Source organism: Camellia sinensis, chromosome 11, assembly GCF_055761805.1.
Source record: "Camellia sinensis isolate YWXY chromosome 11, ASM5576180v1, whole genome shotgun sequence".
NCBI lineage: Eukaryota > Viridiplantae > Streptophyta > Magnoliopsida > Ericales > Theaceae > Camellia > Camellia sinensis.
Window position 1 is genome coordinate 144,131,092 of NC_138971.1, and position 144,179 is coordinate 144,275,270.

General features: G+C 35.3%; 7 protein-coding genes and 2 pseudogenes across 19 annotated transcripts; 8 read left to right on the forward strand and 1 right to left on the reverse strand.

Moving 5' to 3' along the window:
- Positions 1-3,029: 3,029 nt before the first annotated feature.
- LOC114262338 (LOW PSII ACCUMULATION protein (DUF1995)) lies at positions 3,030-13,553 on the forward strand. Of its 8 annotated transcripts, none has more exons than XR_014344708.1 (11): positions 3,030-3,184; positions 3,506-3,685; positions 9,466-9,513; positions 9,700-9,739; positions 9,897-9,997; positions 10,292-10,484; positions 10,561-10,659; positions 10,976-11,093; positions 11,396-11,545; positions 11,639-12,035; positions 13,132-13,553. XR_014344708.1 is itself a non-coding variant. In XM_082895804.1 (10 exons), the coding sequence occupies exons 1-9, from the start codon at positions 3,113-3,115 to the stop codon at positions 11,514-11,516; spliced, it is 972 nt and encodes a 323-aa protein (XP_082751930.1). In that variant the 5' UTR covers positions 3,030-3,112; the 3' UTR covers positions 11,517-11,545; positions 13,132-13,553. The 8 variants fall into 8 exon arrangements, 5 of the variants coding, with proteins under 5 accessions (XP_082751930.1, XP_082751931.1, XP_082751929.1 ...); XR_014344711.1 differs by having other exon boundaries at positions 11,639-11,694; XR_014344709.1 differs by lacking the exon at positions 13,132-13,553 and having other exon boundaries at positions 11,639-11,694; positions 11,813-12,142.
- An 11,561-nt stretch (positions 13,554-25,114) lies between these two features.
- LOC114262323 (putative UDP-glucosyl transferase 73B6) lies at positions 25,115-27,146 on the forward strand. Its single transcript, XM_028202688.2, has one exon. The coding sequence runs from the start codon at positions 25,660-25,662 to the stop codon at positions 27,064-27,066; it is 1,407 nt and encodes a 468-aa protein (XP_028058489.2). The 5' UTR covers positions 25,115-25,659; the 3' UTR covers positions 27,067-27,146.
- A 9,087-nt stretch (positions 27,147-36,233) lies between these two features.
- Positions 36,234-38,370, forward strand: LOC114262314 (putative UDP-glucosyl transferase 73B6). Its single transcript, XM_028202676.2, has one exon. The coding sequence runs from the start codon at positions 36,632-36,634 to the stop codon at positions 38,192-38,194; it is 1,563 nt and encodes a 520-aa protein (XP_028058477.2). The 5' UTR covers positions 36,234-36,631; the 3' UTR covers positions 38,195-38,370.
- Positions 38,371-53,536: 15,166 nt separating this feature from the next.
- Positions 53,537-55,940, forward strand: LOC114262298 (putative UDP-glucosyl transferase 73B6; annotated as a pseudogene). Its single transcript, XR_014344713.1, has 2 exons — positions 53,537-53,633; positions 54,379-55,940. The product of XR_014344713.1 is annotated as a putative UDP-glucosyl transferase 73B6 (transcript).
- Positions 55,941-58,720: 2,780 nt separating this feature from the next.
- Positions 58,721-59,853, forward strand: LOC145802731 (lysM domain-containing GPI-anchored protein 2 pseudogene; annotated as a pseudogene). Its single transcript, XR_014344630.1, has 2 exons — positions 58,721-58,792; positions 58,987-59,853. The product of XR_014344630.1 is annotated as a lysM domain-containing GPI-anchored protein 2 pseudogene (transcript).
- A 13,395-nt stretch (positions 59,854-73,248) lies between these two features.
- On the forward strand, positions 73,249-75,217 carry LOC114262289 (putative UDP-glucosyl transferase 73B6). Its single transcript, XM_028202648.2, has one exon. The coding sequence runs from the start codon at positions 73,492-73,494 to the stop codon at positions 75,061-75,063; it is 1,572 nt and encodes a 523-aa protein (XP_028058449.2). The 5' UTR covers positions 73,249-73,491; the 3' UTR covers positions 75,064-75,217.
- A 2,221-nt stretch (positions 75,218-77,438) lies between these two features.
- Positions 77,439-86,719, forward strand: LOC114262384 (uncharacterized). 3 transcript variants are annotated; one of them, XR_014344714.1, is made up of 6 exons: positions 77,439-78,112; positions 79,115-79,157; positions 79,264-79,291; positions 85,154-85,293; positions 85,734-86,489; positions 86,572-86,719. XR_014344714.1 is itself a non-coding variant. In XM_082895808.1 (5 exons), the coding sequence occupies exons 1-5, from the start codon at positions 77,949-77,951 to the stop codon at positions 85,845-85,847; spliced, it is 489 nt and encodes a 162-aa protein (XP_082751934.1). In that variant the 5' UTR covers positions 77,439-77,948; the 3' UTR covers positions 85,848-86,547. The 3 variants fall into 3 exon arrangements, 1 of the variants encoding a protein (XP_082751934.1); XR_014344715.1 differs by having other exon boundaries at positions 77,454-78,112; positions 86,281-86,489; XM_082895808.1 differs by lacking the exon at positions 86,572-86,719 and having other exon boundaries at positions 85,734-86,547.
- A 6,377-nt stretch (positions 86,720-93,096) lies between these two features.
- LOC114262276 (putative UDP-glucosyl transferase 73B6) lies at positions 93,097-94,767 on the forward strand. Its single transcript, XM_082895809.1, has one exon. It carries the CDS (start codon positions 93,174-93,176, stop codon positions 94,641-94,643), a length of 1,470 nt encoding a protein of 489 aa, XP_082751935.1. The 5' UTR covers positions 93,097-93,173; the 3' UTR covers positions 94,644-94,767.
- A 1,533-nt stretch (positions 94,768-96,300) lies between these two features.
- On the reverse strand, positions 96,301-112,170 carry LOC114262251 (protein ENHANCED DISEASE RESISTANCE 2). 2 transcript variants are annotated; one of them, XM_028202623.2, is made up of 23 exons: positions 111,991-112,170; positions 111,382-111,867; positions 111,075-111,149; positions 110,240-110,293; positions 105,490-105,555; positions 105,029-105,132; positions 104,484-104,551; positions 104,282-104,398; positions 104,081-104,121; positions 103,851-103,951; positions 103,262-103,357; positions 102,204-102,268; positions 102,030-102,101; positions 101,698-101,853; positions 100,772-101,001; positions 100,662-100,701; positions 100,408-100,562; positions 100,211-100,312; positions 98,679-98,723; positions 98,455-98,595; positions 97,538-97,633; positions 97,326-97,427; positions 96,301-96,675 (listed from the first exon to the last, which is right to left on the reverse strand). In XM_028202623.2, exons 2-23 carry the CDS (start codon positions 111,517-111,519, stop codon positions 96,553-96,555), a joined length of 2,187 nt encoding a protein of 728 aa, XP_028058424.1. In that variant the 5' UTR covers positions 111,520-111,867; positions 111,991-112,170; the 3' UTR covers positions 96,301-96,552. The 2 variants fall into 2 exon arrangements, with proteins under 2 accessions (XP_028058424.1, XP_028058409.1); XM_028202608.2 differs by having other exon boundaries at positions 105,029-105,138.
- Positions 112,171-144,179: the final 32,009 nt, after the last annotated feature.

A 144,179-nucleotide genomic window follows, 5' to 3' on the forward strand; every position in this document is an offset into this window, starting at 1 on the left:
TTCCAATTAATTTTAAATTAGTATCAAATGGTTGTTGTTTATAAGGTTTTTTATAGAAGTATGATTTAAGTATTTCCCAAACTATGTTTGGTTTGAGGAGGGGATAAGGTATGAAATGAAGAAAGATAATGAAGTTCTTTATCTCACGATAAGTCCTCCTACCTCTCCAACAACAAAATTATCTTGCGTAAAAAAAGAAAAAAGAAAAAAAAACAAAATAAATTATCCCAAATTACAAAATGCGAAATAATTTCATCCTAAAAAAAAATAAGCATATTCTGCTCCTTTATTCGCAAAAAAAATATGGCCTAAATGTATAAGAAGACGGTTATATATTAAGAAATTGAAAAACATAAATGTGACTCTCTTCATTAATCAAAATCGTTTGCACCTCATTTGAATATTAAGAATTCAATTTCTTTTAAAATATATATTTATAATAATTAAATATTATATATAATCGGGTCAAACATATTAACTTTTGTCTGTTTTTTGTAAAAGTAAAGACTAAAATTTTTTTTATTGTAAAAAACTAAGAAACTTTTTTTAAGCTCAAGTTTGGCATCTCTCCAAAAAGTCAAAAAATCAAAAAGTTACTCAAAAAATTAGCACTATTTACCAAAAAAAATATAAAAAAATTAATTTTTCACACAATTATCACAACTCAGCAGTCATGTTAAGACTGCGTTTGTTAATTTTTGTAGCACAGTTTTAGTGCAATTTCCACACACTGTTATTCGGCCCGTGGGGGCCCATCACGAGTCCCATTTTAATAATCTGAACCGTTCAATATGTAGAACTCGTCGAGTGTTATATGCTTGTAAAAAGTAATCTCTCTCCAAGGATGATTTTTTAGCTCTCATGAAAGGTTAGTTTAATTATCACTTTTGTCTGCTAAATTTCTCACCAAAATATATATATATTACTGATGCAGATCAACAAAATACGTCAAACATACACTAAATTTAAAAAAAAAAAAATCTGCGATCTCAATTAATTTGACACTTGTATTCAGGCAATCATGTGTATGCCCTAGATCAAAAAGAAGGCAACAACCTTTTAAAGAAGGAATAATGGCAGTGGACAACATATCATCACGGATTCACTCTTATTACAAGTAGGCGATGAGAAATGTTGTAAAAAATGTGTGGCTGTAATCTTTAGTCATCCAAAAGCATTTGAGTTCACATATAAAAATACAAATTATTGGAAAACTCAATCACTTTTCAGAAATGCCAAACAAACCTTCATTTCAAATATATGGCTCATTACTAATTCATTTATCTCTCTTTTTTGTTTTTTAAAGACAAGATTATGCAGACCAAGTTGGGTTAACACACTACTACCATGTTTGCTATGAAGGATGTCTCACAAACTTTGAAATTGGAGCTGAAGGAGAGGAGGCCTCTAAGCTTTATCCCCAAATCAAATACACAAAAGTGGATGAATACCTCAAACGATATCTCTAAAATGAGAGAATTTTTATCTATTTTGCAATTTAATTAAGTTTTAATAACAACAAACTCGTTTTTGGTTTGTATGGAATTGCTCCTACTAAATATTGAAGTTTTCTTTTGATTAAGTTGGTGTCATTTTGATACAAATGCATTCAATTCATTTTGGAAAAGTGCTCCTCTGTATTAGTGGGTAAGAAATATTCCAATTAATTTTAAGTTAGCATCAAATGGTTGTTGTTTATAAGGTTTTTATAGAAGTATGATTTAAGTATTTCCGAATCTATGTTTGGTTTGAGGAGGGGATAAGGTATGAAATGAAGAAAGATAATTTCTTCATTTTGTAATGAAGTTCTTTATTTCACGATAAGTCATCCCACCTCTCCAACAGCAAAATTATCTTGTGTAAAAAAAGAAAAAAGAAAAAAAAAACAAAATAAATTATCCCAAATTACAAAATGCAAACTAAATGCGAAATAATTTCATCCTAAAACAAAATAAGCATATTCTGCTCCTTTATTCGCAAACAAAATATGGCCTAAATGTATAAGAAAACGGTTATATATTAAGAAATTGAAAAACATAAATGTGACTCTCTTCATTAATCAAAATCCTTTGCACCTGGTTTGAATATTAAGAATTCAATTTCTTTTAAAATATATATTTATAATAATTAAATATTATATATAATATCGTCAAACATATTAACTTTTGTATGTTTTTTTAAAAGTAATGACTAAATTTTTTTATTGTAAAAAACTAAGAAACTTTTTTTTGGCTCAAGTTTGGCATCTCTCTAAAAAGTCAAAAAATCAAAAAATTACTCAAAAAGTTATCACTATTCATCAAAAAAAATATTAAAAAATTAATTTTCCACATAATTATCACAACTCAGCAGTCATGTTAAGACTGCGCTGTGCAACGTTTGTTAATTTTTTTAGCATAGTTTTGGTGCAATTTCCAGACACTGCTATTCGGCCCGTTGGGGCCCATCACGGGTCCCGTTTTGATAATCTGAAACGTTAATATGTAGAACTCGTCGAGTACTATATGATTGTAAAAAAGCACCTTGATCGGATATAAATAACTACATGATCAATTCAGTTTTGTATAAAAAAATGGGTTGTGTTATAATTAACGATTGAAAAAAAAACAAATCTAATCAGATAGCTATCAATATCTAATCAACGTGATTTTTTATAAGCATGTAGTACTCAACGAGTTCTACACATTGAACGGTTCAGATTATCAAAATGGGACCTGTGATGGCCCCACCCGCCGAACAAAACCGTTAAGTGTAATGACCGAAAAGTAGCCAATAATTTCTTACCATTAATTCAACCCCTCATATTGTACGGCTGCCGACACACATTTCTAATCTTTTCCTACATATTTTCTTTATACAATTTTTTAATACACATTTTTAAATAAATAGTCAAAAAATTAACCTAAACATCCCTATTTTTTTCTCAATTTTTTAATTTAAAAAGAAAAAAAATACACTTATTTAAGACACTCTAAACAACCCATAAATATATATTTTTTTTTTCATCTCTTATTTTAATTAAAAAAGCAATTGCCGATTGATTTATATCCACAGTCCATAGCTCTCTCTCTCTCTCTCTCTCTAACTCGGCGAGGAGGGGTGTGGTTTCAAAATGCCGTTATCGAGTGCCCCAACCACCACGAAGCTTCCAATCGCGATTCCTTCTCTTCCATATTATCCAGAGGTTTCACAATTTTCTTATTTGCACTCTCTGCATTGTCTCTTTCCTCCGTTTGGTTGCCCAGAAAACCTCAGAAAAAAGAAACAAAAATAATAATTTGAAATGACTAACAATCACACTCGTTTCAGTGAAGCTAATCTCTTAATTTCTTGAAAACCAAAATTCCACAAAGCTGATCTCATGTTTCCTCAGCAATGAACTAGAACTAGCTTATCTTGTTTTTGACAAAATATTATTTCAATTGAACTTGTTTCCACATTGTTGGGTTTTTTTTTTTTATTTATTTTTTATTTTTTATAATTGATTGATTGATACGATTTGTAGGGTTTTAGGTGTAGAAGCTTCAAGATTAAAAAGGGTTTGAACTTATATAGTCGGAAAATCTCAGAATACAACATATCTAGAAAGCTTGATTTTGTGACCAATTCAATTTCTGGCAATAGTGATACTTCAGTTGGATTTGATGTTCCCTTTCCTAGTGATTATTCTCAACTTCTTGAACAAGTAAGTTTTTTTTGTTTTTGTTTTCTTTCTTAATTACAATTTTTGTGTTATAAAATTTGTGATTTTTGAAAGGGGGAACTGTTAGTAAAAAATTAAAAATTATGCTTATTCCCAATCGACTGGAATTAAATAACAATTTAAACCAAACAATTAAACCAAAGTAACCAGGTAATTGTGTAATTGATTCAAATGCCTCAAAAGTACGAGGACTTCACTGGAACAATTGACAGTTACAAAATAAATAATAGTAAACAAACAAGTAATTCCAAGATGAAACTACTAAACTTCACAGAAGTTTACAAGAAAGGATACAAATTACAGAGAAACTACTCCTAAGTTATAGAACTACTTCTAAGGCTAAAACTAGTTCTTTGTGTTGTTGATGATGTCCTCTACTTGCAAAATCGCTGGCTTTTATACCATCCTCCTCGTTTTTTTTGGCCCATGATCGCATGACTCTGGACATGTAATTGCCCTTGCCTCAACTGCTCTTGCAACTGCCTCCTCACTCCAAAGCCTTCAACCTTCCTCAAATCCTTGACCTTCCCTGTCAAACTACTTTCCCTCCATGTTGTCACGTGTCCTGTTGGGATTGGGGATCCTGCCCAAGACCTTCCAGAAATTATACCAAGTAGAAAAACACACCCACACAGAAGGAGACACCATATTTAACGTGGTTCGGCCTTAAAGCCTACGTCCACGGGAGAGTAACCGGTTATCACTATAACAATGGAGAGATTACAGAAAGATTATAATAGGGGAGGAGCTCACACTCTCCTCACTCACCCACTCACCCGTCTCCCTCTCTCACACCGAGAGAGACGGTCTCTCCACCTCACATCTCTCACTCTCTTCTCTCTTGGTTCTCTCTATTGTCTACTCTCCTCTCAACCTCTATTTATACATATCATGAGGGAAGGTAGCTGGACAGCAATGGTGAGTGGATTGGTTAGTGGGGAGGTGCCACTCCCAGTCTCTCTAAAGTGGTCTCCAACCACCCCACTCTCTCTAAGGTGGGTTAGCCACTCACATGGGATGATAATAACATAGCCAACAAATCACCCCCTCAACCCATGTGAGGTGATAAACTGCACACACTGCTGCTAATCTTGTCACGCCCAAATTTCAACAGAATCTTCATCTCCTCATTGAGACGCTACATCCCCTGAAGCTAGAGATAATACACCAGAGATACAAGAAGAGGAGGGAATCCTACATCCTCAACTCAACTCATACCACTCTCTGATTTGGAGAGAGCCTCTGCTCCTATCTCCCTCAGATCTCTTCTACGCTTCCTGTCTCGGATGTCTTCACTTGCTATGCTTGAACTTGCGCAACCAAGATATCTTGACACCCCCTGATTGGATGTCCTGCACCCCCTGCTCGGGATACCCTTGCATTACCGTGCAACTCCTTGCATGATGAACACTGGAGCAACTAGAAAACTTCAGAGTTTGACACATCAACATCCTCAATTTTCCTTGCTCGGAGCTTATTTATGAACAACCAGCCTTTGCTTTCTGCACTTCAGAACAACTTCCCAGCGATCTCATACGCCCGTTGTCTGTGCTGCAATCCCTGATGTTCGGTTCTGTCTCACTTGTACGTCCGTACTGATGTTTGACAGTTAGCCCTTCTGCCAAGACAACTTCCACCGCTTTGTACAAGTTACCACTATGCAACTCCGTGCATAGTGCTCGCACCCATGGCTTCTGGTCTCCCTGCGTCAAGCTTGCTTGAGAGATCTGCATCAACTCTATCATCTGCTGCCATGGAACTAAAGAAACCACCATAGAGAAATAAGACTTGCCACTCATTGGCACGCACTCTGGCGTTTTACCTGTCTCAATTTCTCTGTCTGGAAGTTCCTGTGAACTGTCAACAACCCGTTGCTACACACTCTTCTCGCGCCTTTGTACGACACTCTAGCGTACCCTTGCACTGTTGCACGTCTGCAATTGTACTTCTGCGCTTAGTATGTTCCTCTGCAACTATTGTTCTACATGTCCACTTACCATTAGTACCTACTCGTATACAATAGCTCCAACAGCCACAGTATTTCCCTGAGCCTGTACTAGTTGCCAAATCATCTATCCGTCGATGAATGGTCTTCTCTTTTGATTGAACCAGATCCTCCGATCACCTCAACAACCAGGAAAGTTCCCAGGAAAGACTGGTGGGGTCACAACCGGTCCCACTTAAGAACCAGTCTCCTTAGACAGTGTCTTTTTGACAGAACTTTCCTAGACCTTTGAGATAATCATGTCTGCAATCCTCTGATCGCCCCTGACCAATCATGATCTCCCTCGATCTGCCATTTGATCAAGCCTGATCTCCTCTGGTCTTCTATGATCTATCTCAATCTGTATCTGGTTGTCCAATCTGGTCAGAATCTGTCCATTCTAACCTCTTCAGTGAATCCGCAGCGTTCCACAATATCCGGCAACCTTCCTTTGACTATTGAAGATGACAAACACCCATGTTTTGACAATCTTCCCAAACCGTTCAGAATTTCACTATTCTGACCTCACGGTTGCGTCCGGAGCGGTCCGTTTAGCTAGAACCAACCTTTGCTGCATTTCTGGGGACCTCACTGAAAACTATCCCCGAAAGCTGGGCCACACCACAATTTTCTGAAAATTCTAGGCCAAATTGCAATTTTCAGAAGTTCAGGGAATATTCCGTGTACCAACAGAATATTCCGTACACTGCCCCTGACGCCGTCTGCCACTTTAACCTGCCTTCCTTTTACAGAAACTCCGTCTCCAAAATCTGACCGTACGGATGTGTCCGGAATACTCCAAATAGTCGGAAACCACTATTGGATCACCAAAAACGGACTCCAAATGGCTTCGATCTAGCCAAAACATTTTGTACGCCTCAGATCTGCGGCTGTACCTTCGCCGCAAAGCACTGGATCCTTCCTCATGCGGCTGCACCATTGCCGCGTAGCACTGGATCCCTCCCTTGACGCTGACGTGGCAGATGACATGGCACAACCGTGCTGACGTGGTGCTGACCTGGCTGCCACGCGTCAATGACCTGGCTGCTGACGGGGCTGCTGACGTGGCTGCCACGTGGATGACACGTGGCGCTGATGATGACACGTCGCTGCTGACGTGGGCTCGCATGGCCTGCGCGTGCCGTACACGCGCCATCCCCCACTCGTCTTCTTCCTTGGTCCGCGCGTGGGGCGCGTGAGAGGGACTGGGACCACGCGCCGATTGCCTTAACGGCGCGTGGTGGCGCGTGGCGAGACTGGAATTCACGCGCCAACTTCTAGGGGCGCGTGACGGCGCGTCCGGCCTCCGTTGGGTGTCTGCTTTATATTTCTGGACTCCTCTTCTCGAGCCCTTGCTCCTGGTATGCTCAAAACCTGATTTTGAGCAACTTGATTTCTGGGCAGTTTCAAACAACACGCTGTTTTTGTTCCGAAACGCCACCAACGAGGCTCTGATACCACTTGTTGGGATCGGGGATCCTGCCCAAGACCTTCCAGAAATTATACCAAGTAGAAAAACACACCCACACAGAAGGAGACACCATATTTAACGTGGTTCGGCCTTAAAGCCTACGTCCACGGGAGAGTAACCGGTTATCACTATAACAATGGAGAGATTACAGAAAGATTATAATAGGGGAGGAGCTCACACTCTCCTCACTCACCCACTCACCCGTCTCCCTCTCTCACACCGAGAGAGACGGTCTCTCCACCTCACATCTCTCACTCTCTTCTCTCTTGGTTCTCTCTATTGTCTACTCTCCTCTCAACCTCTATTTATACATATCATGAGGGAAGGTAGCTGGACAGCAATGGTGAGTGGATTGGTTAGTGGGGAGGTGCCACTCCCAGTCTCTCTAAAGTGGTCTCCAACCACCCCACTCTCTCTAAGGTGGGTTAGCCACTCACATGGGATGATAATAACATAGCCAACATGTCCCTCAACATTTTAAACCTCCCATCGACTGAGAAAAATCTTCATTCTACACATGCCCCTATCTGCAAGCCACCCACTAGGTCCACGACTTAGTCTGATAATTGCTCTACCATTTCCAAGCCTTCAAACTTTAACAATTCTTTATGTTTCCTGTCAAACTAACTTTGCTCCACACTGCCACATGTTTCTCATCATTTTGAACACTAAATGGACAGAGAAAACCTTTCCTGAGAAAACCAATTTTCCTACAAATTGTCCCACTAAGCCAGCAATTAGCTGTAACTTGTAAGTGCTCCATAACTGCCTCCATGATTTCACACATGTAACCATCTCCACTCTACCATGTGACCCTTTGATCACAAACTGATTTGTACACCTATTGATAAGGAATTTTAGCAAAAATGAGTGCAAACAGGAACACATTTATTTGAATAGTCATCTAACTCTACTCTTAAAGAGCCATAATAATTTCTTTTTTACGGTTACTAACAATGTGTTTGGATCATAGATTTAAGTAGGAATTTAGAAAAAGAAAGGGAAAACATTGGTCAAATGTGAACGAAATATAGCAACATTTTACCTATCTTTTTCCTTTCCCTTTCCAAATCCCTACCCAAATTCATGGTCCAAACACTACCTAAAGAGTGTATCTAAGAGTTCTCTGGCACATAGGGTATAATTTAACCATAGAATGATCCACCTGTTTACATTATTTAACGGTGACATCTTAACTAATTAATGATGTAGGGAGCATTAGTGTGATCAATTTAAGTTGCATTCTTTATTGATTTATCTGCCTTTTCTTCATAAAGAAGGGTAAATCAATATGGTTAGCAACTCGATTGTCCAAAAGCTCTCATGAAAGGTGGATCGGCTTTATTATCTCACTCTCTTGTCTAGTAGTTTTGATTGTATATGTGTGATTAGCCATTACGAGTGTTCTGCTCAGATATTGAGGTTTGGCACTGCAAAGTGCTCTGTTGCTATAACTCTCTCAATCCCTCTTAAAGTTGAGAAGCTGTATTTTGTATAGCAGTTCACATGAGATTTAGTATGCTTCATTTCTATCAGACTTCTACCTTATCTTTACTATCTATTGTAGTTCAGATATTGCATCTGTTATATATCCTACCCACTTCTTGTTGATTTCTTATATCAACAACCCTTGTTCTAATTTGCAATTTTGCCATTTCACTTGTCAAACTATATCCAAGTTTCAGTGAAGCCTACAATATTTGACTAACTTCTTTACAAAAATAGTCCCGGATACGTGAACCTTGCCCACTTCTGAATGCATCTATGTAACTTGGACTAAATTGCGTCGAATGCTTGTTTGTTCTAAATGCACTTTTAGACCTACAGAGCACTTAGCTTTAAGAGAATGCTAAGTATTCAATCAAGACTTCTGGGGATTCATGTTCATAAAAAATATAGCTCTGAGTTCTATGTTTTTCGGTCATCTGGCTAATTAATCCTCTATTCTCCAGGTTTAAATTAATTATATGAAAGATACATTGGAAGGACACCCTGGGTGGATTTAGAAACTTCAATTTGCAAACTGCACCAATTTTAGTTGTATGGTTGACCTTTTATTTCATGAACTTGTCATAATTAGTAACTCTTCATAGTGAACGTAAAAATTATGGACCTGATCGGAGACTCTTGGAAAGTCTAAGTTGGTCTCTCGCTCTCTTGTCCTCGCACTTTCACTGTTTGTTTCACATGTTTTTTTTCCCCCCTTCAATGTTCATCTCTTTGGAGTATTTTCACCCTTCTTCTTTTTCATTTGGAGTAATTGCTTTGCTAAAATTTAATAAATTTGGGATTTGTAACAACTGACAGGCGAAAGAAGCAACTGAATTGGCTTTGAAGGACAACAAAAAATTGATGGTAAGTTGGTGTATAGTGTTTATTTCCCATACCCCAACCCCATCTCTCTCTCTCTCTCTCTCCTTTTTTTTTTTTTTTTTTCCTTTCTTTTTCACTTTTACACTTTTATTTTCGAATGTTGAAGATAAAATTATACATCAAATCTAGAATTTCCACAATTTTCTGATCAATAAGTGTATGTCACAGGAGATTGAATTTCCAACTGCTGGACTTGAATCTGTACCAGGTTCTCTCTGGTTACTGTTGTATTTTTTTTTTCCCTTTTTCTTTGTCCTTTTTGTCCTTTTCTTTTTTCTTTTTCTTTTTCTTTTTTTATTATTTCTTGCTTCTTATAGTCCTGTCTGATGCTCCCTTAACTTGCTTCAATACAATGTTTGTGTCAGGTGATGGTGAAGGTGGTATAGAAATGACTGGAAGTATGCAATTAATTCGTGAGTTTTGTGACCTCTTCATCAGTCCGGAAAAAGTTACACGGACCAGAATAGTATGTCTAGGGTTTGGTATAGTTTCTGTAGTTCATCGTAGAAATTTATTTATTTATTTTTTTGATAAATAAACAAACAGTTCATCGTAGAAAAATTTAACTAATGTGATTGCAATGTACCTACTTTGTTAATTTATTAGGGTAAGTACTTTTTTAGACTAGCAGTCATGTAACAAGCAACCAGGGCTTTAACAAGATTCCATGTTACTCTGGCTCCATGAGTTTTAGGGCTCATTAGATTTCTTTCATTCTACTAAATGACCTTATATTTAAAATTTGTATGAAAATTTTCAGTTTTTTCCGGAGGCCAGTGAAGTCAAATTTGCTAGAGAATCAATTTTTGGAGGAGCTTCATTTAAGTTGGACTATCTCACAAAACCATCATTATTTGAGGATTTTGGTTTTGTCTCAAAAGTTAAAATGGCTGACCGTGTGAAGGCGGAAGATGAACTGTTCCTTGTCGCCTATCCATATTTTAATGTCAACGGTAGCCTCTGACTCCCTGTCTTCCTTTTGAAATAGTCTCATACTAAACTTCTTGTCAATTCTCTTTTGCTATCCAGAGATGCTTGTGGTGGAAGAGCTCTACAATGAAGCTGTTGCAACCACTGCCCGAAAACTGATTATATTCAATGGAGAACTTGACCGCATCAGATCAGGGTGTATCCTTTATGAGAGAGAGAGAGAGAGAGAGAGAGAGAGAGAAAATGGGGGAATAAAACTCAGCCCTACTAAACATTTTGAAATTAAAAAAATCATTCAATTACTCTTAGTTGTACAATAGGGAATAGTTGAGGGGATGGTTTTCTTCTACTACATCTAGAAGAGGAGTCAATTTTGTATTATACTGCATGTTTTTCAAAAGAAGAGGGTCGAGTGGATTTTCAACAATAGGATCAAGTTGTTTGTCCAAATATCTTGACTGCTACTCTTTTTTTTGGTCCACTCAGATCATAGTTGTCCTTGAGATGAACTAAGATTATCCATCATTCTTCTATCCAAAGCTAGCTGCTCTTACTAGGACACTCTTTCCAAAGATGGAGACTGTGTATTACATTCACAATTTTAAAGGATTCAATGGAGGAACCCTTTTCAGGTTTGCAACTTGCTAAACCCTTAATTTCGAAAGCCAAACTATCCAAAACGTTCATACATCCTGTTGAAGGTTTTAAAAAGCCATTACCTAGTGCTGCTCCAACTAATGTTGGTTGCTGGGATGGGTGGATTGGAGACAAACCTAACTCAAGCCCACTTTCTTATGCTTGAAAGTTTGAGCTTTGATGATTGCAACTAAGCTTTAAATACTCGAAAAAGCTGGAACAAATTATTATTACTATTTTCTTCTTAATTTCTACTTAATGGATCACTTTCCAACAACATATGCTTTTTCTTTTGTAGGTGCTATCCTGGTCAATGGAAGGTGCTCAGAAAAATAAGAGGTAAATATGTTTGCTTACATCAGCAGGAAGTGATGCCATCCCTCAAGGAAGTTGCCTTGGATATTCTTCCATCTGCCTGAACTCGGTATAAAAAAGAAAAAATGAATGGGTGAGAAAAGGAAAAAAAAATTCAATACTAATTCAATTTAAGAAAATTCATATATGACTCTCTGTACATCTGACCTCTCCATCGATGCTGCAGATTACGCTGTTCAAAGTATCAATTGCTAACAAGATCGATCTTGGAACTGTCCTCAAGTTAAATCTCCATTCTTCTAATCAATCCTGCTACCATAATAGCAAAGGAAAATACACTTGTTGACTATATAAGAAATGTGGCATTTGTTTGGTAATTAGTTACTTTTCTTTTTTCCAGGTTCAGATAGTTACACTGTGTTTGGATCATAGATTTGAATATGGACTAGGAAAAAGGAAAGGGGGAGAAGAAAAAAAAGTCCAGGAAATGTGAATGAGATATAAGCTAAATTTTTTCTCCATTTCTTTTTCTTTTTCCAAATCTCTATCCAAATTCATAATCCAAACCCAGTGTTCATGTTTTGGCAATTGTCTGACAGCTACCTGAAGGAATATTTGGAATGGTAAATATCTAGAGATTATTCTGATCTTAGTTACAAGATTTTATCTATGTGTAATATATTCCCAGCCACTCTAAAGTGCTGCATAAAACTCCTCAGTTCTCCTCTTATTTGTTGATTTTTTCCCCCCATCTTCAAAGGGAAAATATGTAGCTCATTTAGGTCCACATGCTATATGTTGAAACAGAAACAAGAACAAGTTCTAGAAAACGAAAACCAATTAAATTTGGTTCTGTTTTTCCTTTGGTAAATCCATAAACCTGGCTGGACAGTGGGATCAGAGGCTTAAAAACTAAAATGTGCACCCAGTTTAGTTCCATTAAACGGGGTTTGGAAAGAGTAAATTGGGTACAGACCTAAACTTTGACATAATTATACAAAGTGGATACCCCAGGTTTGAACTCACAATCTCAAAGTTAATTGGTTGCGTTTAACCACTAAACCAATGGTTCCCTGTTCGGAGGCCCAAAAACTCAAGTTTACAAATTGAACATTTGACCCAAAGGCCATGTTTGATTCCACAAGACTAATAGTGAGGTATTAATAATCCTATCAAATTAGTGTGGTATTCACAATCCCACCCCTACCCCATTACTAATAATCCTACAAATTTGTTGGATTAATTATCTATTGGATTAATAATCCTAAAACAAATGTCAAAACAAACATGGGATAATTGGGCCCACGGATTAATAATCCCAATCCCATGTTCTAATCCTTCCAATCAAACATGTCAAAAGAAGATTGGATTGCTTTGACCCAATCCATCTTCTTATGATGTATTTCGGGGTGCAGTGAATTCTTTTCAAGCAAAGAACCAGAGTTGACTGTGGCATCTCTAGTTGAGAAGGTACACACAATGCGAAAGGATGTTTCGACCCTTGGCTGCATGCAAACTCCTATTTTGAACTATGGCATCTTAGTATTGGCTTCCAAGCCTTACATGATGAAAAATCATAAATTTGTAAATGGACATTGATGATACCTTGTTTTCTTTCTCTTTTCTTTATTCTTTTTTCCAAATGAGTTTCAACCTTAGTGTGTTGCGCCAATCCCGCCTTGATATTTGCCCTGTTCTTTTATCTTTTCAATTGTGCAGGAACTCTTCAAACTATTCTTACTTCAATATGCAACTGCTGTGATAAGGGAGATGGTTTGCTGACCCATTGAAAGTCCAGTGTTAATATAAGCTTCAACTCTGTGTTCATGTCATGATTTGCCTGTGGAGGTGATTTACATACGCGGTCAAGTTATTACCCATGAATTCCAGCTTCAATGGTTTAAAAAATTTCAAGACTATATGTCAGTTTCTTGTATATTGAAATATCATAGAAGCACCATGTACGGTGTGATGAGGGTACTGATATTGAATGTAAATATAGTTAATTATTAGATTATGGAGAAAAAAAGTTCATTATGTAGCAAGGGCAGCAATATTTCATTCACACTTTGTGGTTGTACATTTGTTCTGCTGCATTCATCAGTTGGTTGTACTAATGAAGTGAATTATTTTTCCACAAAGTAGCCAATGATTATTTTGAAGTGCTGTTTGTTTCTGTCAAAATTGACCAAATGTTATTGTTTAACTGCAACAGACATTCAGTACTTGGTGGAAAACCAAAATAAGATTTGCAAGTTTCTGTCAAAACAAGGTTTAGGGTGTTTGAAATAAACATTACATTTTTTAAGTTCTTAAAAAGGATTCTCAGCAGAAGTAAAAGGCAACTTTAATTTACAAAGAATGCTCTCACTTGTATTAAGTAGTTTCCAACCATCGACTTAGCAAACTGGCATGATGTTCCAGACGAATAAGAACAGCAATAGTTGCGAGACGAGTGGAATGAAACTAACCTGATCCACTTAATTAGTTGTCGGGGGACAGAAAGTTTTATCCATCCCCTTTATTACTTGCTCCAAATTGGTTTAAAAACTAAAAGATTTTTTAAATCAACAATGATTCATCCCCCTCAAAAGTCCCACCCCCACCACCCCACACACACGTGGGGGTTGGGGATTGGGAGATCAGAAAAAAAAAAAAAAAAAAAAAAAGAAAAGTTAGCCAATCAAATGCAAAGGGGGTGAAGGGGGTGACCCCAAAGGGGCTCTCAACCTTTATTGTTTTTAAATACATTTAATTTTGATTTGTTTATCTTTTAAGTTGATTTCAGATGAACTTTAATTGAGTCGAGTTAAGTAATAAATTTAAGTTTAATTTAAAAATATAACAAGCTTTAAAATATGCATGTTTAATTTATTTATATAACGAAATTGTTAATCATATTATTTAATTTTGATGATGTCTAAAATATTATTTGTAACAATTTAGATTTTTTTAATATACATATTATTTGACACAAAATATTATCTTTTTAAAAATATATATATTTGTTAAATATTATAATAAAAATATTTTTGAAAACTTTACTATTCACTTTTTGAAATTTTAGATTGATCACTATTCACTTTTTGACAAAATTAAAATAAAAATATTTTTGAAAACTTTACTATTCACTTTTTGAAAATTTAGGCTGATCACTATTCACTTTTTGACAAAATTAAAATTGATTAAAATGATTGATTGGTTGTATTATCTTGACAAATATGATATTAATGAGTTGTCTTCTTTTGACAAAATTGATATATCCAAATGTGTAGTGGTAGGACATATTTAGTTTAAAATCTCTACAACTTATACAATATTTTAAAGAGGGCATATATTTTCAGATCCATCATAAATATTATTAAAGAAATTTTTTTTGTATGCAAATATTTGATTAGAACATTATATATATAATACATGTAATATAAATAGAATACATCATGTGCGTTATTAAACTTTTTACACTACATTGATTATATCATATCACACTACACTAAATTGATTATATCATATTATAATTAAACAAGAAGAAAAATATGGAGTTATATATATATATATATATATATATATATGGAGCAAATCATTTGTTTGTTTAAAAGTTGTGAATTTTGTATTAAATTATCTACAAAAACGGTGGCTCAATGTTTAAAAAAAAAAATAAACAAAAGGAAAATAAAAAATTAGTCTTACTTTTATTTTTTTGATTATGAACATTTGCTGACTATTTAAAATTAAGGAGTGTGCTTATGTAAGTCATGACATCAAGAGCGTGCTTATGTAAGCCATGACGTCAGCAAGGAGCGTCCAACGGGTATATTTTTGTGTATAAATAGAAGTGTTATGTGTGGAGAAAAACATCAAGAACTTGAAGAGAAAAATTTTCTGTGAGCTCCAAAATTTTGAGTATTCTGTTCTTTCACTTTCAGATCTAAGTCTAGCCTTTGTTCTTACACTTTCATATCTACTCTTTGTGAGAGAATCATTGTAAAAGTGGGTTCAAGTACCACTTATTCTTATTCCTTATTTTTGTGAGAGATTTTGTAAGGGTAAGGCATTTATTGTTGAGTGAGGCTCAATAGATAAGAGTAAGTCCTGTGCCAAATCTACAAGTTTGGTGGTGTATTTATTCAATTGATAGTAAAGAAATTCTCAATGATGTTCCATGGGGAGTGGACGTAGGCCTGGCGTGCCGAACCACTATAAATCGCAGTGTTTGATTTTCTCTCCCTATCTCTCCTACTTTTATATTGATAATTATTTTTTTTTATTTATTCAAATTCTGAATATTGTGTTATTTTTAATATTGTGAAATTTTTAATAACCCAATTCACCCCCCTCTTGGGTTGCCTAACTGGGATAACAATTGGTATCAGAGCCTAAACTCTAGTTTGTGTGACCTAACCGTCTTAGAGTAGATCATGGCAACCCCTAGTTATTCTTTAACCGAGGGACAAGCATCCAACAGGCCACCACTATTTAGCGGTACAAATTTTAGTTATTGAAAAACTAGGATGACCATACATGTTCAATCTAATGATTATGAATGCTGGAAAATTATTTGCAATGGTCCAAAAATTCCTACCAAAACTGTAGATGGACTTAGGGCACCAAAACCTGAAGATGAGTGGGATGAATCAGATACTAGAATAGCTCAAATTAATGTCAAAGCTACAAACATGTTGTATTGCGTCTTAGATGCCAACGAGTTCAACAAAATTTCTACATGTAAAACCGCAAAAGAAATTTGGAACAAGCTTATAGTGACTCATGAGGGAACCGAACAAGTTAAAGAATCCAGAGTCAGTTTGCTAGTCCATAATTATGAACTCTTTAAAATGAAACCTGATGAAACTATTGCTCAAATGTTTACTCGTTTTACTGATATTATTAATGGTTTAACTTCTCTTGGAAAAATATATACTAATGCTGAAATTGTAAGAAAAGTGCTTAGGTCATTGCCAAAAAGTTGGGAGACAAAAGTCATTGCCATTACCAAAGCTAAGGATTTATCAAAACTAAGTCTAGATGAGTTAATGGGATCTCTCTTAACTCATGAGCTCATAATGCAAGAAGGAAAGGAAGAGGAGGACAACAACAAGAAGAAAGGAATAACTTTCAAATCCACCTCGAAACATCAAGAGGATAAGGAAGATGATTCAGATGAGGATGAGGAAATGGCATTCATCACTAGAAAGTTCCAAAGGTTTGTGAGAAAGAAACATGGCGTACGAAATTTTTTCAGAAAAGACTTCAACAATAGGGATTTTCAACGAGGAGAAAATCACAAAAAATCTGAAGTAACCTGCTACGAATGCAACAAACCTGGACACTATAAATCAGAATGTCCAAAACTTAAGAAAAAATTTAAAAAGGACAAGAAGAAAGCTATGGTTGCAGCATGGGGAGAAGATAGTGATGAAAGCGACACAGAAACCGAAGTTTGCAAAAATGAGGTTGCTAACCTATACTTAATGGCACTTGAAAACGAAAATGAGGTAAATAACGAATCATTTACATTTGATGAATTACAATTAGTTTTTGATGAATTACATGCTGAATTTAAAAAACTTAGTTTGAAAAATAATTGTCAAAAGAAAGTAATTTCAAGTTTATCAAAAGAAAATGAATCATTGACTTCCAAGATAAATGTTTTCGAAAATGAAGCCATGAAAAAGGAAAATGAGATCTTAACTCGAAAAGAGTCTTCAATTTCTGAAAAACATTTAGTTGTATTGCAAAAAGAAAACGAGTCTTTAAAAAAGGAGCAAATTATTTTAAAAGAAAATATTGAAGACTTGAAAACTACTCTTTCAAAATTCACCCAAGGTAGAGAGACTTTAGATAAAATCCTTAAAAATCAAAACCGTACTTTTGGTAGAGCCAGAATTATATATAAACCTTTTTCAAAAGTAAAAAATGTCAAAAATGATTTTGTGTATGCATCTTCTAATCACTCTCATCTCATATGTCATTTTTGTGGAACAAAAGGTCATATTTCACCTTCATGTCCTATTAAAAGAAATCTTTTTGCTAAAATAAAAAAGATGTGGGTCCTTAAGGATATCTCAAGAGTGCCAAATTCTAACTTTTATGAACCCAAGAAAAAATGGGTACCAATAGAGAAATTAAATTTTTGTAGGTATGTTTCAAGACAAAATCCAATAACGATAGATGGTATCTCGACAGTGCATGTTCGAGGCACATGACTGGAAATAAAGCTATGTTCGCCATATTCCAACCAAAGGATGGCGGATATGTGACTTTTGGCGACAATAGCAAGGGTAAAATCATTGGTGTAGGAAGTATTGGTAAAAACCCCTCTCCTATTATTGAAAATGTTTTATTTGTTGAAGGTTTAAAACATAACTTGCTTAGTATTAGTCAATTATGTGATAAAGGTTATAGAGTTATTTTTGAAAAAACTCATTGTACTATTGAAAACACCCTAGAAAACAAAACTTTATTTATAGGTTATAGACATGAGAATGTATATGTGTTTGATTTGCATGATTTATCTTCTCATTTTAACATTAAATGTTTATCTGCTATAAATGATACTGGTTGGCTTTGGCATAGAAGATTAGGACATGCTCATTTTGATTTAATTTCTAAACTTTCAAAAAATGAGTTAGTCATAGGTTTACCAAAAATTATTTTTGAAAAAGATAAACTTTCTGATGCATGTCAATTTGGAAAACAAACTAGAATTTCTTTTAAATCTAAAAATATCGTTTCAACTACTAGACCGCTTCAACTCTTGCATATTGATCTATTCGGACCATCTAGATCATTAAGTTTATGAGAAAAATCTTATACCCTTGTCTGTGTTGATGATTATACTAAATATACATGGGTATTATTTTTAGCACATAAAAATGAAACTTTTTATAATTTTTCAAAACTTTGTAAAAGAATGCAAAATGAGAAAAATCTTAATATTTATAGTATTAGAAGTGACCATAGTAGAGAATTTGAAAATGAGGATTTTATTATGTTTTGTGATGACTTAGGAATAAATCATAATTTCTCAACCCCTAGGACTCCTCAACAAAACGGTATGGTTGAAAGAAAAAATAGAACTCTTAAAGAAATGGCCCGTACTATGCTTTGTAAAAATAATTTGCCTAAATATTTTTGGGCGGAAGCTGTAAACACTGCATGCTATGTTATAAATCGTGCCATGATTAGACCTATTCTTAAGAAAACTCCTTACGAACTTTGGAAAGGTAGAAAACCTAATATTAGTCACTTGCGTGCTTTTGGTTGTAAATGCTTTGTATTAAATAACAATAAAGATAACTTAGGAAAATTTGATGCGAAATCGGATGAAGCTATATTTATTGGTTATTCTATATCTAGTAAAGCTTATAGAGTATTCAATAAAAGAACTCTACTTGTTGAAGAATCTGTGCATGTTGTTTTTTATGAATCTAACGATATTATTTCCAAGAATCTTGTAAGTAATGATATTGTAGAAAATCAACCAAGCATAGAAAGCATTTACAAAAAGGAAAATGAAGAAAATCCATTACATGAACATGACGAAGAAATGACAATGGAGAAACTTCAAGAAATATATGTTCTTCCAGAAAATGACTCAAATCTACCTAAAAAATGGAAGTATGCTTATGGCCACCCCAAAGACCTCATCATAGGTGATGCGGCGGAAGGCATAAAAACTTGTTCATCTGTTAGAAATATTTGTGATAACTTAGCATTTGTTTCACAAATTGAACCAAAATCATTTTTAGAAGCTGAAAATGATGAAAACTGGATTTTAGCAATGCAAGAAGAATTAAATCAATTTGAAAGAAATGAAGTTTGGTTTTTGATCCCTCGACCTAAGGATCATCCCGTTATTGGAACAAAATGGGTTTTTCGAAATAAAATGGATGAACCTGGAGTTGTTATTAGAAATAAAGCTAGATTAGTAGCTCAAGGCTATAATCAAGAAGAGGGAATTGATTTTGATGAAACTTTTGCACCAGTTGCTAGACTTAAAGCTATTAGAATGTTACTTGCTTTTGCGTGTTTTAAAGATTTTAAATTGTATCAAATGGATATTAAAAGTGCTTTTTTGAATGGGTATATTTCAAAGGAAGTCTATGTTGAACAACCTCCCGGTTTTGAAAATCATAAATACCCGGATCTTGTTTTCAAACTTTCAAAATCTTTATACGGCTTGAAACAAGCTCCTAGAGTATGGTATGAAAGATTGAGTAATTTTCTACTTGACAAAGATTTTTGTAGAGAAAAAATTGATACAACACTTTTTATAAAAATCAAAAAGGAAGATATGCTAATTGTTCAAATTTATGTTGATGATATTATTTTTGGTGCTACTAATGAAAATTTGTGCAAAGAGTTTGCTAAAGACATGCAGGGTGAGTTTGAAATGAATATGGTAGGGGACTTAAATTACTTCCTTGGTCTACAAATTAAACAAACTAATGATGGAATCCATTTAAATCAAACGAAATATATCAAAGATCTACTCAAAAGGTTTGAAATGGAATCTTCAAAGCCTGCAGCAACTCCAATGAGCACATCGATAAAAATCGACAAAGATGAGCAAGGTAAACCTGTAGATAAAAAGAAATATCGAGGTATGATTGGTTCTTTACTCTATCTTACTACAAGTAGGCCCGACATAATGCTTAGTGTTAGTATGTGTGCACGTTTTCAATCCGCACCAAAAGAGTCACATATCACCGCAGTCAAACGCATTTTTCAGATATCTTGTCGGCACTCCAAATTTGGGATTATGATATCCTAAGGGAACCATCTTTGAACTTTTTGGTTACTCAAATGCCGACTTTGCGGGATGTAGACTTGACCAAAAAAGCACTAGTGGCACTTGTCATTTTCTTGGATACTCACTCACTTCTTAGTTTTGCAAAAAACAGAACTCAGTGGCTCTGTCAACTGCTCAAGCAGAATACATTGCCGCCGTTGGGTGTTGTGCACAATTGCTTTGGATGAAACAACAACTTCAAGATTTTGGACTTCACTATGATTATATTCCTATAAAATGTGACAACACAAGTGCCATTAACCTTTCAAAAAATCCTATTCAGCACTCACGCACTAAACATATTGAAATAAGGCATCATTTTCTGAGAGACCATGTACTCAAAGGTGACATTGAACTCGAATTTGTGCCTACAAATCGTCAATTAGCTGATATTTTTACCAAGCCTCTAAATAAAAAACAATTTTGTTATATTAGAACTGAACCTGGTATGATGAATACTCCAATATAGTGTTTATATTAATAATAATAATAATAATAATAATAATAATAATTTAATAATAATAAATAATTAAATAAAATATTTCTAATAATAATTATAAATAAAAATAAAAATAAAAAAATTATATACATATATTTTCTCACTTTCACCGCTCCGTCTCTATCTCTCACTCGCTCTCTCCTTTACTCTTTCTTTTTCTCTTTCTCTTGCTGTCTCGCTCTCCCCTTTTTCCTCATACCCTCAGCCGACTCCATCTCTACCCTCACCATAGCCTACAACCAACTCCACCATCCATCATCCACAAAATCATTCATCACTTTCATCACTATCACCATCCACCCAAATCCCTCACCAATCTTCCAAACTCCATCACTTCTCCACCCAAAATCTGTATCACCATCTTCACCGATTCATCAAGTTCCATCACCGATCCATCAAGATCCGTGACTGATCCATCAAGATCCATTGTCGATCTATACAAATTCGCCACCGATCTACCAAATCTTCTCAATTTCTTCCGATCATCAAGGTCATCACCGATCAACATGTTAAAATTCTTGTTGCACTGTGTTATATTTTTTTACTTGTTATATATGCTCCAAATTCTCTTGGATTTAATAATGGTTGCTTCTACCTTGCCTAAAGAAATTATTTTTATTTTTATTTTTATTTTCTCCTTTTATGCTAGTGCACTTGATGTAATTGTTTATGGCCGGATCTTAATAGCCCTTGATATTATAGATTGGTAATTTGTTTCTTCAAATTTATGTAATTTTTAGTGCATTAATTCAGGGGGAGACTCATATATTTTGATATTAACAATCATTATAAAAATATATATATAAAAAAAAAGACGTGTGTATATTCTGTGCATAATTTTAGGGGGAGTATATATACATATATTTTTTTTACTCCTTATCTGCCATACTCCTTATCTGCACCAACAAACAAATTTGTTTTTTTGTGCAAAGACAGAATTAAAAAAAAATTAATAATAAAAATAAGTTAATAAATAAGAAAGAAATGCTAAAAATTTTATTTCAGAAAAAGAAAATATTACTCGATTACATGTAAATTTTCAAAAGGCTTCACAGATTTTTTCTTTTCACTTCTCTCAACAACTTTTCATGAGCCTCTTTTACATGTCTCTCTCTATTTTCGATTTCTGTGAGTCTTGGCATTATCACCGTTGCGTAATAATGCACTACATTCTCCAACTGTGCATTTTTCCTTTTTAGCTCTTTCTTCTCCTTACACATATTCACTACTTGTTGTTTTAACAAACACACCTTATCTCTCCATTACTGATTTTCTTGTACTCTTGCTTGTAATCGTCGCATCATATTAGAAACTGCAGTCATGACCTGTATACTAAGAGCCATAGTGTTATTAATAACATCGAAATCATTTCGATTGCCAATACCACTAGAACCCTCATTTACAGGTATAGCATGTGCCTGCGTCACTGGTACTCTCTCATTTGCCTACATTACAGGCACCTCATGCAGGTCTGACTCATTGATAGGCAAGGTAAGGAATGACATGATTACAAAAGAAGCTAAAACAAATTTTTCTCTCAAACACTTGATGATTTCGTATCTTTGCCTCTGATCTGTGTCACTTTTTATACACTCTATTGATCCATTACTCGATGCATATATGCTATATCTGCTCAAATATTTTGTTTGTCAATATTTCCTGCGCTCGAGATGCTCCAAAATCCCCATACTGATTCCGACAAGACAAACGGCCCATTATTTTATTTTTGGCCACTCTGATTATTGTATCAAATGTGCTTGCTTCTTATCTTCATCTTTATTTTGATGATGTTAAATGGAGAGAAAAAATATGATTTTAAAAATTATGTGATTTTGAAAATTATATGTTGCAGGGTTATCAAATATTTTGTCAATTTTATTTTGTGTCAAATCCATACAAATATTGCCATCATCAAAAAGGGAGAGATTGTTAATCATATTATTTAATTTTGATGATGTCTAAAATATTATTTGTAACAATTTGAGTTTTTTTAATATACATATTATTTGACACAAAATATTATCTTTTTAAAAATATATATATTTGTTAAATATTATAATAAAAATATTTTTGAAAACTTTACTATTCACTTTTTGAAATTTTAGGTTGATCACTATTCACTTTTTGACAAAATTAAAATAAAAATATTTTTGAAAACTTTACTATTCACTTTTTGAAAATTTAGGCTGACCACTATTCACTTTTTGACAAAATTAAAATTGATTAAAATTATTGATTGGTTGTATTATCTTAACAAATATGATATTAATGAGTTGTCTTCTTTTGACAAAAGTGATATATCCAAATGTGTAGTGGTAAGATATATTTAGTTTAAAATCTCTACAACTTATACAATATTTTAAAGAGGGCATATATTTTCAGATCCATCATAAATATTATTAAAGAGATTTTTTTTGTATGCAAATATTTGATTAGACCATTATATATATAATGCATTTAATATAAATAAAATACATCATGTGCGTTATTAAACTTTTTACACTACATTGATTATATCATATTACACTAGACTAAATTGATTATATCATGTTATAATTAAACAAGAAGAAAAAGATGGAGTTATATATATATATGTATATATATATATATATATATATAGATGGAGCAAATCATTTGTTTGTTTTAAAGTTGTGAATTTTGTATTAAATTATCTACAAAAACGACGGCTCCATGTTTAAAAAAAATAAACAAAATGAAAAAAAAAATTAGTCTTACTTTTATCTTTTTAATTATTAACATTTGCTGACTATTTAAAATTAAGGAGTGTGCTTATATAAGTCATAACATCAGGAGCGTGCTTATGTAAGTCATGACATCAGGAGCGTGCTTATGTAAGCCATGACGTCAGCAAGGAGCATCTAACGGGTATATTTTTGTATATAAATAGAAGTGTTGTGTGTAGAGAAAAACATCAAGAACTTGAAGAGAAAAATTTTCTGTGAGCTTCAAAATTCTGAGTATTCTGTTCTTTCACTTTCAGATCTAAGTCTAGCCTTTGTTCTTACACTTTCATATCTACTCTTTGTGAGAGAATCATTGTAAAAGTAGGTTCAAGTACCACTTATTCTTATTCCTTATTTTTGTGAGAGATTTTGTAAGGGTAAGGCATTTATTGTTGAGTGAGACTTAAGAGATAAGAGTAAGTTCTGTGCCAAATCCACAAGTTTGGTGGTGTATTTATTCAATTGATAGTAAAGAAATTCTTAAGGAGGTTTCTTGGGGAGTGGACGTAGGCCTGGCGTGCCGAACCACTATAAATCGCAATGATTGATTTTCTCTCCCTATCTCTCCTACTTTTATATTGATAATTATTTTTTTTTTATTTATTCAAATTCTGAATATTGTGTTATTTTTAATATTGTAAAATTTTTAATTAATCAATTCACCCCTCTTGAATTGCCAAACTGAGATAACAGAAATAATCTAAATGGGATTTTAATAAAGTGAACACAGTCTAAGCGTGAATTACTTTGTTTGTTTTACCCTCCTGACGGACATTCTGCTCTCAAATTACTGAATAATTTTCATGTGCTGCTGTAAACTTTCAAAAACTTCTCTTTCGAACTTAGACCTCCTCTTATCGTCATGCCGTTGAAGGTGGGTTGGAACCCAACTGTCAATCAACAGAGAACACATCATCTGTAGGTCTATCTTATCCTCTTATCATGCTGTCCACCAATCTCAAATTTCATAGAACTAACATTAAAACTTGGACGTTATTCAATACCACCAAATGATATTTATACAGTATTTTTAATGAATAATGCTTGAGATCCCTTTTGGGGGTCACCCCCTCACTCTCTTTGTCACGTGACGGGTGGTGATTGGAGGAGCAGGAAAAAAAAGAAAAAGAAAAAGAAAAAGAAAAAGAAAATGTAACCAATGGGAGAGAGAGGGGGTCAAAGGGGTGGGGGGAAAAGGGGGATGAATCATTGTTGATTTTTAATTACTAAAAAGCCTATAAGAGCCTCTGAATAATTTTTTTTAATTAAATTTGAGTAAAAATTTAAATTAAAATTTTCATCTGATATCAAGCATTCAAATACTAAATTTTCAATTTTCACCAAACAACATCGATCAGGAGGTTGATTGGGCAGCCGTCCCGTCCTGTCTATTGTAAATTTTCTTCAAATATTTTTTAATCTGATCGTTCACCCAATACTTGGTTGACTGGCCAGTCATTCATCCAGCCGTCCATCAATAGTCACTTGCGAAATTTGATAAAAAATTAAAAGTTCCTTTAATTTGATAAAAAAAATAAGGTTGTGTATGGTAGAACTTTCTAAATATGATTTGAGAGTAAGAGTTGTATTTTGAGTTTGTGAGTTTTGGAATTATAATTTGAGTGTGGAAAATTTGTTTGGTGAGAGAGTTTTGAATTGAGTAGGGAATTTTTTATATAACATATAATATTTGATACAAAAACTTACAACTAATAACCAAACATACAACTCAAAATTTTATTAAAGTACATAAAAAAATTTTAAAAAATTCAAAATATATATTTTTTGAATATATAAAAATTAACATATGTCAATTGCAAAAAAATATATATATTTGTACTGTTCCGGTCAACTAGCTGGACGATCGGCTAGTTTAAATTTTTTCACATTAAACTGAGTTTCAAAAATAAGCGTGGAATTATGATTTAAAACTCCTACACAAACGTGAAACGCGAATGATATAGTAGAATTGTGTTTTGAGAATACAATCGAACGGAGCTTGAGATTCTCTTCATTTAATATCAATTTAGTGGAACGATTTGCATATGGAATTTAAATTTAATAAAAAATTTAAGTCAGATTTGAAAATGGTATAACATACATAATAATAATCCTTACCAGTAGGTGCTAACCCGCTTCTTTCACTTGGGTTGAGATCAATTCTCAGTTGAGAGAAACTGTTTCTTCCCTCGAGACTCTGATAGAAAACGATGACAACAAAAGCTGGTGATGGTGGTGAGATCTTCGTGGTTACATCTCTCGGGTCGGGTCACCTCTTCCCTTGCATCGAGCTCTGCAAACGCATCTCCTCCCGAAATTACATAACTACCCTCGTTCTCCCTTCCAACCTCCTACCCTCCCTCCCTTCCTCCTTCCACCACCACCCACTCCTCCGCATCGCCCAGATCTCCTCTTTCCAATTCGGCCCACCCACTTCCCACCCAGACCCGGCCCGCCACCAAGCAGGTCTGGACCTCCAAACCCACCTCTCCGCCGCCCATCGCCGCCCTCTCTGCGCCGTCGTCGACTTCCAGGTCGGCTGGACCACCCCCATCTTCTCCACCTTCAACGTCCCCGTCGTCAGCTTCTTCACCTTCGGCGCCTCCGCCGCCGCCATGGAGTGGGGCGCCTGGAAGTCCGACGCCGGAACCCTAACCCCCGGCGAGTCCCGCACCATCCCCGGCCTCCCGGAGGCGATGTCGATAAAGTACAACGACCTCAAGCTCCGCCGAGGCGGGGGGTCGAAGCCCGGCCACCCGCCGCCGTGGGTGGCGGCGATTGAGGGCTCGATTGGGTTGATGTTCAACACGTGTGATGATCTGGAGCGTCCGTTTCTTGATTACTTAACCAATCAGATTGGGCTGCCTGTATGGGGTGTGGGCCCACTATTGCCTGATCAGTACTGGAACTCACCGTCCGGTTCACTCATTCGTGACGGTGCGATTCGGCAGACGAAGCGCGAGACTAACTGTACGGAGGACGAGGTGATCCAATGGCTGGATTCGAAGCCACGTGGGTCTGTACTCTACGTGTCGTTTGGGAGTGAAACGGGTCCTACGATGGAGGAATACCCGAAACTGGCTGGTGCTTTGGAAGATTCAACTCACCCATTTATTTGGGTCATACAACCCGGTTCTGGTTTGCCCAAATTTCCCGGAGAAGGGCAAGTTGTGTCGGGTGGGTCAGAAGGTTACTTCCCTCGTGGGTTGGCTAGCAAAGTTGGTGACAGAGGTATGATTATAAAGGGATGGGCACCACAATTGTTGATACTGAGCCATCGATCGACCGGTGGATTTTTATCGCATTGTGGGTGGAATTCGACAGCGGAGGCGATTGGACGGGGAGTACCATTTTTGGCATGGCCCATGAGGGGTGACCAAATTTACAATGCTAAGCTAGTGGTGAACCATCTCAAGATTGGGTGCATGGCATTCAGAGAAGACTCGTCGGACGTTGTTAAAAATGACATATTACAGGGTATAGACAAGCTTATGGGTGACCGAGAAATTCACAAGCGAGCAGAGGCAATTAGTGCAAAATTCGAGTGTGGTTTTCCGGCAAGTTCTGAAGCGGCTTTGGATGCTTTTAGGGATTTCATTAATCAAAAAACAACGTAATCTTGAATTAAATGTTTAATTTTTATTTGAAATGAAATGACGTGTAATTTATTCTATTAAATAATTATATCTTGTTGTAAGATCCATGTATAACTCTAGATAAGGTGTTAACTTGGCTATATGTTGCGTCGCACATAAATATTTTAACAATGCTAGATAATTTAAAATTTTGTGGTTCAAATGGCTTAAAATGATGTCGTTTTGAGTATAAAATAAGGTCGTTTTGACAAATTTAAATTATTTGAGCCACAAAATTTTAAACTATCAAACATTTTCCTAAATATTTACATCCGGGAACTTTGCATTTTTTCTCAAGTTATCAATCAATTTTTTTTATTTTAGTCTTCATATGTTTTTGTTTAGATTTATCAATTTCTGCCTTTATAGAAATGAATTTTTTTAAATTTGAAAACTCGACTAAAATCAAATGTGACTTAACATTTTATCTTACATTCCGTTTATTTTGACAATTTTTTTTTTTTTTAATTTTAAAAAACATTTATTACCCTGTCACTTAAAACTTTGGATCCAAACCCCATGTAAATAAAATCTCCCATGAGCGGTGTGTGAGCTTCCTTGAATTTATAACCACCTAGAATGGATTGAAGCTGACTTGTGTTAATTCACAAATCAACAATGATTCATCCCACTAAAAACACCACCACTAATAGCACTAATGCATAAAAAAAACAAAAAAAAACACAACTCTAAAACCAAAACATCACATCATTAATAGCGAGACCCACTGCCACCTAATTAGTGGGAGCACTACTCCCAAGCATTTTTCATTCACAAATATTTGAGTTGCTCTTGGACATACGCATTCATAATTTTTTTTTTTTTTTTTTTTTTTTTTTGCGCATGTGATATATATGTTGAATTAAACCCTTCTTTCTCAACTCGCAATGAAAAACATTTCAACTTGTAGTTTTGTTATTTTATTTTAGGTAATTGATAGTTACGAAAAAGAGAATGAGAAGTTGTATAATTCAGTGATAAGATTCAAAATCAGGTATGATGCTTGATAATAAAAAAAATAAAAAATAAAAACAATGGCTTATTACATCAATGGTCATCCAAGTTTCCTTAAAGTTTCAGTTTGGTCTTTATATTTTAAAGAAAAATGATATATAAGTCTACTTTTTAAATACAGTAATGTGTCAAAAAGACGATAAATGAATAATTAGAGAATATTTAATATCAACCAATCATTCTCTTAACACATCATTGGTCTAGAAAGTGGGTCTAATTTTTAAGCTTGAATAGCAATACTCTACTTTGAATTTCATCAATTGGGTCCTTAAACATTTTTATTTGTTCTAGTTTGATTCTTACAACCTTTCTAAGATTTTGTTTATTATACTCTTGCCCCTTAACGTTTTGTTGTATGATTATTATTTTTTTAACAAAATCTGTCATTACAATTATTGGTTTATAATTTTAACAATAGATCTATTTATTATTATATTTTTAAATTGTTTGGTTTTAGGCCCATTATTATTCCAAATGCAAACTAATTTATTAATAAATCTTGTAAAATTCTTTTTTGGAATTCTGCACATGCCTTCTCTAAGGCTATTTGCCCTTACTGCTAGCAATTCTCTGGCTATAAGTTATTATACTTTGTTCAGCATGCAATAGATAAAAATAAAATTTAATTTATTTAACTGATTTTCTAATCATGAAATATATGCTAAACTACTATCTATTTTAGATCTTATTTTTGCAATTAAAAGCATATGAAGGATTGAAACAAAATTAACCTAACATTATAAGGCTTGATACATTAACTACTAAATAAGTATGGCGTTTCAGTAATTAATCAAACTTTTGGGCTAATGAGTTATTTATATTTTAGGCTTAGAGACTAAAATTGATTTGAAATTGAAATTTGAGATTAATGTGCGAAATTTGAGGGATTATGGTTATAATGTACCCAAAAAAATACTTCATCCATTAACAGCATGTTTGTTTTGAGGGATAAGGGCATGGGATTGGACTAATAGTCCATTGTTTGTTTGCAAAATTTTGCTTCGGGCTAATAGTCCCACAAATATGGGACTATTCTATCCCATAAGGGGATGTGGGATAGAAACCATGGGATTGGTATCTCATGGGATTATTTGGTGAAATGTCCATTTTACCCTCCATGCTATTACTTAGTAAACAATTAGAAAAGATAAAATAGTGTTTTGAACATTTATAAATTATTTTTTTAGTATTGTTAATTTAAAATTATATAGTAAATAAAAAAATTAAATTATAAATTATAAATTAAATTTAATTAAAAATAATAAATTAAAAATTATGGCCTTATAAATTAATTTTTTTTAGTGTTGTTAAAAAATTAAATTTACATATTTCTGTAAAATTATTTTTTTAGTGTTGTTAATTTAAAATTATATATTAAATAAAAATTATAAATTATAAATTAAATTTATTTAAAAATAATAAATTATAAATTATGGCTTTATAAATTAAATTTTTTTAGTATTGTTGAAAATTTAATTTATATATTAAATAAAATTATTTTTTTATTGTCGTTAATTTAAAATTATATATTAAATAAAAAATATAAATTATAAATTTAATTTAATTAAAAATTATGGCCTTATAAATTAAATTTTTTTAGTGTTGTTAAATTATAAATTATAGATTACAAATTTAAAATTATATATTAAATAAAAATTATAAATTACAAGGATAAAATAGTCTTTTGAACATTTATCATTATCTAGTCCGTCTAACTAAACATTGGATTCATTAAAAATAGTCCAATCCAGACACTAATCCCATGACTAAACAAACATAGGATACAAATCCAGTCCAACCAAATAATCCGAGGACAATATATCCCGAGATTAACAGTCCGATGAATTATAATCCCTCATTATTCAGTCCGTCCAAACAAACACACCCTAATTGTAAATTCAAAGACTTAGAAATGTGTAAAATGTGTGCAAAAGGTACGCAAAACTATCAGGACTCTGTGACTTATCATCATGAGTGGTCCTTAAGGTTGCGTCTGGTCTGTGAATTTAAGTAATGATTTGAAAAGGAAAAGAGAATGTGTAAGAAAAATGTTAAGAATCATGAAAAAATTATTATAAAAATGATTATGAAAGATTTTTTATTTTTAGATTACACACACAAAAAACACCACACATTAATTAAAAAATAAAAAAATTTCATGATACATTTCATGATATTTTTTTCATGATACCTAACATTATTTAATAAAATATAATTAAGTTACACATCTTTTATATACTTTTTTTTTTTCTTTTTTAAATTTTTATCTAAATAGATAAACCAAACGCAACCTAAAATTGCATATCAGTCAAACACATGTAAAACGCCAACCCTACGTCGGTCCTGTCATTTATTGATGATGCAAACTGACATGGATAGGCCCACAAGGCATACGGCCCACGGCAAACCACCCTGAACCCATCGCTTGGGGCCAATGGCACAACCCGGTTGACAAGGCCCAGAACAGCTGGAGGCCACCTAGACATGAAGGGCCAACGGCATTTAGGCACACGGCTGGTGGGACACGGGCCACATCAGCAGACAAAGATCTGCAGAGTTATTATCACAACACATCACCATTAATGCGACCCATCACAGCATTTATTACAACAGCACTCCCCGCCGGAACAGAGCCTCCATCACCCTAAACAAGATGAGCTATGGCACAGGCTTTCGGCGAAAAAAAGCACGTCACAGGAGACAGGAAAAATGATGACAAAAGGATATAAGCAAGGATAAGAGGAAAGAAAAAGGTGAAGTTATCTCTCTCTTGATCTCTCGATATACAGTTTTTCATACTCTGCTCTACTAATTCTTGCACCGGAGGGTTCACTGGGGGACTACCCCGTTCCCCCCCGAACTTGCATGCAGGTCATCTGACGGAGTCTCCTTCTTGAGCCGGAGCCTGAAGAGCCTGGGCCGGTCCGACCCATCCACCCGGGAACCGATACCTCATCACAAACAACTCCCAACTTGCCCCAACTTGACTCCCAGTTTACACTCCATGCCGAGTTGCCGACGTCAAAACACCAAACCTACGTCGGTCCTGTCATTTATTGATGCAAACAAGTCCCAACTTGCCCCAACTTTCCTCCTAGCAAAAGTTTTGTCAACGAGTGCCTGGTAAATGATTTACAAGCAAAAATTTAAAACATAAAATTTAAACAAAATAACGCAGTGGTGATATTTTCAAAATTTCAGGTGATAATAGTGGATGTTTTGTCCAAAAATGAAAAGATTATAAAAGACTAAATTATTGTGTTAAAATCTTTATATGAAAACTCTATTCTTATAGTATTATTCTCAGTAAATTTATACATAAATCACGAATATCAATTAAATTTGAATATATCACTCAAAATAAAAATAAATGAATAAAAAAAAGATATATGAATTTACAATTTGTTTAGAGAAGCGGTGGGCACGGGTTGGTTGCGGTCATAAAACCTCTAATCTGCCATCCGTCCGCCAAATTGGTAGATTAGAGAAAATCAATCTGCATCCGTCCGTCAATTCAGCAGATGTGGATTGAGCGGTTTGGCGGATGGATGCGAATCAATTTAGCGGTTTAAAATTTTATAAATTTTCAATATAATTCAACTTGTGCACTTCCTCAAAAAAATAAGAAGAAAGTATTACAGTCAATAACTTAAAAAAATATTACAATCACTGCATGTCTCATCCAAAGTAAGAAAGTTTGAAACTTTAGAATATCACAATCACTGCATGTCTCATCCACATAAAGTATTACAATCTGTGGTTCTTAAAATATAAAAATAATTCAAACCATCAAAATCATGAACAGAGCAGTAGTAGAGATTGTATGTCTCTGTGTTGTTACATCTATATCTGTTTTTGAAAACAAAAACCAACTAGCATATATTATATTTTCTATTTATTATTTTTAGAGATAGATTTAGAAACTAAAAAATATAGATAAATAATACATTTATTTTTTTCAATTTAAAAAATATATTCAAGTTGAAATTTTTTTTTCAATAAAATATTTAAACCCTTTTTTAATTGAAAACACAAACAAAATATTTAAATAAACTGAAAACACAAAGTCTTATAAATTACTAAGGGTGCTCGCGGTTTGGCGGTTCGGTTGCGGCCAAAGGAATCTCAAATCCGCCATCCGTTCGCCAGATTGACGGATCGAATAAAATCAATCCGCAACCGTCCGCTCGTCATCATGTATCCGTCCAAAATGCGACGAATCAGTTCAATTCGATCGATTTTGCCAGATCGATATATCTACTGCTCATCCCTAATTTAGAGTGTGCATGTCCTCACTCCTAAACACGGAACAATAGAGCCTATATCAATAAATGCACATAAAACTCTTTCATTTATGTTTAAAAATAAAAAGATATAAAAAATAGAATTATATTTTAACATTTTCTTTAATGCAATAGATTTTAGTCCATTTGTTTAGATTTTGTAGCATGAATATTAGAAGAAAAATTCTTGAGATACCTAATTTATTACTTTTAAAAATTACTCTTAATGATGTGTTTAACAAATGTCAAATTTTGATTTATCAAATATTTCATTATGTGAGATCTAAAGGTGATTTGTCATATCATTCGAGATGGTTTAAACATGATAAATTAGGATATGTAGCATCGGTGATATTAGAATATCGAAACATCTCTACCATCTCTAGTTGTACAATCTTTTGGTTCGACCAAATAGATAAATGGACTTGAACGCTTATTTTGGGAAGTGGGGAAAATATTAATTTATTGATTTTTTTTTTTAAAATGTGCAAAAAAAATAAAGAGGTAATGTGATATAAATAAGTCAATAAATTGAATTTTTTTTTTCTAATTACCAAAATAGGCCTAAATGTTACAATGCAATTAATAGTCATGCAATGGGTCCAGCAACCTAACTAAAAACAGAAACATGATTTACAAAACAAAACAATTCATACAATAAGTCCAAAATATGGCACCAAACATTCTTCAAAGGTTGACGAACCGTTTTGCAATTTGATTTGCATTTGATCCTTTTATTTTATACCCTCATGACCTCAACTAATATTAATTACCATGTTGTCGAGGTACATTAGGGGAAGCTTGAGCAATTCTAAACTTCTCTCAAATTTAGATTTTAAATTTGAAAAAATTTGAACATATATAATAATCTATTTAGTTGGATCCTCAATTTATATCATTTATGAAAAAATTTATATCAATTCAATAATCACAAATCTTTATTTTATCTCATTTGTCTTCAAAAAATTAAATAATTTGTAACTTAGATAAAATTTATTTTTACGCATATTTATTTCTACCTCTTTTATATTTGTGTGAATTTATTTTTCGTTCATATATTTATTTCTCATGAATTGTGAATCACATCATTCCCATCTGCCTCTCTTTTTTTTTTTCCCACGGAACAGGGGTCGCTGCTGTGCTCAAAGCACAGCAGTGACTGTGGTATTTCTATTTGAGGTGTATTATGGTCTTGTTTTTATGATTTAAACCGTTTATATTGTAGGGTTTGTTGAGTACTTCATGTTTACCAAAAATCATATTAATCGGATATCAATAACTATATGATCGAATTGCATGTTTTTTATGCTATTTCTTAAAAGAAAAACTTATTATTTATTTTTTTGATTATTGATCATATAGTTATTAATATCCGATTAAGATGATTTTTGATAAGTATAAAATACTTAACAAACCTTATAAAATAAATAATTTAAATAATAAAAATAAAACCATAATATAACTCAAACGGGACACCACAGTCACTGCTGTGCTTTGAGCTCTGCTTTCCACCCCTCTCTCCCTCACCGTTATGATTTCCTAACCATGTAGCATTCAAGTCTTTTTTTCTTTTATTTTGGGAACAGTGTAGCATTCAAGTCTTTGACCAATAAAAAACTCTCTTTTTTTTTCTCCTTTTAGGTATTTTATGGTGTGTATGGCAATAGGAAAGATTTTGCCTCCAAACAAAAAGCATTTTTTGTACGAGTTACAAACAAACAAATCTTGTAAATTCTTTACTAACTAATATAACATTTATTCTATTAGTGAAATAAGTTATGTTTTAAATTTTAAAATTTTCTTTATCATATGATAGACTAGTTAGTTAAAAAAAAAAATGTGAAATTTACTAATTTATAGTAATTATCATTTTGTATTTGAGTCGGTGTATGTTTATATTTAGATTTAACAAGTGGTTGAATGTCACTAGCACCTAAGTACTCCAATTTGTACATACACTGTTGTCATCACTACTTATATTTATATCTAATTTTATTATATAGGGGTCTTTTGGGAAGTGGGTTATAATCCACTTCTCATATTATAATTCACTTCCCTCTCTTACAAAAAGTTGATTATAATCATCTTTCCAAAATAGTCCATCATACTAAATATTTTAGTTAAAAAGTCATTATAATTTGTTATACTACTCTTTATTTTTTTGTATATTTTTTGATAAAAAATTAAAAAATTATTAAAATAACATATTTGCAAATGAAGCCTAAACATACAATTCACCCCTAATTCATATATAGAGACACAGAAACATTTAAAACTATAATAGATAAATAAAATTTATCTTACATATGACTCATAATAGATTAATTTTAGGGCAAATTATATTTTGTATTTTTTATGTTGGGTCATTTTCTCACTTTTACTCTTAAAGTTTATTTTTTTCTCATTTTAACCTTTCATCTTTCAAGTTTTTTTCAATTTATTTATTTATAAGGCTAATTTATTATGTTCAAAATTATACAAAAAATGACACATTAATAGTCACATAACAAAAAAATATTTTATTATATATAATTCACACTTCTATCACAAATCTAAATCCTAATAAAATATTATAATTTTTTATATTATGCGACAGTGACATTTTCTATTTTATTTTGAATAGAAATTATTTTTTTTTTAAATTAAAATATAAAGAGCCCCCAAAAAAAAAAAACTTCAAAAACCAAACTCAAAAAATGACCAAATATAAAAATTCAAAATATATGTATATTTTTTATCTTTTTTAGATTAGATCACTTTTTTACACATCATTTTATAAAAAATTAAAAAATTACGAAAATAATTTATTCTTAAAAAGCCCTTACATCATCCACATCCACTTCTCTTAATGTTGGATTTTGATAGTTTGTTTTAGTTTCATAATTTACTTTTCAAAAAAAAATTACTTTTTAATTTTTTATATTTTTTTCATTTTTCGTATTATTTTTTTTCATTGAATTTTTTTAATATTTTAAGTAATTTTTTTAAAATTTTTAGACACACCTAATATAAATACATTTAAAAAATATAATATTTATAAAAAAATCTTTAAAAAATTTACTAAATACCAAATATAAAATATGTATAAATTCAATCTATTTTTCATAGTTTTATGTATTTATTAATTTTTTAAAATATTTATTTACAAATATTTTAGGACAAATTACACTTAACAGTCCCTATAGTTTAGGGTTTGTGTTACTTTAATCCCTGACTTTTCAATTGTGACACATTTGACCCTGAATTTTGAATCTTGTTTCAAATAAGGACAATTGAACATACTCTTGCTTAATTTCAAGGGCAAAATCGTTAATTTGATAAAATATAAACTAATTTGACAAAAATAAATGTCAAAAAAATATTTTAAAAATTTTAAAATTTATTTCTACTCACTAAAAATAAAATTATATAAAATTGATAAAAATTAATAAAAATTGCATGATTAATTTTTAAAAATTAATTTTACATGATTATCATCCAAATACATGATAAAAAATAATTTGGTAAAAAAAAAAAATGTCTAAAAGATTTTTTGATTTTATATAATTTTATCTTTAGTAGGTAAAAATAATTTTTAAAAATTTAAAAATAATTTTTTGACATTTATTTTTGTCAAATTAATATATATTTTATTAAATTGACGATTTTGCCCTTAAAAAATTCAATAGTATCTTCTATTGTCCTTATTTAGAACAAAATTCAAAATTTAAGCTCAAATGTGTCACAATTAAAAAATCAGGGACCAAAATGACAAAAGTTCCCAACTATAGAGACCATTAATGTAATTCACCCAATATTTTACTATTTAGATACATTTAAATAAGGTACGTATAAAAAATAAAAAAAATTACTTAAAACTTTAATAGTATTTACTAAAATTAAAAAATAAATCAAAAAATAAATAATTTAATTTTCAAAAAACAAACCAACACGATATATAATTGGAATCCAAAATCTGTACATACATACGTGAACCTCTGTAATTCTTTTCTTCACAACAAAACAGTCAATCCCTTATTTCTGCCACCAAACAGTCAATCCCTTCCCAACAAACACTCTCACCAGTGAGCCTCTGTAATTCTTTTCTTCATCCCTAAGCTTTCCCCTTTCTCTTCCTCCTTCGTCGATTCTCTCCCCTTTTCCTTCCTTTCTCTCTCTAGTCTGTACATACATTATATATACGTACACATATATTGGATCTCAAAAATCATCGACAACCCCCCCCCCCCCCCAAAAAAAAAAACCCAAACATGGCAGTAGACGGAGAGATCTTAATCCTCCCATTCTTTGGGCAAGGCCACCTCTTCCCGTGCATAGAGCTCTGCAAACACCTCTCCTCTCGAAATTACCAAACTACCCTCATTATTTCCTCAAATCTCTCCTCCTCCATCCCCTCCTCCATCCGCCACCACCCTCTCGTAGAAATCGCCGAAATCACCGCTCCGCTGCTGCTACCGCCTGAGGCTGCCGGAGGATCCGGGTCTGAACCCGGACCCGGACACAACCCCTTCTACCGCCTTCACCAGCAATTGGGTTTGGCCCTTGAGTCCTTCCTCTCTTCCAGAATTAACAATCCGACCCGACCCGTATGTGCTGTGATTGATGTGATGATGAGCTGGAGCAAAGAGTTCCTCGCCAAGTTTGGTATTCCCACGGCGGCGTTCTTCACCTCCGGCGCCGCATCCGCCGCCATGGAGTACGCGTCGTGGAAAGCCAACGTCGCCAATATGAAGCCCGGTGAGGTTCGGATCATTCCCGGGATACCCGAAGACATGGGCTTGACTTATTCTGATATTAACCGACGGTCTCACAGGCCTCCACATATGGGTGGTCCCCCAGGTGGACTGGACGGTCCACCCGGTTTACATGGACCGCCAGGTGGACCACCCAATTTACATGGACCACCAGATGGGCCGCAACTTGGTCCACCGCAACCGGGTCATCGGCCACCGTGGGTGGATGAAGTAGACGACTCGATCGCGTTGTTGATCAACACGTGTGACGATCTGGAGCGTCCGTTCATTCAATATGTAGCGAATCAGATTGGAAAACCGGTCTACGGTGTGGGCCCACTATTGCCGGAACAGTACTGGAATTCAGCCGGTTCAGTTATTCACGACCGGGTCATCCGGCCCAAACGACAATCCAATTACACGGAAGACGAAGTGATCCAATGGTTGGATTCAAAGCCGCGTGGATCTGTGATATACGTGTCGTTCGGGAGTGAAGTTGGGCCCACTTTAGAGGAATATGCTCAACTAGCTAATGCTTTAGGAGAGTCAAACCGGCCATTTATATGGGTGATTCAACCCGATTCGGGTAGGCACGGTCCGCCTCGTGCTTTCTTGGGTGATAAACCCGGTTCAGATACTGCAGAAGAAGAAGGCTACTATCCTCATGGGTTGGATAGCAAAGTAGGTGATAGGGGTTTGATAATACGCGGATGGGCACCTCAGCTGATGATATTGAGCCACCCATCAACGGGTGGATTTTTGTCGCATTGTGGGTGGAATTCGACTGTGGAGGCAATTGGGCGTGGGGTGCCCATTTTGGCATGGCCGATTAGGGGTGACCAATTTTACGATGCTAAGTTGGTGGTGTGCCACCTCAAAGTAGGGTACATGGTATCAAATGGTGACCTATCGGAAATTGTGAAGGAAGACATAGTGCAAGGGATTGAGAGGTTGATGGCTGATGAAGAGGTTCACAAGCGAGCGGCGGCATTGGGTGACAAGTTTGAGGGCGGTTTTCCGACGAGTGCGGGGGCTAGTTTGGATGCTTTTAGGGATTTTATTAGCCAAAAATCACCTTGAATATTATACCAAAAAAACAAAAACAAAAACAAAAATAAAAATGTTGAATGGTTTTTTTTATAGGAGTAATTATAGCGTTTTCCCTCTCGTAATTGGACTATTACTTTCATAATTTGTGTGGCAGGCTTCTTTTGCATATGTTTCGTGCTTCAGTTATGAATGAGTACTTTGTGTAATCCAAACTTGCATTTTCATTTTTTTGCATATGTTGTCATTGTTTTTGTTTCCATTTTTTTTTTTTTTTTTTTTTTTTTTTTTGAGGGGTCTAACCACCCAAACTAGCAATGCCTTTTGAAATGTTACTCACATGGATGTGAATGAATGATTAAAAATTTAACTACTTATCAATTTTACTCTCTTCAATACTTGATTTTTAGTATTGGTTTGATAACTTAATTTTTTGATTAAAAATCATTAAAAAGTAAATAAAGCATAGAAGTTGTTCAAATTTTTATACAATTAAAAAATCATTTTCAAACACAACAACCTTTTTCAATTTCTTAAATTCACTATGTTAGTTTATTATTGTTGTATATTCCATTGTTAGTTTATTATTGTATATTCTAGTGTTAGTCATAATGATGTTCCCCATTTGTGTTTCTTCTTTCGGTGCTATTAAGGCACCCTATGTAGCTTTCCCTCTCTATAAAAGAGAGTGTAAATCATCTTGTAAATCAATACAATAACAGAATATTTCAGTAGCTCTTTCTCTCTCTCTCAATCCTCTATCACTCTCTCAAATTATTCTTTCATGGTATCAGAGCCCAGTGTTACATTTCTGGCAATTTTCGATTTTGGTGTTTAGTCCCGTACACAGTGGCATACATCAAATCGCCCAGAATTTTCTCACGATTCCAACGGCACCTCGCCCGTTCTCAGAACACCCTCCACGCGCCCACACGCGCCGCCTTTACCTTCTGCGCGTCACCAGCTCCGCCACCACTCTCACACGCGCCCGCACGCGCCATCTGTTGCGACTCACCTCCGCCACGCGCCTCCACGCGCCCACACAACCGCGGCTGACGTCAGCCCTGCCACTCCCGTACGCCGCGCCTGCTATTGTGCGCCTTTCGTGCGCCGCTTCAGTACATTGCACCCGCGTGCGCCAAAACGGCTATTGTGCGCCGCGCCTGCGCCTGTTCGCTACCGTGCGCCGCCGCCTTCCTGTTAACGTGCTCCTCCCTGCACTCTGCTAACGTGCGCCGCTGACATCATCGCTGACATCATCTCTGTCCAGCAGCCTTTTCTGGCTATTTTCGACCTTCCGGACTCACTGGTACACTCTGTTTTACCAAATTTTGCTCCTACAGGTCTCTTCCTGTTGCTTTAATCCTACTTAACTAGTATTATGGATCGTCTTGATACCTCCCATCCCATTTCCGTTATTCTGAATGGTTCAAACTATGTTCTGTGGGCCCAAGCCATGTCTTCCTTTCTTAAAGGCAAGAAGCTCTGGCGAATTGTCACCGGGGATGTGACTAAACCAGTAAAAGACAGTGACACTATTGAAACTACTGCTCATACTGCTGTATATGAAGACCGACTTGAGGAATGGGACAGTAAGAATTACCAAATCATTACCTGGTTTCGTAATACCTCTATTACCTCCATCAGTCTTCAGTTTGGTCGCTTTCAGCTAGACTCTGTCAATACTCCTGCCAAAGACATCTGGGATTTTTTAAAAGAACGATACCAGACTACTGGTCTTGCCCATCAATATCAACTTCAGAATCAACTTCATCGCATGCGCCAAGAATCCACTCAGTCCATTAATGACTTCCTTTCTCAAATGTACTCTGTTTGGGATCAGCTTGCTCTTTCAGAACCGACTTGGCATAACCACGAAGATGCTGTTTTATTTACTCTCTATCGCAACCAGCAAAGATTGGTGCACTTTCTCATGGCTCTTACTTCCTCTTTTGAGCCCGTACGTGCCTCTCTGCTTCATCGTCATCCATTGCCCACTCTTGAACAATCAATTTCTGAGTTGCTATCAGAGGAGACTCGTCTTGGTACACTTCAAACTCATCATGTGGACTCTGTTCTTGCCACTCCTCCGTCCCGGCCATCATTTCCCCAGCGGACCACTGCTTGCCTCTATTGTCAGAATCGGGGCCTTCCTTCAACACATCTCCTGGTCAACTGCCCCGTCAGATCCTGCCGCTACTGCAACAAACTTGGTCCTGGTCATCTGCAACAGGATTGTTTTCGCAATCCTTCCCGATCATCCTCCAATAGCCACTCCTCTCGCGGTGGCTCTTCCCGGGGAAGCTTTCATCGTTCCGGGCCTCAGTCTCATCACACTGCTACTGCTGCTTCCGGGAATCAGTCTCATCACACTGCTGCTGCTGCTTCTAGGAATCAATCTCCTCACACTGATGCTTCTGCCTCTGCGGGGTTCTCTGAGTCACCTGCTCTATCTACCCCTCACTTTTCTCCGACGGATGTAGAGGCCATGCTCAAACAACTTCTCTCTGGTACAACTCCTCCTACTGCTTTGTCTGTAATCCCAGGTAACTCTTCTTGGTATTTTGACTCTGCCTGTTGTAATCATATGACCTCCAGTTCTACTATCTTTTCTTCCTCCTCCTCATCTCCTCCTTTTCCCTCCATTCATACTGTTGATGGTTCCCTCATGTCTGTCCGTCATGTTGGTACTGTCTCCACCTCTTCTTTATCTATACCTCAAGTTTATCATATTCCTGCTCTCACCTTAAACCTTATTTCTATTGGTCAATTATGTGAACTTGGTCTAACTGTCACATTTTCTGCTACTGATTGTTTGGTACAGGACCCTCAGACGGGGCAGACTATTGGGATCGGCCGTAAGCGTGGACGCCTCTATGAACTCATTCACCTACATGTTCCTCCCTCTCCTCAGATCGCTGCTCCTACATCGACTTCCTCATTATCTCCCTTTCATCTTTGGCATTGTCGCTTAGGGCATATTTCTGTTAATCGCTTAAAGTCTTTGGTTTCTAGTGGACAGTTGGGTCATGTAATTCCCGATCATTTCGATTGTATACCCTGTCAACTTGCCAAACAACCTACTTTATCATTTAATAAAAGTACTTCTGTTTCCCTTGCACCTTTTGATCTTATACATTCGGATATTTGGGGACCCTCCCCTACCACTACCATGGGGGGCTCCCGCTATTTTGTTGTTTTTATTGATGATTTTTCCCGATTTACTTGGCTTTTTCTCATGAAACATCGGTCTGAACTTAAACACATTTATTATAGATTTGCCCAAATGGTCCACACCCAATTCTCCAAAGCCATCAAAATTTTTCGCTCTGACAATGCTATGGAATATCGGGATTCGGATTTCCTTTCCTTTCTTCAGCATCATGGTACCCTGCCTCATCGTTCTTGTGCTGGCACGTCCCAGCAAAATGGCCGCGCTGAACGGAAACATAGGCATATCCTTGACACTACTCGTGCTCTCATTCTCTCTTCTTCCTGTCCTGAAAACTTTTGGGGGGAAGCTGCCCTCACTGCTGTTTACACTATCAACTGTGCTCCTACCCCTGTCCTCCATAATCAAACTCCCTTTGAACGTCTACATGGCACTCCCCCTCCTTACGCCAATCTCCGGATTTTTGGCTCTGCCTGCTTTGTTCTTCTTCAATCTCACGAACACACCAAACTTGAACCTCGTTCTCGTCTTTGTTGCTTTCTTGGGTATGGAATTGAACATAAAGGTTTTCGTTGTTGGGATCCTCTCTCTCAACGTCTTCGTATCTCTCGCCATGTCGTTTTCTGGGAACACCAAATGTTTTCCTCACTCTCCTCATTTCACTTACCCGTACTTTCCACTCCTGTACTATTTACTAATCCTTCCATCGATCTTTTCTCTACTGATTTTGATACAGGTTCCTCATTCATCGAGACACCCTTGCTCACTCCTGATCCCGTCCAGCCTGCTCCCTCTGACGGTCTACCTCTTATTGCCACACCTCCTTCTCCGCCGGTTCTTCCTCCCACCGATCCTCCTACGGGTCGACCACGCCGGGTAACTCAACCTCCTCTCCATCTTCGTGATTATATTGTTGGATCTGCTGCCTTCTCTACTTATGAACCTACCTCCTATCGTGAGGCTTGTACTAATCCTCTTTGGCAGCAAGCTATGACTGATGAACTCCAGGCCTTAGACAAAGCTCATACTTGGGATCTTGTTGATCTTCCTCCTGGCAAGACTGCAATTGGCTGCAAATGGGTTTACAAAATCAAAACACATTCTGATGGCTCTATTGAACGCTACAAAGTTCGTCTTGTTGCCAAGGGTTTCAACCAGGAATATGGTATTGATTATGAGGAGACATTCTCTCCTGTTGCTCGGCTTACCTCTGTTCGCAGTTTACTTGCTGTTGTTGCTGCTCGCCACTGGGGGCTCTTTCAGATGGATGTCAAAAATGCTTTCCTCAATGGTTATCTTCTTGAGGAGGTCTACATGCAACCTCCACCTGGGTCCACTTTTCAACCTCATCAAGTTTGCAAACTACAGCGTGCTCTCTATGGCCTCAAGCAGGCGCCTCGTGCTTGGTTTGCTACGTTCAGTTCTGCCATTCATGACTTCGGGTTCACCTCTAGCTCCTATGACTCTGCTCTTTTTATACGGTCTACTTTTCATGGTACCACTCTTCTTCTTTTATATGTGGATGATATGATTATCACTGGTAATGATGAAACTGGTATTCTCCACCTCAAACAGTTTCTCCACCGACAGTTTGAAATGAAGGACCTTGGTACTCTTAATTACTTCTTAGGCCTTGAAGTCTCTCATGATTCTACTGGTTCCTATTTGTCCCAAGCCAAATATACATCCGATCTTCTGGCTCGTGCAGGTCTTGCTGATTGCAAAACTACCTCTACTCCAGTTGATCCTCAGATTCGTCTCACTCCTCTCGATGGGACTCTTCTCTCTGATGCTACTCTTTATCGCCAGCTCGTCGGCAGTCTTGTCTATCTCACAGTCACTCGTCCTGACATTGCCTATGCCGTTCACATTGTTAGTCAGTACATGTCGGCTCCCCGCACTCCCCACTATACTGCTTTACTCCGCATCCTTCGCTACCTCAAAGGCACTCTGTTCCATGGCCTTCACTTTTCTGCTTCCTCCTCTCTTGATCTGCGTGCCTTTTCCGATGCTGATTGGGCTGGGGATCCTACGGATCGACGCTCTATCACGGGTTTCTGCTTCTTCTTAGGGGATTCTCTTCTTGCTTGGCGTAGCAAAAAACAATCCCTCACTGCCCGCTCTAGCACCGAAGCTGAATATCGAGCTCTTGCTGATACTACTCAGGAACTTCTCTGGCTTCGCTGGCTACTTGCTGATATGGGTGTTTCTGCTTCTGGTCCTACTCCTCTCTATTGTGACAATCAGAGTGCCATTCAGATTGCTCACAATGATGTTTTTCATGATCGCACCAAACATATTGAGATTGATTGTCATTTCATTCGCCAGCATGTTACCAGTGGTACTGTTCATCTTCTCCCTATTGCTTCAGTCGATCAACCCGTTGATATCTTCACTAAAGCTCTTCCTCCTGGCCGCTTCCATGATCTTGTTTCCAAACTCAACTTGGTTGATGCTTTCCCTCCTTGAGTTTGCGGGGGGATGTTAGTTTATTATTGTTGTATATTCCATTGTTAGTTTATTATTGTATATTCTAGTGTTAGTCATAATGATGTTCCCCATTTGTGTTTCTTCTTTCGGTGCTATTAAGGCACCCTATGTAGCTTTCCCTCTCTATAAAAGAGAGTGTAAATCATCTTGTAAATCAATACAATAACAGAATATTTCAGTAGCTCTTTCTCTCTCTCTCAATCCTCTATCACTCTCTCAAATTATTCTTTCACACTAAACAAATAAAATTCCAAACCATTCCTTAACGATAAAATATGGTTTAAAATCTCTCCATTACTATGAATGAAAAGGGTGCATCGTATTTCTCTTTAATGTAGATGCGCCTTTTTAATATGGCACCCATCACACCCAAGAGAACAAGGTGGTGACGTCATCCATGATGTCAACTTCAACTTTTAAATTTTTTTTATAAGAGAATTTATTAAATAATCTTATTTTAAATACTTGTATTTCAATTAGTCTATAACATATTATTGTATTTCAATAAGTCCTATTATTTTAGACATTTGATCCACCAAATCTTAATTCTCATTATTTTATAAACAATTTTATCTTCATAAATATTTTTTGAACTCTTAGTAACTTGATAATATGAACATGCACATTAAGTAAATTTGACAGTATGTATGTTCACATTAATATTGAATATTTACATTGTCAATGTAAATATTAATGTGTTTCACCCTTATTAATGTTAGGGATATTTTTATAACTATGTCACTTATTTTAAGTAGATTATTAACATAAAAAATTAAGTTGATCTAATATCGATACAATATGATGGATAAATTACATTGGTGGTTCTTTCATTTTACTCCTTGTATTATTTTAATCCATATACCTTCAATTGGTTCAATTTTGACTTTTAATTTTAAATTTTGTGTCAATTTAGTCTAATTAATATTGTTAGTGCTTTTTAAGAAAAATTATAACTAACTTATTTTCACCAAGGATCTTCTAGAGTATTTTTTTCCTAAAATTTTCTAAAGTTGTGTATTGTGTGGTTGAGATTTAATGTTGAAAAATTGATGTGACTTATCATTCAATCTCAACCACACAATGTACTACTCTAGGAAACTTTAGGGAAAAAAAAACTCTAGAGGATCTTTGCTCACTTATTTTAGGCTAACTGCCTGGGTTTAGTAAGTTTATAACTTTGTCCTTTAAAATATAACACATGATACTTACATACATATTTTTTATATTAAAAAAAAAAACTAAGAATTGTAATCAATTGAATCAATTTGAGACAAAATCATAAATTCATGATCAATATAGAGGGGTGTTTTGGGAAGTGGGTTATAATCCACTTCCTAGATTATAACCCACTTTCCTCTCTCACAAAAAGCTGATTATAATCAGTTTTTAATCAACTTTTAACTAAAAAATTGATTATAACCATTTTCCCAAAATAGCGGAGAACCAATTGAAATTACTGAAATCAAAACGACATAATGATCAAAGTATATGGACTACTGTCATAATTTACCGTAATATAAAAAGATCTTATTTTAAAAAATAATTATGATCATTATAATAGATAATTTATTTTTAAAATTATATTTATTATCTATTTTTGTAAAACAAAATTTTGCCAATCATATAACTATCAAGTGTAATTAACTTTTTTTGCATAGATAACCTCTTTAACATATAATACAAAATTATTAAAATTTATTTATAATAAAAAAAACTCTGATATAAAAGTGTATTTTCTAAATCCAAATAATATGTAAAACAATATGTAAAATTTGACTTTTAAATTAAAATAATCCTACTAGACTTGAAAATAGGCCACTCATCTGGCAAGTAGGGCCGCAATCCCCAGGGTATGCGGGGATGTGATGCATCGGTGTGGAGGTTTTTTTTTTGGTTCCGATTCGTAACTCGAATTTGGAGGCCCGAATTTGGCTCGAATTCGGAGAAGAAGAAGAAGAAGAAGAAAAGAAGAAGAAGAAGAAGAAGAGAAGGAGGAAGAAGAAGGAGGAGAAGAAGTGGACTGGAGGGGGTACCAAAATTGGGTAGATGCGGAGGCAGAGGTGGAGGTGGAGGTGGAGGCGGAGGCGGAGGCGGAGGCAGCGGCGAGCGGAGGCAGACGCGGAGGCGGGGCTACGATGCGACGATCGGCCGGCAAGCGACGAGCTGCGACGACGACGACGACGACTCTGTTTCTCTCTGGCCTCTGCTCTTCTCCTGTGTTCAACAAAGAAGAAGAAAAGAAAGAAAGAAAAGGCAGAGAAAAAAAAAATTCGAAACCCAAAACGACGTCGTTTTGGGTTTCAAGCCGAATTCGGGCCACCGAATTCGAGCTACAAGTCATTTTTCTTTTTTTTTTTAGTCTTATTCAATAATCTACACTGTTCATATTATAAAAGTCGTCGAGTATATTATTCATATAAAAAAATCAAGTTAATTAAAAATTCATAATCCTCTGGTCATATTTAAATAATTTTATAAAAATTATCAAGATATTGTTAACCGTTTTATTTTTTAAAAAATAAATGTGTTCTTATTATAAAATTATAGATTTCTAATTTATTTAATTTTTTTTATATGAATGATATATTCAATGAATCCTATAATTAAACGACTTAAATTATGAAAAAAAACTTAGAAATAGCCTCCACCGAGGCACCACATATCGCTATTGTGACTTGGTCACAACAACATCACTTACTCCATCACGAGTAGGCCCATAAACGAGTCGAATTGAGCCGAGCCGAGCTGAGTTTTAGTATGTTTGGACTTATTTATTAAAATTTTAAAGAACTCGAGCTCAAACTTAATAAAAATTTAACGAACCGAGCTTAAACCGAATTGGTTTAGGCTTAACTCGAGTTCGAGTCTGTTCATGAGTTTTAACAAGTTAGAAAATTTATAAATTTATACTTGCATATGAGATTAAATTACAATTAAAACTTTGATTATACAATTATAAATACAATATATATAAATATTCTTTAAAAAAAAAGTTAATATTTTACCAAAATAATAATATCTGCAACGTCCCGAAATAATTGCTATAAATCATCAATGATATTAATTACATAACAACACATGATGAAATAATTCTCTTTCATTTATCCCAATCACTTGTACAAAATGTGATATATGCAAGTATAAATTCATAAGTCTAACTCTGAATCCATAGCATGTGTGCGATAAAAGACAAGATAAGAAAGTAAAACAGATAAATAAATGTCCTACAATCTTACAACTTTCCAAGATAGTTCTTGGTTACAACAAAAGTGAGATTAAATCCAATACAGGTAAAACCCTTGGCTTGTACAAAAACAAATATAGTAAATCCATCTCGCTTCAGGTTCTCCTAAGCTATTGCCTTGGCGGAGGCATATCATCATCACCTGAAATATTTTTCCCACATAAGGTGAGCCAAAGTCTAGTAGAAATAATCCGGCACAATATATGAATCTTAACAAAGTTATAAGGTATACACATGTGCAATTCTAGTGTCAAAACATTTTATCTCTTTCCAAAAACCTTGCAATGCCAAATGAATACCATAGTTCATAAAACATTCTCTTTTCAAGGGGAAATAAGGCAGTGAATCATATTCCTGGAAATCTCTAAAATAGTTTCACATTTTACAGAAATTTCGTCCGCGGGAAACCATAAACCGGCACCCATATAAACGTGTAATGACCCTCACACTATCCTAACCATACTCATATGCATTCATGTGATTCTGTCTTGTTAAGCTTGCATTTCAAGTCTTGTCCATGTTCATTTAAGTGTTATAGCATGCTTTGTACCTTGCTCGGTATGGGTTTAGCCGAGGTCACCCTGAGCCTAGGTTAGTCTTGAACTTCTTGCATCTAAGACCATCTTGGAAGTTACCTTGTTTGGCCTCCACTTTCGCCCTGACATATTGGCCGAGATGTCATTATCAAGGCCGAGGTGTTCATCACCAAGGCTGAGATTTGTGTTATCTAGGCCGAGATGTTACATTTGCACCTAAGTGATCTTGTCCTGGAGTGGTATGACCTAGACCGAGGTGTGGCACATCTAGGCCAAGGTGTGGCACAGCTTAGTCCAGTGTTGTCCTTCTTAGCCGAGATCATTACCTGCCGGAGTGCCTATGCCATCTTGCTTGTAGAACACACTTTGTCATAGTCTTGCCTTTTCGCTCAGTCACTTTTTGAGTAGAACCAACCAGCCGCTGCCACGTGCCCCTGCAGAGGGTTAAGTCAGCCAACAGACCCAGAAAATATACATTTTTGTATTACATCTTTGCCTTGTAGAGAGAGGCTCTAGGAAGAAGAAGAAGTCTTAGAGTGAGAAAGTAGGCTTTCGAGCTTGATTTCTAGAAATCAAACCGTTAGATTCGTGTATTGAGGTTAGATTCTTGATTCAATCTTGTCGTTCTTATTGATCATCCAGCTGCATTGCACGATCGAACCTGTTTTGCACGTCATGCATTGATTTAAAGTTGGTTTTAGAAAGAGAAAATAATGCTCATGTGTTTTTGAAGAAAAAGTCTTGTTTGATCCGAAAGTTCGCATTAAGATTCATATTTTTGTGTTTGTTCTCACAAGATCCTTGAATATGGGTACCCAGGTCCATGTTTTGAATTCATAGCATGAAATCTCAGATTTTTGTAATAGCAAATCATGATCTTTGTATTCATCTTCCTCATGTCCATGTTCTTCATGTTCGTCATGTTCTTCAAGAGAGGGAAACCCAGATTTTTCCCGACTTCATTTCCTTGAATGTGGCCATCGAGGCCACACCTCGACAAGGAGGTGTGGGACCTCAGCCTAGACCTGGTAGTTGCCTAGCATGTTTTTCCCGAGATAAGAAATTGTGTTTTGTTTTGATTTAACTTAGTTTTGAGGAATGCCGAGATCATCTGCATGCATGTGAAACTTGTTTGAAAGTGCATTAAGCGGACTTTGCTATGTGTTTGTAGAACTTGGACTTGCCTTGACCCCGACGTTTGAAGAACTAAGTGAGTGGTATTTTTAATAAAGCTATGTTATAATGCTTTGATAAAAGTCTCGTTTTGCTTCGTTTTGAAAAGTATTTGTAAGCATGAATGGTTATTCCTAGTTGGAAAATATATACTATCTTATTTTGATGACATTCTTGGAAAGTCCGTACGTGCTAGGGGACTATAAGCATTTGTAGCACAACCTTTGAAAGTCCCTACGTGCTGGAGGACTCTAAGCATTTGCAGCACAATCTTGAAAGTCCTTACGTGCTAGAGAACTCTAAGCATTTGCAGCACAAAGTTTGGAAGTCCGTACGTGCTAGGGGACTCTAAGCATTGGTAGCACAAGTCCTTAGTGCCAGGGGACTATAATGCAACTGCACCATTGAATTGAGATATCTCCCTTGTCTTGCCTTGTTTGCCACTAACGGTTTACCGCGTGGGTTTGTTTGCCGAGATGTCATCACTTGTATTATAGTGATGCTAATAAGCATCCTTTGAAACTTGACAGATTTGCTAGATGGACTTGGTTCATCCTTTGACTTGCATTAATTATGTTACGTATCGTTTGATAAAGATATTGAATATCAGTCATGCAAACCTCTTTATTATTTATACTATTCACTGAGTATCCAAGCTCACCCTCTCTATATATATGTAGGTGATGAGCAGGAAGGCGGTGACGCCTAGGTGTGATACGCGAGCTTGTTTTGGGTTTTTGCTATGTCGGCTTGACTTGTATTCACGTCGGCAGTCTTGAAAATTATGCTTCTCGGCTTGTAATACTTGTAATTTGCACTTGTCGGCTTGAGAAGCCTTTTGATCAAGATGTAATATGTATTTTGTACTTCGTTTTATTTGTATTCAAGTTGTAAAATTATGTAAAGTTGTATACCATTCCATTTGACTTATGCACAGCTCTTATGGACCACTTGTATTGTAAATTATTACTTCCGCGCTTGTGAGCCCCATATATTTATACTCTGATTGCGTGCAAATTTTGAAAGTTGGCCTTCGGTAATCTCTGATTACTGGCCATCACGGCACCATTCTACTTGGGGCGGAATGGGGTCGTGACAAAACGTATGCTATACAAGCATTACTTTTGTCATTTTAAGAATATTTCGTTCGCGAGATCAGCACCCATGTATACGCGCAATTTTTGAGACTTTAACCCTGAACAAACAAGTCAACTTATTTGATGTAACAATAACTTATTTCCAGATTCACCCATTTTCTCAAAACAATATACATTTGCAATGTATAAATATAAAATAATGTCCGATGCAAATAAATGAGAGATAGTTTCGATTTCCCTAATTCTTATGCAATTTCTCCAACAATCATATTTATCCTCCACCGATAACCCAAGGCAGATATTTTTAAATAGATAATTTATATTTCATAAAGATAAACTTTCCAAATTTCAATAAAAAATTTAGTCAAAAGCCCTCTATTGGACCATTGTTTGGTGAAAAGGACAGTCCAATTTATTTTTTTTCATAAACCCCCTAAGGAGAAAACACATAATTGAGTAAAGATAAAAGTAAAGTATTTTCTTTCTTTCTTTTTCTTGGACAATACTGTTAGAGTACCATGTTACTGTCAAACAGAGTAGCATGTTACTGTGAGACAAAATAAAATGTCACTGTCAAACATAGTAGCATGCTACTGTTACTGTTTACATCAATTTCAATGGTAATAATTTTAATTAAAAAAAAATCATAGTCAATATGGATCTGAAAGAATTCTAAAAATATTAATTTTATTAAAAATCGACATCTATATCAAAAGTTATATTATTTTGATAATAATGATATTTATTGGACTTTTCAAGGAAAATTTTTTGTACTTGTCCCTTAATGCATTAAAATTTTATTATGAGGAGGCTTTGATCAAATCCCCTAATTTCAATAGGTGAATGATAATACATATTCAACTCTACTATCCTCATTAATATCAATTCAATTTCACAATTCCAACATCAATTTCATCATGTATGCAAAACCAATATTTGAGGCATTTAGGATAAAATTCATTTTCTTTCCAAAATCAACCCCAAGTATCAAAGTCAACCATTTCTACCAAACTCAACATTATTTCCAACATCATAATCATTTCCAAGAATCTATTTGAAAAACCCCTCTTTTGATTTTCTTTACCCAAACCCTAGATTATTCCAAAATTTTCCAAAATCACAATGTTGTTTAAAAATCACAAATAACTAAATTAAAACTCATAAAAGGTATGAAGAATCCTTGCCTCAAGTTTTAGAAGATGAGAGAGAGAGTGTAGGAAGCCCAAAGACGCCGAAAACTGACTCTGCTCTGATTAGAACGAAGCTCTCGTCGAGCTCTATCTTTTTAACAAAGGCACACGAGTGAAAAAATTAACGAATCTATGTGTATTCAAGGGAAATAGCTGAGTTTTAGAAAGAAAGAGAGAGAGATATTAGGGTTTTGAAATGTTTAGAGAGAGAAGTGAAAAAGTGACTTTCACGAACTAATGTACGCGCAGACCGCTCGAGCGCAAAAAGTGTCACTCGAGCATCCAAACACAAAAGATATGACCGCTTTAGTGTAAAAAGCTTTGCTCCAACGTAGAATACGAACTTTCAAAAGTTTTACAAACAAAAGACTGCCGCTTAAGCTTAACAATGGCCGCTCAAGCCGACACAGCTCGAGCATAAGAAGCATCACTTGAGTGCAAAATACCACTTTTCAATTGTTTTGCAAACTTGCAAAAGTATTGAGAGTTCACAAAGACCGCTTGTAAACACCCCATTTCAACCCCGCTAGGTAGCTCGAGAAATTGGTGGCCCAAATGGCTCAAGGCGTCAAAACGACGTCGTTTTGGAGACTTTTTTTTTTTTCTCCCTTCTCCTTCATCTTCTTCATCTCATTGATCTTCTCATCCCATTAATAGTTGCTTGCAGAGATAAAGAGAGACCCCAGATCCACTAGGAAAAAAAAGAAGAAGAGAAAATAAAGATGATCTGAGGCGATTTCGGTGGCGGTGGTGGATCTGGATTTCAAGGAAGAGAGAGAGAGAGAGAGAGAGACCTCAAATAAAGAATCAAGAGACTTCGGAGAGAGAACCTTCATAGTAGAGAAAGAAATTTAGGATTAATCCAATTTCATGTCCTTATTCCAAAACAAACACATCCATAAAGATTAAAGACAGATTTTGATGGGTTTGATGAAAGCTTACATCAAACGAAATCTACAACAATCAAATACAAAATTTCCAAGTTAAATTGTTGATTTTACTTTTTACAACCACTCTCTCTGTTTGGTTAGCAAAATATGCAAAGAAAGATCAGGAAAAAAAGAAAATGAAAGAAGAGAAAAAAAGGGGATTTTAGAATTTGAACTCTTTTCCATCAAATTTTTTAGTAGCAAAACTGGGGATTGATAATGTTTGATTCTAGTAGCAAAAATCAACACAAATTCAAAACAAATTCCAAACTGATTTTTGCTTCAACCGATTCGATTAATAATCGAAAATGGAATGAAGAGAATGAGCTCGTTTAGTGGTCGCTGAAGCCGATGATGGAGCTCGCCTTGCCTCGTCATGAACTCCAACAGTGATCCAAATTGTGGATGTCGGAGAAAAAGGAGGATTTTGGAGTGAAGAAGAGAGAGAGTTTCACTCAAAAATATTTTTGAATGAGTGTTTGAAGAATAGAGATAGAGAAAAGGGGACATGAGAGGAAACAAATAGAGTAGAGAGAAAAATTTTCTCGGGCCACTCGAGCCTAAAAAAAATCGAGCTACGGAGCATTATACATCCTATTTTTGATCGCCCTTAAGACTTGGGTGCCTCCGATTGATCACTCAATGATGAATTTATACACTGTGCAAATGCTCGATTTCCTCAGCAGGAAGTCTCAATTTTGAAACTATAGTTTGCTTTTCGTGCTCCTTTCGGATACGATAGCCCTACACCGCTCGAGTGCAAGAAGTGACGCTCTAGCGGAGGAACAAAATTCTAGGCAACAAAAGTTTAAAAAACAAGCTACCAATCTATTCTAAACGCAATCAACACATTCTAAAAGCCAAACTCAAAGAGTGATTAGGGGAAACAAGACATGAATAACTATATATGACAACGAACCCAGATCCAAAATTTCAAATGAGTCGAGTCCAAACCAAAATCGCTATAATATCTATTACCACTATTATATAAATGTACTATCTATAGTTAACTATTATTTACATTTATATTTTTTAAATATATAAATAACATATTTATCTTATTTTATATATATTTTTACATTATTTAATATAGAAATAATAAACATGAAACGAGTAAAACTTTAAAATATTTTGACTCATTTATTAAAAATTTAATGAATTCAAACTTGATGCAAAAAAAAAATAAAATAACCAACCGAGTTTGAAAAAGTTGTTATCAAATCCAACTCAAACCTAATGATCGGTTCTGATCATTTACTGGCCTAACCACAAGGCAGCCGTGACAGTAAAAACACTTATGAATATGGCAAATTTTCAGATTTGGTATTCTACAATTTATTACCCACAAATGTCTTTATCTATGGAAAAATGCATGTGAACACTAATATGGATGATATTCTATACATCATTATTATCACACCAAACCGTCCTTACCTCTACTTTAAAAGCAACCTCCCTACTACCCATAAAACTATTTTTCAAATCCTCCTCCATCTTTTAAACCCATTCCTTCATTCATTCCTTCTCTTTAGAGAGAGAGAGAGAGAGAGAGAGAGAGAGAGAGAAATGTCAGGTGAGACCTTGGTGGTTCCCAAGAATGGGCAGGGCCATCTCTTCCCTTGTATGGAACTATGCAGGGAGGTTCTATTTACACACACACATTCCTCTTTTTACACATCCTTCTTAATTCACACACAAAAAAAAAAATTACTCATCACACACAATTTTGTTCCAGTTATATCCCTATACACACACTCCCAATCCACACACCTTCTTCCACACTAGCAACCAACGATCAAACCCTAACCCTAACCCAAGGCAGCAACCACTTTGCCGGCGGTGATGCAGCACCGGCGACGTACCGCGACCCCCTCTCACTCTCTCTCTCCCCCTCTCCTCTCAGTCGTGAAAAGGAAGGCGATGACGACTAGCAGACGAAAGGGGTTTGGATGTTGATGGTCGAACCAATGTGTTTTGTTCGGATGGTGATAGTCGAACCAAATTCATTGGTTCGATGGTTGATTTTCGAACGGAGGCAATTCCTTCGACACTGGTAGTCCGAATGGTAAGAAAATGAGGCGATTTCACGATGCCCGACGCAGTGGGGAAGAGAAACGGGAAGGCAATGGGTTCGCAGATGAAAATGAGTTGAAGTAGTGGAGGAAGAGGTAACAGCGGTAATGGAGGAAAAGAGAGGCGGCAGCCATGGAAAATGGTGGTGACTGATGGTTAGGGTTAGGGTTAAGGTTAGGTTTTTGGTAGTTTGAAGAAGAAAGGCGTATTTTGGTAGTTTCATTTTAGGACTAAAATGTAATAAAAAAAATTCATTAAGTGTGTGTAAAGAGGGTAAATAGTGTGTGCAAATAGAAGCTCCCAACTATGCAAGCACCTCATCTCTCGAAATTACAAAATTTCCCTCGTCATTGACTCCGACATCTCCTCCCCTCTTTTCACCTCCCTCCTCCAATCTCTTCTTTTCGAAATCGCAAACATCACCTCATCTCCGCCACAACCCGACCCATTCCACCACCAAGAACAACACATGCTCTCCAGCATCGACGGACTCTTGACCCAGAAAACTGAATCTGTAGATCCGATCCGGCCCATCTGTGCCATAATAGACCACATCCAATTCAAGACCCAACAAGTGTTCGGTAGATTCGGTGTTCCCACGGTTACTTTCATAACATCTGGGGCGTGTTGGGCGGCAATGCAACATGCTGTGTGGAGGGCCCAACCTAATGATATGAAACCCGGTGAGGTCCGATTGCTTTCGGATTACCCGAAGAGATAGTACTTAAGTATTCAGATCTTAAGCAACGCCGTCATTGGATGGGTCTTCCACTCCATGGATATGGTTCGGATGGAGGTGGGTCATAAGGACCTAGGGGTCCACCTTTTCCGGGTGAACCGGCCGGATGGGTGGCCGAAGTGGAGAGGTCAATTGCAATCCTAATTAACACTTGTGATGATCTGAAGCATTCATTTCTTGACTATGTAGCGAACTTGACTGGAAGACCGGTTTGGGTGTTGGACCGCTATTGCTAGACGGGTATTGGAGATCCACGGATTCTATTCTCAAGGACCAGGAGATCCGACCCAAGCGTGACTCAAACTACACTGAGGACCAAATAATTGAATGGCTAGATTCACAGCCACGTGGATCGGTGTTCTACGTGTCATTTGGCAGTGAAGTGGGTCCTAGCATGGAGGAATATCCGAAGGTAGCTAATGCATTGGAAGAGTCAAAGTGACCATTCACATGGGTCATCCAAAAACCATCGGGTAGACCCGGACCACCTTTTGTGGGTCAACCGGGTCTAGGCAGTTTAACAAGTGATGAAGGCTATTTTCCTCATGGGTTGGACAATCGGGTCAGTAAAAGAGGATTGATAATACACGGATGGGCACCACAACTATTGATACTGAGCCACCAATCAACGGGTAGATTTCTATCACATTGTGGGTGGAATTCTATGGTGGAAGCGATCGGGCGAGGGGTCCCACTTTTAGCATGGCCCGTTAGGGGTGACCAATACTATAATGCCAAGTTGGTGGTAGACCATCTCAAGGTTGGGATTGTGGTATCTGAGAGGTACCCAGCTGATATGGTGAAGAAAGATAATATAGTGAATGGAATAGAGGGCGTGATGACTGAAGAGGAAATTAGGGTTCAGGCAGCTACGTTGGGTGCCAAATTTGAAGACGGTTTTCCGGCAAGCTCGGTAGCTTCTCTGGATGCTTTTAGGGATTTTATTAACCAACAAAATATTGAGAACTAAAAAGATGTTGGGCCATTTGTAATGGAAGCTGAGTAGATTGAAATATTAGTTTGTGTTTTGTTTGTTGAAATCATTTTAAACGAATTGTACGTGTCGATTTGTGAAATGATGATTTTATTGGGAATATGTATTCTCTTTATTTAATCAAATCAAACATGAAAATGAATACTCTCTGGGAATACTATATATTTCAAATTCCAGGCCCTTGAAGACTAGAACCCAGCACTGCCTAATAAAGTTCCACAAACTGTTTCAAAACTTTTTTCTTATTTTTATTTCTAAAAACACAAAAAATGAAAACAAAAACAAAAACACAACCAAACAGGCATCTCATTCATATTCTGCATATTGGAAATATTTTCAATAGCCAACATACAGATCCAACAGGATTCAATTATGGACCAATTACATCTCAAACCCACTTCAAGATGGCAAGCAATATAGTCATATTCAATAGCCAACATAGTACACTTCTCCCAGACTAAACAATCACACACAATGGCCAGGCTATAACCAAAATACGTGTAAACAAAAGCAGTGACGGCTTTACCTGAACATGAGAAAATGTAAAAATATATATATACTCAACCTCATCTTGTGTTTTTCAGAAATCGTAAGACTACAAAAGAAGGAAGAAAGAAAGAAAAAAAAGCAAAACAAAACAAACAAACCAACAAGCCACCTGCTATTGCGACTTCCATGTAAAATTCGGTTAGGGGCTCCTTATATAGGAGACGATTTACAAATTGTAATGATGAAAATCTAAAGCACTAACATTGCACTATACATAAAGTATAAACCACTAACATAAAGCTAACACACTAAGCTAACACACTAACAGCCCCCCTCAAACTCAAGGAGGATAGGAACTAACCAACTTGAGTTTGAAGAGAGTAACAAAACAGGAAAGTAAACTGATAAATAAAAACAGGATAGGAGACACGGTATGGTCGTGTCGGACCGTTGTAGCAGACAGTTTACGGGGTCATGTCGGACCGTTGTAGCAGACAGTTTACGGGGTCATGTCGGACCGTTGTAGAAGACACTGTGTGGTCGTGTCAGACCGATGTAGAAGACAGTTTATGGGGTCATGTCGGACCGATGTAGAAGACAGTTTATGGGGTCATGTCGGACCGTTGTAGCAGGACAGTTTACGGGGTCATGTCGGACCGATGTAGCAGACAGTTTACGGGGTCATGTCGGACCGTTGTAGAAGACAGTTTACGGGGTCATGTCGGACCGATGTAGCAGGACAGTTTACGGGGTCATGTCGGACCGATGTAGCAGACAGTTTACGGGGTCATGTCGGACCGTTGTAGAAGACAGTTTACGGGGTCATGTCGGACCGTTGTAGAAAGTTGTGGTGGTGCACCAAGGGGGCGACTTAGGGAGTGCGCCATGAGGTGACTTGAACATGATACTGTGTATAACCCCCCCTCAAACTCAAATAGGTGTGAAGATAGAAACCTATTTGAGGTTGAAACAAAGGGATTGATAAAGCTGACCGGTGTAGAAGACACTGTATGAGTGTGTATATAGGCTGCCCAAAAGATATACATGGATGTAGATATCGAGCCCTCAAAAGTCGTGCCCTCAAAAGGTGTGCCCGCACCCTCAAAAGGCGTGCCATCAAAAGGCGTGCCCGAATGCATCAAAAGGCGTGCCATGAAAAGGCGTGCCAGTTGGTCGGCGAGAAGAGGCGCGCGATGCGCGTGGCTACCTCGGCTATTTAACCAAGACAGAGCTGAGGCAGAGGCGAAGACAAACAATTGGCGAAAATCCTCTGAAAAACTCTTTGGTTTGCTGAGAAGGTTTTGCTGAGAAGATAATCTGTAACACTTTCTATAACACTCTGGTGCCCAGAAAAAATGGCTTCGTCGTCCCGTGGGCTGCTCACTCTCTTTCCAGACCTCAACGAGTCAACAAGAGAGAAAACTGGTGCGGTGGCCAGTGAACCTCAACCAAACACTGCTGGGTTTGCTCCGCTGAACTTTCCGATGCGGTCTGTGGAGCAAAAAATGGCGGTGCAGTCGGATGTGGAGGCCAATCAATATACGTTGAAGGCATGTGTGGAGTCCATGACGGCGGTCACAAATCTGTCGCACCGGCTACAGAGTAGGACAAATGAGGTGCAGCAGTTAAACTCCCAGCTGGCTCTGCTCCAACGCATGTATAAGGATGCGCGAGCAGAGATGAGCGTGCTAAGGGCAGAAAACAAGGAGCTGAAGCGGAAGGCCACTGTGATGTTCCGATTTGGAGGGCCGCCATATGCTGCAGTGGAGGAGCAGGGAGTACTGATCATGCCCAGTGGAGTGGGAAACATGGAGGCAACACCGGGAAGGGACACCCAAGAGAAAAGCAAGAAGAAGAGACCTGCAGTAGAGTAGAGAAGAAAAAAATCCCGCTGTGGGTGTGGTTTGTGTTGTTGTGTTTTTTTTTTTTTTTTTTTTTTTTGAATGTAAAATGGTGATCGGGGTGAGCCCCGAGATGAATAAAATGAGTGTGGTCTGCAGTCCGCTTCGTCTGTTTTGTTGTTGTTGTTGTTTTTTTTTTTTTTTTTTTTTTTTTTTTTAAATAAAATAAAAGAAAGGAAAAGAAGGGGGACAAAGCAAGTTGGGTTTGTTTCAAAAGAGGAAGTAAAATAATAATAAAAAAAAAAGTTGAGTGGAAAGAATGAAAAAGAAAAAAGATGGTGGAATGGCTCAGATATGTCTTGGCCAAAAGTCTTTTGAAGGAAAATAATAAAAAAAGAAAAAGAAAGTTGAGTGGAAAGAATAAAAAAGAAAAAAAAAAAAAAAAAAAAAGAATGGTGGAGATTTACAGGTTGGCTTGGTCGTGAGTGGGAACAGCAAAGGAATGAAAAAGAAAAAGAAAGAGAGAGAGAGAGTGGGTCTCTTGAGTGTGTGTCGGCCATGTGCAGGCGTGTGATGAGTGTCTGTGTGCTCAATGAGGAATAGGTTGCTGCCGTGTGTCTGTGTATGCTGTGTGGGCTGTGGCAGTGTGCCTGAGTATGGTTCTGTGAGGTGCCGAAAGAGAGAGAGGAAGAGGTTGGCGCCGAGGAGGTAGCGGAAGTGGGGGATGCCGAACATGGTTGTGATGTTGGACAGAGTGGTGGCGTTGGGTGAGATGTAGCCGACTAGGCCATTGCAGGTGGTTCCGGAGCTTCCGTTACAATTAAATGCCCGAGCCGTTACCGTGAAAATTGATAGTAGGGTGAGCAGACCGTGTCCGCCAAACAGTTGATCAAAATCCCCTTCACCTGCCACTGCACCAACAACGGCACCGGAATCCCCCTCAACCGGCGCCCGATTTACAAGGTGGTGGCCGGAGACGGACTCTACCACATCGCGGCGGAGGTGTTCTCGGGATTGGTGACTTACCCGGAGATTCAGGCCGTCAATAATATATCGGACCCCAATCTGATTGAGATAGGGCAGGAGCTGTGGATCCCACTGCCGTGTAGCTGTGATGAAGTGGAGGGTCAGAGAGTCGTTCATTATGGACACGTGGTGCAAGCTGGGAGCTCGGTGGCTGAGATTGCACAGCAGTTCAATACCTCTGCCGACACCCTGCTCAAACTCAATAACTTAACCTCTTCTGACCAACTTAAAGCCGCTACTCCTTTTGATGTTCCCCTTAAAGCTTGCGCATCAATGGTGCGCAATGGCTCATTGGACTACCCTTTACTTGTCGCTAATGGCACTTACGTCTTCACTGCTGGAAATTGTGTGATGTGCAAGTGTGATGCAGCAAACTGGACATTACAATGTGAACCATCCCAAGCTAAATCATCCCTCTGGGGAATATGCCCTCCTATGCAATGTGAAGGTTCAGGAAATTTAACCCTTGGAAACGCATCAAGTTGTACTACTTGTGCCTATGCTGGTTACAATAACCAAACAATCCTCACAATGCTGGACTCCTCCACTTGTTCAGGTTCGGGGAATAATGCTTCAAAGTCTAGTCTGCACAGTTGGAGCTGGAGTTACCTTCTCATCTCCATCCACTTGACGTTGCTCTGTCTTCATATCAAGCGAGTGGGTGTTGCTGGGTTGCCTCCGAGAGAGAGAGGTCTGTAAGAACAGTTGCTGGCGTGTCGGGAACAAGTTGCTTCGGTGGGTGTATTGCCGTGTCGGCACCTGTCTGTGAAGAGAATGTGGTGCCATGGCTCAAGATCGTCCTGTCTGTCTCTCTTTCAGGGAGTATGTTGCCGCCGTTGATGGCGAAGAACTCGAAGCTATGTGTAGAAAATTCCAGCGGACTAGGTTGAGGTCCGGCGGGCGGCCAAGGCGAGGTTGCCGCCCGCCGGTGAAGCGAAATTACTAGATTCTTAACCTAGCTCTGATACCATGTTTGAATAATGTATAGAGAGGTAGAATAGATTGTATGTATTCATATGGTTAGGGGCTCCTTATATAGGAGACGATTTACAAATTGTAATGATGAAAATCTAAAGCACTAACATTGCACTATACATAAAGTATAAACCACTAACATAAAGCTAACACACTAAGCTAACACACTAACAGAAAATATTGACAATGAAACAAATGAATTTTGGTTAAAATTGATAACTAAAAAATGCACATTTAAACTAATAATATTCCGACAACTTCAGTGGAGTTCACGGTTTGACTGAGTCTGAAGGATCTGCATCAAGTTTTGGGACTATAGCAGATGACAGCTCTATGTGAGACAAACGGACGGCACCTATTAGAGAATAATTGACACAATTGGATCTACTGAGATTTAAATGAAACTTGTGCAAATTTGAGGGATTAGGCTATAATCTACCCTAAAAAAGATACTTCATCCATTAATAGTAAATTCAAAAACTTAGAAAAGTGTAAAATGTGCGCAAGTAATGATTTGGAAAGAGAAAGATAAAATGTAAGAAAAATATAAATAAAATATAGTTAAGTTACACATCTTTTATATACTTTTTTTTCTTTTTCCTTTTTAAATTTTTATCCAAATATATAAATCAAACACAGCCTAAAAATACCTAAAGTGCATATCAATCAAACACATGTTTTTGTCACAATTTACAATGGTCCCCTCCCCTACATATATGTATCCAACCCCTTTGCCTGAAATTTCAATACGAGATGGGAAAGAAAGACTCCCAGTTCACACTTCATACCGAGTTGCCGACCTCAAAACACCTAGCCCACGTCGGTCCTGTCATTTATTGATGCCAAACAAGTCCCAACTTGCCCCTACTTTCCTCCTAGCAAAAGTTTTAAAGTGGTAGTGATATTTTCAAAATTTCAAGCGTTAATAATGAGTGTTTTGTCTCAAAATAAAAAGATTATAAAAGACTAAATTATTGTGTTAAAATTTTTATACGAAAATTCTATTCGTATAGTATTATTCTCAGTAAATTTATACATAAATAACGAATATCAATTAAATTTGAATATATCACTCAAAATAAAAATAAATGAATAAAAAAAAGATATATGAATTTACAATTTGTTTAGAGTGTGCATGTCCTCACTCCGAAACAAGGGACAATAGAGCCTATATCAATAAATGCACATAAAACTCTTTCATTTATGTTTAAAAATAAAAAGATATAAAAAATAGAATTATATTTTCACATTTTCTTTAATGCAATAGATTTTAGTCCATTTGTTTAGATTTTGTAGCATGAATATTAGAAGAAAAATGCTTGAGATACCTAATTTATTACTTTTAAAAATTATTCTTAATGATGTGTTTAACAAGTATCAAATTTTAATTTGTCAAATATTTCATCATGTGAAATCTAAAGGTGATTTGTCATATCATTAGAGATGGTTTAAAGGTGATAAATTAAGATATGTAGCGTCGGTGATATTAGAATATCGAAACATCTCTACCATCTCTAGTTGTACAATCTTTTGGTTCGACCGAATGGATAAATGGACTTGAACGCTTGTTTTGGAAAGTGGGGAAAAAATTAATTTATTGATTTTTTTTTTAAAAAAAAAGAGTTGTGCTACGTAGCTCGAAAAGAGCTACCCCTGAATTCCCCGAATCTAAAAACGACGTTGTTTCGTCGTTTGAAATTTTTTTTTTTTTTTCAATCAGAAAAGAAGAAGAAGGAAGAAGAAGAAGGAGGAAGAAGAAGACAGCTGCGGCAGGCGGAGGCAGAGGCGGAGGGCGGGGGCGGGGGCCGGAGGCAAATGTAGGGGTGAAGGCAGAGGCGGAGGCGGAGGCGACGGCGGAGGCGGGGCTGCGACGATCGGACGGAGGCGACGGCAGAGGCGGGGCTGCGACGATCGGGCGGAGGGCTGCGACGGCTGCGACGACCTGCCTCCTCTTCCCTTCTCTTCTCTTTCTCTCTCTCTTTCTCTCTTCTCTTCTCTTCTCTTTCGGGCTGTTCGGAGGCACAAAATTGTGGGGAAAAATCATTTTTCAAAAAAAAATATGCAAAAAAAATAAAGAGGTAATGTGACCCAAATAAGTCAATAAATTGATTTTTTTTTTTCTAATTACCAAAATGGGCCTAAATGTTACAATGCAATTAATAGTCATACAATGGGTCCCGGAACCTAACTAAAAAAGAAACATGATTTCCAAAACAAAACAATTCATACAATAAGTCCAAAGTTTGGCACCAAACATTCTTCAAAGGTTGACAAACCGTTTTGCAATTTGATTTGCATTTGATCCTTTTATTTTATTGATTAAGGCCGAAATGTACATCATTGAGGCCGTTAATTAGAATCTCTTAATTTTACTTGTTGGTCAAACTGTATATTTTATGTATGTTGAGTGTCAATCAGGTTGTACATCGTTGGAGCATAAAATGAGCAAAAAGACAGAATTTTGGTAGAGTTGACTTTCCCGCACGTGCATTGACTTTTTCCGCACGTGCGTTGACTTTTTCTGGGAAAGTCAAACCGACGTTTTAAACCTGTTTGGACGAGATTGGAAGTATAAAAAGGCAAGTAAAAGGCTGGATTAGGGGTCGGAAGTTGTTTGGACCTAAAGAGAGAGGCTAGGGTTTTGAAGGGAAGAGAAACAAAAAGCTTCAAGGATGTCTCCCATGGTGGTTTCTTCTCCATCTACCTCCTTTCACTCCTCCATGAGTGGCTAGTCTCCTTTTTCTAGGGTTTTGATGAAACCCTAGCCATGTAATTATTTAGTTTTATTTTTGATTTTTAATTATGTAAAGGTTTGAACATTTGTATGGTGATTTAGAAGTTTGTTTTATATAATTTTCATTATTCTTTCGAATATTTGACTTTCAGTGATTGTTAAATGTTATCCATACAATTGTTTTCTTTTCCTTCACATTCAAGGTATGGGACGAACCATACTACGAGGAACGAGTCGTATCACTACCTTAGTTTAGAGTGAACGGTTCGTATTACTTGAGATGGTTCGTGCTCGTACATTGAATGTGATGATCTTCTTGTTAAGTGCTTTGAACTTGTAGTTGCGAAGCATTAATCCGTTCAAACCATAGCATAATTGATTTCAATTGGAAACCCTAATTATGTGGTTAGTGGTGAATTCTCTACCCTAGGATTTTTCCCTAATTCAGTAAACCCAATTTCATTTATTATTGATAATTTAATTCCTTAGTTTAATTTATTCGTTATTAAATTAGGTTATAAACATCCAATCTTTTTATCAAAATTAATTTAGAAATTTGACAATTAAATTAGTTTAATTTCACAATAGTCCCTGTGGATCGATACCTGGATTTGCCATTATTCTGATTGAATTTGGTATAGTTTAGTATTTAATTTTGGTGTGTTCAACGACCCATCAAATTTTGGCGCCGTTGCCGGGGACTTCTGGCGAAATTAGTTAATTTAAAGTTACATTCTTATTTTAATTTTTAGTTTAGGATTTTATGCTTTTGGTGTTGCTAAGTGTGCAGAGCGTTTGAAATTGGAGCTATCACTGAAGTGCAAGCAGAGCGTAGCCGAGCTTTAAAAAAAAAAAAAATCGCAACGCTAAAGTGAGTAAACAGAAGCAAACACTCACAAGCAAAGCACCAAAGTGCTAAAACGGAAGTCAAAGCTCAAACAGAGATTGGAGATAACGTCTACACGTCAAGCATCCACAAGACGAGTAAAGCGTTTTCGTTAAACCGCTGTGAGTATTTCTTCCTTTGGTATTTTGCTTTCATATTTAGTGCACAGAGTCGGAACTTGTTGTGTGTGTTTGGGTAGTGTATGCACGGGCGTCGTTCTTGTCGCCCTGAATTGTGGAGTTTGGACCTTGAACTAGAAAGGACCCTTAGGAGACTTAGGACCTCTGCCCGTATTCCTAGGCTTGAATATTCATACATTGAGCCATTAGATATGGCAGATCCTAATGTCCCGAATGTGCCCAACCAGACACTTAAAGATTATTTTACACCCACCGCATATACATCACCATCATGCATCCAATTACCCAATACCACTGTTGCTCGTTATGAGATTAAGTCCAGCACTATACAAATGCTCCCATCATTCCATGGACTAACTCATGATGACCCTTATAAGCATTTGAATGAATTTCTGAAAATTTGCTCGACAGTGAGGATCCAGAATTTCACAAATGAGGCCTTAATGTTGCGATTGTTTCCATTCTCGTTAAAGGATACAGCCAAACACTGGCTAAATTCTTTACCTGCTAATTCAATCACAACTTGGGACCAATTACAGCAACGGTTCTTGGAGAAGTACTTTCCCATAGGTAAAACCAACCAGCTTAGGCGAGCCATCACAAACTTTGCTCAAATGGATGGCGAGCAATTCCATGAGACGTGGGAAAGACTTAGAGACCTTCTCCAACAATGTCCTCACCACCAAGTGCCTAATTGGCAACTTGTTCAAACATTTTATTATGGCTTAACTGAGTCGCACTGCCAAATGGTGGATTCGTCCTGTGGTGGGACATTTATGTCTAAAAATGATGCCGAGGCATGGCAATTGTTTGAGAACCTAAGTGATAATTCCCTTCACCATGCATCCGCGGCCCGGCAAGTCCGGCAACCCGTAGTTGGAGCCCCGAAAAGAGGGGGCATTTATGAGGTCGGGCAAAACCTAGAGTTAGCCCAACAAGTTGAGGCACTGTCCCGCAAGATAGACCACTTTTTAGCTACGGGACATGCCCCTACCCAGCAAGATCAGCCTCAATTCCGTGAGGCATGTGTTATATGTGCGAGCCCTGCTCATGACTTGAGTGAGTGCCCTTCGGCATCACAATTTCCAGAGTTAGTCCAAGAGCATGTGAATGTGGCTCAAGGATTCTCCAACCCGGGTAATGACCTATACTCCAACACATATAATCCGGGAATGAGAAATCACCCTAACTTCTCATGAAGACCCCCTTCACAAGGCACTTCTTATAATCCTCCACGACCAAGGAACTTCTTATAATCCACCACCACCAAGGCACTTCTTATACTTCAAAAAAAAAAAATAAATAAAAACAAAAAGATGGCCCGCATGTGCGGCACTGAGCACGCACATGGGAAAATTTTTTTACCAAAACATAGTTGCACTCTGCTAAATAAGCAGGTGCGGAGGGCAGCTACGTTGACCAAGCCGCACGTGCGGCTTGGGCCCCGCACGTGCGGGACGCCGATTTTAAAAAAAAAAAATCGCGAGGAGTTGCAAATCGCCGCATGTGCGGCCATGTGCAGAAAAGTTGTGCATCTGGTTTTGTTTTTCTTATTTTTATTATTATTTTCTTTTCTTTTCTTTCATTTTTAATTTGTTGAAGTAAATAAATTTTAAATAAATACATAAATAAATTTTAAAAATAAATAAATAAATATACAATTATTTTATTTATAATTTTTTATATAAAAAAAATTCGACTTTTATTTATTTTTATTTTCTATTTTCTATTTTCGAAAAAAAAAAACTCAGAAAACATGGTGCTAACAATAATCTTAATTTTGTTTTTTTTTTTATTTGCTATATTTGTTTAGTTTAAATTACTTTGTAGTGATTCTGGTTAGTTTAATTAATTAGTAGATTTTGGTTTTATTTTTATTTTTATTATACTTGTGTAGTTAGTGATGTTATTTTTATTTTTCTTCTATACTGTAATTGTTCATTTAATTAATAAGTAGTTTAGTTTTTATTTTCTTTTATTTTTTTTAATTTTCTTCTCTTTTATTTTTCAAAAAAATAATAATAATAATAATAAAATAAAATAAAAATAAATAAAATAAAAGAAAACAGAAAGAAAAAGAGAATCGGTTCGTTTAGGCTATTTTATTCTATACTTTAGTCTCTTTTGTAGTTTAGTTATTTTATAGTTTAGTTTAGTTTATAATTTAGTTAATTTAATTTAAGGTCATTTTTATTCATTTATTTAATTATTTTCATTTTTATTTAAAAACAAAACAAAAACAAAACAAAAACAAAGGAATTGCATATGGGACATTAGTGGGCCAACTTGTGCTTTCATATTTTATTTTATTCTCATGATTGGTTCTACGGTTTTGTGTCTATTTGCTTTTAGTGTGTGCCGGCTATGAGTCGAACGTGTATCTGCTCGGGCCTCCAAAAAGGCCAGAGGTTCCAGCATTTCCCACCACCATCGCCACTGGCTTCCCCGTAGTACCCACCGGTACACTGCTTTGTCTCTTTTACTTTTGTTTTTATTTTTCTTTTTCTTTTTAGTTCTTTCTTTTCTTCAAAAAAAAAACAAAGAACAAAAAAAAAAAGAAAAGGTGAAGTGTATATATGTTACTCTCTGCCTACCTGGATGTGCACCTACAATTCTGGTAATTTTCTCTCATTTCTCTTTCCTTTTCCATTGAGGACAATGTCATATTTAAGTTGGGGGATGAGGGTCATATTTTCTTTTGTGTATTGCTATTTGACTCATAATTCATGCTTATACATGTTTCACTTGATTGCATTACTCCACTTGATGTGACTTTTTGCTAGTAGAGTGATAATATTTGCATATGTCAATTAGAGAGCATAGTAGACTTGTATGAAAAGGATTTATTGGGTAGATACTTGTATGCCATGTTTGCACGAGGAGAGTTGTCTATGTTTGTGGTCTTAGTACACTTGTCAAGAGTATGCCTTAATTCACATGAGCACACTATCATAGCAGTGATCTTTTTATTATAATCCCTGGTGTACATTATTGATAATAGCTAGAGTTGCAGAAAAGAATAAATGAGGAGCCAAGATTCTTATAAAAAAAAAAAAAAAAAAAAAAAAACAACAACAACAACAACAACCACTTGACTAGTTTGGGTCCGTAGCCTTTTTAACTCGAGTTATTAAGCCCGTAGGGGTGTCTCTACACCTAATGCCCTAAAACCGTCTGGTTTGGGAGTCATTAGCCCAATGCTTGTTACATGGGTTAATTAGAAAGCTTAAGGGACATGGACATTACACAGTTAAGGAAAAATAAGAAGAATGACTTGTTCAGATTCGTAACCTTTTCAACTCGAGTTATTAAGCCCGTGGGGGTGCCTTTACACCTAGTGCCTTAAAACCGTCTGGTTTGGGAGTCATTGGCCCAATGCTTGTTACATGGGTTGATTAGAAAGCTTAATGGATCAGGACATTGCACAGTCATTTAAAAAAAAAAAACAACTTTTGAAAATCTTGGCTGCAATAGGTTAGTTTTTCTGTATATGTGGGTGTTATTATGAGTTACACTGGGCTATTATAGTGGATAGTTAACTAATATGGAGATTGCACTTTACACCGAGGGTACTCATGACTTGTCTACTAGCATGCACAAGTATAGAGAACTTTACTTTTGTATTAACTGAATTGTGGTTTTGACTCAATAGGTTCCTTCATGCTTGTCCACTGTGCCTTTAATGACTCGTGATGTCGCAATATCACACTGTAGTGGCACATAAGTTGATTGTTAGGTGGAGTAGTGTAGTCATTTGTTGTTGAGTATATATGAATATATTAATGTTTGTGAGTATCATTTCTGGAAACCCTCACAAGACTTTACTCGTCCACTTGGGGTAACCTTGTGGTTTAAAGGCTTGTTGCATATGCTAAATGCAACCGTTTTCCCACGAAAGAGGAAATAGATAGATTTTGTTTAATTTTATTTTATTTTACTTGCTTGAGGACTAGCAAGTGGTAAGTTGGGGGATGTGATTAAGGCCAAAATGTACATCATTGAGGCCGTTAATTAGAATCTCTTAATTTCACTTGTTGGTCAAACTATATATTTTATGTGTGTTGAGTGTCAATCAGGTTGTACATCGTTAGAGTATAAAATGAGCAAAAAGACAGAATTTGGGTAGAGTTGACTTTTCCGCACGTGCGTTGACTTTTCCGCACGTGCGTTGACTTTTTCTGGGAAAGTCAAACCGACGTTTTAAACCTGTTTGGACGAGATTGGAAGTATAAAAAGGCAAGTAAAAGGCTGGATTAGGGGTCGGAAGTTGTTTGGACCTAAAGAGAGAGGCTAGGGTTTTGAAGGGAAGAGAAACAAAAAGCTTCAAGGATGTCTCCCATGGTTGTTTCTTCTCCATCTACCTCCTTTCACTCCTCCATGAGTGGCTAGTCTCCTTTTTCTAGGGTTTTGATGAAACCCTAGCCATGTAATTATTTAGTTTTATTTTTGATTTTTAATTATGTAAAGGTTTGAACATTTGTATGGTGATTTAGAAGTTTGTTTTATATAATGTTCATTATTCTTTCGAATATTTAACTTTCTGTGATTGTTAAATATTATCTATACAATTGTTTTCTTTTCCTTCACATTCAAGGTATGGGACAAACCATACTACGAGGAACGAGTCGTATCACTACCTTAGTTTAGAGTGAACGGTTCGAATTACTTGAGATGGTTCGTGCTTGTACATTGAATGTGATGATCTTCTTGTTAAGTGCTTTGAACTTGTAGTTACGAAACATTAATCCGTTCAAACCATAGCATAATTGATTTCAATTGGAAACCCTAATTATGTGGTTAGTGGTGAATTCTCTACCCTAGGATTTTTCCCTAATTCAGTAAACCCAATTTCATTTATTATTGATAATTTAATTCCTTAGTTTAATTTATTCGTTATTAAATTAGGTTATAAACAATCAATCTTTTTATCAAAATTAATTTAGGAATTTGACAATTAAATTTGTTTAATTTCACAATAGTCCCTGTGGGTCGATACCGGAACTTGCCATTATTCTGATTGAATTTGGTATAACTTAGTATTTAATTTTGGTGTATTCAACGACCCATGCAATGGGTCCCGGAACCTAACTAAAAAAGAAACATGGTTTACAAAACAAAACAATTCATACAATAAGTCCAAAGTAAGGCACCAAACATTCTTCAAAGGTTGACAAACCGTTTTGCAATTTGATTTGCATTTGATCCTTTTATTTTATACCCTCCTGACCTCAACTAATATTAATTACCATGTTGTTGAGGTACATTAGGGGAAGCTTGAACAATTCTAAACTTCTCTGAAATTTATATTTTAAATTTGAAAAAATTTGAACAGATATAACAATTTATTTAGTTGGATCCTCAATTTATATCAATTATGAAAAAAATTTATATCAATTCAATAATCAGAAATCTTTGTTTTATCTCATTTGTCTTCAAAAAATTAAATAATTTATAACTTTGATAAAAAAAAAATTTTTTTTTTTTTTTGGATAGAAATCAGTTCTTTGATTTGTTGGTGATACCTTACAATATTGCCATAAATGACTATTCATAATTTAAAGAAAAAAAAAAATGTAAGAAAAAACTACTAAGTAACCACCATCCATATAGCCATGAATCACTATTTGTACAATATAACTATGAATGACTATTCTTTAATTTAAAATCTTAGGCATGTTTGTCTGATTATATGAACGGTTTCTTTGTTGTAAGACTTTTTCATTCCCTATCAAGGTTGTAAGACTGTAATGGTGATTTCATTGCCTGAAGCTAAACTTGGTGCATCTCTGCTTGAAGAAGAATCAGCTTCAAGTGGATTCCTTTCAGTGAAAAAACCAGGTTGTTTTGGCTTAGGCAATGCACCCTCACCGCCCAACATCAGAACCACACTGGACATACTTGGCCTATCTTCTGGACACTGTTGCACACATAACAGTGCCACGTGGATCGATCTCAACATTTCAGATACATAACATGAGTTCCTTAAAGATCCATCCATCAATTCTAGTGACCTTCCTTCTTTGTAGAGTCTCCATGCATGCCCAACAAGATACACAACATTTCATATTTATTTCTACCTCTTTTATATTTATGTGAATTTATTTTTTGTTCATATTTTTATTTCTCATGAATTGTGAATCACATCATTCCCATCTGCCTCTCTTCCACCCCTCTCCCTCACCATTATGATTTCCTAACCATGTAGCATTCAAGTCTTTTTTTTCTTTTATTTTGGGAACAGTGAAGCGTTCAAGTCTTTGACCAATAAAAAGCTCTCTTTTTTCTCCTTTTAGGTATTTCATGGTGTGTATGGCAATAGGAAAGATTTTGCCTCCAAACAAAAAGCATTTTTTGTACGAGTTACAAACAAACAAATCCTGTAAATTCTTTACAGACTAATATAACATTTATTCTATTATTGAAATATGACATGGGTAAGTCCATAAAGATTATAACTCACCATTTAGGGCTCAATACATAACTCAAATACTAAAATTCAGCATTGTTGAAGCCCCACGTAGCAATAAGAACCAATGACATCAAGACACATGGCAAGAGAGGGGCAAACCACATAAGCAGATGAAGATCTGTAAAATTATTGCCACTGCACATCGCCATTAATGAAGCCCCTTACAGCATTTATTGCGATAATTCCTCTCCGTCGGGACAAAACGTCTTCACCATGAACAAGGTAAGCTAAAGCATAGACTTTCGGCCAAGGTGACAGGTCGGAAAGGACAACGAAATGATTACTAGAGGATATAAGCAGATGTCGAAGACTGAAAGAAGGTAAAGCTTTCTAACTCCAATCTATCTCTACATTCCACATCTCTCTCCAACTTGCTCGTCGGAGGGTTCGCTGGGGTACTCACCGTTCCCCGTTGAACTCTTGGGCAGGTTCCTCTGTGGGCTTGGTCACTCGGATACCGATTTGGGAAGCGTGAATCAGTCCGACTCGTTCCACCTGGAACAAACTATAACATCAAAATAAGTTCTGTTTTAAATTTTAAAATTTTCTTTATCATATGATAGACTAGTTAGTTGAAAAAAAAAAATTGTGAAATTTACTAATTTATAGTAACGAAAATGACTGGTAGCTCGAAATTCGTGGCTCGATTTTGGCTCGACAGCCCAAAACAACGTCGTTTTGGGCTGTCTTTTTTTTTTTTTTTCTTCTTCTTCATCATGCTGGTCTGAAACAGAGGAAGAGAAGAAAGAGAGGGAGAGAGAGAGAGAGAGAGAGAAAGAGAGAGAAGGCAGGTCGTCCGTCGCAGCCCTCCGCCGTCGCCTCTGCCCGATCGTCGCAGCCCTACATCCGCCGATCGTCGTCGCAGCCTCTGCCTCGCAGCCCCCACCCCCGCCCCTCCTCCCCCTCCGCCCCCCGCCTCCGCCTCCACCCCGATATGTTGGCCCCCTTCTGTCCCTCCTCCTCTTCCTTCGCCCCTCCTCCAGCCTCTCCCTCCTCCTCCTCCTTCTCTCTTACTTTTTCAAGCCAATTTCGAGTCAAAAATCTTGAGCTACCAATCGCGATCGTTATAGTAATTATCATTTTGTGTTTGAGTCAGTGTATGTTTATATTTAGAATTAACAAGTGTTTGAATGTCACTAGCACCTAGGTACTCCAATTTGCATATACACTATTGTCATCATTACTTATATTTATATTTAATTTTACTATATAAAGTGTCATTTGAGGGCTAAGGCCTTATTTGACATCATTTAAAAAAATTAAAAAGTCAAAAGGTCACTATTCTATTTAAGTTATATTATTTTATTTAAATCACATCACCTCTCTAACACATCACTTCAAACCTAACCCATACCTAACTCATATTTCATAAAAAATTAAAAAGTACGTTTATTTAGATCATCCCAAACCACCCATAAATATTTTAGTTAAAAAACCATTATAATTTGTCATATCACACTCTATTTTTTTGTAAATTCTTTTCGTAAAAAATCAAAAAACTATTAAAATAGCATATTTGCAAATGAGGCCCAAATAATATACAATCCACCCCTAATTCATATACAGAGACACAGAAACATTTAAAACTATAATATATAAATAAAATTTACCTTACATATAACTCATAATAGATTAATTTTAAGGCAAATTATAATTTGTATTTTTTATGTTTGGTCATTTTCTTACTTTTACTCTTAAAGTTTATTTTTTTCTCATTTTAACCTTTCATCTTTCAAGTTTTTTTCAATTTATTTATCAACAATGATTCATACCATTAAAAAAAGCACCACTAATAGCACTAATAGATTGAGAATGCCCAAAAAAAAAGAAAAACAAGGTATAGGCAATGGGTCTCACTGCCACATCATTAGTGCTCCCATTTTAGTGCTCCTAACCATTTTTCTTTATTTATAAGGCAAATTTATTATGTTCAAAATTATACAAAAAATGACATATTAACAGTCACATAACAAAAAAATATTTTATTATATATAATTCACACTTCTAACACAAATCTAAATTCTAATAAAATATTATAATTTTTTATATTATGTGACAGTGACATTTTCTATTTTATTTTGAATAGAAATTAATTTTTTTTTAAATTAAAATATAGAGAGCTCAAAAAAAAAATTCAAAAACCAAACTCAAAAAATGACCAAATAAAAAAATTTTAAAAAAAAATTCAAAATATATGTATATTTTTTAGATCATATCACTTTTTTATTTTTTTACGCATCATTTTATAAAAAATTAAAAAATTACTAAAATAATTTATTCTTAAAAAGCCCTCACATCATCCACATCCCCTTCCCTTATTCTTAAAATGCCCTCAATAATGTTGGATTTTGATAGTTTGTGGTGTTTTAGTAAGTTGGTAAAATGTTGATTTTTTAACTTTTTTGAGAAAAAAAAACTAGGTTGTTTTAGGTAAAAAAAATTGACTATTTTGGCTTAAAAAGCTAGATTTTTACCAATCTTCCCAAAGTGCCTTTGTTTTAGTTTTCATAATTTACTTTTCAAAAAAAAATTACTTTGTCATTTTTTATATTTTTTTCGTTTTTCATTTTTTTTCAGTGAATTTATTAATATTTTAAGTAATTTTTTTAAATTTTTAGACACAACTAATATAAATACATTTAAAAAATATAATATTTATTAAAAAATCTTTAAAAAATTTACTAAATACCAAAAATATAAAATATATATATATATATATATAAATTCAATATATTTTTCATATTTTTATATATTTATTATTTTTTTAAAATAGTTATTTACAAATATTTGGTACATATAAAAAAAAATTACTCAAAATTTAAAAAATATTTACTAAAAATTAAAAAAATTAAAAATTAAATTTTCGAAAAATTAAAACCAAACCCGAATATAATTGAAACCCAAAATCCTTTCTGCCACCAAACAGTCAATCCCTTCACAACAAACACTCTCACCAGTGAACCTCTCTTCCTGTAATTCTTTTCTTCATCCCTAAGCTTTGCCCCTTCTTTTCCTCCTTCGTCGATTCTCTCCCCTTTTCCTTCCTTCCTCTCTCTAGTCTATACTTACATTATATATACTTACCCATATATTGGATCTCAAAGATCATCGACAAACAAACAAAAACCCAAACATGGCAGTAGATGGAGAGATCTTAATCCTCCCATTCTTTGGGCAAGGCCACCTCTTCCCCTGCATAGAGCTCTGCAAACACCTCTCCTCTCGAAATTACCAAACTACCCTCATGATTTCCTCAAATCTCTCCTCCTCCATCCCCTCCTCCCTCCGCCACCACCCTCTCGTAGAAATCGCCGAAATCACCGACGATGCCGCCCCTCCGCCGCCGCCGCCTGAGGCTGCCGGAGGATCCGGGTCTGAACCCGGACCCGGACACAACCCCTTCCACCGCCGTCACCAGCAAATGGGTTTGGCCCTTGAGTCATTCCTCTCTTCCAGAATTAACAATCCCACCCGACCCGCATGTGCTGTGATTGATGTGATGATGAGCTGGAGCAAAGAGTTCTTCGCCAAGTTTGGTATTCCCACGGCGGCGTTCTTCACCTCCGGCGCCGCATCCGCCGCCATGGAGTACGCGTCGTGGAAAGCCAACGCCGCCAATATGAAGCCCGGTGAGGTTCGGATCATTCCCGGGTTGCCCGAAGACATGGGCTTGACTTATTCTGATATTAACCGACGGTCTCACAGGCCTCCACATATGGGTGGTCCCCCAGGTGGACTGGACGGTCCGCCCGGTTTACATGGACCGCCAGGTGGACCACCCGATTTACATGGACCACCAGGTGGGCCGAAACTTGGTCCACCGCAACCGGGTCATCGGCCACCGTGGGTGGATGAAGTAGACGGCTCGATCGCGTTGTTGATCAACACGTGTGACGATCTGGAGCGTCCGTTCATTCAATACGTAGCGAATCAGATTGGAAAACCGGTCTACGGTGTGGGCCCACTATTGCCGGAACAGTACTGGAATTCGGCCGGTTCAGTCATGCACGACCGGGACATTCGGCCCAAACGACAATCCAATTACACGGAAGACGAAGTGATCCAATGGTTGGATTCAAAGCCGCGTGGATCTGTGATATACGTGTCGTTCGGGAGTGAAGTTGGGCCCACTTTAGAGGAATACGCTCAACTAGCTAATGCTTTAGGAGAATCAAACCGGCCATTTATATGGGTTATTCAGCCCGGTTCAGGTAGGCATGGTCCACCCCGTGCTTTCTTGGGTGGGAAACCCGGTTCAGATGCTGCAGAAGAAGAAGGCTACTACCCTCATGGGTTAGATAGCAAAGTAGGTGATAGGGGTTTGATAATACGCGGATGGGCACCGCAGCTGATGATATTGAGCCACCCATCGACGGGTGGATTTTTGTCGCATTGTGGGTGGAATTCGACTGTGGAGGCAATTGGGCGTGGGGTGCCCATTTTGGCATGGCCGATTAGGGGTGACCAATTTTACGATGCTAAGTTGGTGGTGTGCCACCTCAAAGTAGGGTACATGGTATCAAATGGTGACCTATCGGAAATTGTGAAGGAAGACATAGTGCAAGGGATTGAGAGGTTGATGGCTGATGAAGAGGTTCACAAGCGAGCGGCGGCATTGGGTGGCAAGTTTGAGGGCGGTTTTCCGGCGAGTGCGGGGGCTAGTTTGGATGCTTTTAGGGATTTTATTAGCCAAAAATCACCTTGAATATTATACCAAAAAAACAGAAACAAAAACAAAAACAAAAACAAAAATGTTGAATGGTTTTTTTTATAGGAGTAATTATATCGTTTTCCCTCTTGTAATTGGACTATTACTTTCATAATTTCGTGCTTCAGTTATGAATGAGTACTTCGTGTAATCCAAACTTGCATTTTTATTTTTTTGCATATGTTGTCATCGTTTTTGTTTTCATTATTATTATTTTTTTTTTTTTTTTTTTTTTGAGGGGTCTAACCACCCAAACTAGCAATGCCTTTTGAAATGTTACTCACATGGATGTGCATGAATGATTAAAAATTTAACTAATTATCAATTTTACTCTCTCAAATACTTGATTTTTAGTATTGGTTTGATAACTTATAATTTTTTGATTAAAAATCATTAAAAAGTAAATAAAGCATAGAAGTTGTTCACATTTTTATACAATTAAAAAATCATTTTCAAACACAATAACCTTTTTCAATTTCCTAAATTCACTAAACAAATAAAATTCCAAGCCACTCCTTAACGACAAAATGTGGTTTAAAATCTCTCCATTACTACGAATAAAAAGAGTGCATCGTATTTCTCTTTAATGTAGATGCGCCTTTTTAATATGGCACCCACCACACTCAAGGGAACAAGGTGGTGACGTCATTCATGATGTCAACTTCAACTTTTTAAAAAAAATTTATAGGAGAATTTATTGAAAAAATCTTATTTTAAGTACTTGTATTTCAATTAATTCATAAGATATTATTATATTTTAATAAGTCCTATTATTTTAGATATTTGATCCACCAAATCTTAATTCTCATTATTTTATGAACAATTTTATCTTCGTAAATATTTTTTGAACTCTTAGTAACTTGATAATGTGAACATTCACATTAAATAAATTTAACAATATGTATGTTCACATCAGTGTAAATATTAATGTGTTTCAGCCTTATTAATATTAGGGATATTTTTATAACTCTGTCACTTATTTTAAGTAGATTATTAATATAAAAAATTAAATTGATCTAATATCTATATAATAAGGGGAGAAGGTTTTTGAAAATATATAAAATGTATGTGTGATACATTTTGAACCTATGGTTGAGATTAATCCCAAGTTTACATCAATGGTTCAGATCAATGGATCTCCCGCCCAAACAACTCTTTGCTCTCTCTCCCACGTCTAGCTAAACACATCTGCTGTAATGTCTTACCTCTAATGCCTTACCTCATCCTCCTCCTCCTCCTCCTCCTCCCAAAAGCCTCTAATGCCTTACCTCCTCCATCGTTAGCGCGATCAGATCCGATCCTCCACCCCTCTCCACGTCGTCACTCTCTCCGAACTCGCTGCCATCGTTTCCTTCATCTACCTCCTCGGTTGGTTTCGTCCAATCCTTCATCACCCATGCTTCTCACGACGCCTGAGACGTCGACTACAACCGCTTCATCCTCAAAGAAGATCGATGCCTCCTTTCTTGCTTCTCCTCCGCCTTCGCCGTTCTTCATTGCACCGTCCCCCTCCTGTGAATCGTCAAATCACGTTCAGGCAACCTGTGTGGGTCTTGCCATTCGGAACCGCACAAGTGGAATGTATGAAAATATATTTCATTAAAGATAATATTTTGTTGAATTCTATGTAATTGAAGTATTTGATTATGAATTTCTACCTTGATGGCAGGACTCTGTTGCCCACATAGATTCTCCAAATATTGTTGATGTTGGCCTCACCCAAATGTTAACTTTAGTTGTCAATCAAAATTCTGATGCCGAGTTGGACGTATTCTTCTCTATTTCCCCCAAATTCTGTCGTGTTGATAAATTATTCGTGTTCAATGACTTGGTATTTTTGCATGGTTTGTAACCCCTGCAAGTGTATACATTGCAGGTACACCTAATTGGTGGTTTCGAAGATGCCTCACCTCAAGTCTGCCCCAAGATCCTCTACTTTGTTTTTGATATTCTAGAGATGTAGGTTGAATTGAATGTATTGAATTTTTGTATGCAGTGTGCCAGTGATGGTACTAGGGCAGAAAGAAAGGCAAAATTGGAAGGCTATTCCTTTCCTTTGTGTACAAAGATAGTTGAAACTTTGCAAAAGAGCAGGGGAAAATTTCACCTTCAAACCCTCCATGTTCTTGGGCACAACACCAGATGGGATTCTAAAGGAAATGCATGCCCGATTTTCCATGGTTTTCTGGTCAGTTCCATATTTATGAATTCCTTTTCCAATTAGTTGTTAGAAGGAAATGCAACATTTCAGGAGTCTACTCATCAATATATCCATTTCATACTCAAGCTCTTACAGTTTGAGTTCATTGTTCAATGCTGAACACAATGATAAAACAGGACTACATAGATTTTAGACAGTTAATGCATACATATTGTGCATGCTCCTGATCACCATCGGGAACATGGACCATCACTACTTACTACTTTTGGGTTTGATTGGTGTGATTTGGGTTTGATATTTTTTCCCCTTCTCTCTCTGTTCTTCTCCTTCATTTCATGAATACATACATTTTTAGGGTTGTTTATAACATTCTTGGGTTTGATATTTTTTTACATCCATGAATACATTGATATATTTTTAGTTTCATCGTCTGGGTTTAAAATTGGGTTCATTGGGGCTTACAATCTGTGTAATTTGGGGCTTACAATCTGTTTTTATATTTGTAATTTGGGGCTTACAATTTGTAATTTGGGGCTTACAATACATTGATATATTTTTAGCTCCAATGTTTAATATTTGTAGTTATATTTGTTTCCCGTGTATCTTTTGTGATTAATTTGATGATTAGTTTTATTGTTGTTGAAACTATGATATGGGTAAAGGTAGATTAGTTTTATGATTAGTTTTATTATTGTTGTTTATTGTTTTATTTTTAGCTCCAATGTTTAATATTTGTAGTTATTATTGTTGTTCAAATATTCATGGATTTGGGTCATTTCTGTTTTTCTCAGGAGGCATCCAGGTGAAGCTATGTGGAATAGCTCAGTATGGTAATCTCATAGGTGTTACAATTGGATACACAATAACGGCATCTATTAGTATGGTGTGAGTATAATTTTAATGGACTTGCTTTTCGGTTTGAATCTCCTTATTAATCTTTTATTGTCTTATTTATAGTAGGGAGAGAATTCTTCCCAGTCCACTGTGTGAGTTGGAGGCTTTGTGGGGGTGTAGATATACCATAAAATTATTTAATTTGTTATTTGTAAATTATTCATAAATAAAATTATATTAATTTAGTAATTATAATTATGTGATTTTATATATAAAAAAAATTGTGGATTATTTTTAAAATTATACTTATTGTCTATTTTTTTAAGACAAATATATATGATGAAATAATGTAGTTATAATTATCTTATCAATCTAATTTTTCTCATAACTAATTTATACATAGGATTTGAAAAAATGAACAATTCAAATTATCATAATAACAGACTAAAATAATATTAAGATTTGAATTGTTCATTTTTTTAATCAACATTTGAGTCTTAGATTACAGTTTTTGAGTCTTTCTCATTACTCAAATTTTAAAATCACTAAATGATTCACCTAATGATCATTTAGAAAAAATAAATATAAAAATGAAAACAAAAGCAACAATTGTCCCATTTTTTTTTCAAATACTCCCCCACAAAAATGCATAGTCAGTCTATACATGCGTAATAAAATTTTCAATAGATTTCATTGTGTACTCACCTTAAACTGGGGGTATGACTCATGAGAGCAGGGGCATTATTCATTCTTCATGGCAACCGGTTTTAATTAAACGATATTCAAAATATTTTTACAAAAATAGTGTACATGAATTTACAGAGAATCACCGAACTTCGCATCACAATCAGAAATCATCAAAACCACAAATAATTAACTAAATTTTCAGCAATTAAAGCAACAATAGGATGAACAAACAATCTCAATGCAAATAACCATAGAGAATTCACATCAATTGGGATTCTTTGTGCTATATAGCATAAATCTGCTGATCAACATTTGATATGTTAAAAAATAAAATCTAATGATTTCAGTTTTCGCTTCAAATTTCAGATTTTGGCTTGAAAGGCTGGCGAAGAAAGCAGAAAGTTTTCAGGCTCTCTCTCTTTCTCTCTATGCTTCATATTTAAATTGTTGATTTATGGTTTCTGGTTTATCATCATTTCCGTTTATGGTTCATGGCTTATTATTTGGTGAAACAGAGCTACTTCAGAGCTACACCAAACCTAGGTAATATTTCTGTCTCTATGCCTCTTCTCTCTCTGTTCCCCTTCGTTTTCTTCTCTTGCCATTTTCTCTCTATCTGGTTCTGTTTTTTATTAAATACTCTCACATGCAAATACTTCAATTGTTGATAATTTGAGTTGTAATTTTAGTTTAGAATCTGGGTTTATATATTTGAGTTAGAATTTGGAATCATGTTGGTCTAACACTCTGGAATCATCTGGGTCATGCAAATACTTCAATTGTTGATAATTTGAGTTATAATTTGAGTTTAGAATTTGGGTTTAAATATCTGGGTCTATATATTTGAGTTAGAATTTGGAATCATGTTGGTCTAATACTCTTGATAATTTGAGTTATAATTTTAGTTTAGAATTTGGGTTTATATATTTGAGTTAGAATTTGGGTTTATATATCTGGGTTTATATATTTGAGTTAAAATTGGGAAATTATTGGTGAAATTGATATTGATGATATTTACACTTACTAACAGAGTATGTACACCCACCTTCCATTGTTGTTTGGGATGTCCCAAAATAGTTATCCATCTTGAAAAGCCAAGAAACTAATATTGTTATCATCATTTTGTTAAGTTTGAATGCATTTAATAGATGGATAACTTTGAAAATTCTTACTATACTGTTAAAGTATAAACATATTAACTCATAAATTTAATTTTCTTTCTTTCCTTTTAAACAAACCCAAAGTAATTGTTTGTGTTTGTTATTTTTTTTTTAATGGAATATGATAAGTACTAAATTAACAAAAATAAATAAAGCATGATATGCTTTTCAGTTGTCTTTGTAAAATAGATAGATGGAGAGACATTATACTATAGTTTGATTCTTCATCAAACAGAATATTAAGCTGATATTACCCCAATATCCATTGAACGCCACGCCACGCCACACCTCACCTCACTCACTAATGATTTTGAAAGAGTTATTTGTTATGATTGGCAGCACTTATTAACTGTCCTATTGGTTCAAAGGGGTTTTATTATTTGTTTGGATTTGTTTTCTAGGGGTGTAAATTGATACATGGACCAATTGTTAACCAAACATTTCTAACATTTTTTTTATTTCTTTTTGTTGTTCACTCACTAATGATTTTGAAAGAGTTATTTGTTATGATTGGCAGCACTAATTAATTGTCCTATTGGTTTAAAGGGGTTTTATTATTTGTTTGGATTTGTTTTCTGGGGGTGTAAATTGATACATGGACCAATTGTTAACCAAACATTTCTAACATTTTTTTATTTTCAATAAATTTGCTGATACATATCAAACAAAGAATCTGCTGATCATTTATTTTATTTGATATGTATCAACATCTGATCAAATTTTATCTACTGATACATATCAAACAAAATCTACTGATACAAATCAAAGTTTACATTCAAAGTTCATTCAAAGTATAAATAAATTTCATTCAAAGTTCTATCAATTTATCTGCTGAAATTTTTTCTGCTGATATGTATCAATAAATTTCATTCAAAGTTCTATCAACTGGTTTGTATCTCTATCTGATTGATTGGGGTAAATGATTTCTTTTCATTTTATATTGTTGGGTTTGAATTTTCCAGAATTCTCTCTAAAATTATCAAATTTACATTTGTCTTTCATACACACGTATGAACGAGTCTTGCATTCACAATAGCGAGTCTTGCATTAACACCCTTTCTAACACTGTCAGTCTGTCATCACAAGCATTACTTGAACACACCATCTCTATTACGATCCTTGAACAATATTACATACTGGAGACCTAACAATGAAATACAATATTACATATGTGTTTGTGTATTGGAGAATAAAACTAAAGGCACGGTGTAAATTCATCCACTTTTCATCCACTAATCATTGGTTACATTCCTAATTCTCAGACTAAATTTTGTTCAAAGTCATATAGTTGTGGATACAGTGGGATAATCTTTTCTTTCTCTCTCTGCTTTGAACCCCGATTGGAGCTCTCTGGTACCTCTCTCCCTCTCTCTCTCTTTCTCTCTATGCTTCATGTTTAAATTGTTGATTCATGGTCTGGTTTATCATTATTTCTGTTTCTGGTTCATTTCTATTTATCATCATTTCTGGTTTATCATTTATGTTTCTGTTTCTGGTTTATGCTTCATAATTTTTGTTTAAATTGTTTAAGTTCATTTTTGTTGGCTATTTTAAAAAAAAGAGGAAAAAAAATAAAGGGGTTCTTACCATATACTCCCTAGATTTTGGTTTATAAAGCTTGGTTCCTTTGTTTTGTTTATTTATTCATTTGCCAAATTATTTAATTATGATTTCATTTCGCTTGCAAGATTTGATTATTGTTGGCATTGGAAGGAATATATTTGTTCAGGCCCAAGTGAGTAATGCCTTTTATTGTCTTCTTATTCTTTGTGATTCTTCTAATTCTCAGACTAAATTTTGTTCAAAGTCATATAGTTGTGGATACAGTGGGATAATTAACCGTTCATTTTGTCAGTGCCACATTGCACTGTGATGGTTACATGTCCATAAAAAAATAGTATTGATTCAATTTCTAAAAAGAAAAAAACTCTGCAAAAATTTGTTATGCTTATGATATTTTAAATTATTTAGTTTGTTTTTATGAGAGAGATTGTTAGAAGCTAATCCCAAATACTGGTTGGCTATGTGGATCATTTTCCATATGGCTTCATTCGAAGTTCTGTCAACTGGTTTCTTTTCATTTTATATTGTTGGGTTTGAGTTTTCCAGAATTCTCTCTAACGAGCTGTTAACAGGTTATTTCTGCTCTCCAGTCTCGGCTTGCAAGGTAAGATGCTCGCTCCACTTCTCTTTATCTTCTCTTTCTCTCTCTATATTTCTGCCTACCCATTTTCTGTTCATTCCCCTCCTCTCGCTGCTCAATCTTTTTTGAGTTTTCCAGAATTCTTTTAGGGTTGTTTGCCTATGCCATTTTTACAAAACTGACTACATAAAACAATTTTGGAAACACATCAATCTGTTACAAAAGATAGAGTTTTAAGTAGATTACTCTACTTATATTTTCCGACTTTAGTTCTATGTCTTATGATAAGGTTTGGCCTCAGGTAATGTTTAATAATGTTGAAAATTAAAAATTAAGTATTGAAAATTGAATGTTAAATTTATTGAATTAAAAAGTTGTTTAATCAAAATTTAAGTACTAAACTAAAAATAAATTGTTTGATATGTATAAGATAAAATTTAAAATTTATTATTTTCAAATCGTTATGTATTTTAATCGTTATGTATTTTAATTATTGTGTATGGTTCGTCGCCATTAATCTCTCTGTCGGGCTGTTCTGTGTTGCCCTCCTCTCGCTAACTTTAGGCGATTGAATATCAAACTGATACATTTAACTTTGATACCGAGTTCGTAAAAGTAGATCAGGGAACCCTTTTTGATCTCATTTTGGTTTGGTTTTCTCCTCCCTTTTTGATCTCATTGATGATTGAGATTTTATCCTTTTGATTGCCTAATGACTTTGTGATTAGGGTTTATTGATTTTGATTGTATTGTGGTTTCAAAACTTATTTGTTAATTTATGTAAAGCGTGAATTTGTGGTTGAGAAAACAATATTGTTCATTAGTGATTTCTAATAGCGGTTAGGTTCTACAATTTTTTTTCACAGAAATGGGATATTGTTTTTATTTATTTATTATTATTTTATTTGGGTAACAAGAAGAATTATGTTAAAATTGGGGAATTGTTGATTGTATTGATATTGATGTTATTTAGACTCTTCCCATTGTTATTTTGATGTCCTAAAATTCTTAACAAAGCCAATATAGTTAGGTTTGTGTGAATGCATTTAACAGAGGGACAACGTTGAAACTTCTTAATAAAGTCAAGTTACTTATGTGTTTATGGGATATTTATGTGTTTCTTTGATTTGGAAAACAAGAAGAATTATATTAAAATTGGGAAATCTAGGGAGTATATGGTAATTTATAATTTGCAAGATATCTGAAAAATTATTGAGAGGAGTTAGAATTCCATAGAGAAACTGATGGATTCGCAAAAATTCTTATTTATATCACTTGGGAGAACAGGAAAGTAGGTACTTGCAGTTTGTACATGTTTGAAATGATTTGGCAATTCTAGACATAAAGGGGAATTTTTTATGATATTTGCTAATATTTTGTGAGTTGATGCAAAACGCGTGAAAAAATTGCGTCTTACTGTTTGGTGAAAGTGTTGGAATATAAGTGTGAGAATATAGATAACATGTTGGTTAAGAGATTGATTACCTCCTTACGCATTTCCAGTCATCGTAGTTCTCCTTAACTGGAGGAAGTACTGGAGAATATGACAGAGTATTGTAAATCACCACCATTGTATCTGTATACAATCTTTTAATCAGGAATAGACAGCATCAGATTAGCTTAGATTATACAGTGTCCGATATGACATGACGCCTTATTGGATGTGTCGGTGTTTCGGTGTTTCTTAGCACATATGCAATACCACCATGTAGAAGTGCATATTACATCCGCTGCCTACTAATCACCTCACCTTAGGGATTATATGGCCTAAACCCATTTTTACAGTATCTGATGGTGCTTATCTGAAAGTAAGCATGACATGATTTGAGTTGCTAGATAATTTGTTATCTAAGGGTTAATCAATCATCTCATTTTATGTTTTTAATTTATGTAGTTTAGAATTTACTAAATGGTTGTTGTAGCCCTAAAGGTTTGGTTTGGTGGCTCAAAAGTTAAAATACCCTTTTATGAGGCTCTATCAGGACAGAAATCATATTCTGGAAAAAAGAATAGACAAATAGTTAAAGAAACAAAACAAAAAGACCAAAAAGAAACCCATGTAGTAGTATGATTGCCACTAACACAATGAGATTTGAAATTGCAGTTGAAGTGCTGCCTCTTTGTTTTCAATGGCCAACTTTTGTTTTAAGCTTCTGCTATATTACATAAGGATTTTGAAGCTGTCTTCTTTGATTGAAATTTTTATTTTACAATTTTTAAGCTAGGGATATATTACAATTTTTAAGCTTCTGCTATATTACAATTTTCTTTTTTTAACTTGCTCTTATATTTTGATTTGCAATATTGGTAAACATTATAAATCTGATATGTTTGTTTCTTAATTTGCATTAAGATTAGAGGAGATGTTATTTTATTTGAGTTTCTTAATGGCCAATATTGTTATTTTATTTGAGTTTTTATTCAAGTTCTTTAAGAAGAAAAATATTTTAATATATTTTTATAACTGCATTTTAATCTTAATATTATTTACACCGTACCTTTAGGTACGGGCATACGGTAGGTCTTTAGGCAGAGCACTGGCTGGTGTGTATTATTTGATATTTAATTTTTTTTTTTTATATTTGATTTATTTGGAATTGTAGAGTACAGTCTGTTAAATATATTTTTATAACTGCATTTTAATCTTAATATTATTTACACCGTGCCTTTGTACACGAACTGCTACTTTTTAAGCCTGTTTTTGTTTAGAATTTAAGTAAACATAGATAGGAATGAAGTCTCTGTACAAATGAGTTTTTGAAGTATAACTGATACGGACAGGTCTTTTCATCTGAGTCAAAATTTCATATGTTGTTGGGGATGATGTTTTGTATTATGAAACACCAAAGCACCACAATTGTCTTTAGTTGCTTTCCCACCTTTTGTCTCTTCCCAGTCCGACACATTTGTCCATAAATCTGTTTCTCTTACATAAATTAAAAGCCACGGCTATCCCTCTTTCAATTTCGCTTCCCTTAACTTTGGGGTGCTTAACTATTCTTGGTAAAAAGTCTCCATTTTGGGGCATTTAGGACAGCTACACATTCTTGGTAAAAAGTCACCCATTTCACTTCCCTTCTAATTTTGAAGCTTGATTTGCAGATAGTATAAGAACAGTTGAAGGGTACTCGGATATAATTGTGATGAGGCACTTTGAAAGTGGTGCTGCTCAAAGAGCAGCTGCCACTGCCAGTATTCCTGTTATTAATGCAGGGGATGGTCCAGGACAGCATCCAACTCAAGTAAGCATGATTTTTGTTTTAAATGCAATCCTCTGGTAGATAATTGAAGTTGTTTGCTTGACTTTGTTCATGAAAACCCTTCAGACTATCTTTAGTTAGATTCTTCTACATATTGAAGTTGAATGCTGACATGATATTGAAGTTGTTTGCTTGATGTAGGAGTTTTGGGCTTAAAAAATTGATGTCTGTTTTGCGTGCATTTCTGTATGTTCACTATCTGTTTGTACAAATGTAAATCCAAACCTTGAGTTAACTTTCAATTGATCTAAGCACTGTTCAATATTTGTGTTTCATCGTCAATCATCCATAACAAATTTTCTTGAATCACCTGTCACAAATCATGATCGATCATGATTTATCCTCTTACTGTTTGTTAAGGGATGCATATAGTACATTAAGTTCTTTTCTGTTTTGAGGTGTACCTATTCTCTCTTTTACAGACTGGCTTGATTGTGTATGGAATCAACACTTTAGTAGTTTTCTGTGTGGGCAGCAGGCAGGAAGCGGTTCCAAGTCTGCTATGTAAATTCTTGCACTATAATTTTACGACCTAGCAAAAGGGATAAACAGTAACTAATGACCCCATTATAATATTTTTTTGATAAGCACATTGTAGTTCTTTTGATCAGACTGCATTTCAGTTTTTGTAGTCAGATTTTCCTTTCATTCATTATCATATATCTCCATTCCCTGAATTTCTGAATTGGTGCTATGTATATTCAGATGCATTTGAATCGCAACTGTAGTATTTTATTTATTTATTTTTTTTTTTTTTTGGATTCTGCTAATGTAGTTAAAACAGTGTAGATGTTTCATTTTGTGTGTGAAGTCCTAACGAATTTTGATTTTGGTTTTAATTTGAATTGGATACTTTGATGATGGCTATACTAGAAATGTATCAATGTGCTCAATCTTCGTTTATTTATTTTTCTTAATTAATGATTGAAGACTGGATAGTCATCTTTTAAACATAAACTTGACATGCAGATCTGGCCATAGAGCAAATAAAGATGTTCACTTGATAGTGAGGAAATCTACAGCAGGCCTGCATTTGAATATGAGAAATATGGGATTTGTTGTGCCTACACAAATGGAAATTATAGTATTTTTGGTGCATGTATGGTGGTGAAAATCCATTGGAAAATGAGATTGTAAACTTATAGACTAGGGAAAGCTTCGAGTACCTCTCTTATAATGTAAGGCTTATTTATTTATTTATTTTAAACTTATCATATCTAATTTTCTTCTTATAAATGTTTTGTTCCTCATACTTTTTAGGTGGATATAGACTTGCACCAAACAGTAATATCAAGAAAGAAATGATTTTTTTTTCTTATTTATATATATAAAGTTTTTGTATATAGATTCAATTTCTTCAAAAAAAGAAATGTTAATGTTGTTGTTCGCGATGAGCGTGACCTTAATATTATTTGCATTCGTGGGTCTGCTTTTAATACAGAAGGGTTGGGATTACAATTATATTAAAATTGACAATTTACAATTATATTAAATAGTGTTGGAATTATAATTATATTCTAATCCTAACGTTATTAACACCGTGCCTTCAGGCACGGGCATACGCTAGTTGATACAATATGATGGATAAATTACATTGGTGGTTCTTACATTTTAGTCCTTGTATTATTTAATCCATATACCTTCAATTGGTTCAATTTTGACCTTTAATTTTAAATTTTATGTCAATTTAGTCTAATTAATGATATTGTTAGTGTTTTTTAAGAAAAATTATCACTAAATTATTTTAGGCTTAACTCCCTGGGTTTAGTAAGTTTATAATTTTGTCCTTTAAAATATAACACATGACACTTATATACATATTTTTTATATTAAAAAAAATTAAGAATTGTAATCAATTTGAGACAAAATCATAAATTCATAATCAAAATAGAGTCAATTGAAATTACAGAAATTAAAATGACATAATGATCAAAGTATATGGACTACTGTCATGATTTACCGTAATATTAGATCTTATTTTAAAAAATAATTATGATCAATATAATAATAATTTATTTTTAAAATTATATTTCTTATCTATTTTTGTAATACAAGTTTTTGCCCATCATATAGCTATCAAAGTGTAATTAACTTTTTTGCATAAATAACCTCTTTAACATCTAATATAAAATAAACAATTAAAATTATTAAAATTTATTTTAAAAAAAAATCTCTGATAGAAAAGCGTATTTTCTAAATCCAAATAATATGTAAAACAATATGTAAAATTTAACTTTTAAATTAAACAGCAATGGTAGAGGGCCACAAAAACAGTGGCTCAAATGGCTCAAAACTGCCAAAACGATGTCGTTTTGGGCGCAAAATTTGCCAAAACGACATCGTTTTGGCAGTTTTGAGCCATTTGAACCACTATTTTTGTGGCCCTCAAATATTTTCTAAATCAAAATAACCCTACTAGACTTGAAAATAGGCCACTCATCTAGCAAGTAGGGCCGCAATCCCTAGGGGATGCGGGGATGTGATGTTTCGGTGTGGAGGTTTTTTTTTAGTCTTATTCAATAATATGTGCGGTTCATATTATAAAATTCGTCGAGTATACTATTCATATAAACAATTAAGTTAATTAAAAATTTATATTCCTTTGATCATATTCAAATAATTTTATAAAAAGTTTCAAGATATTGTTAACCGTTTATTTTTTAAAAAATAAATGTGTTCTTATTATAAAATTATAGATTTCTAATTAATTCAATTTTCTTATATGAATGATATATTCAATGAATTCTATAATTAAACGATGTAAATTATTAAAAAAAACTCAAAAATAGCCTCCACTGAGGCACCACATATCGCTATTGTGACTTGGTCACAACAACATCACTTGCTCCATCACGAGTAGGGCCATAAACGAGCCAAATTGAGCCGAGCTGAGTTTTAGTATGTTTAGACTTATTTATTAAAATTTTAACGAACTCGAGCTCAAACTCAATAAAAATTTAACGAACCGAACTCAAACCGAATTGGTTTAGGCTTGACTCGAGTTTGAGTCTGTTCATGAGTTTTAACGAGCTAGAAAATTTATAAATTTATACTTATATATGAGATTAAATTACAATTAAAACTTTGATTATACAATTATAAATACAATATATATAAATATTCTTTTTAAAAAAAAGAGTCAATATTTTACCAAAATACAAATATCTGTAACGCTCCGAAATAATTCTCTTTCATTTATCCCAATCACTTGTACAAAATGTGACATATGCAAGTATAAATTCATAAGTCTTACCCTGAATCCATAGCATGTGTGCGATAAAAGATAAGATAAGAAAGTAAAACAGATAAATAAATGTCATAAAATCTTACAACTTTCCAAAATAATTCTTGGTTACAACAAAAGTGAGATTAAATCCAATACAGTTAAAACTCTTGGTTTGTATAAAAACAAATATAGTAAATACACAAAAGAAGCTCTCGCTCTAGGTTCTCCTAAGCTATTGTCTAGGCGGAGGCATATCATCAGCACCTAAAATGTTTTTTCCACATAGGGTGAGCCAAAACCTAGTAGAAATAATGTAGCACAATATATGAATCTTAACAAAGTTATAAGATGTATACATGTGTAATGCTTGTGCCAAAATATTTTACCTCTTTCCAAAAACCTTGCAATGCCAAATGAATACCATAGTTCATAAAACATTCTCTTTTCAAGAGGAAATAAGGCAGTGAATCATATTCTTGGAAATCTCTAAAACAGTATCACATTTCACGAAAATTTCGTCTGCGAGAAACCATAAACCGGCACCCATGTAAATATATGCTATACAAGCACTACTTTTGTCATTTTAAGGATATTTCATTCGTGGGATCGACACCCATGTATACGCGCAATTTTTGAGACTTTCACCTTGAACACACAGGCCAACTTATTTGATGTAACAATAACTCCTTTCCAAATTCACCTATTTTCTCAAAACAATATACATTTGTAATGTATAAATATAAAATAATGTCTGATGCAAATAAATGAGAAATAGTTTCGATTTCCTTAATTCTTACGCAATTTTTACAACAATCATAGCTATCTTCTACCGATAGCCCAAGACAGATATTTTTAAATAGATAATTTATATTTCATAAAGATAAACTTTTCAAATTTCAATGGAAAATTTAGTTAAAACCCCTCTATTGGACCATTGTTTGGTGAAAAAGACAGCCCAATTTATTTTTTTTCATAAACCCCCTAAGAAGAAAACACACAATTGAGTAAAGATAAAAGTAAAGTATCTTCTTTCTTTTTTTTTTCTTGGACAATATTGTCAGAGTACCATGTTACTGTCAAACAGAGTAACATGTTACGGTGAGACAAAATAAAATGTCACTGTCAAACATAGTAGCATGCTACTGTTACTGTTTACATCAATTTCAATGGCAATAATTTTTTTTAAAAAAAAATTCATAGTCAATATGGATCTGAAAGAATTCTAAAAATATTAATTTTATTAAAAATCGACATCTACATCAAAAGTTATATTATTTTGATAATAGTGATATTTATTGGACTTTTCAAGGAAAACTTTTTGTGCTTGTCCTTAATGCATTAAAATTTTATAATGAGGATGCTTTGATCAAATCCCCCAATTTCAATAGATGAATGATAATTCATATTCAACTCTACCATCCTCATCAACATTAATTCAATTTCACAATGCCAACATCAATTTCATCATTTATACAAAACCAATATTTGAGGCATTTAGGATAAAATTCATTTTCTTTCCAATATCAACCCCAAGTATCAAAGTCAACCATTTCTACCAAACTCAACATTATTTCCAACATCACAATCATTTCCAAGAATACATTGGAAAAACCCCTCTTTTGATTTTCTTTACCCAAACCCTAGATTATTCCAAAAATTTTCAAAACCACAATGTTGTTTAGAAATCACAAATAACTAAATTAAAACTCATAAAAGGTGCGAAGAATCCTTACCTCAAGCTTTAGAAGATGAGAGAGAGAGTGTAGGAAGCCCAAAGACACCGAAAACTGACTCTGCTCTGATTAGAACGAAGCTCTCATCGAGCTCTATCTTTTTAACAAAGATACACGGGTGAAAAAATCGACGGATCTATGTGTATTCAAGGGAAATAGATGAGTTTTAGAGAGAGAGAGAGAGAGAGAGATTAGGGTTTTGAAATGTTTAGAGAGAGAAGTGAAAAAGTGACTTTCACGAACTAATATACGCGCAGACTGCTCAAGCGCAAAAAGTGTCGCTCGAGCGTCCAGACATAAAAGATATGCTTGCTCGAGCGTAGGATACGAACTTCCAAAAGTTTTACAAACAGAAGACTATCGCTGAAGCTCAACAATGGCCGCTCAAGCCGACACAGCTCGAGCGTAAGAAGCATCGCTCGAGTGCAAAACACCACTTTCTAATTATTTTGCAAACTTGCAAAAGTATTGAGAGTTCACAAAGACCGCTTGTAGACACCCCATTTCAACCCCGCTAGGTAGCTCGAGAAATTGGTGGCCCGAATGGCTCGAGGGGTCAAAACAACATCGTTTTGGAGACTCTTTTTTTTCCCTTCTCCTTCATTTTCTTCATCTTCTTCATCTTCTCATCCCATTAACAGTTGCTTGCAGAGATAAAGAGAGACCCCAAATCCACTAGGGAAGGAAAAAAAAAAAAAAAATAGAGATGATCTGAGGCGATTTCGGGGGTGGTGGTGGGTCTGGATTTGAAGGAAGAGAGAGAGAGAGAGACCTCAAATAGAGAATCAAGAGATTTTTGAGAGAAAAACTTCATAGTAGAGAAAGAAATTTAGGATTAATCCAATTTCATGTCCTTACCCCAAAACAAACACATCCATAGAGATTAAAGACAAATTTTGATGGGTTTGATGAAAGCTTACATCAAACGAAATCTACAACAATCAAATACACAATTTCCAAGTTAAATTGTTGATTTTACTTTTTACAACCACTCTCTTTGTTTGGTTAGCAAGAAAATGCAAAGAAAGATCAGGAAAAAAAGAAAAGGAAAGAAGAGAAAAAAAATGGGATTTTAGAATTTGAACTCTTTTCCATCAAATTTTTTAGTAGCAAAACTGGGGATTGATAATGTTTGATTCTAGTAGCAAAAATCAACACAAATTCAAAACAAATTCCAAACTGATTTTTGCTTCAACCGATTCGATCGATAATCGAAAATGGAGTGAAGAGAATGAGCTCGTTTGGTGGTCGCTGAAGTTAATGATGGAGCTCGCCTTGCCTCGTCGTGGACTCCAACGGTGATCCGAATTGTGGGTGTCGGAGAAATAGGAGGCTTTTGGAGTGAAGAAGAGAGAGAGTTTCACCCAAAAATATTTTTGAATGAGTGTTTAAAGAATAGAGATAGAGAAAAGAGAACAAGAGAGGAAACAAATAGATGAGAGAGAAAAAATTTCTCGGGCCACTCGAGCCTCAAAAAACTCGAGCTATGAAGCATCATACACCTCATTTTTGACCGCTCTTAAGACTTGGGCGCCTCCGATTGATCACCCAATGATGAATTTATACACTATGCAAATACTCGATTTCTTCAGCAGGAAACCTCAATTTTGAAACTATAGCTTGCTTTTCGTGTTCCTTTCGAATACAATAGCCCTACACCGCTCAAATGCAAGAAGTGACGCTCTAGCAGAGGAACAAAATTCTAGACAACAAAAGTTTGAAAAACGAGCTACCAATCTATTCTAAACACAATCAACACATTCTAAAAGCCAAACTCCAAGAGAGATTAAGGGAAATAAGATACGAATAACTATATATGACAACGAACCCAGATCCAAAATTTCAAATGGGTCGGGTCCAAACCAGAATTGCTATAATATCTATTACCACTATTATATAGATGTACTATCTATAGTTAATTATTATTTACATTTATATTTTTTAAATATATAAATAACATATTTATTTTATTTTATATATATTTTTACATTATTTAATATATAAATAATAAACATTAAACTAGTAGAGCTATAAAATATTTGGACTCATTTATTAAAAATTTAATAAATTTACACTTGACGCAAAGATAAAATAAAATAAAATAACATAACCAACAAAGTTTGAAAAAGTTGTTATCAAGTCCAACTCAAACGTATCTATGTATGATCGGTTCTGATCATTTACCGCCCTAACCACGAGGCAGCCGTGACAGTAAAAACACTTATGAAGATGGCAAATTTTCAGATTTGTTATTCCACAATTTATTACCCACAAGTGTCTTTATCTATGGAAAAATGCATGTGAACACTGATATGGATGATATTCTATACATCATTTTGGTTATTATTTTTTAAAAATACTTTTAAAAAATTTTATTTTTCGTGTTTTTTTATTTTATTGAATTTTTTTAATATTTTGAACAATTTTTTTAATTTTTAGACATACCTAACATAAATATACCTAAAAAATTAAAAAAAATTAAAAAAAATATTTTAAAAATTCATTAAATACCAAAAATACAAAAAAAAAATACGAAAATTTAGTAGATTTTTTATATTTTTATGTATTTATTAATTTTTAAAAATATTTTTTCATAATTTTTTTACTTTTTAAATACATCTAAGTAAGATGCATCTAAAAAAATAAAAAAAAAAATATTTGAAATTTTAAAAATATTCACTAAAAACAAAAAAATACGAAAATCAAAAAACTCAATTTTTAAAAAATTTTAATTCAAAAAACTCAAACCAAACACACTATTATTATTATCACACCAAACAGTCCTTACCTCTACTTCAAAAGCAACAGCCCTACTACCCATAAAACTGTTTTTCAAATTCTCCATCTTTTAAACCCATTCCTTCCTTCCTTCTCTTTAGAGAGACACAGAGAGAGAGAGAGAAATGTCAGGTGAGATCTTGGTGGTTCCCAAGAATGGGCAGGGCCATCTCTTCCCTTGTATGGAACTATGCAAGCACCTCGTCTCTCGAAATTACAAAATTACCCTCGTCATCGACTCCGACATCTCCTCCTCTCTTCCTACCTCCCTCCTCCAATCTCCTCTTTTCGAAATCGCAAACATCTCCTCATCTCCGCCACGACCTGACCCATTCCACCACCAAGAACAACACATGCTCTCCGGCCTCGACGAACTCTTGACCCGGAAAACTGAATCTGTAGATCCGATCCGGCCCATCTGTGCCATAATAGACCACATCCAATTCAAGACCCAACAAGTGTTCGGTAGATTCGGTGTTCCCACGGTTACTTTCATAACATCTGGGGCGTGTTGGGCCGCAATGCAACATGCTGTGTGGAAGGCCCAGCCCAATGATATGAAACCCGGTGAGGTCCGATTGCTTTCTGGATTACCCGAAGAGATGGTGCTTAAGTATTCGGATCTTAAGCAACGCCGTCATTGGATGGGTCTTCCACCCCATGGAGCTGGTTCGGATGGAGGTGGGTCAAAAAGACCTTGGGGTCCACCTTTTCCGGGTGAACCGGCCGGATGGGTGGCCGAAGTGGAGCGGTCAATTGCAATCCTGATTAACACTTGTGATGATCTGGAGCGTTCATTTCTTGACTATGTGGCGAACTTGACTGGAAAATCAGTTTGGGGTGTTGGACCGCTATTGCCAGACGGGTATTGGAGATCCGCGGATTCTATTCTTAGGGACAGGGAGATCCGACCCAAGCGTGACTCAAACTACACTGAGGACCAAATAATTGAATGGCTAGATTCAAAGCCACGTGGATCGGTGTTCTACGTGTCATTTGGCAGTGAAGTGGGTCCTAGCATGGAGGAATATCCGGAGCTAGCTAATGCATTGGAAGAGTCAAAGTGGCCATTCATATGGGTCATCCAAAAATCACCGGGCAGACCCGGACCACCTTTTGTGGGTCAACTGGGTCCAGGCAGTTTAACAAGTGATGAAGGCTATTTTCCTCATGGGTTGGACAACCGGGTCGGTAAAAGAGGATTGATAATACACGGATGGGCACCACAACTGTTGATACTGAGTCACCAATCAACGGGTGGATTTCTATCACATTGTGGGTGGAATTCGACGGTGGAAGCGATCGGGCGAGGAGTCCCACTTTTGGCATGGCCCATTAGGGGTGACCAATACTATAATGCCAAGTTGGTGGTAGACCATCTCAAGGTTTGGATTGTGGTATCTGAGGGGTACCCAGCTGATATGGTGAAGAAAGATGATATAGTGAATGGAATAGAGAGGGTGATAAGTGATGAGGAAATTAGAGTTCAGGCAGCTAGGTTGGGTGCCAAATTTGAAGACGGTTTTCCGGCAAGCTCGGTAGCTTCTTTGGATGCTTTTAGGGATTTTATTAACCAACAAAATATTAAGAACTAAAACGATGTTGGGCCATTTGTAATGGAAGCTGAGTAGATTGAAATATTAGTTTGTGTTTTGTTTGTTGAAATCATTTTAAACGAATTGTACGTGTCGATTTGTGAAATGATGATTTTATTGGGAATATGTATTCTCTTTATTTAATCAAATCAAACATGAAAATGAATACTCTGGCAATACTACGGTGCCGATTTTTTTTTTTTTACCACCCAACATTAGTCACTACCTGTCACCATTTTCTACCACCGTCTTCCGCCACCACCACCCATCACCCACCCCCTACCACCATCACTCATCACCTACCTGCCACCACCACCCGCCACCACCACCCACTCGCCACCCACCTCTCGCCGCCGCCGCCGCCCACCTACCATCCACCCACCACTACCATCCACCGCCCGCCACCTACTTGCCACCACCACTCACCACCCACCTGCCACCACCACCAGCCACCCATCACCACCAGCCACTTACCACCCACCCGCCACCACCACCCACCACCACTACCCACCTGCCATCCACCTGCCACCACCCACCACCACCCACTCAGTACCACCCACCACCCGTCACCGTCACCCACCCACCCACCACTACCACCACCCGCCATTCGCCACCCACCTGCTACCACCACCCACCACCCGCCACCCACCACCCACCACCAACACCACCACCACCCGCCACCACCACCGCCCACTCGCTACCACCCACCACCCGCCACCGTCACCCACCCACCATCACCACCCGCCACCACCCACCATCACCCGTCATCCGCCACCCACCTGCCACCACTATCACCCACTCGCTACCACCCACCACCTGGCACCATCACCCACCCACCCACCACCACCACCCGCCACCTACCTACCACCACCCGTCATCCGCTACCCACCTGCTACCACCACCACCCACTCGCTACCACCCACCACTCGCCACCGTCACCGTCACCGTCACCCACCCATCCACCACCACCTACCCACCACCACCCGTTATCTGCCACCCACCTGCCACCACCACCCATCACCCGCTACCACCACCCGCCACCCGCCACCGTTACCCACCCACCCACCCACCCACCACCCGCCACCGTTACCCACCACCCACCGTCACCACTTTCCACCACCGTCTTTCACCGCCACTTGTCATTTCTCATTCTTTTTTATATTTTTAAATTTTTTTAAACATTTTGCCAATTACCAAAAGCGTTTGTATTTATGTTTCTCTAAAAATAAACAAAAATCAATTTATAAAACTTTTATAAATATAAACTGAAAACGTAAACGTTACCAAACAGACCCTATATATTTCAAATTCCAGGCCCTTGAAGACTAGAACCCAGCACTGCCTAATAAAGTTCCACAAACTGTTTTAAAACTTTTTTCTTATTTTTATTTCTAAAAACACAAAAACAAAAACACAACCAAACAGGCATCTCATTCATATTCTGCATATTGGAAATATTTTCAATAGCCAACATACAGATCCAACAAGATTCAATTATGGACCAATTGCATCTCAAACCCACTTCAAGATGGCAAGCAATATAGTCATATTCAATAGCCAACATAGTACACTTCTCCCAGACTAAACAATCGCACACAATGGCCAGGCTATAACCAAAATACGTGGAAACAAAAGCAGTGACGGCTTTACCTGAACATGAGAAAATGTAGAAATATATATATACTCAACCTCATCTTGTGTTTTTCAGAAATCGTAAGACTACAAAAGAAGAAAGAAAGAAAGAAAAAAAACAAAACAAAACAAACAAACCAACAAGCCGCCTGCTATTGCGACTTCCATGTAAAATTCGCCTTTGAAAATATTGACAATGAAACAAATGAATTTTGGTTAAAATTGATAACTAAAAAATGCACATTTAAACTAATAATATTCCGTCAACCTCTGGAGTTCACGGTTTGACTGAGTCTGAAGGATCTGCATCAAGTTTCGGGACTATCGCAGATGACAGCTCTATGTGAGACAAACGGACTGCACCTATTAGTTTCTCTGGTAACTCATTCGGGGTGTTTGCCTGTGAATAAAAACAAATGCAAACCACTCCGTAAGCTGAAGTTAAATAACATGAACTATCTATTCCAATGTAAATCAATCCTGGAAATTATAAAAGATATTGTGACACAAAGGCCCGGGTAACCTGATTATCTCCCTAGTTTCTAGAGTACCTACCAACCATGACAAACCAAATTATATCACTTAATGAGTCAATTAGGTGAGCCTTAAAAAGACTGAAATTGACTCATGAATTGAACTACTCTCCACCATCTCCAGGATTACAAAATTATCTTTTGGCATGATCTATAACAATATGAGATGGGCAGGGGAATATCAGAATAGGGAAGACTGAGAGTCCATCTTTGTGATTCCTTTCCACTGTAATTCCATCACGCAAAACTGGAAATAACCAATATTTGGTGGTTCTCCTGGGAAAAGACTTTGATTTTTCGCTTCGCAAATGATGCAGAATCAAAGGGCAAGAAATGTGAGGTCCTTGCGAAAAGTAGATCTCGGGGGACAAAAGGGTAGAATAGTCAATGCATGTCTATGTCACTGGTAACACCATCCTACCAAATATTTGAAGTATAACAACCTATGATTTCTATTTAAAAAAAAAATTATGTTCAAGACAAAGTAAGGCGATCTCACTAATTAAGATATACATACCTGTACAAGGAAAGCCATGTCAACCACCAATGTAGTCATTACACCAATTACAAGCCCCAAAACTCCATTAGCCACAGTAGAAGAACCTATGTCAACATCAATCTATGCCCATAAAAAACAAAAAGGTTAAAACTAAGATCTAGTACTCAGGATCAGTCAACCATTACTATAGGTAAATAATTCCAGTGCTAAAGAAGGAAGAAGGATCTTACTTCCAAGTACTTGGGACCACGGATATAGTTGCAATCAATTGCTTTTGCCAACAAACAAGGGGTGCTTCCAACACTCTGGCGCACAATCCATGAGCCCTACATGATAGACACATTAGAGTCAGAAACGAATCTACGAGGTAATGAAGTCAAAAAGGCAGAAAAACAACAGAGAAAACTAATAAGAACACCCCAAAGAATGACAGCAACATACTACATCATGAAGTCATAAAAACTAGGGGAAAATTTGTTGTCATTTACGATGAACATTGGATTTGTACGTGTATATTTCTACACAAACATTAGTAAATCCTAAAATTGCATATGCTCATGAGGCATCACATCACTTGTGGCATTGCATGAGTTGTTTGTTAGGCCTGCCGTGGATTAGGAGCCCATCGATTAGTGATCCTAAGGCTGCACATCAAGTTTGGGACAGCAAGAATGCAAATTACAACTAGGGCACTTCAATGATGAAGGTTGGCTGCAGTCTACAATGTCTGAGACCCAAATATCAAGTTTGGCTGGCATAGCTTAATTCCAACCAATTCAGATAACAAAAGGTGTACCAATCTATCAACCATACAATTTTCCAGAAAGTAGTTATTCTGTGTTTTTCTGTCACACTACAATTATCGAATTGGAATAGCATTCTTTCTTAAATATCATATGCTGTTGAAAAGCGTCTACATTCCCAGAAAACCAAATTACCCTACAATGGTTTTGAGATTATATCACAAAAATAAGTCAATTCTGTAATCATGGAAAAAAGCTGTGCAAGGAAGACATTCACACAAAACTTCATGAAACATTCATTACTGGACCACACAGATAGGATTTGGAAATAAGGATTGCTTCCAAGTTCCAACACTCACATCTTAAGCATCACCCCTCATAAATTAAAAAAGATCTAGACATACCTTAGGAACTGACGGGATGATCTTCAGTCTACTAGTACGGAACTCATCATCACCATCTACAAACCTTTGCAAGAGAGATCCAGGTACTATTTCCTTTGTCACAAAATAAAAAACCATACTATAGGTTGTCGAACCAGGTACCTGTAAAAATACAATGTTATTTCTCTTCCAGACTCCAGATGCCTAAAGTTAAATATTTTAAATCTGCTATATGAACAACTCACTTGCAGATTTAGAACTATTGAGAAAAATCCTTTGTCCGAAGCAACCTGTACAGAAATTCACAAATAAGGTTCACTAATACACAGCAGCATAATAAAGCAGATAACAAACTTATCACATACAGAGATTCCACGCATGTTAATGCAGAACGTGTTAACAACTTTGGCATGGATATTTTATTTAGAATTTTATATTTTTATTTATGTCTTTATTATTTAGTATTTTATTTTATTTTTAATTACAGTTTATTAGAAATCTTGTTTTAATTAGGAGATTTATTTATTTGTTTTCCTTTTCTTTGAAGATTTGATTTCCTGATTTCAACTAGGATTAATGGCCTATAAATATTAGGCTTTCCATTGTATTATTCAGCTTTAGAATAATATTGAGTGATTAAGATTGTGGATGTTTGTGTTGGGTTGTGGCCTTTTTCTCTCTTCTTCTCTTCGCTATGGTGTTCTACATCACATGTACAATCTAAAATACATAGCTCAAGCAAGCTTAGGAAACTCTCTGAAACTTTGCCAAGAATTGTTTAAGCAAGTGGTCACTAGTTCATTTAAAACTGGCCTATATCCAACTCACTCTGGCTTCACATAACAGCAACAAGCTGGATGGAGAAGAGATTCTACTCGCAGGAGATGAGATTATGGTACTTGACTCTACGACTATTTCCTAGATTATATATATGTCGGGATAAAAAGGATGATAAGAACCATGGTGCCAAAGTAGAGTCCAAGGCTGCTGTACTCTCTCTCTCATTGTGTTCTTAATGATTTGGCTACTTTCTTTCTTTTTTTTTCCTTTTCTCCATTTACTCAAATAGCCCAAGATTTTATTTGTTTTCTTTTCTTCTTTTTTTATCATGAGTATTCCTTTCTATTTATGTTCAGCTCCCTTTTTTTAAGTCAAAATTGTACACTAAACTAAAGACCTCTTGTACAATCCTCTTTATGTTTAGTACCTCTCCCAAACCCTGACATTTTTTATAGAGTTCATTTTCTATTTTATTTCTTTGTTTTCAATTTTCATATATTTCCAAATCCAACTCCATTGACTTTTTCAGTTCTTTCTTTTTGATCCTGCCACTAAAAAGTTCTCTATTACAAAACTCTTCTTCTCTCTTTTGTTTTCAATTAAGTACAAAACTTTACCACGGACCTTTCTACTATATAATGTATATCTTCACAGAGTTCATTATATCTTCACTTCTTGTTTGTATAATTTAGGCTTATTTCTGTATACCCAGAGAAATGTTTATCCATGCAGAGATTATTATGCACTATTTATTTTTTGGTAGGATTTGACGATCCTTGATCCAACCTAAAATCCCGACTTGGACAACCTTTCATACAGTTGACAATTTATCTAGAATACAAGTTTGGAGGTTAGACACAATCACGGTACTATGAAAAGAAGTTAACCATCAAGTGAAGGGTGTCAAGTGGAAAATGATGAAAGAAATAAGGGGGAAAAAAAAAAAGAGAACCAGAAAATACCATATGAGAGACAAAAACATGCCAATAATACTTACTTGTGCGGCACAACCACGGCGCCTAGCAACGTGGTCCATTCTTTTTGTGTCTTTGAACCAATCAACAGCGACAAGATCCATCAGATGCTTACCTGCAGGAATCTTCAGATAGACATTGAAACAACAAAATTAGAGCAAGCCTAAAAGGGTCATAATATTGCACATAAATGAAGAAAATAAGCAATAGATTAGCAGACCTTTGATTTATCATAACAAAAATTCTTGCTACGAACTCTAAAGTTGTTTCCATCAGATACTTTCCAGCAGTCACGACCATTATCCCGGTCATCATGTCGTAGGTTTCCCGAGAAACAGGACAAATCAATTTGATCAGTGCATTCTTCCTCTAAAGCTGAGTGCAAAATAATTATCGTCAGTAGAAGCCCCACTTGATTTGAAATCAAGGGTTTAATGACACGTGAAAAAAACAAAAAACTTATTCATCATCTACCAGTTTTCTTGACTTCACTCTGAAGGCTGGTTGAGCCTACCTGAAAATTTTGCAAAAAAAAAGTTCAGAAGGACACAAAAATCATTATATAGCACAGTTACAGTGCAAACCTCTTGGTCAGTTATTTGGAATTCATCATCATCATCAGAGTATTCATCCATCATCACCGCATTTTTGTGTGCAGCATTAATTTGATCTTGAGAAGGACTACGGTGAACAGAGGATGCCTGGAGCTTTTGACTCTTCTTTGAAGAAACAGAGGCTGAAGTCATATTTAACATTACTGGGATTCTTGGAGGAGCACACCTTTCATCTGTTTGAGAAAAATATTCACGAAGTCCTGTAATAAAAAAGAAACAAAAATAGCTCTTAATATAGTGGAAAAGAGAATTCATTTTGAAAGAGTTGATTTTCAGACAACAAATCTGAAATTGAAAGGTGACAAAGACAATATACCTTTTCACCATAGACACATACATAGTTTCATCAATTTCATAAGAAAATACATGATGCAAACAGAAAATAAATCCAGAAGAACAAAAGGAAATCCATATTGCAAACCAAAAAAAAAAAAAAAATCCTGGAAAAGATAATGCCAATTAATAAGGAGGTTAACAAAGAAAAACTTTTCAACACATCAACCAAAAACATAAATCTAAACTTAAGTATATCTAGAGATACAAATGGAGAATCAACAAAAGATAAGGAATAGTTGCATCATTTCTTGAGCTTTATTATTCATCTGCAGTATAATTGACCAAGAGATTCCCTCAAATTTGTGAATGCAAAACCAAAATATCTTAAAAAGTTAAACCATTTATTCCATATAAAACTCTAATTACCCATTTGATCAATGAAAAAAAAAAAAACTTGTGTCGTTGCAAGACCATTTCATAGCAACCCTTGATACATTTCCAAGATTCATATCTCCTCACTTCACAACCAAAAACCTCAAGAAGCAGTGCAGACCATCACAACAATAAATCTGAATGACAATCCAAACTCCAACAAGCAATAACTCAATATAAGAACTCACCTGCAACACTATTTAACATCTGAAGGAGACAATGTTGCTGAAATGCCGAAATGTAACCTACGCCCCACCCTTTCAGATCAATTTGAATAAGGTGCTGTACCTGTGTTCTAGGCCTCCCATTTCGAGGTTTCAGCGGGGAAATATTGAACCCTCCACCTGAAAATATCACAATACGTACATACAAATGGTGAGTTGCTTAATATGGCTATCACATAGAAACAAAATATATATATATATATATAGATAAATCATAAATGATAATAAAACAAAGAAAATAAAAGATTTTTTTTTCTATACAGCCTAAAACAAACAAATAACAATTTGGAAGTTACTCTCAATATGGGCGCGCACAAATCCAGGTTGTGGAGAACAGTTCTCATGCTCCCTAGAACAAAATAATACAACTGCACAGTAACAAAGATAAAATCAAGGACAATTTTAAATTGAGGGTGAAAAAGGAAGAAAAAAAGTTAAGGTGAACAAGAAAGGGCATCGGACACATTTACCATAACTTCCATCATCATTTCGGCGCCAATAACGCACATAACAAAGATCGCGGGGCCACACAAACCTGCAACAAGCACCCACCGGTATCCATATCATTCTCTTTCAACAAAATAAAATAATAAAAAAAAACAAAGAAAGATATTGGACCTTCTTGGTAGTCTAATAACCAATAATTTGAAAAGAAAAAAATTCCAAAGCATTGCAATTGTAAAACCCTTACATCTATTTAATAGAAAGACACAAATGCAAACATCAAAGACATTTTTACATCAATAAAACTAGCAGCTTGAATGTTACAAAGATATGTGACACAGGAGAAGTGCAATAACATAATCTCCTACTAGCTCTAAAAGAGTGTCTATACAGTATTGCAATTGTAAAACCCTTGCAACCATGTCATCATATAGAGTACACAGACACAAACATCTGAAACATTTTTAATTAATAATATGAGCAGATTGACTGCTAAAAATATAAGTGATGTAGCAGAAGTGTGATGAAACATGAATTCTGCTTTCATTTCCCCCGTGTGGAGCACTGTGAGTTACTTACGTCTCCTACTAGCTCTGAAACCAAAATTAGTGTAGGAAATTGTTAAAAATGTAATACAGTACTCATTTTAAATAATTTATCTGTGAATACAAGTTTAACAAAGGAAACAGAGGTTTAAGGTATTCACAGGCGTATGTATGGTGTAAGATTGTAGGGTTGCCAATAGATGAATAGAGAAGAAGTTTTGGGGATGTTACAGGCCATTAAACACAACATCTGAATAGAAAATACACTGGTGTGTGTTCTTCAGTGCTGGAGTGAAGATTTGAGGGTAGGGACACTTCGATGAAGGTAGTTTGTCCATGTCTTATCCGACACATGTTAGACACAAACACTCATTGGACATTTCTGGACTGAATTTTTTTTTCTTTTTCTTCTTTTATTTTATTTATTTATTTATTTTTATTTTTTTTGACTCAGACACAAGGGGGCACACATATCCATCACTTAAAACACACATAAAACACATTATAAGTTTGAACAAAATAACTTAAGATGGTATTACATTGGAAACCAGTCCAGCTGTAGTTTTTGATACAGTATGGCAGTATGTCCATCTACCTCCTCCACTAAGCGACCGTCCTGGAAACTGCAGTCCCACCTACATAACACATCAAAGAATACCATAGCATGAAAATCAAGAATAGAAATATAGAGAGAATAAATAATATCAAATTTTCAAAGGGCTAATTGGGGACACTCTTGGGCTCCTTTTGGACTCAAAAAGCTCTGGAGGCACAAGATGTCAAATTGAATGCGCTAATATATGGGCATTGACTGCAACACATCTAAATATGAAATCATCAACCCATTGTAGGGTACCAGGACATATTACAGTTCAACAGTCAAAATATTTTTTTCAAATTAAATATGCTACAAAGATTTTTTTTTTTTCTTTAAAGACAAACATCTTCCTTCCTATCCAAAATGAAAACAAACACATACACCGTGGAAGCTTGCCAAATATTGATAAAAATGATAAATTAGTTCAGTTAGATACAACTAAAAGCACCATTTTGAATTACTCTTTTTTTTATGAATAAACATCTAGAATTACTCTGTCAAAACCTTAAAACTAACAAAAGAGTACTCACTCAAACCGTGTTGCATTCATGCTCATCACAAGCTCAAATACTTCTTCACAGGTAGCCTCCACAACCCCTACAGCCTTCATTGCTCTACTACAGCTTTTCGGCTGCATAAAGAAAACTGTGTAAGGCATACTGTGTAAGGCACGTATGCCCTGAAAAAACAGACTGCATAGCTACATCATGCTATGCACACAGCAAATTTAAAATAAAAAATTAAAAAAACAATTCCATACAAGGAAATCGACTTCAAGAGGCTCTTCAAAAATGCGCAGTCCTGCAATTAACCAAATTAAAAATAAATTTTCAATGAGTCATTGACGCCGCTACAACATTGTCAGTAGCTAAATTATCAAAACATTCTCCTTGATTAACTTATTATGAGAGTCATCCAAGTGTCGAACTGTGAAATAACAGAACTATGAAAATTAACTAACCATTTTGGCATTGAAGAAGACGCCACTGTTTTCTAGAGAATGCTTGATTGTTGGCATTCTGGTTTGACAAGTCCGAGTCTAGTTCCGTTGTCCAGTCAAATATAGATTCAGGAGGACCTACAAAGGAACATTGATATAAAATGCAGCCAAGGATTACAACAAATAATACAGAAGCCGATAAATGAATGAAACCAAAAGCAACCATTTCCAATTGTTGTTCTCCGCAACAAATTTGGATGAGAATCATCTTCATCCTCGGGGGCACTAAACCTAGAGAATTCAAAAGATACAAATAATCAAAAAGAAACACAGTTTAAGTCTATAACATAAATAAAAATAAAAAGGGTAATATCCAGATCAGGTACTTCATCCAAACCAAACTAAGCCTTGTGACTCACTTAAGTGGGGTTGGCGTCGGCTACATAAATCCTTCTTCGCTATTCTGCTTTGTCAACGGCTATATGCTCATTTAAATTAAATAAATTCGTATCATGTTAGTTTAGGTCTTCCCCTCCCCCCAACATTTCCATTAATGGTAATCATATCACTCTTCCTTACCTTTGCGTCTATATATTGTCATTGTACATGACTAAACCACCTTTATCATAGTCAACGGGTAAAAAATGGCCAGCAGCCGTAAAGGGAAGAGAAAATAAGTCTACAACAAAGTGCACGTATTTTTCATGAATATATTTACACTAGCATCAACATAGTAACCACTAACAAATAAGTAAATTGGACACTTACTGACTTTCGCGATCTGATGAGGAAGATTTCCTCCCATTGTCAATTCCAGATTTGTATTCAAAAGATACATATTTGTTACCATTGGGAACTTGTGACCCCTGATGCTGCATCTTTTGTAATCAGTTCCAGGTGTATGCATTTACAAAATGAAAAGAGGATTACAAAACTATACCATATGCAGAACTAACAATCAGGTGTCATCTAAATAAATATGTAAACCAAAATTGCAAAAGAGTTCACAAAAGGGTTATGCAACCATTCTATAGTTCACCAAAAAATTGTCTTTTCTTTGAAGTAATACAATGTAAGCGAAGCAACAATTTCAAAGAGAATTATGAGCTGATATGTGCAGAGAACAAAACACATATTTTCCCCTTATTATTTTCTTCTCTTTTTTTTTTTTTTTTGGAGGGGAGGGGGAGGGGGAGGGGGAGGGGGAGATGCAGTCCAAGAAAATAAACCTGATCAATGACAAGTTCAATTTTCTCTTTCCAGATAAGTGCCTCCTGAATGTTAAATGCTGCCATCTGAACAAAAACACAACCAATATGAATAAAATTTATCTGCCATGCCATAAATTTACAGCAGCTTGCAAATATAAACACACACACATATATCACGAAAGAAAAGAGACCATGATGATGGAGAAAGCACAGGAAAGCAATCATATCAACAAAAAGTGCTTCCACTATTAGAAATGGCACCTGCTGGTTGCAGTAAGGTTTTTTTTTTTTGGTGGTACACAATGTTAATTAAACGTGATATTTCACGGTAGTGTCACTTCATGATAGTTATAACAAGAGGACCCAAAGTAATATCAAATGACTGCAAGCTCTAAGCATACCAAGAGAAAAAATAACTATACATCCTGCTCTCATATTCTTTGGTATAAAGGCAGCTAATATCTTAAAAGCATAAAGACCACTGTTGCCATTGAACACTCAAAAAAGTAAAGCAAAAAGAGAAGAAAAGAAAGGATCAAAGAAATAGGAAGGGCACATAACAAAAGGTGTGATGGCAAGAAAAAAATCACATATGTGCACACGGACAAATTTTTGGTAGTTCTAAAAGAAGAATTGAATCTACAGTCTCTTTTCCAAAGAAGAAAAAAAGAAAGAAAAAATATATGCAGATCCTCCTTGCTTTCTTTTACCTCCTACCAACAAGATCTTCTCTAATTATGCAGAATCTAATGTTACGTCATCCATTTTGACGGGAGCCTAATTACTAGTCTTCTCATTAATATTGAAAGACATGTTGAGAAGCAACATAACAGACGAATTTTAAAACTTTGTAAATATGTAGTCACACCTTCTAATCAAAATTTGTACGAACATGTACATGAATCATAAATTATAAAAAAACAAGCCAGTGAAATAGTGCAACCAAGGTTCATTCAGTTGCATTGTTGTTTCAAGATTTGTTTCTGTTTCCAGAAACTGAAAAAAAATACATTCCAGAAGACAGAAAAGAATACATTCATATTCAACTAAATAAAAGATAGAATTACACTGGTTAAAAGTGAAAATCAAGGGCGATCTAGTTGCCTTTTTTTTCCTTATTTTGTGTTGCTTTTCTGAAAACCAGAAATTATAAATTTATATTAAAAGAAAATTATGACTTTATCCCAAAAAAGCCCTCACTTCTAGAATGTATGTGTGGGTACAAGCTATGAAACACGGACACAGATACGAACACAAACACGGACAAGGACATGGAACACGGTGATTTCAAAAAAATGGAGACACGAACACGATGGCAGACACGGCAAATTATTATTATTTTTATTACATATATTTGCTATGTAGATTAATATTATGTTACTAAATAATCAAAATTAATAAAAACTAACATTAATTCAATATATATATAACACTACATTTAAACAAATTAATAGATTATCCATATTTGAACACGTGTATCCCTGTCGTATCCCCTACAAAAATAAATAAAAAATTTCATGTCCCCCCGTGCCCCCTACGAAAAAAAATAATAAAATTAAGAGGACACACCATTTGGCGTGTCCCCATATCCCCAGTGTATTCCCGTGCCCAAAACTGCTATAGTGCCTATTTTAAAGTGTTTGTACTTCATAGGGTACAAGTGTCTCACATGGCCGTCAACATCATCACCTAGGAACTTTTCCTTGGCACTTCGCTTGCCTAGGCACCACTCATACCTCACCTCAATGGCTCGCCTCACCCCTACCTCTCCCGCTCAACTGCAAACCTTGCCCGCTTGGCAGTTTGCTTTCCACGCCAAAACTTCACACAACTTCAACTTGAACCTCTACATAGGTTAGGAGCAAAGCTTGGGGACCTTCCGAAGTTGGTGCCTTAGTTATAGAGGTGCAACTTGGGCGAGCTCAACCCAAGCTTAGCCCGAGATTTTTTAGGGCTTGGGCAAAATAATTTTGAATTCGGTATGGGCTTGGACAAAAATCCAAAAGCCCGAATTAAATTTGGGTGGGTTTGGGCAAAAACATCAAATAACCCGAGAAACCCAAAGCCCAAATTATGTATACACATAAAAATATTGAATATACATATAAATTATTAACCACTAGATGATATTAAAATAATTCAGATCTAAAAATCATATTGAATATATATTATATATACAAGTAACACAATACAAAAATATATATATATATATTTATTTTTTCTCACTCATAAATTGTAAAGACCATCATAGCTGCATCTCTCTAACATTATATAAATTATTTGTTTTGATGTTATTAATGATTTTCTTAAAAAAAAAATCAAAATATAGTCTAATTTTAACAAATTAATTAACTTAGTTGCACTATAAAATAAATAAATAAATAAACTGAAATTTATGTGCATTTCGAACAATTTGGGCAACTCGGGTTGGGCTTCGGAAGACAACTTGGGTTACAATTCGGACTTGGGCGGGCCTAGGCAGCTCTCAACACAACTTGGATTGGGCTTAGACAACCTCTCAACCCGTCTAAACTCGCCTAAGTTGCACCCCTATCTAGTTATGGGGAACCTAAGGGACCCACCATGACCCCAAGCTAGATCACTAGGGAGTGGTGAATTGGCAGCCACACCTAAGTGATCATCAAAGCTGCTCTGCCCACCCACTAGGGGGTGGCTCCACTTTGACTAGTCTTAGACAAGAGAATGTGACAGCTCATAAGGTGTACGTGTATCACACCTACTCACTTTGACACCTTGTAAAGTGTACCACACCCACCCACTACATCTCCTTCGCACCAACCCAAGGGTGAATTGGCCCCATCTACCCACGATGATACCCTCATAAGGTGTACACAACTACACAACGGCCTCATGGCCCAACTCTCCTATAAAAGGTCTCTACCTCCAGCCAAAATATATACACCCCAAGAGCCACCCTCTCCATTCAAAATATATAAACCCCAAGAGCCACACCTACCCACTACAACTCCTTGGCATGACTGCCAATTGTAAACTAGCTCCATCTAAACTATGATACCTCATAAGGCATACCTCACCTACCCACAGCGGCCTCATGGCCCAACTCGCCTATAAAAGGATGTCTCCACCTCCACACAAAATATATACACCCCAAAGACCACCCTCTCCACTTTCAACAGGTCTAAAGGCTCCTCCCTCACTGCCACTCTCTCTGTACTCGTTGTTTCAACTCTCTCCCTCTCTATCTCTACTTGTCTGGTGGTCTAGCAACATCTTAGTGCCTAACCATGATTCCCACAAGACCCACAGTTTGCCCACATCACCAACAACTGTCAACAGTAAACATGTGTTTGCCACGCATGTTTCGATTGTCATTTTATGAGCCAAAAGTGAGGAAGAACTAGTTTCCTTTTTTTCAATTTTCAAAACAATTAAAATACCCTTGACATAAAAAACAGACCACCAACATAGATGTAAAAATAAGGTTAAGACAAGACCCCATAAGGATAAAATATGATTATGTATGGTTTCCATAGGTCCCTTCTTTAAAACATGTCAATTTCCAAATAGATTCATTTATTTAAATTTACTTTTCCTTGAGCTTCATATAGCATGCATCAATTTCCCATTTACACCACATGTACTAACTAATAATGAGAAAAATAAATAAAACAAAAGAACTTGCATGTTCATCACCTTCCTCCTAACTTAGGAAAATTCTATTTTCGCACACTTAATTACCTCAGTGCACATCTTCTCTCAGTACACACACTTATTAATTTGATTATTAATTAATTTTCTCAATGCACACACTAAAAGTTACAATTATACCCTTCACTAATAATCATTGTACACACACCACTCAACACTCCTTTTCACACACTTGTTGAGTGACCCAGTTTCCAAATTTGTAGACCCACATGTATACCATTCAGGACCACAGTGTAAGGTAAAGTGAAGACAAAATCCCCCATTGAAGGCCTCTATTGAAGACCCTATTAAACCTCCATTGAAAACACCATTGAAAACCATCCAAAATATTGTTGAAGATAAGGCATATTTTTATTTTGTTATTGCATTTATCATTTCCATATCTCTATGCACTCCACTGCCATAAAACCCTCGTTTTTTTTTAATGTTTTTCGGTTTGGGGATCTCAGCGCTGATTTTCCAAAATTATACATTTAATTCAAAACTTAACTTCCGAATAAAAGTGATTAGTTCGACAAATTTGTTCAAAAAATAAATAAAAAAAACTTTCAGCAATTGATGTCCGAATATAATGAAATAATTCGACACTGGTTGTCCGACTAAAAACCGCAAAAGAAAATAAAATAAAATAATAAAGTTCTGCATGAAAAAACTAACATTTTCATCACTAATAGAGTATAAACCTACAGATTAAAGCAATGTGAGAGTTGTTATGAGAGTATTGTTTTGTAAACAATGGAGGAGTATATAGCGTGTAGCAAGCAAAGTGACAACAATGGAAAAACTAGGGTTTAATTTTTTTTTACTCAAAAGGTATACATTGAGATTTTTTTGTTTTTAAAAGATGTGTACAGAGAATATTTTCATGTAATATTATGAGTGTTGGTGGTTGTCCATTATGGTCATTTTAGCTTAGGTGTAATTGCCATTGAAATAATATTTCATTAAGTGTGTGCACAGAGGTAACTAAGTGTGTGGAAATAGAATTTCCCCCTAACTTATGTATGTCCTCCTACAGTCCCAATAACAATGATATGTTTATCAAAAAATGCAGAAAAGGGAAGAAAACAGTACATACAGTAATTCGGTGGTACTTTTCTTTCTTGTTGTAGACAGACAGAACATAAACCATCTGCAAAAAGAACATATAAAAAGAACCATATAGTAGATGTTCGTCAAGGAAACACTACAGCACACCACAAAATTAGAATTGCCAGCTATCATAAAAAAAACTTCAACTTGAACAGAGAAGATGTCTGTGTGTCTACAACATGTTTGCATATAGCAATGTTTGTGTGTTTGATGAGTGAGTAAATAAGACTAATCGTGATGCTTCATACATATTAGTTATGGTACAGCAATGGGACTAGTTTGAAAAAAAAAAACATGCATAGTTAATACACTGAAAGATAGGTTAGTGATGATGACTATGGGCAACGCATGAGCATCAAAGTTCTTTATTCTCTCATTCTTCTAGTCAAAACTACAGACAACACCCATCTGCCTTGCACATGCCACCGATTCAATTTACTTCTGTCATATTTCATATAATTATTAGATACTTGAGAGGAAAAACATGGAATGTCAACTCTGAGAATGTTTGAGTATAATTTTGAAGTTCTTCACAATTCTTTTAAACAAGTAATTATTACTTGGAATATCCTTGATAATTGAATATTAGCCCCTTCTTTTCTTGGTAGAGATACAAACCAAAACGGAAACCAGATGTTGGCAAATTATATATCTTCACTTTTTCGTCTTTTTTTTTTTTTTTTTTTTTTTTCATTATAAGCAAGACAGCAAGGGAACTTAAGCCCTAAATTCAATGTTGAGAAACCAACCACATATCATTTGGCATACAAGGCTTGTGGTGCCAAATTTAACTTCAATTTCAAAAAGAGGCAGCAACTTACATGTCCATGATGAGTCTTCAAGCCTCGATCTTCCACCCGACAATTACCATCTATGAGAAAGGTCTTGATTGGAACCTAAATTAAACCCAAAAAAACAAATTAAGAATCAATTATGCAATTGAGGTCTCAAAATCTTACAATATAAAAAAATATACATATATAATCAATCAACTGAGCATTACTAGATGCTTTTCAATAAGATTCTTTTGATTTCTTTTCCAAAAGAATAGTTGCAATAAAATCCAAACCCATAAATTTCCTTCAAAGGTAGTCTAATTTACAACAAAATTCAAAATCAAACCCTTACCACGTTATCCTGAGGCTTCCTTTTGTAATAAGCAAGCAATCGAGTCTCGAGCACAAAGTACCTCATATGAATAAAGGACCGTCCGATCTTCCTCCGCCCATATCGAACCATCCACCCCTCATAAACCACCTTCGACATGGCGGACCAATTTATATATACTCACAAACTATCACCAATTAAACTCTCTCTCTATCATGCTCCAAAACTATCAAAAACACTTGAAAAAAACAAAAAAATCAAACAATCCGGAAGCTCAGACTAAAAATCCTCACTTCCGAGAAATCAATATTAAACCTAAGTAGTAACTTGAAATTGAAGAATCATCAAGTCCTAACAGCACAATTTCGAATCCAAAGTAGTTGACTGCCAGACTCGTTTACTTCGAAATTCGAAGGTGAAATCGAAACCTTCAAAATTCAAAACGAATCGAAGAACAGCAATCGAGGTGTGAACAGGTACACGATCCGAGTCTCGCCTAAAATTGTGCTTCAGAAACAAAGTATAGAGAGACAATAAATTATATACGTGCCTTCTCAAATCTATATATACATACAAATGTGCGTATATATATGGACAGACAGAGAGAGAAGAGAAGAGAGAGAGACTCACAAGATCCTTCTCGCTTGAATTGTAATTGAAAATGGCCTAAGGAGAGAGAGAGAGAGAGAGAAAGTGGTGGGGTTGTGTGCGAGAGAGAAACTGTGGGATTATCAAAAAAAAAAAAATTCAATCAATTGGAGCAGAGCAAGAGGAGGTTGGGGCCCGACTAGAGAAGGCGTTGTTGTCCCCATTTAAAAATAAATAATAATAATAATAATAATAATAAAATAATTTGAGAAATTTTCAATTTAGGTCTTTTTTTTTTTTTTACAATATTTAAAAATCTTAATTTATTGATTTATAGACTTATTTTAATTACATCATCTTTTTAAAAAAAAAATAAGATCCCTGATATTAATATTTTATAAGATAAATAATATATAATATTTTCATAGTAGTTAAAATTCCTCAAATAATATATAATATTTCATCCGACTTAAAGAAATTTCAATTTTCACATATAAATTAATTTGATTTCACAGAGAAATTTCATTGAAAGACTTAGCTAATATAAAAAACATCTTGAACCTTATCTTACTATACAAAGTTAGAAATGAATATTTTACTAATTTTTCTTTTTTTTAATATATTTTTGTACTAAGTAAAAAAATTAACTTTTTGCGTCATATCCAAAACAATCCTAGTTTACAATCTACAAAATAATTACAAATGAATAGTAAATTTTATAAATATTAATTATTAAAAATCATAATATTTATCACAAAATTGTAATAATTTTTTTAAAGTATCACTGTCTGGTAATTTCTCCAAATAATTTCTAATATGTCAAACTATTTTTTTAATTAATCAAATGTTAAAAATATGGGATTTATATATATAAAAAATCACTGCATTTTAAATTAATTATTTATATTTATATGTTTTTAATTATTTTTTTTACAGATTTATTAAATTTAATGACAACCCTTTAAATGATTCTTGTAATATTTTGCATCGTGATATTCAACTTTTTATGTTAAATGATGTATTAATGAGAGCATGTGCACCTTTAATGGGAGATAACCAGTCAGCCCCTTTTTCTATCACAAAAATGTATAGGGTTTTACATATTTCAAATTCAAATTTAAATATGTAAGAATTTGAAGTGTGTGGAACCTACGATTCGTTCGATTGATTTAAATTATTTATTTTATAAAAATTTTAATATATTTTGAAAAAAAATTGATTGATTCAATAATTATAATATTTTTATTTTATTACGTTTGCCTCCAATAAAATGGATGACAAGTATGTTTTAAAAAATAGATCATTTTTTTTTTGTTAGACAAATACAATAAAATAAAATAAATATTATAATTATCTGATTGACCTAATTATTTTCATGAATTATATACACGTAGATATTACAAAATAAACAATTATGATTATCAAAATAAGACTCATGGCGAGTCTCACGAGTCCCTCAAATTTTTTAAATTTAAATTTAAACCTAAGAGAAATCTAACCTAAAAGTATAATATATTTCACTTTTTCATTCACTATGCTAATGAATCGATAACATCTGGACTCGTTTGGGAAGTTGACTATTTTAATAGGCTAGTTTTTTGTTATTTTTGTATACTAAAATATTTATATTTGGAAAGATGGTTAGATTTTTTTGTAATTGAATGTGATATTTATAAGAGAAAAAAATAAAATAATTATGAATTTAATGTGATATTTATCTTAGGGAAAATCGGTCTAAGGTCCCTATCCAACTTTTAGTAATGGATTAGGTCCACAATCTGTTCTTTTGTAGTCTAAGGTCCCTCACCCCATTCCCTCTCTCTTTCTACTCACTTTCTCTCTCTACATGGGCTCTCTGTTTCTGCTTCACATTCAAATGGCCAAGACCAACAAGGTCTCCACAGATCGTGACGCATGGCGGCGATGGAGAAGGGGAGGAAGAAGAAGTCAGCGTCGGAGGGATTAGTGGTGAGGAAGAGGAGGAAGAAGATCTTCAGAGAAACAGAGACACAGGAAGAAGAGATCTGTGGAGGTTTTACATGGAAAGGGCATCGAACAAGGTCGGACGAGTGACTGACGATTCGGGAAGATCATTCTCTGCTCTCTCATTCTCTAGCTTTTTTGCCATAATAACATCGGCAATGGGCCAGGTTTCTCGTGAACTGGCACTCTCAGCAGGGGATTCCCGAACCTGATTGTAATTTGATCTGGGTTCTTGAAGATCAGGCGATCCACGAGCTTCTGAAGCTGCTAGGAATATGGATATATGTAATCCATTGGTTCGTGGTAGCTGATATGGAGGCAGCATATTTGGTGAAGGTTGGTGGTGGATGTTTGATCCAGATGACGTTCCCATCGAGTAAGGCTAATATTGAAGCCAGATATTTGATCCAGATGAAGTTGATGCCGATTGGGTTCCATTTTCAAATGGGATTTTGGTGTTCCTTTCTGATTTCTGTGTATTTTCTTGTATATCACTTGTTGGTTGTTGTTTTTATGCTTTCCAATATCATTGGAATTAACCTTTGTTTATTCTTTCCTCTATTTTTATAAAGAATATATGCATAGTTTCTTCTTAAAAAAAAAACTCTCATGGGCAAAACTGAGTAATGTTAAGTGGTTCTCTCCCCATATATTTGTCAGAATGCTGAATCTGATTTGCTTTGTTTTACAATGCTTGTATAAATTGTTTGAGGCTTTTGAGTATTAATGTGTGATTCCATTAATATAGTTACTTACCGCGTTGTTTTTTTAATTTTTTTTTTATTTTTTTATTTTTAACTTCATTTACCCATCAACTCTATGAATAGATAGCCTTACCAAGCTTGTGGCTCAACCTTTTCAGCCACTATGGAAAGTTTGGGAGGATTTGGGTTCAGTGAAATGGGCAGAACTGCGAGGAAGAAGATGAGCAATTCATCACGACGTCCTCGAAATGATTCTCAGCCTTTGCCAGATTATCGTGATAATTCATCGTTGTCATCTACGTCACCGTCAGATGATGTCAGTAGAATATCAAGTGATGACAATGATGGTCATGGTACAAATTATTGGAAAAAAGAACTTAATTTGAACCAATGCAGCTCAAAGGCTTCAGCCACTAATCTTGTTGAAGGGGAAACAACCTTGAAGATCAGCAATGAAGATGCAGGATGTAGAGGATCCGATGGAGCTCACATCAAGAGCAATAGTGAATGGGAACATAGTGGGATTGATTCGAAAAGGTGGAGTGAAGGTGTCCTTGCTCCAGCTAACTGGAAAAGTGTGAGCAAGGTGAAAGGTCTTGAATTGCAATCTAGAACTATAGATGCCCAAATAAGCAGGAGGATAAGTGATACTTACACTTCTGGTCCTTCCGGGCAATCAGAAGTGGCTTCAGATGGTGCGGCAAGTGACAATAAAGTAAAAAAAGTAAAGCTTAAGGTTGGTGGTGTCACGCGTACAATACATACCAAGTCCATGTCGGTTGGTGCTTCTTTGGGTGGATCTTCTTCTATGAAATATTCTCATTCTCCTGATGCCTCTCGTCCACGGAAGAAGCTGATTCTTCAGGTAATTAATTCCTGTGTGGATTTTTTTGTTTTATCTTTACTGTGGTAGCTGCTAATCAAGATATTAGTGAATTGGACTGAATTTTCTCTAGGTTGATCCAGAGAAATTCTCTGGTTTGAACTGAATTTTCTCTGGGTTGATCCAGAGAAATTCTCTGGTTTGGATTGAACTAGTCCTCAAGTGTTGTCCAGAGAAATTTGGCATTTTCTCTGTGAATTTTCTCTGGTTTGGAAATCATGTTTTTTGAATCTTTAGTATGTATAAAGGTGTAATGATGTCATGTTGAGAATTGAATTCATTTTATAACCCATATATTTCTTCTCTCAGTGTTCTAATTCATTTGAATTCTTTTTTCTTTTTTTTTCCGTTGATTAAAATTTCTTTACAAAGTTGCTCATTTTATTCCCCCAAAACAAAAACCACATGTGATTTAAGGCAATTATTGACAAGATATTCCAGTGTTTAAATCACCAGAAAATACTCTGATTTGCACCATTTTTGGGAATTGGATGAGACATTTGCAAAACATAGAAAATCAAAAAAATTGAACAAATCAGAGAAATTTCAAATTTCTCTGGTTTGAAATTTCTCTGGATGGAAATTTCTCTGGGTTGAAATTTCTCTGGATAGATTTTCTCTGGACCTGTAGAAATTTTTCAAAAAATATTACAAACCAGAGAAATTCTCAATTGTTATTTTTAATAAACCAAAGAAATTCTCAATTGATATTTCAATAACAAACTAGAGAAATACTCAGATTTTTCAAGAGTTTCTCTGGTTCTGGTAAGTTGCCATTGTTATCCCATTCTAATGTTGCTTACATATTACAATGTGAAATTTTTCCAGTTGAATTCAGTTGAACAATGTTGCTTACCTAATGAATCACAATGATTTGGATGTGAGTGAGAAGAAAAGTAGAGAAACTCATCCAGAGAAATTTGGTCTAGAGAAATTTCTCTGAGCCAGAATTTATCTGACCAATTTTCTCTGCACTGAAATTTCTCTGGACCAAATTTCTTTGGACCAATTTTCTCTGGACTGAAATTTCTCTGGATCAAGGTTGAGGGACCTTAGATATTATGAAAATATTGTTGAGGGACATTAGACATTATGAAAATATTTGGTGCCCTTTATGCTATAAAATCATAATACCAGGGACCTTAAAAAAAAAACCCCTTTATCTTATTGACTATTTTAACCTATTTTATCTTCTTCTCTTTTTTTTGTGTAGATTTTAACCCCAAAAAAAAAAAACTAAAGTTGGCTTCCCAATGGTGAAATTTGGTTAAAAGCTTTTGTTTTTTGAATTTAAATAATTATTAAAAAAAATGCTGTTAACAATTTTTATTTTTTTTAAAGTTTCGTTCAATCACCTAGATAAATTCTCTCTTGTTTTTCTTTCCCAAATGTATGACATTAGCAAGTTTCTAAAATGATTCAATGTGTTTGGTTTTAATTTTCTGAATTTAATTTTTTTGAAATTGAGTTTTTTTATTTTTAATGAATATTTTTTAAATTTTAAGCAATTTTTTTATTTTTTTAGATATACCTTAGTTAGATGTATCTAAAATGTAAAATATTTATGATAAAATATTTTTAAAATTTAATAAATACACAAAATACGAAAAATGTACTAAATTTTTGGATTTTTTTGTATTTTTGGTATTTAATGAATTTAAAAAAAATTACAAATATTATATTTTTTAAGTGCATTTATATTAGGTGTGTTTAAAAAATTTAAAAAATACTTAAAATATTTTTTAAAAATTCAATAAAAACAAAAATAAAAATATGAAGAATAAAAAATATAATTTTCTAAAAAATAAATTTTGAAAATCAAAACCAAACAGAGTGATTATTTTTCTGATGTTTTATGCTTCTCCATAAGTTGGAATCTAAAACATATCCTTTGAAACTCAACAACCACTTGAACTAAGCTCAAATTAAAAATAATTAATTATCAAATGAACAAAGAAATTCACTAAAATAGCTATAAGTGATTATTTAAGCTATGATTATTAAACCAAAATCAAACAAAGCCAAAGTGTACAAAATGGGAGAAAAGCACATACAGACTAATTAAAATTATTTTTTTTCTTATTCAAAATGTACCCATGCAATAATGAAAATTTCGTTATCATTGACAAAATATATAAAAACATAAATTTCATAGAAACATTAACTTAAATTTACATATTTACATATTATTCAAAATTTGGTCATAATAACACTTCACTTGTTTTAGTGGAAGAAAAAAATAAAAAAAATAGTGAAAATTTCCCTCCAACTTTGGGTAGTAGAAAAAGTCTATTTTTATTTTTTTTTATTAGCTAAATTCTCTCAATAAAATTTATTTGTGAAAATTGAAATTTCCCTGGCAAAGTGAAATTTCTCCGTGTTAAGGCGAAGTTTTTCTATGTTAATCCTTTTTTTTATAAAAAAATTGAGGGGTCCCAACTACTATATCATAATCTTTAAAAAATTTCCTCTAAAAAAAATATGTTTATTGCATGAGTTAATAAACATAAATTTGAATTATTTGACTGGTGATGTGGATGTCGGTGATGGCACGGTGACAAGAACACTGTCGAATGGAGATTACACGGCGGCAGTGATCGGGTTACAGATAAATTCTAACTGTCCAATGAAAGAAGTTCACGTAAGCAGAAAAAATAAATACTAACTTTGAAAATGCCGAGGCAGGGGACAGGGCCAATCACAAATTTTCAAATCCTTTCATGTTTCTCAATTACCTAATATAAAATCGTGAGTCTCATACCTTTGATCAATTATAATACATGTGAAACGTCACGTGGCGTTATCCATGAATCAACCAATAACTTCTGGAACATTTGTGGGTGGTGTCTAAAAGATTGCTAGGAGAAAAAAAAATTAAAAATTTGCACACCTGCCTTTCCTATAACTAAATAGATTTTAAATTTTTATTTTGACAATTTAAGGGATTGTTTGGAAAGTACTGGATTAGTTTTTTTTTTTTTTTTTTACTTTTTACAAAAAAAAATATGAAATATTGATTGAATTTGAAGTAATGTGATAAAAATGTGATCTGCCTGATGAAAGAAGCCCATGTAAGCAGAAAAAATAAATATTAACTTCGAAAATATAGCACCACGTGACTATGTCTCAAGCCAATCACAAACCCTCATACCCCTTTTCACGTTCCTCAATCACTTAATATAAAATCGTGAGTCTCATCCTTTTTACCAATCACAATATATGTATAACGCCACGTTACATTGTCCATGAACCAACCAATAACATGTGGAACATTTGAGGTTGGTGGCTAAAAGATTGTTGGGGAAATTTGAAATATATATATATATATTGCATTTCTACCTTCTTCTTAATTAAATAAATTCTAAATTTTTGCTTTTGCCAATTTAAGTAGTTGTTTGGTAAGTAATAGATTATTATATTTTTAAATTTTTTAAGAAAAAAGTGTGAAATATGGGTTGAATTTTAAGTGATATGATAAAAAGGTGATCTGACACAAATAAGATGGTTGTGACCCAAATAAGATAAGGAGATTTTTTTTTAAGGTCCCTGGTGTTAAGATTTTATAGTATAAATGATACTTAATATTTTCATAATATCTAAGGTCCCTCAACATTGATTTAGATAAAATTCGGTCCAGAAACTTTCTCTAGACACATCACAAAGAAAATTCTAAATTTTTCTGAACACATCACAGAGAAAATTCCAAATTTCACTAGATAGTGCTCTGCTTCTTGATATTAGACCTCTGAGGGTAATGATATTTGTTGATAGAGGAATCTTCATCGGAGGACTAGTGATTGGATGAAAATTTAAACCTGAGAAAATTAAACAACACAGAGAAAATTAAGCAAAAGAGAAAAAATTACCCAAAGAAAATTAAAATTTCTCTAAGTTCAAACTAGAGAAATTCTGAAAAAATTGAATAACACAGAGAAAAATTAAACAAGGCAGAGAAAATTGAAATTTCGCTAGATTCAAACTCTTTTAACATATATTGCAAATAAGTCAGAATCCTTTAAACTCCAAACATCTGTAATCTCATAATGAGCTTAAAATTTACTCAAAATCAAACCATTACACATCATGATGGTGAGCATTAAAAACAAGAAATATACACAAACAAACTATAGATTTCCAAACCAGATAAATTCAATCAAAAATTCAATCCATACCAAAGAATTTCTCTAGTTTAAACCAGAAAAATTTGGTGGGGATGAGTGTCACAACCCAAACCCACCCCTATAGATTTAACATCGTAACCGGCTAGTAATCCTTGGATTACCGAAGGCCTTCCTGTATAATCAAAATAATCAGGACTTGCGGAAGCAATAAACTAAACACCAATAATCCAACGAGCTGTGTATCTATATGAACAACTAATCACATGCAAAAGCGTTAATTTACCCGCTTACATTACATAATATATAACACAATATCTTATACAAAAAACAGATGTACGGGTCAAAAATGTGTAACATAACTGAAAGCTTGCTAACGGCCATCCAAGCCTAGCCCCAACTCGGAGGCACCCAAAACACTTGGTAGGCTTCAAAACGGTGACTTGGTTCAAGACTCCGCCTAGGCTTGACTTTCGAGGCGCTCACCTATAAATATATATATAAAAGCAGTGAGTTAAAGCCCAGTGAATAACATTAAAGTAAAGGGGTTAGCGAACGAATTCCAAATACAATATCCGTAAAACAAATCATATCTCAATCATTCATATTAGTCTTATATCAGAACATAACATAATGGTACATCTCATAGAACACATTACATATCATCTTCCGACTAGAGTAATCGGTTCCGGACACCGATTAAACACATATCACCACAATGAAATGGTTAACGAGATCTCGTAATCACATATATGTCATGGACCCACATTTACATGACGTCCCCCATGACTTGGGACTATCTATGGATGCCATAATAGATTTCAAACATGGGACATTCATTCACGTAAACAATATCATTTCAGAAATCATAACTCGTTTGGAACATAATTCATATCAACATATCTTTACAGAAATGTTACTTATAGTGGTCTTTCAGAATGGTTGGTCAGACTTCGAGTCTTGACCTACAAACATAAATGTACATAGCACAAAACATGTCCCATTATTACTCATTCATGTGGCCATACATGGCTTAGCTTTCTCCCTTTAATTTTCTATTCATTCCATGTCACATAGCTTGTTCATATAGGACCACATATTCGGATTCAGCACATAATTTTTAATTCACTTATGTATGTTGTTTCTTAGCTTATTAATCTTTAATGGCTCACAAATCATGCCTAAGAATGCCCGTAAAGAGATGGAAGTGAGAATATGTACTTAAAACATCTTTTGAAAACATGCTGAAAATAAGCTGGTGGCTAGAGCCAACTTTTCGTGGCTAGAGCCAGCAGAAGGCAAAAACAGAGCTCGCTCGAGCCAGAACTCTTTCGCTCAAGCCAACTTCTGCAGAGTTCAAAATTCTAAGAGCTCGTAACATTGGCTCGAGCCACCACTTTTTCGCTCGAGCCAACTGCAAGTTTTTGGGCACCAAGCTTAGTAAAAATGACTTCCAAACAACTTCCAAAACCCTTTAAACATGGAATTTTGCTTTTAAAACTAGATCTAACATGGATGCATGCTAATTTCATGGTCTAAGATCAACATAATAATAAATTTTATGATCAAAATGATGATATAACACTCATACTTCCATGCATGTAAGAATCATGAGCAAATTCTTCATCTTCATGGCAAACCCATGTGAAATACATGCAAATGATCAAGGTGCCTTCATGAATTCAACATTTAAACACATTATCTACATGCACTATAGCTTAGGTTCTTACCTAGAGCCTTGATCTTGCCAAATTCTTGCACAATATTGATGAATTCTAGCAAAGTCTTCAACTTCCACCTTGAATCTACCCCTTTCTCTCTCTAAAATGGAGTTTCTCTCACTCTAGAATGTATAAACTTCACATTTGGGAGCTCAAAGTGTTGAAGCAATGAGCTCAAGTGAGCTTAATGTGTTATATATATAGTTTTAATGCCATAATATATTAATTAAACACATAAGGCTTGCCAAACATAACTTAATTAATCGTTCTGAATCCATTTTTAATAAAAATTGCCAAATGGTTCTAAAAATTTTAAATAACATATTAATGTAACTAATTTCGATTTTGGATGCCAATAAGGCTTTCAATTTTCATATTAAAGCAGAATTCCAGGCAGATATTTTTCTACAAGTAACAGATAGAAAGCCAAAGATCATGCAAAATACATAATAAACACATAATTTATTTTATCTACTTAATTAACATCCTTAATTGCGGATTAGTAGCTAATTACGGATTGGGGTTGTTACAATGAGGAGAGAGGGATTGAAGAGAAATAATCAAACACTTGGCGTGCATAAACATGGATTTAACTTTTAATCCAGAGAAAATTGAACAACTAGAGAAAATTTCAATCTAAAGAAAAATTGAACAACTAGAGAAAATTGAATTACTCAAACACCAAAAATAGAGACAAATAGATACCAATTTCATAAACTTTAGAACTATAAAACTTGTTAGGCCAAGTCCTCAATGATATTTGAAATTTCAATATTCGGATTCGAAGAAGACACATTATTGACTTCAATCTTCGGATCCATTCTTATCTCTCTCCTCCTCCAATGCCTCTCCTCTCAAAACCTTAACCTCTTCAAAGCCACTCGACCTCTCTTTCTCTGTCATCTTCTCCTTATACCCAAACCCTTATCTTCTCTCTCCTCTCCCCTAAACCCTTCTGACCCTGAACCCACCTCTCTCTCAACTCGCATAAGCTTCGTCTTCGACCAAATCGACGCCATCGAGAGAGAACGCTCTTAGAAATGCGACACTCTTTAGCAAATTCGCGCTTGGCATAAGTTTAAGAAGAACAAAATCCACGAACATAGCAACCGCAATCTAGGATTCGGTGTCACTGAATTGAGGCCTGTTGAGTCTAGCTTGGTAGATATGGTGGTGAAGGAAGAGGAGATAAGGGGATTGTTAAGTAGGGAGGTGGAGTTAGTGCATCCATGGCCTGAGTGGATTGAATTGATGGAGAGGTTGGTGCAACAAAACTATTTTGATCATAGAGGAGAAGATAGTGGAGGATTTGGGGTTTCAAATGTCGGATGTTGCGGTGGAAGGGATCGATTTCACAAGGGTGTGGGTTTAGGGACCTTAGTCATCAAAAAATAATATTATGGATCTCTTCCATTATTAAAAATGTTAGAGGGACCTTAGACTAATTTTCCCAATAAGACAATGTGCTAAAATAACATGTACTATTTTAGCACATGCCAAATAAGTTTTAAATTTTATGTTATTAATTATTTGTTTATTTTCATTGAGTAAAATTGACTAAAAATGAGTATTTTATTTATTAAACTCGATGAAAATGAGTATTGTAGATAATTTATGTATATTTACATTGGTTTTAATGATTAAAAGATAATTTTTTTCATTGATTTTAGTTAAGTTTAGTGTTTATTTTGTTATAATGGCCGAACTCTAAATTTGTTTTTTTTTTCAACGCTGCTACAGGGCCCGAAATTTTCAAACTCGAATTTGCCCCGAATCCAAAACGACGTTGTTTTGGATTATCTTACCGGTAAGAGAATTGTAATATATCTTACCGGTAAGAGAATTTTATTACATGTTACCGGTAAGAGAACCCAAAACGACGTCGTTTTGGGTTTCGAGCCAAATGATTTCGGGCCCTCAAATTTTTTTTTTTTCATTATCCCAATATTATTTTATGGATAAATAACAAATACATCCCATAAAGTTTGTCAAAATTTTAAATTCTCTCTCATATTTTAAAATTATAACCCAAAAAAAATGTCAAAATTTTTCTTATGACAAAATAAAATTACTCAAATACCTTTTAATACCAATTCTTGTAGCCAATAACAATAGTGGTGTTGATTGAGAGCGAGAGAGGGTGGTGCGATGATTGCAAAAAACGGTATTAACAATTGAGAGAAAAATATGTAATAAGGTAGGTAAATTATGAAAAAAATTAAACTTCATAAATGTTAATATATGTATTATTAAAAAATATATATTTGTTGTTTATGTCATACGCTCTATTAGTTTAACTTAAATGTTGATTAATGCATGGGGACATTTGTTGTGTGATTAGAAATCTCAAGGGTTGAGTGTAATTTCTCAAACTTGACGGGAGAAATTGGTATTTTTAATAAATTTCAAGGTATGATTTGTAGTTTTATAAAATTTTAAATTTTAAAAAAAAAAGGGTGAAAGTGATAATAAATAAAAAGGAAAATAAATGGTGATAAATCCAAAAGGGAAGCCCATATTAAGAAGAATGTCATTTTTTTTTTAAAGACAAAAATGATAAAAAAAAAAAAAAAAATTGTACTTATTTGGTGAAAATGATATTTATTATACTTTTTTATATTTATAATTTTTCTCTATTCTCAAACATTATCGCTAGGGGTGCAACTCGGGCGGGTTCGGTCGGGTTGGGGGTCTGCCCAAGCCCAACCCGAATTGTATTTGGCATTGCCCAAGCCCGGCCCGAGCTTTGTATTTTGAGCTCGGGTTAGCCCGAATTGCCCGAATTACCCGAATTGCCCGAGTCCAGAAACCTGTAGGTAGATCTAAGGGTAGACATAAAAGATGCTAATCTAATGGTAGAAGACTAACAAAAAATAAATAAAAAATAAAAATTAATACTAACTCTTTTACTTAATAGAAGACTAACCAAAAAAAAAAATAAAAAATAAAAATTAAGACTACCTCTTTTACTTAATTTATATATATTATATAATTTACTAAATTATATATATATTATATTATATATATATATATATTATATTATATAATTTATATAATATATTAAATTCAATTCGGGTTCGGATTGCTCGGGTTGGCCATTGGTTCTGCCCAAGCCCGGCCCGAATTGCAATTCGGGCATCAAAATTTTGCCCAAGCCCGTCCAGATTGCAAGATATAGTTGCCCAAGCCCTAAAAAAACTCGGGCTGGGCTCGGGTTGCTCGGGTTGAGCCCGCCCGAATTGCACCCCTAATTATCGCTGATTGCTAAAAAATTAATCAAAAAAGCCATCATCAATGGTGGACAGATAAATTGCACGTAAATAAATAGACAAATAAGTAATATAACATGATATTTCAAATTATTTTTATCAATCTTAAAAAGTATAATTTTTCGGTTTTGATAAAAAAAAAAATAAATTAGACCTTTGACAATAAAATAAAAATAAAATAGAGAAAAATAATTGCCAAAAGAGGTAAGACCTAATCACATCCCACCCAGCTTGCACAGGCTGCAAGGTGCCCTATCCAATGGTTTGGTGCCACCAGAATGTGAAAACAAATTGGATGGAATAAAGTTAACTAGAAAAAATGTCCTAAAGTAACTTTTCACTTTTTATTTTTGAAGACTCCTACAAAAACATTTTCACTTTTGATTTTTGAAGACTCCTACAAAAACAAGAATTTAATATTATATTGATATCATATCATAACCATAGAAAAAGATAAAGATAAATAAACTCATTATTTAAATGTAATTATTACTTAACACAACATAGTAATCAAACAAAAAATTGACTCCTTAACTTATAAATTTTATAAATAAATAAAAAGTCAAAAAATAATTTTTTTACTTAATTTTTACATTTTATCCATTTCCTTTTCATTTTTATCCACAAATCTAATAATAAAGTAAAAAAACACAATTCTTTGTTTCTAGCTAATTAAATTTTGAAACATTTCATTATTGAGGTTTTAATTATATTGTTAAGGCTCATTAAATCTAAAAATCCACAAATCTAATGTCTAAACACAATTCTTAAAATAAAATTAAAAAAAAAAACACAATTCTTTAAGTATCTAAATAATTAAATTTTGAAGCATTTTATTATTGAGGTTTTAATTATACTGTTAAGACTCATTAAATCTAAAAAAAGGTACTACAAATAAATTTAATAATTTAAAAAAAATTAATTCATTAACCTAATGAATGAAATGTTTCTTTATCAGATGTGAGACATGCATTTGATTTGACTATATTCAAATTGTTTCAATTGCCTTTTTGTTTGCTTTGGGCATGTATTGTCTATTACTAGCATTATTGCCTTATAAGAGTTAATTTTAGTGATTCTCTTTCTATTTACCAATAGTCACTCTTAACAGAGGTTTAGGGAATGAATGGCTTATTGACTTGTTCCATTCCTAATGAATTTAATTGGATAATATAATATTAAATTTCACAAATATTATATATATATATGGGACATGAATATGAACCACTAATTAAATATATATATATTTTTTGTCTTAATTTAAATTGGTGGATGGTCTAGATACCAAAAGTTGTATAGTGATGTTGATTTATTTAACTGGTAAATTATTTCAACTTGGGAAAAAACGTAATGATAATCCAAACATGTGCAAACAATATGTGGGATAAATATGAAACTAATTTTAAAAAAAAAAACATATAAATATGTCATTCCGAAGTCTACTTATGTGCTCATCAAACTTAATTTAAATTATTATAACTTTACCTATTTCACATGGACTATTTAAGAAATACTTATTTTCTATATATTTTCCATCCTAAATTCAGATAATTCCCAAATTCAATACCAATTTTATATGAATTCTATTTGAAAAATACTTATTTCACAAAAGAGTTTTACACAAAGTGTGTATGGATTATACTTTGATCGTACAAATTTTTTCCGACATTATTTTATATAATTACAACTCACAAAATGAAAAGCCTGCTTAACAATGATACTCTTCAAGAACCTTGAAACTTGGATTTACTGTTTGAGTTACTTTTTTAATTGTTGAACAATATACTCTTATATGTTTTAATATCATATTACAGATAATTAATTACTTCACACAGAGATGTATCTATTGTTTTGATGTTTTCATTTTTTTTTTTTCTTTTTGGGTTTAGATGTTGTTATGAGATTTTTTCTTGATTACTTGTTATTGAATTTATTTTATATAGTTGATATTTTAATTTAATTAAAAGTGCTTATTTTACAATCTTACAATTTAATATATATCGTATAAAATCATTATATGATAATCCAAATATATTTATATTTAATTTTTTCAATAAATTTTATATAGTTTCCATTTCTACATATTTTTATTTTCTAAATGAATATAAAAAAAATTAAATAATTAGAATTACTTTTAATTTTATGTTACTAATTCTTCTTCTAATTTAACTATTATTTTTAATATCAAAATGAATATTTATTTTACTATCTTATAATTTAATATATATCATACAAAATTATTATATAATAATTACACTTTTATAATACGGTAGAACTAAAATGATCAAGATACACAAATTATTTAACTAAAATTAATATATATAAGTATTCAAGTAATATTTTTATGGGCGAATTGCACTAACGATTCCTATAGTTTAAGCCTTGTGTCACTTTGGTTCCTAACATTTTAATTGTGACACATTTGATCATAAATTTTAAATCTTGTTCAAAATAAGGACAATTGAAGATATTATTGCTCAATTTCAAGGGCAAAATTGTCAATTTGATAAAATATAAACTAATTTGACAAAAATAAATGTCAAAAAAATATTTTTAAATTTTTAAAAATTATTTCTAGCCACTAAAAATAAAATTATGTAAAATTTATAAGTTTTTTAGACATTTATTTATTTATTTATTTTTACCAAATTAATTTTTATTATGTGTTTGGATGATAACCATGTAATGGGTGATTTTTTTTTTATTTTTATTAGTTTTCATTTTTTCAAAAGTCAAATATAGTGACAACTTTGATATCATTATTAAATCATTCTATTAAATCAAAAAATCCAAAACTAAAAACATTTCATATATTCAATATATATCAATTACACATTAAAAGCCTAATAGCCACCTATTACATGATCATCATTCAAACACATAATAAAAATTTATTTGGTAAAATAAATAAATGTCTAAAGGATTTATCAATTTTACATAATTTTATCTTTGGTGTGTAAAAATTATTTTTAAATATTCAAAAATATAGTTTTGACATTTATTTTTGTCAAATTAGTTTATATTTTATCGAATTGACAACTTTGCCCATGAAATTGAGTAATGGTATCTTCAATTGTCCTTATTTATAACAAGGTTCAAAATTCAGGGTCAAATGTGTCGCAATTGAAAAGTCAGGGACCTAAGTGATACGAGCCCCAAACTATATGGATTGTTAGTGTAATTTGTCCTATTTTTATAGAACGATAGTGCCAATATTATTAAAATTAAAATTATTATTTTATAACACACACATCATGCCATCAAATATTTTTTGAAATAATGCATGCATTATACAGGTCAACTGCTAATTTATTATATAATAAAAAATTTATCAAAATGGGTTGGATTTCTCTTAAGTTCAAATTTAGGCTTATGGGCCTTCCTATAGGTCCCAATGATTAGAACTCTTCATTTGTAAGATACTCCATGTATAAAAAATTCAATTGATGCAATAATTATAACTTTTTTTTATTGCATTTATGAATGAGAAATTAACAATCAATTTTTTGAACACTATCATTTTTTTAAAGATAAACGTGATTAAATTAGCTTAATTTTTTTCATTAATGATATACATATAATTAATATCTTATAAAATGAATAGTACGGACACCTGGTGAGTCACACAAGTTTGATTATGATGATCAAGTTCAAATCCAACCCATTTACTCCGCAACCTAAATTCCCCTTAGCTTGCAACTTTTGATTATTAATGATATTTTTTATTATTTTAATATCATCAAAACATTCTTGTAATATGTGTTGGATAGTTTTCACTGTATTTAATAAAATAAATTCTGTTTGTGTACTAAATAACAAACGGAATACAGAAGAAATATAGAAAATGGGAGAGTTTGTTTTATTACAAAAATCAAACCAAAAAAATAAAATAAATAAAACTGATTTTTATTTTGTTACAAAAACAAAATGAAAATCTGAAACAAAAAAAATAAAACAAAAATAAATTAATTACTTACCAAATTAATTTCTTGAACTAATTTTCTGATCAAATCTAGTGTTTAACACTGTGTCCTTAAGACATATTCGTCCTCTCCACGGTGCTTTCAAAATATGGACGTCTATCTCCTAGAATAAAATGATCAACAGCAAACAATAGTAGCACTACAAATTATTTGCACAATGAACACACTTTGTGTTTACACTCTTTCCCACAGAAAAATTAATTACACAAATTCTCACAAAAAATTAATGTAATTAATGCAACAAAATGCAGAGATGAGTGGCAGTAAAGAAGAACAAAAATTGGAATGAAAATCCAAATGATGGACTGCCTTTATATAGGAAATTTCGTGGCTGTAAGGTTTGAATTAAATAGGTGCAAAACCTATTTGAACAGGTATGATACCTGTTCGGTTTGAATGAACATATATAAATCTGTTGGGTTCAAATTTTGAACAGATAAAAATCGTATTGCACAGATTTGAATCTATCCGGGTGGGGAGAAAAAAACGGAGTCCATTTTTTAATTCAATTTTCAAAATTCAAATTCCAAAAAATTAGAATTTAATTTTAGAAAAATAAATTTCAAATGTTTTTGGCCCAAAAAGATAGGTATTGGGCCAGACAAGCCCAACCACACTACGCACCCGCGTCCAAGCCCAGCCTGGCCAACCGGACAGCGGCGGTGCGCATGTGTTTATTTTTGGGTCCAATGGGTCAAGCCCAATTTGCCTATAACCTCTCCATTCTACAAACTTTGGGTGCCCCTTGGGGTCCTCCCCAAGTTACAATCCCAAGCTTTATAAACCCATAAAATTATTCCCACCAAACCAATGTAGGACAAGCCTTTATTCAAACCTTAAGGAATTTTCACCAAAAACTCCATTTCTATAGAGCTCAGTTTGGCTTCAACTTCCCATTTACCTGATAATGGTTTTGAGCAACCAAATATACTACGTGAATCACAACGCGGCATAAAACGCTTTACCACTTAGGCCTGTCAACTTTGGCGTATAGGTCCTACCTAAAAATTAAACCAAAGTTAAGGAAAATTTTGATTTTTCCAAAACTTCTAAAACCATTTCTAAGAATCCCCCACATAAATGGAATTTGATGATAACGGAAATGCAACAATATGCAAAATTTGTCGAAATAATATAAATCGAAAATATCTTACATCAGGATAGGTAGCTTTCGACCTTGAACCTTCCCTAGTGATAACTTATCGGACTTACTAGCTAACCAATGGACGCGATGCCTTGAATTGTTCAGCCGTTTGTGTAAGCCAAGATAATAAATTTCACACAAAATATTTTCTGACACATCGTGGTTCTCACGGTTGTGTTCATTTTGGCCTTAAACACTCCTGGTTGTTCATGAGTGCTTATAAAGAATTTAGCCTCTTCATTCTCATAGAATCGGCCCCAATTTGACACTCATATAGGTGATTCTTATTGTGAGTATCTCTTATACTCGTTTTGATTTTATGCCTAAATCAATATATAAGTAATCATTAAAAGTTAAGCTTATCCTTAGACCCCTGCATACAACACATGTTGCAGATATCACTCTCACCATAGGAATGGGTAGAGAATTTTAATCCCTTGGTGACTTCTAGCGAGCCACACATAACTTAGCTGTCCCTTTAAACTTAGTTCTTGGGATCTCCAGTCATATAAGTAGGGTTACCATTATGATGACTCTTGTGTAATAGGCTTTAATACCATTCCCTTCGATGAACTATACACTTACTCTTTTGTCAAACCTTTTGTTAACGGATTCGCAATATTCTCTTTAGATTTTATATAATTTATTGAGATTATTCTATTTGAGAGCAATTGTCTCACGGTATTATATCGACGAAGAATATGTCGTGGCTTACCATTATACATATGATTTCGTGCCCTGCCTATTGTAGATTGACTATCACAATGAACACAAATAGCTAGCATAAGTTTTGGCCACATTTGAATGTCTTCTAAGAAGTGGCGAAGCCATTCTGCTTTTTCTTCTGCTTTGTCTAAAGCAATGAACTCATATTCCATTGTGGATCGTGCAATGCATGTTTGTTTTGTGGGTTTCCAAGAAACAACAATGTCTTCCAGAGTAAAGACATATTCACTAGTGGATTTTGAATCTTTAGTATCGATATCCAATTGGCATCACAATAACCTTCGAGTACTGCTAGATATCGAGTAAAGTTCAAACCATGATCACGGGTAAATCTTAGATATCTAAGAACCCAAATAATCGTTTTCCAATTGTCTTCTCCAGGGTTACTAGTGTACTTACTCAATTTACTGACTGCATAAGCTATGCCAGGACGAGTACAATCCATTAGGTACATTAAGTTTCCAATGATTTAGAAGTATTTTAACTGAGACACTGCATCACCTTTATTTTTCGATTAATAAAGACTGATGTCTACAGGTGTTCTAGCTACATTCATATCATCCTTGATAAATTTATCAAAATTTTTCTCCATATAATGTGATTGAAATAATGTATATCTGTCAGATGTTTTAGTAATTTTCATTCCTAATATTACATCTGCGGCCCCCATATCTTTCATATCAAATCTTCTATTCAGTATTTGCGTAGTTGATTTGATCATGTTTTGACTGCTTCTAATGATAAGCATGTTATCCACATAAAGACAAACTATGACATATCCTTGATCAGTGTTTTTAACATAGACGCATTTGTCACATTCGTTTATCTTAAACCCATTAGTAAGCATAGCATGATCAAATTTTTCATGTCATTACTTAGGTGCTTGTTTTAATCCATAAAGAGATTTTATAAGCCGACAAACTTTTTTTTTTGCTTTGGCACTACAACCCCTTCGGGTTGCTCCATGTAGATCTCTCCATTTAGATCACTGTTTAAGAAAGTTATTTTAACATCCATTTGATGTATCTCTAAATTATACAACGTTGTTATGGCAATAAGCATGCAAATGGATGTTATTTTTGTCACATGTGAATATGTGTCAGAATAGTCCAGACATTCTTTTTGTCTGTAACCTTTTATTACAAGTCTTGCTTTATACTTGTCTATTGAACCATCTACTTTCATTTTTCTCTTGAATATCCACTTATATCCAATAAGTTTAGAACCAAGTGGAAGATCCACCAATTCCCAAATATAATTTTGCATAATAGATTCAATTTCATTATTAACAGTCTCTTTCCACAAAGGTGCTTCAGAATCTGTCATTGCTTCCTTAAAGTTTTGAGATTCATTTTCTAATAGGAATGTTAGAAAATCTGAACCAAAGGATTTTGATGTTCTTGCTCTCTTACTTCGTCTTGGTTCATCATCAATTAAATCATGTTGGTCGAGACCATTACTAGTCTCTTGTGTTTGATTGTCATTAGTCTCTTGACTTTGTGTACAATCATAAGTTCTTTTCTGTGAACTTAATTACTGTCCTTTCTTGTAAAGAAAGACATGTTAAAAAAAAAAAAAGCAGCATTCCTTGACTCTATAAAAGTGTTCACATTTATATCAGGTATTTCTAATTTATAAGTCAGAAATCGATATGCATTACTATTTGGAGTATAACCAATAAACACACAATCCACTGTTTTTTGGTCCTATGTTAGTCTTTTTCGAAATAGGAACTTCTAATTTTGCCAAACACCCCTACACTTTTAAGTATTTGTTGGAAGGTGGTTGACCTTTCCATAATTCATAAGGAGTGCTGTTGGTTTTCTTATGAGGTATTCCGTTAAGAACATAATTAGCAGACAATATTGCTTCCCCCCACAAGTTCTGCGGTAAGCCTGAACTTGGTAACATGGCATTCATCATTTCTTTAAGGGTTTTATTCTTCCTTTCAGTAATTTCATTTTGCTGTGGAAAATAAGGTGCTGTTGTTTGGTGAATAATGTCATACTGTGCACAAAATTTATTTAATTGTAACAACCCCGATCCACAATTAGCCACTAATCGGTATTTAAGGATGTTAATGAGTGAATAAAATAAATTATGGGTTTATTATGTGATTTGCATGATATTTGGCTTACTATCTGTTACTTGTAGAAATATCTATCTGGAATTCCGCTTATCGGCATCCGAAACCGAACTTGACTACACCGATATGTTGTTTGGAATTTTTAGAACCATATGGCAAATTTTATTAGAAATTGATTCAGTCTGATTAATTAAGTCATGTTTGGTTAGCCTAACATTCTAATAAATGTGTTTTAGCACCATAAACATATATATGAGACATAAGCTCATTTTGAGCTCATTTTCTTTCATCTCCCTTAGTGGAAAAATATGGTAAAACATTTTAGAGAGAGAGGGAGCACAATTCTAGAGAGAGAGAGGAAGAGATTGAAGAAGAATTGAAGGTTTTGTGTTGAATTCACCAAGGTTGTGCTAGAACAAGAGTAATTCAAGACTCTAGGTAAGATTACAACCTCTAGATTGTGTAACTAAGTCATTTAACATGAAATTTCTTCAAGATTATGAGTTTGATGTGTATATTGAGCTTAGAATAAAAATTTGAGTTGCAATTCATGCATGCATGTATATTTTCTCACAAATTGAGCATGAACTCCAAGAATTCTCTCATGCATGTTCGAAATTCATCTTCATTTGAGGAAATCATCAAGTTTCAAGTTGTTTTGTGGTGTTTGATCATGTTTTGAGAAGTTTGATACAAGAAAAATTCATGCATGTTGTGTTCATGAACATTCATCATGTTTTAAGTTGAAATTGGGAACTTTTGGCAAACCCTTGGGCCATGATTTTATGAAATTATCCTAAATTCTTTATGTTTTACAAGTTTACTATGTTATCTCTAATTTTGGGGCCCAAGAGATGTGTTTTGGATGGTTGAACTCGAGTTTTGAGCTTGGAAGGTCAATCTGGATTTTCTAAAAATTTGATCCACGCTCGAGCGGGTACTTTCACGCTAGAGCGTGAACACTGAATTCATGCACCACGCTCGAGCGTGGTTCGAGCACTCATCGAGCGTGAAAATCTGACATCCAGTACTTTTTGAAGTTTATAGTCTGCTCGAGCAGGGAAAGTCGCGCTCGAGCGGAGTTTCATTGTCTGCATGTCCGCTCAAGCGGGGAAACCCACGCTCGAGCGTAGACCTCATTTTCAGAAAATTTGACTAAGTGTTCCAATTCATGTTTTGGCATCCTCATTGCATCTTAGGCATTCCTAAGCCTTAATTAAGCCATAGTAATGAGGTTATGGATTAGAAACATACTAAGGAAAGAATATATTAAGTTATGAGTTTCAAGAGGGTGTGATTAGTCAATGTGATAAGAAAGAACAAGAACCAACGTAATGTAAGCTAAGTCTTAGACCACTTGAATGTGTAATAATAAAACATGTTTGTGTTATGTATATTGTGATTGTAGGCCAAGACTCGAGGGTTGATTGACCATTTACGGGAACCACTGTGAGTAACATTTCTATAAAGATATGTTAATATGAATTATGTTCCAAATGAAATGTGATAAGCTATGATTTCTGAAATAATATCTGTTTACGTGAACGAATATCCCAAGTTTGAAATCTATTATGGCATCCATAGATAGTCCTAAGTCATGGGGGACAGCATGAAAATGCGAGTCCATGACATACAAGTTTACGAGATCTCGTAAGCCACTTCATTGTGGTGATATGTGTTTAATCGGTATCTAGAACCGATTACTCTAGTCGGAAGACGTTCTGTGATGTGTTCTATGGGACGTACCATTATTATGTTCTGATATGAGAATGATTATGCTCTGGTCTGTTTTCTGCTTATGATATATTCGGATTTCGTTCACTAACCCCTTTACCTTAATGTTATTCATTGGGCTTTAGTTCGTTATGTGTATATATATGTATAGGTGAGCATTCTGGAGCCCGAGCCCGAAGGCTTTTGTCTGGATCTGTGTTCTGTTGTCAGCCAACCATTGTGCCTCAAGTGAAGGTTCCCGAAGCGTCCTGTGTTTAAGTTTTGTGGTTTCTGTTTATTTAAGACTTGATTTGATGTCATTGGCTGTACTTAAAATACTGTAATGTATGTGGGTATATTGTATGGTTGACTTTTGATTATGTATATAAAGTTTTAAATATTCTATTCATGTAAGTCAGCACAGCTCATTGGACAACTATATTTATGTATTTGCTTCCGCTAGCCCCTAAATCTTGTTAATCTGTTCAGAGGCCTTTAGTAGTCCAAGGATTACTGGCCAGTTACGATGCTAAACCTATAGGGGCGGGTTTTGGGCGTGACATTAATGGTGCATCATATTTACCACCTCTATCACTTCTAATCATTTTAATGGTTTTACCAAGTTGATTTTCAACTTCAGTTTTGTAGAGTTTAAACATTTTTAAAACTTCATCTTTACTTCTAAGTAAGTATACATAACAATATCTTATACAATCATCGATAAATGTTATGAAATACTTCTTACCTCCTCTAGTTTGAACAAATTTAAGATCACATACATCAATATGAATTAATTCTAAAAGTTCGATTTTTGTTTCAACCGATTTAAATGAAACCTTAATTCTACACAAATTTCACATTTGTGATTAGGATCAATTTCAAACTTTGATATATAATCCAAACCAATTAATCTACGCAAAGCATCAAAATTCATATGTCCTAATCTACCATGCCATAAATTTGACTCAAGAATATAAGCAAAAGATGCGTTATTCTTATTAATAGCAAGTTTCGGTACAACCGTCATTACATTCAACTTGAATAGACTATCACTCATTTATCCCTTACCAACATACATACCACTCTTTGTTAATACAAATTTATCAAACTCAAATACAAGCCTAAAGCCTAAAACCATTTTTACTTAATAAAGAACCAGAAACCAAATTATTTCTAATGTCAGGTACATGCAGTACGTTGTTGAGAGTAAGTTCTTTTTCTGATGTCATCTTCAAAATCACATTTCCTTGTCCAGCCACAATAGAAGTAAAAGAATTTCCCATGAAAAGTTGTTCACCATTTGCAGCCTTATTGTAAGTAGTGAACATCTTCTTATCCGCACAAATATAACGAGTTGCCCCAGTGTCAACCCACCATTAATTGGGATTTCCAATCAAATAATCCTCGGACACTGCAGCAGAGAGATTGATGTCATTTACCTTGTCAGAGATGTAATCAAGTTCTATCACATTGGCTTGATTGGTAGTTTTTTTGCTTATACTTCCACGATCCTTCTTAGGGCAGCAGCAATCAGAAGCTCGATGTCCGGTCTTGCCACAGTTATAGCATTTACCTTTGAACTTTTTATTGCGATTGTTGTCGTCTTGTTTAGGACCATCTCCAACAAACTTCATCTTTTCGTTATGTGGTTTGTGCACTTATTCAACCACATTAGCCTTAGACTCAATGAGATTTTTACCATTCCTCTTTTCAGCCTTTCGGTTATCTTCCTCAATTCTCAATTTTACAATCAATTCATCCGTGGTCATCTCCTTACGTTTATATTTTAAATAATTTTTGAAATCTTTCCAAGCCGGGGTAACTTTTCCACTAAAGCAGCGTCTTGGAAAGACTCGCTAAGAGACATACCTTCAGAATGAATATCATGCAAAATTATTTGAAAATTTTGAACTTGAAAAATTACTGTTTGGGAGTCTACCATAACAAAGTTTAGAAATTTACCGATAACAAATTTATTTGTGCCGACATCCTCTGTCTTGTATTTTTTTCTCCAAAGAATCCCATAATTCTTTTGCTGTTTTCAGAGGGCTGTAAACATCATACAGCATGTTGTTAAGGCCATTGAAAATGTGGTTTCTGCACAGGAAATCAAAATGTTTCCAAGTGTCCACAACGACAACAACAACAACAACAACAACTTACTAATCACTTTTACCCTCTTTAAGTGCTGGAGCCTCTTCGGAGAGAAACCGGGCCAGATTTAGAGTTGTAAGATAAAACATTATTTTCTGCTGCCATCTCTCAAACTCAGCATCGTTAAATTTTTTTGGTTTTTCTCCATGATTTATTGGAACTTGAACATGATTCTAGATAGGGACTAGAGTCGATGTAACAATTGAAGTACCACTTCTAGTTGCAGTTTCAATTGCAGTAGCCATAATATCTGATTATAAAAATCAGAAAAAATCCAAAACACAAATTAATTTTATAGTTACTAAAACCAGAAAATAAATTATAATACAAAATAATTTAATTTTCTTGTTACTAAAACTAAAAAAAATAAAATACTACAATAATTTTCTGTAACACAAATTAATATTCTGTAATTGTTAATGGCACCAGCATATTATTACTAGTTGTCAAATAAAATAAACAGTATATTACTACTATTTACCAAACAGTATATTACTACTCTTTGTATTTTCCAACCAAAATATCACTTTGTGAAAGCACAGAAAAATAAATATAATGAAGACACCAAAAAATTAGATCTGTCTTAAGATTGTTGAATAATTTTCACTATATTTAATAAAATAAATTTTGTTTGTGTACTAAACAACAAACGGAATACAGAAGAAATATAAGAAATGAGAGAGTTTGTTTTATTACAAAAATCAAACTAGAAAAATAAAATAAAATAAAATAAATAAAACATATTTTTTTTTATTACAAAAACAAAATAAAAATCTGAAACAGAAAAAATAATAAAACAGAAAATAAATTAATTACTTACCAAATTAATTTCCTAAACAATTTTTTTGATCAAGTCCAATGTTTAACACTGTATTCTTAAAACAGATTCGTCATCTCCACGGTACTTTCAAAATATGGACGTCTATCTCCCAAGATAAAATGATCAACAACAAACAATAACAGCACTACAAATTATTTGTACAACGAATACACTTTGTGTTTACACTTTTTTTTCACAAAAAAATTAATTACATAATTTCTCACAAAAAATTAATGTAATTAATGCAACAAAATGCAGAGATGAATGGCAGCAGAAAAGAACAAAAATTGAAATGAAAATCCAAATGAGGGATTGCCTTTATATAGGAAATTTTGTGGCTATAAGGTTTGAATTAAATAGGTGCAAAACTTGTTTGATTTGAACAGGTATGATACCTGTTCGATTTGAATGAACATATATAAATTTGTTGGGTTCAAATTTTGAACAGATAAAAACCGTATTGCACAGATTTGAATCTGTCCGGGTGGGGGAACAAAACGAAGCCCATTTTTTAATTCAATTTTCAAAATTCAAATTCCCAAAAATTAGAATTTAATTTTAGAAAAATAAATTTCAAATGTTTTTGGCCCAAAAAGATATGTATTGGGCCAAACAAGCCCAACCACACCACAGCGCCCAAGCCCAGCCTTGCCTGCCCGACTAGATGGATGGCACGCGTGTTTATTTTTGGATGCAATGGGTCTAGCCTAATTTGCCCATAACCTTTCCATTCTACAAATTTGGAATGCCACTTGGGCCCCCCAAGTTACAATCTCAAACTTTATAAATCCATAAAATTCTTCCCACCAAACCAATGTGGGATAAGCCTTTATTCAAATCTTAACGAATTTTCATCAAAAACTCTATTTCCATGAAGCTTACTTTGACTTCAATTTCTCATTTACTCGATAATGGTTTTGAACAACCAAATATATTACGTAAATCACAACGTGGCATAAAACGCGTTACCACTTAGACCCGCTAACTTTGGCGTTTGAGAGGGTAATTTTTGGGAAAAATTGGGCCGAGCCGCGAGTTGGGCATTGAGGCCCAAAACGCGAAGGACTAAGTAAGAAGGCCGCAATAGATACTCCGGCCCAGAAGGGCAAAGTTACTCCGGCCTTGGGAAGACAAGTTACTTCGGCCCAAGGAGGTGAAATTACTTCGGCTCAAGAAGAGATATTTACTTCGGCCCAAGGAAGAGTAAAACTACTCCGGTCTTTAGGCAACTTACGGTTAGGCCGGTCTCAGAGTTAGTCCAGTCACAGTATGTTCTGAGAAGGTCGGTTTCGGAGTTAGTCCGGTCGTGACTTACAATGGTTAGGTCGGGCAGAACTTGCTACTTGGAAGTTTGATCTAAACGCACCAAGGTTGAACAAGGGCAGCCGAAGTAATGAGTTAGTAGAGAAGACCGAGCTAAGGATAGTTCGGCCTTCTATGTGGCTCAGCATAGCCAGTGTTATTTCGGTCATGTGGTAGTTCGGCCATGGAGAAAACCATCCCACTTGGTTTAAGCAGTGGGGGAAGGTGTAAAAGGATAAGCATTATCTTTTGGAGTATGAATCCTAGGAGGACTCTGCATGGAGAAATACAAGTCCTACCAGGATTGTGCCACGGGAAACTTATAAAAACCTACAAGCATCACCTTGGAGGAGGTAATTGAACACAATCTTTCTGAGAACTTAGAGCTTTGTCTATTTGTCAAGTTTTCTGACTTAGGCATCGGAGAGGTTTCCGGCACACACCCGCCGGCTAGCTCACGTTTGTGTTTTCAGGTGGCAAAGCGACGTCGTACGGAGGAGCGTGGACTTGGTCAACAGGATTATACGAGGAGAATTATTTCCTCCCCGTACAATTGGCGCCGTCTGTGGGAAGAACAGACAAGAACAAAAACCTCTTGACTAAGCTTCTCCTTTTCTCATTCAATGGCACACATTGAAGACTTGCCGCAGTCCGCCGTCGACGGACTAACTCCAGAGGGGGGCGCAAGGCGCGAAGGATTACCCTCTGTCCCTCCTATGGCAGATCTGGAGCCCCAACAACATAACTCCAGGAGGAGTGGCAGGGAAAGGCGGAATAGCAGCCCTCGACATTCTAAGAGTCCTGACAGGCAAAGGAGGAGGGTGGATCCTCAAGCCCTGGAAGATCGCGTGAAAGAACAAGATGAACTAATTCGAAGGATGGCGGCGGACATGGAGGCTTTAAAACGCCAGATGAAGACTAAAGATGTGGCGACAGGAGAGGGGCGCAAGCACAAGACGCCCCCTCGCCACTCAGAGAGTCGTAGTAGGAATACTACACCCTCCCAAGGAGAGAGCAGAAGCCTCAGGACAGGCGACACTCACTCCTTATCTTCAAGGACTCGTCACTCCAGGTCTGAGAGGACGAGATCCGAAAGATCATACACTGAAGGAAGCACGTATTGGCCTTCACATTCACACCAAACCAGATCCAGACAAACCGAGCTACCCAGGTCATCCGACTTACGAGCCGTGCTAGAAGAAAAAGCACGATGCAAGGAGGATGCCAGGGCAAGAGATCCACACCGAGTTTCGGCCTTACAACGGTTGGCTCCTCGGACGCATGGAAGCGTCGAGGTTGGAATGCTAATACCGCGACCGGCCTACGAACCAACGGACAAGGCATTGGCAAGACTACAGACTTCGCCGTTTGTCCCAGCGATCGAAAACGCACCCCTACCATCAGGCTTCCTTCAGCCGAAATTCAATACATATGAAGGGAAGACGGACCCGTATTCACACTTGAGCCACTTTCGCCAAGTCATGGCTGTGTACAGGCGAAACGAGGCCTTAATGTGCATACTCTTCCCATCAAGTCTGGGCGACCTAGGCTTGACTTGGTTTGAAAAACTCCCAGAGGGCAGCATAGCCTCCTGGGCCCAATTGGCAGAAGCGTTCGTAACAAGGTTTCGGACAAATACTAAAACACCGGTGGAGATAGACCAGTTACTCTCCATCGACATGGGTGAAAAAGAGACCCTCAGATCTTACAACAGTCGCTACTGGGAGACATTCAACCAGATTGGAGACTGCCTCACCAATCTAGCCATTGCGCAGTATAAAAGAGGCCTACCAGTAGGGAATCGACTAAGGGACTCGATCACCATGACACCACCCCTCACCATGGAGTCCCTGATGGAAAGAGTGCATCAGCACATCAGGGTAGAAGAGGATGGCGCGCGTACTAAAGCAAAATCAAGTACGACCGCGGCACCAGAAAAGAAAACCCCTGCCAAGGTCAACACGATTGACCGAAATAACAAGAACGGACGTGGCAGACGAGATAACGGAGAAGACCCAGACAAAAGATGGTTGAGAATCCGCACTGCCATAACAACGGTGTTCAAAAAACCAATATATCGGATTCTGAGCGAAATCAAAGATGAGCCTTTTGTCAAGTGGCCAGCCAAGCTTGGGGAAGCTCAGAAGAATTACGACGACAGATCACGGTGCACCTTCCACAAAGAAAAGGGGCACCGAACCGAGAATTGCACGCCACTAAGACAGCACTTGGAAGAATTGGTGGCAGCAGGCCACTTGGACAAATACATTGAAGGAGGAGCGCAACCAGCCCCCCAAGACCATAATGACCATCCCAATAGAATGCCAATCGATGCACCACCCCAAGGCATTATCAATGTAATTCATGGAGTTTTTGAACCCGAGCACGTATGTGAGCTCAGAGGTTCAATCAAGAAGGCTGAGCACTTTAGGGAAATATTGAGTGCCCAACCTGCCATCAAGAAGGGGAGGACAGAGGCAACAAACGTCATGACCTTTTCAGATAAGGACTTAGAACGAATTTACTGCCCCCATAATGATGCCCTGGTCGTCACTCTCTGAGTCAAGGATTTTGACGTCAAGCGGATTCTGATTGACCAGGGTAGTTCATGTGAGATCATATATTACGACACATTCAAACAACTGAAACTGCAAGACAAAGACTTGGCACCTGCAGTTTCTCCCTTGATTGGATTCAACTCCATGCCAGAGTGGCCCGTCGGCAAAATAATCCTTCCAGTCAGAGCAGGAAGTGTAACAAAACAGGTGGAGTTCTGGGTATTGAAGGTCCCCTCCACCTACAACATCATCCTGGGCAGAACATGGCTGCATGCCATGCGTTCGGTAGCGTCATCATACCATCAGGTAATGCGGTTCCCCAATGACGCCGGTATAATTGAAGAAGTCTATGGCGATCAGATCATGTCAAAACAGTGCTTCGCCACAGCGAATGGAAGCCGAGCGGCCAAAGGATACGTTCATTCGGTGGAAGAGCCAGAAAGTAATGAACTATTCGTTGACGTCGGCAAAGAGGCTGATCAGAAAGCGGTGGAAGACTTGGTGGAGGTAAAAATAGATGAGAAGAACCCGGATAAGTTCTTCTTGCTTGGCTCATCATTGTCCAGCGCTGAGAGATTAGAGGTCTTGGAATTCTTGACCTCTAATATCGAAGTGTTTGCCTGGACACCTTACGACATGCCAGGCATTGATCCAAACTTCATCAGTCACCAACTCAATGTCCACCCATCCGCCAGACCAGTCATTCAACGCACACGCAGATCGGCACTCCACCACGCCGAAATAGTGGCAGAAGAGGTAGGCAACCTGCTGGAGGCAGGAGCGATAAGGGAAGTGCACTACCCAAAATGGATCTCCAACACCGTCGTAGTGCCAAAAAAAGAATGGTAAATGGCGTGTCTGCGTCGACTACAAAACAGTCAACAAGGCGTGCCCAAAAGATAGCTTCCCTCTACCAAGGATAGATCAACTGGTGGACTTAACGGCAGGACATAACCGACTTAGCTTTTTGGATGCATACAGAGGCTACCACCAGATCGCCATGCATGAACCAGACCAGGAGGTCACATCCTTCACAACACCAAGGGGGTTATATTGCTACAAGGTCATGCCCTTTGGCCTGAAGAACGCAGGGGCGACATTCCAAAGGATGGTCACCAAGATGTTTGAACCATTGTTAGGCAGAACAATGGAGGCTTACATCGACGACATGGTGGTCAAAAGCAAGGATGAGAATGACCATCTGAAAGATTTAGGCGAGATGTTCCAGATCCTGAAGAAACACAAGTTGCGCCTTAACGCGTCCAAATGCGCATTCGGAGTTGGATCTGGCAAATTCTTGGGCTTCCTGGTGACCAACCGAGGTATAGAAGCAGACCCCTCTCAGATCAAAGCAATCCAGGAGTTGGAGAGACCAAACTCAGTCAAAGAAGTGCAGCATCTCACTGGAATGGCGGCTGCACTCAACCGGTTCATAAGCAAGTCATCAGACAGGCTACGACCATTCTTCCAAGCTTTAAAGGCCAAGTTTGAGTGGGATGAAGAATGCGACCGAGCTCTGGAAAGCTTGAAGGAATACATGTCTTCCCCACCACTACTTGTTACTCCAGTACCTGGTGAAGAACTCTTTTTGTACCTAGCAGTCTCTCAACACGCAGTCAGCGCAGTGTTGGTTCGTGCAGAAGGAACACAACACTTGCCCATCTTTTATGTAAGCAAGACATTGTTGGGAGCCGAAACAAGGTACTTGCCCTTAGAGAAGCTAGCATTAGCGTTAATGATGGCATCCAGGAAGTTGGCGCATTACTTTCACGCCCACACCATAGTCGTCCTCACAGCCTTTCCATTAAAAGCTCTATTTGAAAGGGCAAACTTCAGTGGGCGAATTTTGAAATGGGCAGTAGAGTTGGGACAATTCGACATCAAGTTCCAACCCAAGACCGCAATAAAAGCTCAATCTTTGGCAGACTTCGTCGCAGAGTTTACTCCTGGAAGTCATCATATCTGCCCAGTCGACCTGACTGACTCAACCGAACTAGGGGCGGAAGTCGACGCTGGAATAGCGCAACCCCTAGTGGAAGGTAGTCCATCAACCGAACCAGGGACGGAAGTTGACGCCGGAATAGCGCAACCCCTAGTGGAAGGTAGTCAATTAAGCACCAAGGCAGACCACACCAAGGACAACAAGGAAGAGACGAACAAAGGCTTACCAGCAGTTCAAACAGAGGACGAAGGGCAGACAGCCAATATGGACTTTGAAGAAAACACCATCCTTGACCCCACGGCATCGACTGACCCTTCCACCTGCTGGAAACTATTCGTTGGAGAGATGTGGAAGCTCTTTGTGGATGGAGCATCCAACCGACATGGAGCAGGGCTTGGCATAGTCCTCATCTCTCCAGACGGCCTGGTTATAGAGCAAGCAGCCAACCTTGGCTTCCCAGCATCCAACAACGAAGCAGAGTATGAGGCGCTTCTCGCAGGACTCAAGTCGGCACACTTCATGAAAGCAACCGAACTAATGGTGTACAGTGACTCTCTGCTGGTGGTAAACCAAATTTCTGGCGAATACGAAGCAAAGGACGACAGAATGGCCAAGTACCAAGAGTTAGTCAGAACAGAGATCAAGAAGTTTGATGTGGTTAGGGTAGAACAAATTGGCAGGGAGGAAAACAGCCGAGCTAACGAGCTAGCAGGCCTTGCCTCAATGGCAGATACATCAATCCCTCATCCATTACTCGTCGACTTCTTACCAAAACCAAGCATAGAAGACCCCGAAGCAGAGGAAGTGTGTTGCGCAGAATTAGGCCCTTCTTGGATGGATCCCATCATCCTGTTCCTAAAAGACGGCATCCTACCAGAAGAGAAAAAGGAAGCCAACTGAATAAGGGCAAAGTCGCAACGATTTTGGCTATCTCCATCTTTGGCATTATACAATAAGTCGTTCTCTGGGCCTTACCTCAAGTGCGTTCATCCCAACAAAGTAGAAGCATTCCTGTTTGAAATACACGAAGGGGTATGTGGAAGTCATCAAGGGGGAAGGTCACTCGCTTACAGGGCTATTTCGCAAGGATATTGGTGGCCATATATGCAAGCAGACTCAGAAAAA

What these genes read in the sequence shown, in the direction of transcription:
- LOC114262276 (XM_082895809.1), top strand. Translation starts at nt 93,174, where the DNA reads ATGTCAGGTGAGATCTTGGTGGTTCCCAAGAATGGGCAGGGCCATCTC.
- LOC114262323 (XM_028202688.2), top strand. Translation starts at nt 25,660, where the DNA reads ATGACAACAAAAGCTGGTGATGGTGGTGAGATCTTCGTGGTTACATCT.
- LOC114262314 (XM_028202676.2), top strand. Translation starts at nt 36,632, where the DNA reads ATGGCAGTAGACGGAGAGATCTTAATCCTCCCATTCTTTGGGCAAGGC.
- LOC114262338 (XM_082895804.1), top strand. Translation starts at nt 3,113, where the DNA reads ATGCCGTTATCGAGTGCCCCAACCACCACGAAGCTTCCAATCGCGATT. An exon ending in ATTCTCAACTTCTTGAACAA is followed by an intron (nt 3,686 to 9,465) that starts GTAAGTTTTTTT and finishes AACAACTGACAG; the next exon opens with GCGAAAGAAGCAACTGAATT. An exon ending in AATGGAGGAACCCTTTTCAG is followed by an intron (nt 11,094 to 11,395) that starts GTTTGCAACTTG and finishes TTTCTTTTGTAG; the next exon opens with GTGCTATCCTGGTCAATGGA.
- LOC114262251 (XM_028202608.2), bottom strand. Translation starts at nt 111,519, where the DNA reads ATGTCGAAGGTGGTTTATGAGGGGTGGATGGTTCGATATGGGCGGAGG. An exon ending in CTCTTGAAGTCGATTTCCTT is followed by an intron (nt 103,952 to 104,080) that starts GTATGGAATTGT and finishes TTCTTTATGCAG; the next exon opens with CCGAAAAGCTGTAGTAGAGC. An exon ending in GAGTGAAGTCAAGAAAACTG is followed by an intron (nt 100,563 to 100,661) that starts GTAGATGATGAA and finishes TTTTGCACTCAG; the next exon opens with CTTTAGAGGAAGAATGCACT.
- LOC114262384 (XM_082895808.1), top strand. Translation starts at nt 77,949, where the DNA reads ATGTTTAATATTTGTAGTTATTATTGTTGTTCAAATATTCATGGATTT. An exon ending in ACGGCATCTATTAGTATGGT is followed by an intron (nt 78,113 to 79,114) that starts GTGAGTATAATT and finishes TTCAAATTTCAG; the next exon opens with ATTTTGGCTTGAAAGGCTGG. An exon ending in CAGGACAGCATCCAACTCAA is followed by an intron (nt 85,294 to 85,733) that starts GTAAGCATGATT and finishes TCTCTTTTACAG; the next exon opens with ACTGGCTTGATTGTGTATGG.
- LOC114262289 (XM_028202648.2), top strand. Translation starts at nt 73,492, where the DNA reads ATGGCAGTAGATGGAGAGATCTTAATCCTCCCATTCTTTGGGCAAGGC.